Genomic DNA, 142,511 nt, shown 5'->3' on the forward strand with positions numbered 1-142,511 from the left:
AAAACACTAACGTCAATTTGAACATTGATCACCATCACTGGAATCATCATCGTTATTGTTATTAGAGATAGGGTCTCATAAAGCCCAGGCTGGCCTCAAAATTCCTAGGTACCAAGGCCGACCTTGAGCTTCTGACCCTCCTTCTCTTCCTCCTGAGTGCTGGGACCACAGGCACGGCGGGCACAGCAGGCCATCGTGCCTAACGTATGTGTAGTACTGGGGATTGGACCCGGGGCTCCTTGCACTCTAGGCAACCACCCAGCACTCTGCTACACTCTCAGTATAGCATCCTCGTTTTTATATTCTCAAGCCTGGGTACCGTCAGGGAAACTGCTGAGTGCCTGCCACTCAGATCTAGGGATTATCAACTCACAGTTAACATTTCATTCATCTCCTACTTTATGGCTCAATGAGACTAAATTCGTCTATAAACACTCCTGTGTGGGTCTCTGAGGAATAAGTGCTTTTTAAAGCAAGAAATAAAAACCATCAACACTAATGTTTATAGTTGTTAGTGTTTGCTTGAGAGAAGAGGCTCCCAGGGAAGCCCCAGGTGGCCTGGAACTCACACAGAGCCTATACTAGTCTCAAACTTGTAGCAATCCCCCTCCTGCAGGGTTCCAAGCGCTGGGATTAGAGGCATGAACCACAAAGTCTGACTGACAGTACAAATTTTAATCTTTAAAAACATCAACATTTCCAGTCAGGCGGTGGTGGCGCACACCTTTAATCGGGAGGCAGAGGCAGGCAGATCTCTGTGAGTTCGGGGCCAGCCTGGTCTACAAGAGCTAGTTCCAGAACAGGCTCCAAAGCTACAGAGAAACCGTGTCTTGAAAAACCACAAAACCAAACCAAACCAAAAGAAAAAGAAAAAAAAAAAAAAAGAAAAACCTAAACCCAAACCAAAAAAACATCAATATTTCCTATCACCAAATGTGATTTTGTATCAGGCCCCTCTCCCCTCTTTTCTGATAGTGTTCAACCTGAACCTTTCTTCACAATCCTAAAATGGAATTACTCACACCTCAAAGACTTCTTATCCTCCTCCCCCTGTTTTATCTGCATCTTCAGAAAAATGAACACAGAAGGCAAACAGGGTCAGTAACCTGGCTGGCATGATGGCCCCACCCCAGGTGTGGGAGGAGTTTTCTGCACTTACCTGGGCAGATGGGAACGAAGTGCCACTCAGTCCCCCAGTCCCACGCAAACTCCACCAGACGTCAACACTTCCCTCTCTGAGGGCATCTTTATTTGCGAAGTTAGCCAATAGCGTCTGGCTTCCTGTCTTCAGATGCTGTGGCAAGCAAGCTTAGAAGCTCCAGGCTGGAGACCAGCTGATCACAAGGGAGCCTGCGTTGCAAGTCTCAGGGACTGCTGCCTGGGGCAGACCTGGTGATGGCCGGGAGGGCGGGCTGTGGCAGATATCCCCCGGCGAGATGAGAATCTGCAGCCTCAGTGGCCAGCAGAACACAACTCAGGCCTCAAGCTTTCGTTAGTAGGGGTCTCAGGCAATCTGTGAAAGCCCCTCATCTTTCCATCCATCTTCAAAAGCATCTGGTACTCCCTGGGCAGCACTGGGGTGCAGGCTCAGTGTCCTTGCTGTCTTTCACCTCGGCATGATCTCGGTCCTGGCTGAGGGGCACACATCACAGGAGGTTCTTAGGAGGATGTTTTGTCCACTGAGGTAGGAACACCACACTGAAAATGTCAGTAGCTCCCCCCCCACCCCCGTTCATGATTGAGAAAACCCACTCCTTAGTCTCTTTTCTGTTTCCTCCTGGCCTCCCTGGTTGCTCACCTTCCCCTGCAGAGACCAAGGGATCACAGAGAGGTAGCGGTTCCTCACTGACTCTCAGACATTGGCCCTTTCCCTATGCCCCATCAGCTACATCGGGGGCTACCCAGGTCATCTCCTTGCCCTCACTTGGCCCCACTTCAGCTCCTGATTTTTGTTTTTTATTTTTATTAACTCTTTGGGGATTTCACTCTTTGTATTTTGATCATGGTCATCCACCTGCCTCCTCCCAGGTCCGCCGCTGTTTCAAACCCACCCAACCTTGTTTCGCATTCATTTCTGCTAACTTTTTTTTTAAGGTTTATTTTTAATTATGCATACGTGAATGTGAGTGCAGGTGCCCACAGAGGCCAGAGAACTCAGATCTCCCTGGAGCTGGGGTCACAGGCAGCTGTGAACTGTCCATCATGGGAGCTGGGGACTGAGCTGTGTCTCCTGCAAGAGCAGTTATGTGCTCTTAGCCACTGAACCAGTTCCACAGCCCCCCCTTTTATGTTTTTGTTTGTTTTATTTTGTTTTGTTGTTGCTGAGACATGTCCCACACATCCTGGCCTGGTTCTGTATTTGAAGATGACCTGAGCATCCTCCTGCCTTCACCGGCAAGGGCTGGGATGTTCCGCCATGTCTCGTTGATGAGGTGTTGGGATTGAACTCAGGGACTTCACACACACTAGGCAAGTGGTCTGTAGGTCGAGCCATCTCCCCAGCCACACTCAGCTCACCCTTGTGCTCCTGTCTTGGATCTGGCCAAGATTCTCCCACTTGGGATCCAAACAGTCTCATCGATGCTCATTGCTGACACAACTCCATCTCCAGTTGGGGCCTGGAGATCACCCTGTGCCCATCGATCCCTTTCCGGCTGTCTTCATCGCACCCTCCCACGTACACAAAGAGCAATCCCTGAGCCACAGCTGTACAGCTTTAACTCCGGGAGCTTCCTCTGCTCCCTGGTCTGTCTGTGAGCTTGTTCTCAACACGATGGTCCCCTTTTTCTTTCCCCTGCCTTCTGACCACTTCCTCTTCCTCCAGCACACATGCACACGCACGTACACTCACACGTGCGCACACACACACACACCCTTCCCTGTGCGTGCACTGGCACTGGGAGTGCCTGCCTCCCTGACTCACCTGCTGAGGGCTGAGGAGTGAGCTTGTCCTGTCCATGGGTGCTGCAGCTGATAGAACTCTGTGATGAGTGTCAACACACTTGTGCCAGTTTCCTTGTCCCCATGGGGTGGTGACAGCTGTCCGGATGGATACCCCCACACACAGAGGAACACAATATTTAGGAGAGGCACTCTGAGCTCATGGAGTGTTCTATTTTAGAGTAGGAAAGGAGGCAAGCCTGCTTTGGGGACCTCAAGGCAACAAACAGTACCTCATCCGTGTGTGTGTGTGGTGTTTGTGCCACATATGAATAGTGTGTACAGCATAATGAAGACCAGAAGAGGCCACGGATCATCTGGAACTGGAATTATAGGAAGGTATGAGCCATCTGATGTCGGTACTGGGAACCAGACTTGTGACCTCAGCAAGGCACTAAGCACTTTTAACTACTGAGCCTCTTTCCAGCCTGCCTGCCTGCCTGCCTGGCAGCTCTGGCTGTCCTGGAACTCACTCTGTAGACCAAACTGGTCTCCAACTCACAGAGATCCACCTGCCTCTACCTCTGAGTCCTGGGATTAAAGGCGTGCACCACCACCACCCAGCTTAAATTATTTCTTTAAAAACCCCTATTTTTGCTATTTTATGTATATAAGTGTTCGCCTGTACAATCACCACCACATGCATGCCTGAACCCCAAGAGGCCAGAAAAGGGCAGTGGATCCCAGGTCTCCTGAGACTAGAGGTACCGATTGTTGTGAGCCACCTTGTGGATGCTGGAAATCAAATCCAGGTCCTCTGGAAGAGCAGCCAGTGCTCTTAAGCACTGAGCCATCTCTCCAGCCCCTGATTAAATTACTTCTAGTTGCATTACACATGGAAACAATAGCACCTTTTATTCCAAAATAAACCATCAGTTGTCACTTAACTATTCACCTTGCTTTTGAGATGGGGTCCTGCTGTGTAGCCCATGCTAGCCCAGAACACTCAAGTTCTCATCTCAGCCTCCCAAGCTGGAACTTCTAAACTCCTAGGTACATGCCGCAATACTCAGCTAAAAAGCTGGCCCCCAGCTGCATCCCTGCTCTGCCCCTTCCCCTTCCCTCAGTCACTTCACTCCTGAGCTGCATCCCTGCTCTGCCCCTCCCCCCTTGCCTGGGTCACTTCACCGCTGCTGTGATAAACACTGTGACTAAGGCAATTTATAAAAGAAAGGATTTAAACGGGGCGGTGGTGGCGCATGCCTTTAATCCCAGCACTCGGGAGGCAGAGGCAGGCGGATCTCTGGGAGTTCGAGGCCAGCCTGGTCTACAAGAGCTAGTTCTGGGACGGGCACCAAAGCTACAGAGAAACCCTGTCTCGAAAAACCAAAAAAAAAAAAAAAGAAAGGATTTAATTGAGCTTATGGTTTCGGAGGGTTAGATTTGTGATAATAGAAAGTGAAGACACGGAGGCATGAACAGCTGAGAGCTCATGTCTTGATTCAAAAGTAGGAGGCAGAGAACCTGGGAAAAGCTTTTGAAACCCCCAAATCCCCCCCCCCAGTGACAGGCCACCTCTGACAAACCGCACCTCCTAATTCTTTCCAAACAGTTCAACTAACTGGGGTCCAAGTATTCAAATATATGAGCTCTGTGGGCCATTCCCTGTCAGTGTTCTCCCTCCACTCACTGGAAAACCCTGTTTACTATGTGTAGAAAAAAAGTCATCTCAGATCCTAGCGGGGAAGCCCTGAATGGCGTTCCCTCTACCCACACCCAGAGGATAAGTCATGACCTCCAGTGTGAGCATCCTGAAGCTCAGTTTTAAGGAGGCGAGCAAGGGTAAATGGTACAGGTTGGACCGCTGTTGTGTTCTCTGTCATGCCACGCATCAGAAGACAGCAGTGAAGTCAGAATTTACCTGTAACATAGATGCCGGCATCTGACCAGGGATGGAAGCGCTGGTGTCTCAGAACCCCCTTCACAGCCCATTCTTGCTCTTAGCCGCACGGAGCCCTTACCCATGTATGACTCTGGGCGTGACTCGGTGAACATGCTCTGTCTTCATCTTCTGCAGGTGCGGGGGTGGGGCACACCTGGAGTCCCAGGATCTCCTGCACTGTGTGAGCAGGTATGTGTGTCGGGGGCATACCTGGACTCCCATGTTCTCCTGTACCATGCAAACAGGTGCGGTGGTGAGGGGGACACACCTGGACTCCCAGCACTCAAAGGAGGAGATGGATGGCTTTGGGGTCATCCTTGGCTGCATAGTGAGTTTGATGCATGTGAGATGCATGCCCAGAGGCTCCTGAGGTGTGGCCACCCGCAAGCCACCAAGGGCATCCTCAGAGGGCATCCATGCCTGCTGGCAGTGGAGCTTGGGTTTCCAGGCTTCAGAAGCATCAGAAAAACGTGTTGATTTCTAAGGTTTGTCACAGTAACCTGATATGGGAGTGATTTCTTTCTAATCTGTTGCTTTCATTGGTTAATTAATAAAGAAACTGCCTTGGCCCATTTGATAGGCCAACCCTTGGGTGGGCGGAGTAGACAGAACAGAATGCTGGGAGAAAGAAGCCGAATCAGTGAATCACCATGATTTTCCCACTCCAGACAGACACAGGTTAAGATCTTTCCTGGTAAGCCAGCTCGTGGTGCTACACAGAATATTAGAAATGGGTTAGATCAAAATGTAAGAGCTAGCCAATAAGAGGCTGGAACTAATGGGCCAGGTAGTGTTTAAGAGAATACAGTTTCTGTGTAATTATTTCGGGTATAAAGCTAGCCATGTGGGCAGCCGGGTGCCAGGAACATAGCCCCAGCAGTTAAGACATCTGGTCAACTTATCAGGTTAACCTGGACCCCTGTGCAGCTGAGGGAGGACTTTGAACTCCTGATCCTCCTCTTTCCACCTCCTGAGTGGTGGGTTTACAACACCCCTCAAAATGATGGGCTTAAAATTTTCATTGTATCCCTGTACCTTGCTCACATTCCCACCCACCCCTCCATCCTCCTCCCACCCTCCCCATCCCTCCTCCCACCCTCCTTGTCCCTCCTCCCTTCTTCCTGCTTGGCACCTGTAGTTTTTAACTCTCAACCTTGAGGTGGAAGAATGACCAAAGAGTGTTTTTAAAAACAGTTCTCGAAGTCCTGAAGTCGCGAGGATGGAAGGAATTAAAGGACAACTTGAGGCCCCCTGTCACCTACATAGGAAATCTACCCAAGCAACATCTGGCCTTGGGAACAAGGTAGCTTTTCTGAGGTTGCAGAACCCAGAGCAGATGCCCTCGGGGGCTGCAGGCGGAGTGGGTGGCCAACCCTCCAAGGCCCTTTCTCCAACTGGAAAGGGCTGGCTTGGTGGGTACCACCTTCCTCAGCAATTTCCTACCTGGAGGCCTTGGGGCTCCCCCTTGAGGCGATGAGGCAAACTTCTGCCTGAGACCTGGATTGAGACAGGCATGGGCAGCAAGGCAAAGAGCTGAGAAGCAGACCTCTAAGCTGGCCCTGGGCAGCTGAGGTCAGGGACTCATCTGACCTCCAGCTATCGGCCTGTGAGCTGCATGTCCTCAGCTGTGCCACACATTAAAGAGCAGAAGTGAAGTCAAGGGCCCAGGGGACTCAGGGACCAGTCATGTTCCTAGTGGACTTCCCCGAATCTGCATTAGGACAAGGTGAGGACAATCCTCGGCTTCTTCCAGAACAACCTTCATTTAAGAATGTATTTTAAGGGCCTGGGTATTCTGTGACGTCACTAGAACTGGATCACATGATATTTAGGAAGCTAGCATTTCAGAGCTGGAGAGATTGCAAGGCCACTTCTCTCCTGGAGGTATGACATGTTAGAGACATGTAAGAGACGTGTTAGAGACATGGGCTTCAATCAACTCTTCCACAGCTGTGTGGTGGGTTGGAAGAATGACCAAAGAGTGTTTTTAAAAACAGTTCCCGATTTCCACTCCCAAGCAACAGTTCTTTTTCTCTGTGCAGCTGTTTATAACATGCAGTCATGTGTTCTACACAGAGAGGATTTGCCTGAGAAAGACGTCACTAGAGAATTCTGTCGTTATCTGACCATCAAAGGTGGCCCTGACACAAACTGAGAGGGCCCTACGTCACGAGGAGGTATCATCTCTTTGAACCACCATTGAACACGTGGTCCATTGCTGACTGGAATGTTTTCATACTGGAACTCAGAATAAAGTTACCCATTGAAACCAGCACAGCCATTTTCTCAGTGCCAATTGCTTTAGCCAGAGGAGGCTCTGGGAGAGCCAGCCCAGCTCAACAGGAAGGAGTCAGCAGGTCTGGAGGCTTCATGCTGGCTGGCTGTGAGAGAAGGGGGTGCTATGGCCAGTCATCCTCTGTTTGTGGTCTCCAAAGCCTACCTGGAGGGTGGGAACTCTGGGCAAAGGCAAATCTAATTCAAGGAACTCTCGGGATGGTGAGAGGTCCTCAGTGCCCTGGCTGCCTCAGTCCAAATGTAACAGGACCCACAGACGACAGACATTGCTAAAGACACTAGTCAGCCTGTCCGGCAGACCTCATGGCCATATGTTTCCCCTCTCAACCAAAACCCTCTGTCCTTTCTATTTCTGTAGCTCCTGGACAAAGCTCTGCCTCTGTAGCCACAGCAAACCTGGACTGTGTGTGTGTGTGTGTGTATGTAGGCACATCAAGCCTTGGTCTTCGTGTGTGTGTGTGTGTGCAGGCACAGCCAGCCTTGGTCTTTGTATCTGTGTGTATGAATGCCCATGTTTGTGTGGTATGTATTCCCATGTGGGTGTGAAGGTCAGAGTTCAGCATTAGACATCCTCAGTTGCTCATTACCTTATTATTTTAATTTTTTAGGATTTACTTAGGGACTGGAGAGTGACTCAGTGGCTAAGAGCACTTGCTGTTATCTCACAGGACCCGGGTTCGATTCCCAGCACCGGAGGCTCCCAATCAGTTGTAGCTCTAGTTCTAAGGGGTCTGATGCCCTCTTCTGACCTCCACTGGCATCAGAAACACGGTGCACAGACAAACATGCAGGTGAGACACTTATGCACATAAAACAAGACAAATAAACCTTTTTTTTAAAAAAAGATTTATTTATTAATTATGTATACAGGGTTTTGTCTGCATGTATGCCTGCAGGCCAGAAAAGGGCCCCAGATCTCATTACAGATGGTTGTGAGCCACCATGTGGTTGCTGGGAATTGAACTCAGGGCCTTTGGAAGAGCAGGTCGTGCTCTTAACCACTGAGCTATATCTCCAGCCCAAGACAAATCTTTAAAAATTAAAAATAAAGATTATTTTATGTGTATGAGTGTTTGTCTGCATGTATACATGTGCACCACATTTGTGTAGAACCACAGAGGCCAGAAGAGGCTGTCAGCTCCCACAGAGCTAGAGTTACAGATGGCTATGAGTTGCTGGTCCGGCTGGCGGCTCTCCCCATACTCTATCGCTAGGGTTACAGGCGTGCTCCACCATGCCCAGATCTTACAAGTGCTTTTGGAGGGCACGTGTCTATGAGTGTATTTCCTGGGAGGGGCTAGAGCACTCTGAATATGAGAGGCCCCACCCCTTGAGCTGAGGTCCTGGATTGACTAAAGCGAGAGAAAAAGAAGCCAACAAAGGCATTCTCCTGTCACTGCTTCCAGCTCCACAGAGACGTGAGCAAGCAGCCTCTTGCTGCCATGGACAGGAGTTGGTCACTGCCATGGCCATGAAGCATGGGAGATTGCGCCCTCTGACTCATGACCCCAAATAAATCCTTCCTCCCTTGAGCTACTTCTTGTCAGTTTTTGGTCATAGTGAGGATGAAACAGCCAACGTGTCACACGTCAAGGGACAAAGGGAGGGAGAGATGCAATGTTTTCTCCAGCAAGGGTCCTGGTCCTAACCATATGCTCCCCCACCCCACCAACAAGTGCTACCAACTGGGAACCAAGGTTCAAATACATGAGCCTATGAGGGACATTTCTCATTGAAACCGCGGGGAGCAAGCTGCAGATGTCCGGCATGACTCAGGGAAAAGTCCTAGGTATCTGAGCGCGCAATCAGATGTTCAAAGCACATAAGAACAGAATGATACCAATAAGAATTAGAAAAGCACTGACTCTCAACCGCAGGCCCATCTCAGATGCTGACACCATAAAGAAAGAGTATAAAATGAACCAGGTGGCAGTGCACATCTTTAATCCTGGCACTAGGGAGGCAGAAGCAGGTGGATCTCTGTGAGTTCAAGGTCAACCTGGTCTACAGAGTGAGGACAGCCTCCAAAGCTATACAAGAAACCCTGTCTCTAAACAAACAACAATGAAAGACAAATATGCACATAATGACATATAAGAGTTATGATAATGACATATAAGATCATCAACCATAGTTTAAATAATAAGAAGATAACCAAATGATATACTAGGAATCAATTACACAGACTGAAAATATGAAACTCAATAGATTAACTGAGCAGAGAGGCAGGTTTAGCACAGGTGAAGAAAAGACGGACTTTAAGTAAGTTCTGGTACTTGTATCACCTGACTTATGTACAGAAAGACATGAGGATGGAAAGAATGAGCAGTTGGGAGACTTAAGTTCCAGGATGACCACACATTAGGTAACAAAGCAAACCTCAACAAATACAAAAAAATTGGAATAACCCCATGTATATTATTGGATCACCATGGCTTAAAATTAGAATTCAACAGCAACACTAATTCCAGAAAATCCACAAACACGTGGGAATTAAACAATGCTCACCTGAATCATTAATGGGTCAAGGAAGAAATAAGGGGAGAAATTAAAGACTTCCTATAATTCAATGAAAATGACCACACAAGCTGGGCAGTGGTGGCGCACGCCTTTAATCCCAGCACTCGGGAGGTAGAAGCAGGCGGATCTCTGTGAGTTCGAGGCCAGCCTGGTCTAGAAGAGCTAGTTCCAGGACAGGAATCAAAAAAAAAGCTACAGAGAAACCCTGTCTCAAAAATCAAAAAAAAAAAAAAAAAAAAGAAAAGAAAATGATGACACAACATACCCAAATTTATGGGACACAATGAAAGCAGTGTTAAGAGGAAAGTTCATAGCACTGAATGTTTACATAAAGAAGCTGAAAAAAAAAACTCACACTAGTGAGTTAACAGAACACCTGAAAGCTCTAGAAAAAAAAGAAGCAAACTCACCCAGGAGGACTAGACGGCAGGAAATAATCAAATTGAGAGCTGAAATAAACAAAATAGAAGCAAAGAAAACAATACAAAGAATCAATGAAACAAAGTTGGTTCTTCGAGAAAATCAACAAATTAGACATATCTTTATCCAAACTTACAAAAAGGCAGAGAGAGAATATCCAAGTTAACAAAACCAGAAATGAAAAGGGGGGCATAACAGCAGACATTGAGGGAATCCAGAGAATCATCAGGTCATATCTCGAAAATCTGTACTCCACAAAATTGGAAAACTTAAAGGAAGTGGACAACTTTCTGGATAAATATCACTTACCAAAATTAAATCAAGTCCAGATATGCAAATTAAATAGACCTATAACTGCTAAAGAAATAGAAACAGTAATCACAAATCTCCCAACCAAAACAAAAAACAAAACAAAACAAAACAAACAAACAAAAAAAACCCAGGACCAGATGGTTTCAGCTAAGAATACTACAATATTTTCTAAAAAGAAGTAATATCAAATCTCCTCAAATTGTTCCACACAATAGAAACAGAAGGAACATTGCCAAACTCTTTTTATGAGGCTACAATTACCCTGATACCCAAACCACACAAAGACATTACTAATAAAGAGAATCATAGACTAATCTCACTCATGAACATTAATGCAAAAATGCTCAATAAAATATTGGCAAATTGAATCCAAGAACACATCAGAAAAATCATCCACCACGACCAACTCAGCTTCATCCCAGAGATGCAGGGATGGTTCAACATATGAAAATCTGTCAATGTAATCCACCATATAAACAAACTGAAAAAAAACCCACGTGATCATCTCATTAGATGCTGAAAAATCCTTCTTTCTTTCTTTCCTTTTTTTTTTTTTTTTTTTTTTTTTTGGTTTTTTCGAGACAGGGTTTCTCTGTAGCTTTGGAGCCTGGCCTGAAACTAGCTCTTGTAGACCAGGCTGGCCTCGAACTCCCAGAGATCCGCCTGCCTCTGCCTCCTGAGTGCTGGGATTAAAGGCATGCGCCACCACCGCCCGGCTCTGAAAAACCTTTCAACACAATACAACATCCCTTAATGACAAAAGTCTTGGAGAGACCAGGGATACAAGGAAAATACCTAAACATAATAAGGGCGATATACAACAAGCCAACAGCCAACATCAAACTAAATGGAGAGAAACTTAAAGTGATCCCACAGAAATTAGGAACAAGACAAAGTTGTCCACTCTCTCCATATCTATTCAATATAGTTCTTGAGGTTCTAGGTAGAGTAATAAGATAATGAAAAAAGATCAAGGGGATACAAATAGGAAAAGAAAAAAATCAAACTCACTATTTGCTTATGATATGATAGTTTACATAAGCGACCCCAAAATTTCTACCAAGGAACTTCTACAACTCATAAACACCTTCAGTAATGTAGCAAGATACAAGATTAGCTTAAAAAAATCAGTAGTCCGCCTGTACACAGATGATAAATGGGCTGAGAAAGAAATCAAAGAAACACCACCCTTCACAATAGCCACAAATAGCATAAAATATCTCAGAGTAATCTAACCAAGATCAACATCAAGATTCAAGATCAAGTAATCTTGCAGATTCAATGCAATGCCCATCAAAATCCCGCAAAACTCTTCACAGACCTCAAAAGAACAATACTCAACTTCATATGGAAAAGCAAAAACAAACAAACAAACAAAAAACCTAGGATAACCAAAACCATCCTGTACAATAAAGGAACTTCTGGAGACACCACAATCCCTGACTTCAAACTCTACTACAGAGCTACAGTACTGAAAACAGCCTGGTATTGGCATAAAAACAGACAGGAGAGCAGGGAATGGAGTGGGGGGAGGAGAAGAGGAATGGGGATGGAGGAGGGGAGTGGGGAGGGGGCAATATGTGGGAGGAGGGGGAGGGAAATGGGAAACGGGGAGCAAGTGGAAATTTTAATTTAAAAAGAATAAAAATAGGGGCTGGAGAGATGGCTCAGCAGTTAAGAGGACTGACTCTTCTTCCAGAGGTCCTGAGTTCAATTCCCAGCAACCACATGGTGGCTCACAACCATCTACAATGAGATCTGGTGCCCTCTTCAGGGGTGCAGGTACACATGCAGACAGAGTATTGTATTCATAATAAATAAATAAATAAATAAATAAATAAATAAATCTTAAAAAAAATCTTTAAAAAAAAAGAATAAAAATAAATAAATAAATAAAAAAACAAAAAAACAGAAAAACAGACAGGAGGACCAATGAAACCAAATGGAAGACCCAGATATCAATCCACACGCCTACAAACACCTGATTTTTGACAAAGAAGCAAAAAATATCAAATGGAAAAAAGAAAACATATTCAGCAAACGTGCTGGCATAATTGGTTATCAACATGTAGAAGAATGCAAATAGATTCATATCTATCACCATGCACAAAACTCAAGTCCAAATGGATTAAAGACCTCAACATGAAGCCAACCATGCTAAAATTCACAGAAGAGAAAATGGGAAGTATACTTGAATGCATTGGTACAGGAGACCACTTCCTAAATATAATCCCAGTAGCATAGACACTGAGAGAAACAATTTAAAAAGTGGTACCTCCTGCAACTGAGAAGCTTCTGTAAAGCAAAGGACACAGTCAACAAGACAAAACAGCAGCTTACAGAATGGGAAAAGAGTTTCACCAACCCCACATCAGACAGAGGGCTGATCTCCAAAATATACAAAGAACTCAAGAAATTGGTCATCAAAAGAACAAATAATCCAATAAAAATGGGGTACAGACCTAAACAGAGAACTCTCAATGAAGAATCTAAAATGACTGAAAAACACTTAAGGAAATGCTCAACAGTCATTAGAGAAATGCAAATCAAAACAATTCTGAGATTCCATTTTACACCTGTAAGAATGACCAAGATAAAAAACACTGAAGACAACTTATGCTGGAGAGGCTGTGGGGAAAAGGGATCACTTCTGCATTACTGGTGGGAGGGCAAACTGGTACAGCCCCTTTGGATGTCAGTATGGCGATTTCTCAGAAAATTAGGAAACAACCTTCCTCAAGACCTAGTAATACCACTTTTGGGTATATACCCAAAGGATGCTCAATCGTACCACAAGGACATGTGCTCAACTATGTTCATAGCAGCATTATTTGTCATAGCCAGAACCTGGAAACAACCTAAATGCCCTTCAACCAAAGAATGGATAAGGAAAAGTGGTACATTTATACAATGGAGTTCTACACAGCAGGGAAAAATAATGACATCTTGAAATTTGTGGGCAAATGGGTGGATCTAGAAAACATCATAATGAGTGAGAAAATCCAGACCCAGAAAGACAAATATCATATGTACTCATTCATAAGTGGTTTTTAGACATAAAGCAAAGAAAACCAGCCTATAATTCACAATCCCAGAGAACCCAGACAACAATGAGCACCCTAAGAGAGACATACATGACATGGATCTAATCTACATGGGAAATAAAAAAAAAGGCAGGATCTCCTGAGTAAATTGGGAGCATGGAGACCATGGGAGAGGGTAGAAGGGGAGGGGAATGGAGAAAAATATAGAGCTTAATAAACACAAAAAAACTTGAAAAAAGATGAGATGTGCCTAAATTGAAGCAGGATGAGGTGTTAAGCCAAGAGAATTCCAAGCACTTCCACTCTCTGGCACAAAAGGCTAGCTATAGCAATGACTTGACAGGTGGCATTCTACACCTTTACACAGAGGCCCCTTTTAGTGCTCATTTTTGCAGAGTGCCATTGTGGATAAAATAGGAACTAAAAAGTCCAAACTCTTCTCTCAACTCAGAAAACTTCTCCAAAATGGCAGTAGAGTTTTCGTTGAATATACATTAAATCCGGGCTATGGTGGCGCACGCCTTTAATCCCAGCACTCGGGAGGCAGAGGCAGGCGGATCTCTGTGAGTTCGAGACCAGCCTGGTCTACAAGAGCTAGTTCCAGGACAGGCTCCAAAGCCACAGAGGAAACCCTGTCTCGAAAAACCAAAAAAAAAAAAAAAAAAAAAGTTCTATACATCAATACAAACACATTACACCAGAAAACCCTCCACATCACATACAACCACATTACACCAGAAAGCCCTCCACATCTCATATACCCACCGTCATGTGGGCGCTGGGGATGGATCTCAGAGCCTTGCACACACTGGGCAAGTATCCTCCATGCTCTTAGGTTTTGTTTTCCTCTCTTAAATTAATGCATTCTTTGATGATTTTAGGCATCTCTAATCCACCCTGATCACACTCTTCCCTCCAACACTCTCTTACTCATCTTACCATCAAAAACCTCCATTTCTCCCACCACGTCTGCATCCCACTTCAGTGGCTTTGTATTTTTATTTTTTTATGTGACCCACCCAACCAGGGCCACTCATGTGGATGTGGCTGTCAAGCTACCCATTGGGGCATGATTAATTCATAGTAACTTCTGAAGACAACGCCTTCTTCTCTTCCAGGGCTTCCCCTGGGATCCATGAGCCCTTCACCCGTCTGTGGCTGAATGTTTATGGGCCCAGCCTTGTGCAGACCCATGTAGGCAACCACAGCTTCTGTGAGATCATGAGTTCAAGGACTGTTCCATGCCCTAAGACAGTATTTCACGATCCTTCTTCCAACCATCTCTGACTCTTATGTTCTTTATCTCCCTCTTCCATGATGTCTTCTGGGGGAAGAGATATGAATGTCCTGTTTAGTTCTGAACACTCAACAGTCTCTTGTTCTCAGTACCCTGACCATCAGGGTCTTTGCATTAATTGTTCCTCGCTGAGAAGAAGAGCTTTGATGAAAGCTGAGAACTGCCCTAGGCTATGGACATAAATAATTATTTGGGAGCCAGCTTGACAATGTGTTCATTTTGCAAAACAAAAGTAGTTTGTCTGCCTTTTGTGTTTTTGATCTCCCTAGTCATGGGCTTTGACCAGGTGCACAATACCAAGCGGTCATCAGATCCAAGTGTAAGCCGGTGGGCTGCCCCAATAACAGATGTACCAATTATAGCATCAGTAGGCACCTCTTGTGTGGGAGGTTGTTACTGTTGCACGTAGGGTCCGAAACTGGACCATTGCTGACCTTTCTTGTAGGGGATTGCAGACCCTCAGATCCTAAATTTCCTGTGACCCCTTGCCTGCCGGAGTAAGCAATTTGTTTTCCTGTGCTTGCAGCTGCTCTAGGCACGAGACCCTCATGAGTTCCTGATAGCAGGGGAGTGGTGGTGGGCTTGCAACTGAAAAATCCCGTGAGAGTTAGGGCATGGCCATTTAGTAAAGGAGAGCACTATATAAGCTGCTCTGGAACACAATAAAGGGGGCATTCTTGTTTCAAGGATGACCTGTGTCTCTGTGTGTGTTTCAATCTCCAGCCCCTTGCCTGACTTGCGAACTGTCCTGTAGTCCAGGTGGGGTGCTACAAGTGAAGGCCCCAGTGAGATCGGAAACTAGGGATCCCTAAGAGATCGCCCTTGGGAATGGTGAGGGTGTACTGAAGATGGGTATGTGTATACGTGTTTTTTACATCCCCAGATCCTTGCCCGGCAGCGGTTCCCAGGTGGTGCAGGTGCCATAGGAGGCATCACTGTGATCAGGAACTAGGGATGCTCTGAGAGATGTCACCCACCTGCCTGCAACGTGGCTTCCACGAAGGATATACTGAAGCTTCCAGAATTGGTCCAGCATGGCTTCTCTGTATTCTGGAACCAAGGTATCTTCTGCAATAGGGTCTCACCATCCCATTTTTGTGGGCAATCAAACAGTTCTTGGGTTTTGAGTCAGGGTTTTTTTTTTAAAAAAAAATATTTATTTATTTATTATGTATACAATATTCTGTCTGTGTATATGCCTGAAGGCCAGAAGAGGGCACCAGACCTCTTTACAGATGGTTGTGAGCCACCATGTGGTTGCTGGGAATTGAACTCAGGACCTTTGGAAGAGCAGGCAATGCCCTTAATCACTGAGCCATCTCTCCAGCCCTTGAGTCAGGGTTTTGCAATATAGCATAGGCTGACCATACAGCTCACTAGTGCAGTCACCCAGAACTGAAGAGCTTGCCTTCTGGAGGGCTTTGCTACTTCTTTTACGCTAGCCAGAAAACCTCTTTCTTCAGCCCTTTCCCGTGTTTTTCTCACTAGCTGCAGTTAGACTATTCCTTCTAGAGAGGGATTCTAGTTAGCCTGTCAAGTGACCTTAAAGTATATTTTATGCAAATGAGAATATGAAATATGAGTTTTAAGGGTTCTTGACATTGTGTATTGAACTTATAATGTCATACTTGATAGTTATCAGGTTTCCATAAAAATTAAAACTAGATAATTTGGGGCTGGAGAGACAGTTTAGCAGTTAACAGCACTTGGCTGCTCTTTCAGAGGACCAGGGTTCAGTTCCCAGCACCCACATGGTGGCTCACAACTGCCTGTAACTCCAGTTTCAGGGGATCCAGGGCCTTCTGACCATCAGAGGCATTGCACGCACGTGGTCCACATACATACACTGAAGTGCTCACACATACACGTCAAATAAATAGTTTTACACATAAAGCCCTTCTTCCAGCTGACACCACCTCCCAGGCTACAGGAAGAGGGGACGGCCACTAAGAGAGACAGCAGCTGTGGCTTCAGGCACCATGATGAAAAGAACGGCATAAACACAGCATTTTGAAATATTGGAAGTGACTCCTGGCAAGGAGGGGCGATATCTGCCAGCACTCTTGATGGTTCTGGAAATTGGGCTGTGGGGTTGGGAGGAGTATATTTTGTTCTAAGCCTTGAGAAGTATTTTTTTCTGCAATTTTTAGAAAAATTGAAATATATTAAATTCTAGAAATCGCCTCTGTGCTACTTTTTCTTCTCCCCAAGTAAAAGGGCACGGTCTCACCCTTGGGTGCTTCACGGGTCGTGTAGTTTTTTCTATTTCTTCGCTGGTGTTCTGAAGCTAAAGCTACCTTGGTGTCCCGGAACTGAGCCCTTGAGTCATCTGGAAACACAGCCGCGTGTGTGGCCTCAGGTGTCTGTCGTCCTGGCTCCTTTGGAGGACCTGGGTGCTCCCGTGAGTTCCCCGGTGCCTGCAGTGCCTCCAGGTGGAGGGGAGCCCCTTCAACATCAGAGGGGGGGCTTGGTATTTTGCTGGGAGTGTTGGCAGGTGAACTAGTTATAAAGGCCGTTTAGGCTGAGGGTTTGCATCTGCAGCAGGCTGCCTAGTCCACTCCCAAATAGACTTCTGCCACAGAACACTGGTGCTCAGCAAGTGCCTCTGAACTCCAGTAGAGTTTGCAACTTGTTAGCGTTCTTAACCTTGAACATCAGGAGAAAAGGAGGGTGGGAGGGGTGGAGGGAGGACGGGGGAGGAAGGAAACTCTTAGATCTGATAGACAATTTTAGAAACATATCAGCGTTCAAAATCGATATATAAAACCCAGCAACTGTTCTATTTACAGTAACAACTGTTAAGAGAAAGAAATCAGGAAAGCGGTCTCGTTCACAATAGCCTCAATGCAAGCAAAGAGAAAGCAACGGGGGCCAAAAATTATTAGAGTCCAGCATATATGTGTGTAAAACTGTAAAAAAGAAATTAAGAGACTATATTGTAAGACGTAAGTTAGAAAGAACTAAGTACTGGCTTATGTCTGAAATTCCAGCACTTGGGAGTCTGAGGCCTGCAATGAATCAGAGACTTTCTGCTTGTTGGCTATGGAGAGTGTCCCTGTCTCAAAAACCAAACCAAACAAACAGAAGTGACCAGAAGAAAACAGCAAACACCGTGCTTCTGACCAGCACCCCAGTGATGGGATCCCACCTGTCACTCCAGCTCCAGGGCATCTGGAGCCCCCTTCTGGCCTGTCAGGGCACCCACACACATGTGGCACATACCATACGTGCCCTCACCACCCTGTGATTCGTGTGTCCTTTATGGCTGTGAAGAGTACCACGGGGCAAAGCCAGGGGCAAGCCCTGTGTAGCTTGTGCAGTAGTCAGGACTCCTGGACCACAGCTGCAGCACCACTAGTGTCTGGAGGGCGGAACCAGAGAGAATACTTTCCTGGCAACCTTGCTCAAGCAGCCTGCCCCTTCGGCAATCTTCTAAAATAAAAATCTTTCAAACACATATGCAATTTAAGTGGAGGTCTGCGAATTTCTGATATGCACTCAAGGAACCCTTTCTCTTGTCCCAGTTCACTTGACCACTTTTATTTTCCTCAGGTTTTATTTTATGTGTGTAGGCGCTTTGCCTGCATATGTATGTGCACCATGTGTGCAGTGCCCACGGGGGCCAGAAGAGGGTGTCAGATTCCCTGGACGTGGAGTTACAGATGGTTTGAATGGCCATGTGGAGGCTGGGGGTTAGCCTGGCACTCACTGCCATCCCTCTAGACCACTTGACTCCTTTTTATTTTAATTTTAATTTTATATGCATTGGTGTTTTGCCTGCATGTATATCTGTGTGAGGGTGTCGGAATCCCTGGAACTAGAGTTACAGACAGTTGTGAGCTGCCATGCGGGTGCTGGGAACCAAACCCACATCCTCTGGAAGAGCAGCCGCTGCTGTGTGGGTACAGATGATGGGCAGCAGGCAGAGATGACTGTAGGGGAGCGTAGGGGAGGGAGATGGCAGGAAGTGAAGGGGGGTTCCCTGAACACTATCTCTTCTCTCCTCTCCTCAGCCTGGGGCCCTTTCTTGAGCGATGGCTCTCAGTGGAGCACATGATCCTTCTCATTGGCTCCTCGTCCATCTCTTCCTCCTGCCTTCTCACTCACCACTCTTGGGCTCAGCCTCCCTCCTCCTCTTTCCTTTCTGCCTCCTCCTCCGGTCTCTCGTCTTGCCCACAGGACTGTTGAGACAGTCAATGCTCGACTTGGAGCTTTGAAAGGGGTCATCTTTGTGGCTTTCCCTGTTTGGAAATGAGTCTGCCTGCTGGTGATGCTTGGGTTGGGCTTCTTGAGATGCAGGTTCATCAGAGGCAAAGGTCTCTCCAACGCCAAATCCATCCATGATCAAGGTACTTCAAGCTCCTAGTGGCTACGGCTACTGTGAGAGGTGAGGCCATCTCTGAGCCATTCCCCTCATTGTCTAACAGAGCAAAGAGATGGATTCAGCTTTTAAAAAGGAGAGAAACCAATAGTAGTCGTTGAGGCCTCACACTGCTGGCAGATGGCTACCTCTGCTCAGGCCTCTGTGGCATTGCCTTGGCTGAAGCCACACTTGGGTGTGAACCTCTGGCTTCCTCTTTCCAGGAGACATCTTGGTCATCTCAGAGCCCTTGTGACGCAAGCTGAGATTTACATTGAGATAACAGCACAGCCTAGCTCCTCTGGGTGCACAGTTTTCGATGCCCTGCTGTGCCACAGGTGCCACACTGAAGGATGCTAGAGATCTAATCACAGTTGCTCACCCCCAGGGACCGAGACGAGCCTCTTATTTTTCATTTTGGCACCTCTAGACTTCAGACAGTGCCAGGAGACAGTGTGAGCACCACAGAAACTGTCCACCATGGGGACAGAGGAGTCTGGAGGCTGAGACCAGGGGCTGCCTGGCTTCAGCGGCATCTGCACTGGAGACTGAGCATGGAGTTAGAAATTGAGTTGATGAAGGGTTATTATAAATTCTTCTTCTCCCCAGTTCTCCCACCTGCAACCTAAATTATTAACATTCTCCGTGGTCCTAGAAATGGATAAAATTGAGGTACCTTGAGAATGTTTCTGAAGCCAGCAACTTCGTACCACTTTCCCCATGAGCCCTGCACGGCACCCCAGTGCACCCTCTCCAGTTCCAGGCCTGCCCTGCTCTCTGTTGTGATGGTAACGGACTAAACCTCTGAAGCTGTCAGCAAGCCCCCAGCTAGATGCTTTCCTTTGTAAGAGTTGCTGTGGTCATGGTGTCCCTCACAGCAATAGAACAGTGATAAAGACAGTTCCCTAGGCTGCTGTTTGTCAGTGTGTTACAGCATGCTGACAGAAACAAAACCAAGTCAGTGTTAGATGAATCTCAGGAATTGGTGAGTGCCAAAACCTCCCCTTCTCAGTTTCTGTCCAGGCCCCATGAAGGAGGGCACCAGGTGTCACCAGTAAAGCCCATCATGCTCCACCTCTAAGGTGGGAGACGGAATCATTTGTCTCGTACACAATGTCATATGTCTCTTGAAAAACCACCTAAAATATAAATATCCTGCCACTCACCACGTGTTTCCCCATCCAACCTCGTCATCTGTGGTCGTTTCTCCAATGGACTGGCAGTGCCCCTGTAAATGGTGATTTCTCAGGCCGTGGCTGCAGCGCTTCTGTAATTAACGTGGAAAATTATTTAGGTGACAGAGACTCTCCTAATAGGTCGCTTTCACTATGGACAACAACTATTTTATTTTTCTCTGTAAGACCTTTTGTTCAATACAGCTTTCTGCCTGCAAATTCCGGTAACTGAGCGCTAACAGACTGAAGCGTTGTTGTAAGTGGCAGACAGAGAGCCGCACCCCAGAGAAAACAGAGTGTGTGTTTCAGAAGAGCAGGATGATACAGTGTGGGGCACGGTGCACAGCCAACCACCAGTTTCTACAAGCTTGAAACATGCAGAATTCTGAAACACAAAAATGAGGATTATGTGAGACACTTTGAGACAGTAACCTCTGCCTCCAGGGACCAACGCCAGCAGTGGGAGCCATCTGAGGCTGAGCCCACAGTGGGCGGGCGGTTCCCATGTGAGGTTATGAGGGGGGTGCTATGTGGCAGTTTGGGCAGAAGTTTACTATAGTTAAGGTTCACTTTATTTAAGGCTGAAGAGATCAGTCAGTCATTATAGGGGCTTGCTGCTCTTGCAGAGGACTCAAGCTCAGCTCCCAGTGCTCCTGTTCATAACTGTCTGTAACTCCAGCTCCAGGAGGGCCTATGCCTTCTTCTGGCTCCTGTGTGTACTCTATGTGACATTCATTCTTACATATAAATAGATAAAAATAAATCCCCTTTTAGAAGATTTTATATGTGTATGTGTGCTGTGTGGTATGTGCATGTATGTGTATGTGGTATATGTGTGCTGTGTGGTACTGTATGTATGTGTGTGTGTGGTGTATGTGTATGTGTGTTTTGTGTGTGTGTGCTGTGTGGTATGTGTATATATGTGTGTGTGGACACATTTAGGTGTCCTCCTCAGCCACTTTCCACTCCGTTCATTGAGAAAGAGGCTTTTTAAAATTTTCTTTTGTTTTAATTTATTATACATACAGTGTTCTGGGGCACCAGATCTCAGTACAGATGGGTGTGAGCCATCATGCATGCGGTTGCTGGGAATTGAATTCAGGTCTTCTGGAAGAGCAGTCAATGCTCTTAACCTCAGAGCCATTTCTCCAGCCTCAGGGAAAGAAGCTTTCACTGAACCTGGAACTTGCTGCTTCTGCCAGAATGTCTGGCTGTGGGACTCCACAGATCCTTCTAGCTCTGCCTCCTCTGCAGGCTGGGGTTGCTCTGTGCTTCTTCTTTTATGTGGATTATGGAAATCCAAGCCAGGGTCTCCACACTTGCTGGGCATACGCTTTGCCTGCTCAACCCTCGCCCCAACCTGCTGTGCTATTTGGAGTGATTGCTTTGTTCCTGTGGACTTAACAGAAACATTCAGAATGTGTGTGTATGGGAGAGGAGAAAGACACACAGGGAGGTGGCTGAGGTCGCTCCCTTCCCTGTACTGGATGAGAAGCATCTGAAATGGGATTTCTTCTTTCCGCACGTGGGGTTAATTATAATCTTCCGCACCTCACCATTTCGGGGAGAAGGAACAATGTGCTTTCTCGCATATTCTTCATTCTAAAGTGAAGGACAGAGAACCCTGGGACCCAGTGCCTGCGAGGCCACCCCAGGCAGAGTCATCCCAACACTGTAGTTCAGCTGGGTTTCTGGGTGACAGATGTGACCTTGGGGAGGCCATTGATGTGGGAGCTATCCATGACTTTGACTTTATAATCAGTTACTTAAAAGGAGAAGTTTGTTTTTAAAGGAAAGGGGCTGGACAGATGGCTGAGCAGTTAAGAGTGTGTATCACTCTTGCAGCGGGAGGACCAGGCTCAGTTCCCAGCATCCACACCAGGAGGCCCATGGCTGTCTGAACTGCAGCTCCACGGGAATGTGCCGTCTCCAAGTCACTTGGAGGCATGTTTGCCTACGCACAGATACACATAAGGAAAAATAAAACAAATGGCCTGGTGTGGCCATTTTAACCCTAGTCTTTAATTTCAGTACTCAGGAGGCAGAGTCAGGCAGACCTCTGTGAGTACTGGGCTAGCTTAGTCTATATAGGTAGTGCCGGGTCAGCCAGGGCTACATAGTAAGACCCTGTCTCAAATAAATCTTTACAATCAATGCTGTCAACAGATGCTCAAGGACCTTTCCTCTCCTCTCTCCTCTCTTCTCTTTTCTATTCCTTTCTTTCTTTCTTTCTTTCTTTCTTTCTTTCTTTCTTTCTTTCTTTCTTTCTTTCTTTGATAAGGTTTCATGTAGCCCAGGCTAACCTTTATCTTATTGTGTACCTGAGAAGTGCTTTGAACTCCAAATCTTTCTACCTCCACTTTCCAAGTTCTGGAATCATGTGTGCAGCACCACACTCCCGAGGTCTCTCTTCCTAAGCTGCTGCCCACCTGTCTGCAGATCAGAATCCTACGGAGTGAGCACCGCCCCTCCCCCCATGCCAATTCCCAATCTCTAGAATTTGTAGTTGTTATGTTATAGGGAGAAAGGTCTTCACAAGCGTGATTCAATCAATGGTCTTGAGATGGGGGTTTACTGTGGATTGTCTGGATGGTCCCCAAATACAGTCACAGTGCTTACAGACGAGAAGCAGAGAGAGACTGGCCATAAACACACTGAGAAGCAGACATGAAGATGGGGACCAAGATGGTGGAACGCACCTGGAAGGAAGAGGGAAGGACTGCCCCTTTGAGCATCCCACAAAGCAGCCATCTTGTCCCCAGGATTGTAAAAGGAAAAATAGTGTTTTAGGCCACTGGTAATGTGTCATACCCGCTGAAGGAGACCAACACACAGGGGAGATACGTACATGTTCCTGCTGGGCTAGGGAGGGGACCCAGTTGTCCCCGTCCAGGTGCATCACTGATGAGGCTGACTTTCCGCTGTCATGACGAGCAGCAGCAGCAGCAGAGAACACTGAGCTAGCACTGGTATTTCCATATTGAACACGATACTGTCTTAAAGGTTAGGGCTTTCCCCAAGCTTGGTGAGGAGAATTATATAGGTATGAATTCAGGTGTCAGGAGATGCTTCTAAAAGATAAACCCATCGTTCAGGAGAGAATTAGATTCATGAGTCACAAAACAGAGGCCAAGAGAAGCATGCTGTCTGCTGAAGCAGCATCTAAGACCGAGGCCGGAGAGAGACCGGGTAGAAAGCCTGCCTTGCTTTGGTCCTCAGGACTCAGGTTCAAAAGCAAAAACCAGGCATGGTAGCGCATGCTTGCGATCCTAGTTCTCAGGGAGGCAGTCAAGTGGACCCCTGGGGTTCACTGGCCAGTCAGCCTACTGAAATTAGGGAGTTCCAGACCAGGGAAAGAATGGTAGCAGGGTGTGGCCCATGCTTTAGTCTCAGCACTCAGGAGGCAGAGGCAGGCAGATCTCTGTGAGTTCGAAGCCAGCTACACTCACTTTGTAGAGTTCCAGGACAGTTACACAGAGAAACCCTGTCTTGAAACAAACAAAGAAAGAACAGGATAGATGGAGCTGGAGAGGTGGCTCGGTGGTTAAGGGCACCAGGGACTAGTCTTCCGAGGGACTAGGGTTTGATTCCCAGCAACCACATACAGCTCACAACACTCTAGTTCCAGGGGATCCCACACCCTCCACTGGCATAAATGTGATGCATAGACATACAAACAGACAAAACACCCATATATACAAAATAAGTTTATAAAATAACTAACAAAGAAAAACAGTAAAGGTTGTTTAATTTGGTTGAACTGATTGAGCAGCAAATCTCAGGATCCTGCTGTACCCCCCCCCCCCCAATGCTGGGATTACAAATGTACACCATCATATGTGACTCTGGGATCACAAATGCACACTGCACTTGACTCTGGGATCACAGATGCACATCATATGCGACTCTGGGATCACAGATGCACACCACACACAACTCTGGGATCACAGATATACACACCACACTCAACTCTGGGATCACAGATGCACACACCACACTCGACTCTGGGATCACAGACGCACACACCACATGTGACTCTGGGATCACAGATGGACACACCACACACAACTCTGGGTCTTCATGCTTGCACAGAAGCACTTTACCAATTGAGCTATATGCCAGCTTTTATTTCTTTATTTTTAATTTAAAGTCCATAACCACTTCCTAAATGTCTCTATTATAAATGACATTGGGGTGACAGTGTTTGGAATTTGGTGGTGGTTGAATAAAAGAGGAAGGAAGGAAGGAAGGAAGGAAGGAAGGAAGGAAGGAAGGAAGAAAGGAAGGAAGGGGGGAAGGGGGGAAGGAGGGAAGGAAGGAGGGAGGGAAAGAAGGAGGGAAGGAAGGAGGGAGGGAAGGAGGGATGGAAGGAAGGAAAGGATGTGACTGTCTCTAGGTATGGAGGAGGAGAAAGTTGGTTGTAGATAAAAGGGAGCACAGAGCCAGAGACAAGGACATCTGACATCTGGGAGAGTCTAGTGTGGACATGACCGTGGGTTGGGGCCATGTGAGGAGAAAGGGGAGACAGGGAAGAGCAGCTGCCAACCAAGAGGGGTGGCCTGGGCCAAGAGACTGGCCAAGAGAGTAGACAGAAAAAGACCAGGTAACCAAATGGCTGGATTATACAGGGTAGGTAGCTGGGGGAAGGGTAGCCCAACCCCTGGGTTGGAGGGTTGGGAGAGAAGGTGGGGTATGCCAGCCATACCCTGTAACAGGTAGGAACTGAGGGATGTTGGGAGAGCAGTCAGGTAGGCTTAGATATGTTAAATAGGCACCTCAGTGTTTGTCCAGGAGTTTGAGACCCAACAGTGGAGACCCTTCTTCCCTGCTTGTGTTCTAGAAAACAACCTTGATGTGGGAGGTGATGTATGCTGTGAATATGTTTTATTGCCATTGATTAATAAAGAAGCTACTTTTGGCCAATGGTTTAATAGAGTAAAGCGAGGCTGAAATATATATATATATATATATATATATATATATATATATATATATAGAGAGAGAGAGAGAGAGAGAGAGAGAGAGAGAGAGAAGGCAGAGTCAAGGAGAAGCCACGTAGACCGGAGACAGACTTCACTGGAAGGAACTTTACCTGGTAAGCTGTAGCCACGTGGTGATACAGAGATGAATAGAAATGGGTTAATTTAAGATGTAAGCATTGTCCAGAAATATGCTTAAGCTATTGGCCAAACAGTATTGCAAATAATACAGTTTCTGAGTGATTGTTTTGTAGTCTGAGCATTCGGGAACAAACATGCGGCCTCTGCTAACAATTTGGCACTCAACGTTGGGCTGACTACATCCACATAAAAAAGTCTGAGAGATCTTAAAAAAGAATTCTAGACACAAAAGAACAGAGCTAAGCTTGGCTTTTCAGTAGCAGCATTTTCTCGGGTGGGCTCTGTTTGTGAGAAGTAAGCAGAGGTATGATTCTTTTAAGAGAAGGCTTCCTGTCTCAGTGGTAGCAGCAAAAACTGTGCAGCTCCTTTTTAGAAGGCTTCCTGGTTCGTGCTAGTCACACAAACAACTCTGACTTTCGGGAGATCCAACTATGGAGCATTTAAATGGGGTTTGTGAGCAGAATGCTATAACTTGCTTAATGGCAACATAGACCCCCTGTGTGCCTGAAAATGGGACCATGAGCATGGTTCACAGAGGTGGTAACGGATCTCCACCATGTTGGACTGAGCAGAGCCAAAAGGCAAAGCAGCCTTAGTCCTAGCCATGCTAATTAGCATTTTAAAAAGCAGTCCTGGCCGGGCGGTGGTGGCACACGTCTTTAATCCCAGCACTTGGGAGGCAGAGGCAGGCGGATCTCTGTGAGTTCGAGACCAGCCTGGTCTACAAGAGCTAGTTCCAGGACAGGCTCCAAAACCACAGAGAAACCCTGTCTCGAAAAACCAAAAAAAAAAAAAAAAAAAGCAGTCCTGGTCAGAAAAGGATTATAGCTACACAGTAAAGTCAAATGAAAAAGACTTCTAAATGAGTCACAATACGTATAAAAAATGTACATAGGCTTGGGAGAGAGAAGAAAAAGAGTATATCAAGTTATAAAAAAAGTAAATGGTATTTTAAAAAATAAAAGTCTTTAAAGAGACAGAGTAAACTTGTTAAAAAAAGTGATAGAGTAAGGAAAATAAGCCACATAAACATGAACTATACACAGAGAGTATTATATATACTATTGTGTTTTCTTTGACTTTTTTGACTTCTTTTGACTGCAGAGAGGCATTTGATTTTGTGGATTGCGAAGCTAAACCAACACATATATTTGAAAGGTTTCTTGACTTCAAAATTTAGTTAGGTCTAAGGATATGTTGTTTTGAAAAAGAGATTCTTCTTTTATTTCCAGAGAGGATGAGAACCTGTGGGTTCCTTCCAGACCAATGTGATTTGATGGACCAAGACCTTCTGAGACGTCACTGTGAACACCTCCCAAAATTACTTTGTTCAACAAATGCAGTTTGGAGAGAACTATACCCAAATTTCCAAATATTGTTCATTTAAAGAGGGATATGCTATAGAGATTTGCATTGGTATGGATCTTGGTTTACTGATACAAATTTAAGGTCAATTTTGTTATATATAGTTCTGCTTTTGATTATGATATTGTGTTTGTGCAGCTCATTTAAAAATGTAATGTATAATTAAGAAATATAGGTTAATAGATAATCATCTATAATGTTAGGTGTTCTAGATATATAGAGATATATTTCATTAGCTAGGTATTCTCCAAATCTTTCAAAGACCTTTAGAATATGGCATTTAAAATGTTTTAAGAACTTAGACTTTTCTTTCTTTTTTTAAGATTTATTTATTATTTATACAGTGTTCTGTTTGTATGTATGTTGCAGGCCAGAAAAGGGCGCCAGATCTCATTACAAATGGTGTGAGCCACCATGTGGTTGCTGGGAACTGAACTCAGGACCTCTAGAAGAGCAGTCAGTACTCTTAACCTCTGAGCCATCTTTCCAGTCCCAAGAACTTAGACTTTTCATGACAATAAGACACATCTGTTCCTGGCAGCACCAATCTACTTCAAGAGGATGATGGGCATTGAAGAGGCTCCTCATGGAGTTTGTTAGCCTTTTGGGCAAGAAACTGCTCTTACCGGAACTGTTTGACTGGACTTGCAGGACCCACAGAAGAATTACAGCTGAAGCAGCCTTAAAAAGGTGAGACAGGGGGCTGGAGAGATGGCTCAGAGGTTAAGAGCATTGCCTGCTCTTCCAAAGGTCCTGAGTTCAATTCCCAGCAACCACGTGGTGGCTCACAACCATTTGTAATGAGGTCTGGTGCCCTCTTCTGGCCTTCAGGCATACACAGAGACAGAATATTGTATACTTAATAAATAAATAAATATTAAAAAAAAAAAAGGTGAGACAGTTCCTCAGAGTTCCTGCTTCATGAAAGAGTCTGCCAGACATTCTACAGGACACAGAAGAAAGTCACTGACAAACTGCCAATACAGGTGGAACTGTCTTTGAAATTTCCTGCTTCATGGAAAAGTCTGCTGGGTACTATGGACCAGTAGACTGAAGATGGATATCCCAATGTTACAGAAGAACTTTGGGTGACTGTCCAGGCAGCGAGATGTCTCTGTCAATTCTAGTGTTTTGGAAGTTGCCTACAATGCACTTCCTGTTTACTTAGGTAATATTATATCCTTCTGGGGTCTTTGATGGAGTTGAAGAATAGATAGTTATAGTTCTCCTTAGTTATGCTAAAATATAAAGTAGATATAAATATTGTAACTATATTTATTGCTTCATACCTGTTTTGTTATATATAATCTTGCTATGTTAAAGTTAAAATCTTCCTTTTTCTTTAGACAGAAAATGGGAGGTGATGTATGCTGTGAATATGTTTTATTGCCAGTGGTTAATAAAGAAGCTGCTTTCGGTCAATGGCTTAACAGAGTAAAGCCAGGTTGAAAGAGATATAGAGAGAGTAGGCAGAGTCAAGGAGAAGCCACATAGCCCCACCAGAGACAGACTTCGCCAGATGAAACTTTACCCAGTAAGTCACAGTCATGTGGCAATACACAGATGAATAGAAATGGGTTAATTTAAGATATAACAGTTAGCCAGAAATACGTTTAAGCTATAGGTCAAATAGTATTGCAAATAATATAGTTTCTGAGGGATTATTTCATGGTCTGGGCACGCCCCTCACCCCCGACATCCATCACAGTCCTGAGGAGTGTGATGACCCCTGTTTGTCTCTGCCCTAGATACAAGAAGAAAAGACAGATGGTATCAACTAAAGCTTGAGAGGAAATAGCCCCTGGGGGTGGGGCAGGACTATCAAAAACCAGAGGTAGTTGTGACGTTAACTTTTTCACTCTTCAGATTGACTTATGAACCACAGGTCGGCAGACATGCAGCAGCAGGCGGAGGAGAGCAGGCAGCTGTGACAACCTCAGAACAAAGGCTCTGCTCAGGTACCTGCTAAGGAGCATCCTGGGGTTGGGGTGCCAAGGCGATTCAGGGGTGCTTTCATCTCCTCACAGAGAGGTCAAGAGAAGGCTAACTTCTAAAAAAGAAACTGAATGTCTCCAAAGCCTGAGCTTGGGTATGTCTTGCTGGCTGACAGGACGGGCCTGCCTCTTGCTATCTCCAGAACACAGGAGGGAGGGAAAGCTTCGCAGGAGGGGAAACTAAGCAAGGATAAGCTCTCCTGGGGACCAGCCTTTACCTCGAAAGCTTCCTTTCCGTCACACCATCTTGTATGTCTCTCAGTGAAGTTTCAGAATTTGTGTGTGTCGGGGGGAGTGTTGAGGATGGTGTTGTGCACACTAAGCATGCGTTCTACCAGTGAGCAACACCCTCAGACCCCGTAAGTTTTTATTCTCTATTATTTCATTTTTTGTGTGTACATATGCATGCATGTATGTCTGTACAGGTCAGGAGTCAACCTTGGTGCCAGCCTTCAGGTGTTCTCTGCTGTGTTTCTTGAGACAGAGTCTCTCAGCTTCGTGCTCACTAAGCAGGCCGGGCTGGCCGGAGCCCCAGAGAGCTGCCTGTCTCTGCCTCCAGCACAGGGATTGCAGGAACATGCCACTGCACGTGAGTTTTGGGGCTTGAATTGAGGTCTTCATCCTTGCTCGACAAGCATCTTACTGAGCTATCTCTTCCTAGGCCCTAGTTTTTGATATGACTGGATGATATATAGTCTTTCTGATATGACTGGATGACACAAAGCCTTTTTGATATGAGGGGGTGATATAGCATCTCTAATATGACTGGATGATATAGCCTTTATCAGGTTTACTTTCTGGAAAACCTGATGCTTTTCATTTTTAGTGTAGTTGGGATCATTTTTTCTATTGCATTTTAAATTTTTTCTGGGGGTTATGGAAGCAATGAAAGAATATCATGAATTCATGAATATCATGGGATATATCTAAAGCAAAATATGAAACATCATTTATGTTACTTGTGAATTAATACATAAATATTATATGTTGCATATACCTAGGTATTTTGCTTGTTTGAGAAAGGGTTCCTCTTTGTAGCCCTGGTTGTCCTGGAACTCTGTAGACCAGGCTAGCTTTGAACACAGAGATCCACCTGCTTCTGCCTCCTAAATGCTGGGATTATAGACATGCACCACCAATTTTACCTGCATATTGTTTATGGATACATAAAATGAAAGAGAAGCTAGGCATAGCGGCACACGCTTTCAATCCCAACACTTGGGAAGCAGAGGCAGTTGGATCTTTGTGAGTTTGAGGCCAGCCTGGTCTACATAGTAAGTTCTAGGGCAGCCAGTGCTACATAATGAGATTCTATCTCAAAAATATAAAAATTAGTTAATTAAAATAAGGAGGGAGGGAGGGAGAAAGAGGTAGGGAAAGAGGAGCCACACAAGGTGGTACATGGTACAGATCTATATCAGCACCAGGGGGCTGAGGCATGAGGCCAGCCTGGGCTAAGTAGTAGGTTCCCAAACCGCCTACCCTGTATAAAGGAAGCAAAACCTAGGGAGGATACCGCACCCTGGTGGTGGAGCACGTGTGCCCATTAACACCTGATATTGAGCCCCAAGGGGCGAGGGGAGGGGCTCAAGGGCTCCAGTGTGTCCATGCAATCCTCAGCATCTCTCATACTCCTCTTTGGCCAGTCTCCTGCCTCAATGGATTACACGCTGGAGCCCAATGTGACGGACTACTACTCTGACGGCTTCGCCATGCCCTGTGACACGGAGCTCATCCTCAGGGGCAGCAGGTTGCCACTTGCCCTCTTCTACTGCATCTTGTTTGTACTGGGCCTTCTGGGAAACAGCCTGGTCATCCTGGTCCTTGTGGCCTGCAAGAAGCTGAGGAGTATCACGGACATCTACCTCCTGAACCTGGCCATTTCAGACCTGCTCTTTGTCTTCTCGTTCCCGTTCCAGACTCACTACCTGCTGGACCAGTGGGTGTTTGGGACTGTCATGTGTAAAGTGGTCTCCGGCTTTTACTATATGGGCTTTTTCAGCAGCATGTTCTTCATCACCCTCATGAGCGTGGACAGGTACCTGGCTATTGTCCACGCTGTCTATGCCCTCAAAGTGAGGACGGCCCGAGTGGGCATGGCCCTGAGCCTGGTGGTGTGGCTGACGGCCGTCTTGGCCACCATTCCGCTGCTGGTGTTTTATCAAGTGGCTGCTGAGGATGGTATTCTACAGTGCTTCCCGTTTTACGACAACCAGTCTTTGAAGTGGAAGCTGTCTGCTCACTTTGAAGTGAACACCTTGGGCCTGCTGCTCCCCTTCACCATCCTTCTCTTCTGCTACATCAGGATCCTGCAGCAGCTGCGGGGCTGCCAGAACCACAACCGGACCAGGGCCGTCAAGCTGGTGCTCACTGTAGTCATCGCGTCTTTGCTCTTCTGGGTCCCCTTCAACGTAGTCCTCTTCCTCACGTCCCTGCACGACATGCATGTCTTGGATGGATGTGCCATGAGCCAGAATCTGGCTCTGGCTACCCATGTCACGGAGGTCATCTCTTTCACACACTGCTGTGTGAACCCTGTCATCTATGCTTTCATAGGAGAGAAGTTCAAGAAATACCTCGTGAACGTGTTTCCAAAAGGTTGCAGCCACCTCTTCCTCTACCTAGGGAAACAGATGTCGGTGGGGGCGTGGGATACGCGCTCTTCCATAGGGAGACAGATGCCTGCGGGGGCGTGGGATACACGCTCTTCTCACTCCTCCACCCTGGACTACATTTTGTAGGAGGGCGTGCACAGGTTGTGCCTCCGCCACTCTTCCTACTCCCATTCTGTCCCCGTCTCCCCGCTTCCCCTCCTCCCACTTCCCCTGGTTTACCGAGACAGAGTCGCACTTTGCAGCCCAGCCTGGCTTTGAACTCTCAATTCTTCTGTCTCCGCCTGCTAAATGCAAGTGCCATCCTTTTTTGTTTGTTTTTTCGAGACGGGGGTTTCTCTGTTCAACAGCGCAGCTGGAACTCGTTTTGTAGACCAGGCTGGCCTCGAACTCTCTGAGACCTGCCTGCCTCTGCCTCCTGAGTGCTAGGATTAAAGGTGTGTGCCACCACATCAGGCTAACACCATCTTTCTTTAAAAGAGATAAAATACTTTTTTTTTCTTGAAAAAAGAGACCTCATAGTTTTGGGATTTGTGTGTGCATGTTGTGTTCATGAGAGACAATGTTTTATAATTTTTCTCATTCCCAATGATCTAACAAGGTTTGATTTCTTAAAATGCATTGAGAAATGTTCCTTTTAAAATCTATTCTCTGAAATGGTTTGTGTAAAAAAAAATAGCATTAGTTTCTCTTTGAAGGTTTGATGCAATTTATTAATAAACCCATCCAAGGTACTTCTGTACAAAGATTTGCATTTAATATACCACACAGAGACATTTAGTGATGTGGGATTCCTCTCTGTATTCTGTGAATATGTTTTATTGTCATTGGTTAATAAAGAAGCTGTTTTTGTCAATGGCTTTACAGAGTAAAGCCAGGTGGAAAATCCGAACAGAGATGTAGAATAGCAGGCAGAGTCAGGGAGATGCCACATAGCCGCGGCAGGAGACAGACACCTGATGGAACCTTGCTGGCAGGCCACAACCATGTAGAGATACACAGATTAATAGCCGGAAATGTGCCTAAGCTATTGGCTAAGCAGTGCTGTAATTGATATAGTTTCTGTGTGCTTATTTTGGATCTGGGTGGGCAGAAATGAACAAGCAGCTTCTGCCTACAATTCAGCTTTTCTACCTGCTTTTGATTTGTAAGAAATTTTGCTGTTCTTTTTAAGTTCACAAATACATGAACATGAAATCTGCACAATTAATTTTGTTGAACATCTTTTTTAGTGTGAGGACGTCCCTTTCTGGTCCTGATACAGATGGTTTGGGTTTGCCTCTCTCTCCTACATAGGTTTTATGGTATTCATCAGTAGTTTTCTCTCGGCAGGTAACCAGCCTTGGCCACATGACTTCCTACTAATTTCTCGGCACACTGATTTCCATCTCATCTCTTTCCTTTGGGCTTTATTTACTATGGGCTCCCTGGAAACAAATCATCTATTATCTAAATATTCACTTAGTGGCACAGAGTTCTCTCTGAGCACTGTGTTTTGGGGTGCATTTTATGCATTTTAAGTTTGATCCTAGGCAGGTCTGAGAAGCTGTCTTCACCTCCATCTTAGCCACTGTTCTGTCGCTGTGAAGAGATACCATGCCAAGGCAACTTATAAAAGAAAGTGTTTTATTGGGAGTCACTTATAGTTTCGGAGGGTTGGTCCATGACCATCATGGAGGGGGCAGGGTGGCGGCAGGGAGGCATGGTGCTGGGGAGAGAGAACTGGGCATGGTGGTGTGGGGTTTTGAAACCTCAGTGACACAACAAGGCCAACCTCCTAATCCTTTCAAAACAGATCACCAACTGGGGACTAAGCATACAGTTACATGCGCCTTTAGGGGCCATTCTCATTTAAATCACAACATGCAGACAGAACACTGTATATATAATAAATAAATCTTTTAAAAAAAACCTTTAATAAAAAAAGTTATTAACAGAGGACAAGAGTTGACACTCTCCTTGAACCACGTGTCTCAGGGATTGAACTCTGGCCCCTTCGCCTGTCGAGCTACCCTGGCAGGCCGAATTCATGTTTATTTAGTTTGTGAGCCATGAGGAGAGGCACATCAGAGCACCCAACTTTAATTATGGCTTATTCACTTTTCATTTTATTTTTGCTGTATATTTTGAAGCTGTTGTTAACTGCTCTCCTTGAATTTTAATCAAATAGCTTTTGTTTGTTTGTTGTTTGTTTTTCGAGATAGGATTTCTTTGTGGCTTTGGAGCCTGTCCTGGAACTCACTCTAGAGTAGACCAGGCTGGCCTCAAACACACAGAGATCTGCCTGCCTCTGCCTCCTGAGTACTGGGATTAAAGGCTTAAAGGTGTTCACCACCTCCGCCCGGCAATAGCTTCTTTTGTTACCATGAAATCCTCTTTCTGCCCAGTAACACTTCTTTTGGGGGGTGGTGAGTGTGAGAGAGGGTCTCACTACATAGCCCAGGCTGGCCTGGAACTCACTGTGCAGCCCAGGCTGGCCTGGAACTCACAGAGATTCACCTTCCTCTGCCTCCAGGGCACTGAGATTAAAGGCGTTTGAGTTCAGTTGGGGATGCATAAGACACTGTCTCAGAAGTAAAAAAGGTTTAAGAAAAAATAAAAATAATTATTGTTATGACAAGAGGCTGCCAATCTGGAATCTTAGAGCAGGGTGTCACTGAAGTCAGCTCTCACCGCATCGCCTGTATTGGTCAGCAAGGCCACCATTCTCTTCACACCGGCTCCTGGCTTCTCTGATAGGAACCCTAGCCCTGTGGGAAGGCACCATGCTATGTCTGGCAAGTCAGTAACTCTGCAGTTCGGGAGCGGGGGTGGGGGGATTCCCTGGACATTTTACAAGGCTGTAAGCTTCTGGCATTTCCCTCTCTGCCCACTTTGGTATCTTGAATCATGCCAAGCTTCCTGAAGGGACATGGCCAAGAACCTGCCCTGGCCCTGCTGTGCCATGTACATCTTGCCTGAGATAAGCCCTGAGTTTCAGGAGGCCATCGTCAGATGGACATGGGGCAAATGGAGACAGAGGGACCGTCTGTCCTGCCTGCCCACCCAGCTGCCTGATGTCTTTATGTAACCTGGAGGTTCCTTTTGCACAGAAAGAATAATTCTTACTAGTGTAATAAACTAAGCAGCAGATAGATCTTTTTCAGTTATAAACTTGACATAACTGATTTAACTGTTTGCTGCTTCCGATTCCTTACATTTTTTTTTTTTTTTTTTTTTTTTTTTTTTTTTTTTTTTGGTTTTTCAAGACAGGGTTTCTCTGTGGTTTTGGAGCCTGTCCTGGAACTAGCTCTGTAGACCAGGCTGGTCTCGAACTCACAGAGATCCGCCTGCCTCTGCCTCCCGAGTGCTGGGATTAAAGGCGTGCGCCACCACCGCCCAGCCCGATTCCTTACACGTTAACTGGAGCTGGAGAAGAACAAGCCCAGGGAGAGGAATTGGTTAGCATAAGGAGGCCGTGCTCTAGCGCCACCTGCTGCCCATGGACTAGCGGTACCACCAGCTGCCAACAGTAGCAAAGGATTGGAGTTAATTTCCCTTGGTGTGCACCTCTGTGCCCACATGCCATATCATTCCTGGAGTGTCAGAGAGCTATGCTCAGCCAGCCCTCCTCAGCACATCGATTAAATGATACAAGCCATGGAGCTGGAGCGATGGTTCAGTGGCTAGAGCACGGACTGCTATTCAAGAGGGCCTGAGTTTGGCTCCCAGTGCCCGTGTCTGGCAGGTTGGTTTGGAGCTCATAACTGCCCGTAACTCCAGCTAGGGAACCGATGTCTGAGCACATACTCCACGTACCCCAAACATAGCTTTTTTAAAACTGAAAAAAGTCATTGTGAAATGCGGAGGTTTATTCAATGTGGCCTCATTGGGAAGAGGAACAGCAAAGGGGTCCAGTGACCCCCAAGTCCATCTTCAGGGTCTGACCTGAGACCTGGGTTTAATAGACGGTATGTGGTTTGCAGAGCTAAACAGTCCTGGTCAGGGTGTGATCCCGCCCTCATCACCGTCTGGGCTCCGTCTCTCCTATGAGATGATCCAGCAGGCTGCAGAAATGTGTGCCATCTCTCCCCGGAGGCAAGCTCAAGTCTCTCTGGCTGGTATCCAGCTTCAGCCTTTCCCTTCCCCCAGCATGAGATGCCTGGGGAAGCTTTAATTCTTTGGAGTTCATTGTCTCTAACATTTCATCGTCAATGGAGGGGCACACATTCTCTCCCACTAGAGTGGTTCTAGTTTGTTAAGAACTTGTCTGTCAAAGCTGAAGAGCTGTCCTAGCCTCATCGGAACATGTTACCTAAGAAATGCATGGAGGATGCTTTGGGAACATCTGGTAACTTACATCTGGACTGCGGGATTGCATACATATGAAGAAGCAAAGCAGTGCAAACAGGCCCAACAGTGCCTGAGATGGAGCTGGCATCACCTGCCTGCCTGTTGGATATGAGCCCCAGCTGTTTTGTTCATTGCCACATCCCAGAGCCCAGGTTTTGTTTATCTGCTCGGTGAAGGAGTAAGAACCAAGGAGAACTGGGGCTGGAGAGGTGATGACTCAGCAGGTAAGAGTGCTTACCACTCTTGCAGAGGACCCAGGTTCGATACCTAGCACTCGCCTGTCGGCTCACCATCACCTGTAACTCCACCTACAGGGGATCTGATGCATATGACACACATAAACACATGAAGGTACAGAAGCATACACATAAAAAAAGAACCAAAGGACCTCTGATGTGGGGCCAGGGGACACTGAAATGGATTGCTGGGCTAAGGAGTTTATTAGACAAGTTATTAATGCCATGGAAAGACAGACAGACAGACAGTATCATGGTGGGGGCTCAGTGGAGAGTTCAGACCTCAGAACCAGAGCTAGACATCATGGCAGTGACTCTCCAGGGAGGAATCTGGGCACACAGAAGAAGTGAGGGTTCTTCTTATACCTTTCTGAGGATGGGGGAGGTATGACAGCTGTCTTAGGGTTTCTACTGCTGCAATGAAACACCATGAAGCCAGGAGCAAATCCAGCACTGGGAGCCAACCCAGTCCTGGGACACTGGCAGACCAGGATTGAGCCAACGACCTGACTCAGAGTCTGCAGTCTCCACCAGAACCGGAGTGGGACTGAACCAGTTACCCAAGACACAGAGAGAACAAGTTCCACCAGGAGCCGAAGCCAGGAACAAACCCAGTTCTGGGACATGGGCGGATCAGGACTGAGCCAGCAACCAGATCCAGAGTCAGCAATTGCCACCTCAACAGGTCCAACTCCAAACCAGGGATTTCTGCAGGAGGAGACCCAGACCAAGATTTACAGAAACAAATCAAAGCCAGCAGCCTAGGCCAAAGTAGGCCTGAAACAGCAAACCCCAAGGGAGCAGACCAAAGCACAGGAGCACTGAGCTACCTCCAGGAACAGGAATAACCAACAGGGTAATTAGAACTGTGGCACTGACTGTACCATGAGGAACAACCATCTGAGCTTTGGATTCACTGGAACCTAGAAGATTATTCAACAGAATCTCAGACAGCCCCAACCACACCTATTTGAGGAAAAGATGAGTACAAAAGGTAAGATCACATGCTACACCACAAAGAACAACACAATACCAGTAAAACCTAAAGACCCTAACAAAAGCAAGACCTGAACAACCAAATATGGATGAACCAGAAGAAAATTATCTAAACAATAATCTCAAGAGAATGTTTGAAATTCTTAAAGATGAAATGAAAAATTACCTTAAAGAAATGGAGGAAAAAACAAACAAAAAAATTGGAAGATATCAGCAAATCACTTAAAGAAAACCAAGAAAAAGAACTCAAACATATAAAAGAAACTATTCAGGACTTGAAAACTGAGATAAAAAAAATGAAGAAAACACAAGTTGAAGAAATTATAGAAACATAAATCATGAGAAAAAGATCAGGAACCACAAATGCAAGTATGAACAACAGAATACAAGAAATAAGAGAAAGAATCTCAAGCGCTGAAAATACAATAGAGGAAATAGACTCATCAGTTAAAGAAAACATTAAATCTAACAAAAGCTTAACCCAAAATATCCATGAAATATGGCACACTATAAAAAGGCCAAATCTTAGAATAATAGGTATAGAAGAAGGAGAAGTTCAACTCAAAGGCACAGAAAATTTATTTAACAAAATCTTAGAAGAAAACTTTTCCTACCTAGAGAAAGAAATGCCTGTGAAGATACAAGAAGCTTAGAGAACACCAAACAGACTGGACCAAAAAAACAGTCCTCTCTCCACATAATAATCAAAACACTAAACATACAGAGTAAAGAGAGACTATTAAGAGCTGCAAAGGAAAAAGGCCAAGCAATATATAAAGGTAGACCTATCAGAATTACACCTGACTTCTCAGCAGAGACAATGAAAGCCAGAAGGTCATGGTAAAGCATTATGCAGACATTAAGAGACCACGGATGCCAGCCCAGACTATTATACCCAGCAAAACTGTCAATCACCATAGAAGAACAAAACAAGATATTAGATTTCACCAATACCTAGCCACAAACCTAGCCCTACACAAAATACTAGAAGGAAAACCCCAACAAAACACAGACAATTGATGATCTTATAACAGCAAATCTGAAAGAAGAAAAAATGTACAAATTAACATCACCAAAGATGAAAACTAAATTAACAGGAGATAGCAACCACTGGTCATTAATATCCCTTAATGTAAATGGACTCAACTCACCTATAAAAAGGCATAGGCTAACAGATTGGATACGAAAACAGAATCCATCCTTCCTCTGCATACAAGAAATGCATCTCAACCTCAAAGACAGACATCGTCTTAGAATAAAAGGATGGGAAAAATATACCAATCAAATGGACCTAAGAAACAAGCGGGTGATGGAGGAAGGTCATTGGTTAAATAATAAAGAAACTGCTTGGCCCTCATAGGTTAGAACATAGGTGGGTGGAGTAAACAGAACAGAATGCTGGGAGGAAGAGGAAGTGAGCTTAGACTCCATGCCTCTGCTCTCCAGGGCAGATGCGATGAAGCTCCGACCCAGGATGGACGTAGGCTAGAATCTTCCCGGTAAGCGCACCTTGGGGTGCTACACACATTATTAGAAATGGGCTAGTCCAGGTGCGAGAGTTAGCCAAGAAGAGGCTCGATATAATGGGCCAAGCAGTGTTTAAAAGAATACAGTTTTTGTGTTGTTATTTCGGGGCATAAACTAGCCAGGCGACCAGGAGCTGGGGCGACAGGAACACAGCCCGCAGCTCCCACAACAGAATGGTGCCCACGTGGACAACTGCTTCCACATAAAGCCTGAGAAAACTTGGGAAAGAATAGAGTAAAGCATGTTTTCTTGGTAGCAGCAATTTCTCGTGTCTGCTCTGCTTGCTAGAGGCAAGCAAGCGCTCTCATCTAAGAGAGGCTTCCTGACTCAGCTTTAGCTGCAAAATCCTGCAGCTCATTAAGAGGTCCTGCCATGAAACACTTAAATGGTATTGATAAAAGCTGACTGCATGCTTGTTTGTTTTCAGCCATAGCAGGAAAAAGGTTGTGCTGTTTTAAAATGCTGGCATTCTGGTCCGTCCTGCCAGGGCAAACTCTGACTGTTTGAGGCAGGAGGGCCGACTACAGAGAGAGGACTTGAGTGTTGTCTGTGGATATAGTGTTGCAGCTTGCTTGCTGGCAGGGACCTTGAAACACCATAGAGTTGTGGCAATAAAAATGGCTACAGCTGTTACCTCTACCATGAGGCTGGAAAGCTAAGGAATGGGCTGGATCTAGCTGGCAAAGCCACAGCTTTAATCCTACCCATATTGCTCAGTAATTTAAAGGTTCGTGTGGTCAGAAAAAGAGAGATATACAGTAAAAAGAGATTCAAAGACAAAGAAAACTTTTAAATGATTTACAGTGTGTTAAAAATATATGCAAGCTAAAAGTTAAAGTACTTAAAAGTAAAAAAAAAAAGAGGAAGAAAGAGAGTAGTTGGGTACTCAACTTCATTTGGAAAAGCAAAAAAACCAAGGATAGCCAAAACAATCCTGTGCAATAAAAGAACTTCTGGAGGTATCACAATCCCTGACTTCAAACTCTACTACAGAACTACAGTACTGAAAACAGCCTGGTATTGGCATAAGAACAGACAGGAGGACTAATAGAACTGAATAGAAGATCCGGATATCAATCCACACATCTTTGAACACCTGATCTTTGATAAATAAGCAAAAAATATCAAATGGAAAAAAAGCATATTTAACAAGTGGTGCTGGCATAACTGGATATCAACATGTAGAAAAATGAAAATAAACCCATATCTATCACCATGCACAAAATTCAAGTCCAAATGAATCAAAGACCTCAGCATAAAGTCAGCCACACTAAACCTTATAGAAGAGAAAGTGGGAAATACACTTGAACGCATTGGCACAGGGAACCACTTCCTAAATATAACCCCAGCAGCACAGAGACTGAGAGAAACAATTAATAAATAGGACCTCCTGAAACTGAAAAGCTTCTGTAAAGCAAAGGACATGGTCAACAATACAAAACGAAAGCCTACAGAATGGGAAAAGATCTTCACTAACCCCATATCAGACAGAGGTCTGATCTCCAAAGTATACAAAGAACTCAAGAAATTGGACACCAAAAGATCACATAATCCAATTAAAAAATGGAGTACAGACCTAAACAGAGAACTCTCAACAGAGGAATCTAAAATGGCTGAAAGACACTTAAAAAAATGTTCAACATCCTTAGTCATCAGAGTAATGCAAATCAAAACAACTCTGAGATTCTATCTTACACCTGCAAAAATGGCCAAAATCAAAAACACTGATGACAACTTATGCTGGAGAGGTTGTGGAGAAAAGGGAATACTTCTGCATTGCTGGTGGAAATGCAAGCTGGTACAACCTCTTTGGATGTCAGTGTGGTAATTTCTCAGAAAATTAGGAAACAACCTTTCTCAAGACCCAGTAAGGTGCTGGAGAGATGGCTCAGTGGCTAAGAACATTGCCTGCTCTTCCAAAGGTTCTGAGTTCAATTCCCAGCAACCACATGGTGGCTTACAACCATCTGTAAAGAGGTCTGGTGCCCTCTTCTGGCTTGTAGGCATACACACAGACAGATATATAATAAATAAAAAAAATATATTTTAAAAAAAGATCCAGTAATACCACTTTTGGGTATAGCCCCTTTGGATATCAGTATGGAATTTCCCAGAAAATTAGGAAACAACCTACCTCCAGTCCTACTAATACCACTTCTGGGGATATATCCAAAGGATGCTCAATCGTACCAAAAGGACATGTGCTCAACTATGTTCACAGCAGCATTATTTGTCATAGCCAGAAACTGGAAACAACCTAAATTCCCCTTGACCAAAGAATGGATAAGGAAAAAGTGGTACATTTACACAATGGAGTACTACACAGCAGAAAAAAATAACAACTGCTTGAATTCTGCAGGAAAATGGATGGAACTGGAAAACATTATTTTGAGTGAGGTAACCCAGACACAGAAAGACAATTATCACATGTACTCACTCATAGGTGGTTTTTAAATATAAAGCAAAGAAAGCCAGCCTACAAACCACAGTCCCAGAGAACTTAGACAACAATGTGGACACTAAGAGAGATTTACATAGATATAATCTACATGGGAAATAGAAAGTAGAAAAAGACAAGATCTCCTGAGTAAATTGGGAGCATGGGGACCTTGAGGGAATATTGAAGAGGGGAAGGGAGAGGCAGGGAGGGGAGCAGAGAAAAATGTAGAGTTCAATAAAGATCAATAAAATAAAATTAAAAAAATAACAACAAAAAAGTTTTTTTAAAAAAAAGAACAAGAAGAAGAAAAAAGAAACACCATGACCAAAAAGCAAGTTGGGGAGGAAAGGGTTTACGTGGCTTACCCTTCCGGATCACTGTTCATCACTGAAGGAAGTCAGGGCAGGAACTCAAACAGGGCAGGACCCTGGAGCCAGGAGCAGATGCAGAGGCCATGGAGGAGTGCTGCTTACTGGCTTGTTCCCCATGGCTCGCTCAGCCTGCTTTCTTACAGAACCCAGGACCTCCAGCCCAGGGCCGGCACCATGCACCATGGGCTATTTTCCTCCCCCAACACTGATTAAGAACATGCCTTAGCTGGATCTTATGGAGACATTTTCCCAATTATGGTTCCCCCCTTTCAGTGACTCTAGCTTGTATCAAATTGACATAGAAGTAGCCAGGATCACAGCACAAGCCTGCAGCCAGGCTTTATGATTTCAGATAGGAAGCAGGGAAGGGAAAATGGATGTGTGGCCATCGATATTCCTTTGAAGTAAACTCACTTCTGCAGATGAGAGCTCCTAGTACCTGGAGGTCTGTCAGTTAAGGGACTCACAGACAGGGCGTTATCTGTGTGGCAAAAGGGTTGCTGCAGGGGCTGCGCCTGAGCAGCAGTTGGGCTCTGACATGGTGTGTTTGTAAGTTCAGATTTTCCTCTTGGGATGGCCAGGCACTGATGCTATGTGCATGTGTTTCCAACAAGAGCATCAGGATCTCTTCCACACGTCTGCCACATAGATACATGGGAAGCTGGAAACCAAAATGTGCGAGTTAGCCACAAACCACACATTTGAGATATGTGGACTGGTAACGTCCAAAAGAAATATAATGCAAACCAATGTGGTATTTAAAATGGTTTAGTGGTCGTGTTTTAAGAAGCATAAAGAGGAGGCGTGAGAGATGGCTCCGCAATGAGAGTACTTGTTGCTTTTACAGAAGACCAAGGTTTGGTCCTCAGCACCCATGTGGCTCACAACCATCTGCAATTCCAGTTCCAGGAGATCTACGTCCTCTTCTGGCTTCTATGGGCACTGCATGCATATGGTACACATAGGATAAAAGGGACAGTCAAAGAAACTCACCCTGGCCCTGAACCCAGAGCCTGTGAAAGAAACACATTTTAACCTTGAAACCAGAACCAAAGAAACACATCCTGACCCTGAAACCAGAGCCAAAGAAACACATCCTGACCCTGAAACCAGAGCCAAAGAAACACATCCTGACCCTGAAACCAGAGCCAAATCTGTCCCTGGCCAACTGAATACAATACCAACCAATCCTTGAGCATGAAATATGGCCAATCTGAGTTTGTCTAAACCCAAGGGGACTGAAATCTTCCTGGAAAAACTCTGCCCCTGAGAAGCCCTGTATAAGCCCTGTGTCTGTTCAGTTGGCAGCTGTCCTCTACCCTGGCAGAGACAGCCACTCTCCTGGATTCCTTCTTCCCAAATAAATCTTTCTTGAAATAGTTTTGGGTGAAGATCTTCTTTCACTGGCGTCTTTGTTGGAATTGCCCTTAGGCGAGCAGAGCAGAAGTAACAACTTTTTGCCAGAGCCCAGCAGATGCTGTATTTCTGCAGGGGTTTCCCATTAACAGAGTAAAGCAGAGAAGTAACATCTGGGGCTGGAGCCGAGAAGAAACCGATACCCCTGCTGGGAAACTCCCTTGGGAGCAGAGCAGAGCTCAGCTATAAAGGCTCTCTCTCCAGGAGGAGAAGGTCCCCACATCCTGCAGGGATCCAAACTTCAGGGATAACCTGACTTCCCGACAGGTCAGCTGTAGGTAGAGCCTGACTTCCCGCCAGGTCAGCTGTAGGTAGAGCCTAACTTCCCGCCAGGTCAGCTGTAGGTAGAGCCTGACTTCCCGACAAGTCAGCTGTAGGTAGAGCCTGACTTCCCGCCAGGTCAGGACACCGTCCCCTCCAGAGCTGTAACACTTGCAGTATACATACATGCAGGTAAAATACTTATACACATAAAATAATCCAAAAATTTAAAGAGCAGAAACAAGTAAAATTAACATCAATAAAAAATTCATTGATCCCAATATATCTAAAGTATCATTTCAACATGTACCACAAAAAATTATTAATGAGTCAGGCCTGGGGGCGCCTATCTTTAATTCTAGTACTCAGGAGGCAGAGGCAGGTGGATTTCGATGAATTTGAGGCCAGCCTCACCTACTTAGTGAGCTGCAGGCCATCTAGAGGTGCACAGCAATACCCAGTCTCAGATAAACTACTGAATAAATGCATGCGTGCATTAGTGAATGCATGAATGGAGCCAGGTGTAGCTCAATAGTGCAGTGCTTGCTGCAAACCTGAGGCCTTGGGTTCCATCTCTAAGACCAAAACTGACTAAGAAAGTAATAATATAATTTATCTTATAAATCTTAGCTATCAGGCATGCCATTGACATACAGACGGTCAGTGTTCAAAGAGAAATGTGGATGGGGGGAAGGACCAGAAGGGAGGGAATGGGGGCTGGATTTGATCAGACACATTATATGAAGCTGGAAATTCTCAAAAAATAAAATAAAAAAAAAAGATGTGGTACTGGACCTGAGGTTAGTTCCCAGCAGCCGTGCAAGCAGTTCGCAACTGCCTGTAACTCCAGTCCCGGGGATCTGATGGCCCTCTCTGGCCTCTACCGGCCCCACGTTGGCACCACACTCACATGGACACACCCACACACATAATTAAAATAAAATCTACAAAAATAAATTTGAAAAGCTGGGCTGTGGCGGCACATGCCTTTAATCCCAGCACTCAGCAGGAGGCAGAGGCAGGAGGATCTCTGAGTTCAAGCCCAGCCTGGTCTACAGAGCAAGTCCGGGACAGCCAGAGCCACACAAAGAAACCATGTCTAGAAAAACAAAAAATAAAATAAGTAAACATATAAATAAATGGAGAAGTATGAGTTGTATTTTTAAAAAGCCGTGTCTAAAAGGAAGGCATCCCAACTTGCTTCAATTCTTTTTTTTTCCCCCTGAGCCAGGGTTTCTCTGTGTAAACAGTCCTAGCTGTCCTGGAACTAGCTCTGTAGACCATGTTGGCCTTGAACTCACAAAAACCTGCCAGCCTCTGCCTCCCGAGGGCTGAGATTAAAGGCGTGTGCCACCACCGCCCGGCTATAAATTCTTAAATATAATTTAATTAAAATTAAATACAATTACAAATCAGCCAGTCATACATTTCAAAAAAACCTTTTAGCCATCAAAAGAAACGCCCCCAGCCGGAGCAAGTCTTGGGTCTCCAACTAAAAACCGCAGACTGCAGTTCTGCATGTAGCCACCAGGTGGCGTCAGAACGCTACTCGGCGCCGGACGGGCTCCATCAACGGAAGCGGAAGTGGACTCTCACCTTCCTGACTGGTTCCTCCCACTTTCTCCTCCCCCGGAAACACAGACCCGCTAGACTCGGGTACTGAGGCCTGCGGCGGGGCGGAGCGGCGGGGAGGGATGGGCGTGAGCGCGGAGCCGCGAAGCCTCGCCGTGGCCGGGGCCGGGCTCGCGTCCCCCGTGATCGAGAAGGCGCGCTCTGCGCTCTTGCCGCCGCAGGACGTGGAGGACACGGTGGAGACGCTCATGGTAACGTGGGGACGGGGGAGCGGGTCGGGAACTGCCATGTGCTTCTAGAACATTCTCGTTCTAGAACGCGCTACCGGTCATGGAGGCGGGCGCCGCCGGTCACCCCGGGTCTCAGGCCGCCCTCTCGGCCCCGCTTCCCTGCGGTCCGCTGCCTCAGCGTCCTCTGCTCGCGAAGGCCACGCCCCCTGGGTCAGATTGGCTGCGCGGCCGGGCGCCGGGCTGCTATTGGTGGAGGCGGGGGCGGGTCCTCGCCAGCCATAGGCGGAGGCGGGGGTGCGTCGGGAGGCCGAGCGGACCTGGGTGGCGGTGCCCCTTGCTGGGAGGAGGACGCACTCCTTTGGAAATAGATTTAAATTTTTTATTTTATTTTTTTACTTGTTTTTTGAGACAGGGCCTCATTGTGCAGCCCTGGCTGGAGCTCGCTATTTGGACCAGGCTGGCCTCGAACTCGGAGAGACTGACCTGTCTTTGTTTCCAGAGTGCTGATACTAAAGGCGTGTGCTCCCCCGTGTGTGACTTTTTGGAAATCTTTAAAGATAACCATGGCGGCTCCGGGATCACGTCTTTCAAAACTACTTAGCTTTTTTCTCTGGACTGCCATCTTTTCCCTTCTGTTTATATTGGACATAGGGATTTTGTGTGTGGGTGGTTAGAAATTGTGGAACTAATTGGCTGTTGAAATGATACTCGCCTTGTGTTTGCTGATTATGCTTTTAGTTTTTATTTGTGTATGTGTATGTGTGCGCACGCGCGCGTGTGGTGGGGTATGTACACAAGAGTGCAGGTGCCCACGGAGGCCAACAGGGTGTTGGGATCCCCTGGAGCTGGAGTTACAAGTGGTTGTGAGCACCCCTTCCCATATGGCTGTTGGGAACCCCATGGCCTTCTGGGGTAACACTGCTTTCCAGCCCCTTTTGACTGTTCTCCAGCCCTTTCTGATTGTTTTTGTCCATTCTCACGCTTAGAAAATTGGAATGTTCACCTTTAAGCTGTGAATAGGGTTGAACTACGAAAATAAATGTCTTAAAATTGGAGGTGTATTCCTGGGGTAACGCACCTCAATATCCATCGCTATAACAAATAAAACTAAACCCAGGACCCAGCACAGTGGCTCCTGGAGAGGCAGGTAGATCTGGAATAGTGAGACCCTGTCTCAAAACAAGTACGACCATAGGCCCACAAAAAAAACTAATCCACTCAAAGAATATGCTGTACATATACAAAGTCCCGATGCTGTTTAAGCTACCTGCTTCTTTTTTTTTTTTTTTAGTTTTTGGTTTATCTATTAGAATTGACATTGTGGCCGGATGGTGGTGATGCATACCTTTAATACCAGAAGGCAGAGGCAGACAGATCTCCAAGTTCTAGGCCAGCCTGGTCTACAGAGCGAGTCACAGGACAGCCGGGGCTACACAGAAAAACCCTCTTTTGAAAAACAAAAAAACCAAACAAAAACAAGTTGGTTCAGTGGATATTTATTGGGCCAGTGATGTGCTTGGTCCCTGTGCTGTGAAGGTGAGAAATTTAAAATGCAGTTTCTGCCATCCAGCATGGAGGTGAAGGATGGCAGCCTTAAAATAAAGAGGGGCAGGGCTGGAAGTAGAGCTGGTGGTGGCATGCTTGCCGCGTGCATGAGGCCTAGGCTCAGCTCCCAGAACAGATAGATACGTAGGGTGCGGTGCCTAGGAGAGCTGTTCAGGGGGTGTAATTACTGTTCCTTCTTGGAACCTTGCTGGACCAAACTGCTGGAAAGAGCTGGGGTGACCTTAACCTGTTCTGGGGTAGGGCATGCAGGGGCTACTGGGCCTTATCCTGTGGGTCTCTGCTCTAGAAGTGGGTACAGGTTTCCTGTTAGGCAGAATCATTCATCCGTCTGTGTTGCACACTTTCTGCACACCAGCCCACGGTCAGGTCTTGTTTTGTTTTGTGTTTTCAGAGCCTCTCTATGTAGTTCTGGCTGTCATGGAGCACTGAGCTCCATGTAGATCAGGTTGCCCCTCTGCCTCATTCTCTGGAATGCTGGGATCAGAGGTGTCTGCCACCATGCCTTGCTTCCGTGCCAGTTCTTACAGAAGCATGCAGGAGACAGGAGTTGTGTCTCCTCTTGTCTTGCACCCTTGGTCATAGGGATGATGGCCACAGGGGTCTGTTCCAGGTGTCACCAAGAGAATCAGTGGAGCCTGACATGGGGCTTGTTAGCAGCACAGATGGAGGTAGGCTAATGTCTGGGTGTTCAGAGTGAGAGGGGCAGGGAGAGCAGCACCATGGCAGTGGACAATGTGACTGTGCGGGCCAGGGAGGGAAGGAGAGCGGTGTGGTGCTCCAGGGCCTCGCAGTGGTAGATGACTGTAGTGGGAGAGTTAGAGAGCGGCCAACTAATAGTTCTGATTTCCTCTGAACCAACACGCGGGACAGATTTGCCATGTTTAGTAGTTTCTAGTGCGTTTGCCATTACTTATGACTTGGGCTCCATCCTGTTGACTTGTTTGAGTTGGGAGCAGAACACGGTGTCATTGACGCTGCAGACTCCAATTTGCAGTTTTTAAAGATAACCCTGGCTTTAGGAGAGGGAGTTGACTGAGGGGGTCAAAGATTGAGGTAAAAAGGTCCTGGCAGTCAGCAGGGAGGGAGAGGTGGCCCTTAAGCCCGGATGGGTCCAGAAGGCAGGCCGAGAGCTGGTCAGGAGCAGAGTGAACTGGTGTGGAGAAGCCCAGACCGGATAGGTGACGAGCAGGGGTCCAACAGCTGCCAAGGGAGAGAGAGGAAGAGCTCAGGTTTACAAATGTCAAGCCAGGCAGTAGTGCACGCCTTTAATCCCTGCACTCAGAGGCAGAGGCAGAGGCAGGTGCATTTCTGTGAGTTCAAGGCCAGCCTGGTCCACAAGAGCTAGTTCCAGGACAGACTCTAAAGCTACTGAGAAGAGAAACCCGTCTCAAAACAAAACAAAACAAAATGTTGTCTGAGGCGACCTCTGAGCTCTGAGCAGTGTCGTGTGGCTTGTCTGGAGCTCCATGAGCAGTAGTCTGTGCATGGAAGGGAGGAAGCTGAAGCTGCTGACGGAGGTGAGAGCCTGGCTCAGGAAGATGACAGTGAGCAGTGGCCAGAGAAGTGAGGGAGACGGAGTGAGAGGATGGGGCTCATTGCTGGGCTGGAACGAGAGGGCTCGAGAATACTCATGGGACTTCTGGCACACATTTGCAGCCCCTGCTCGTTCCTGAATAAAGTCCTTCTTTAGAGAGTCTCTCTTGTTTAGGCTGAAGGGACGGCTAGGGCAGACCAGTGGGCCAGCCATCAGGACGTGATCAGGAAGCAGCAGGCAGAGCGAGTCTCCTGGGGCTGGGGAGGGGGCAGGTGAGGGACTGTTGCCCAAGTTTTCAGTTTGAATTGTTGAGTTTGAGACCCCTGCGAGCCCCTGTGGGCAGGAGGGAATGCTGGGATGGCAGAGTTTGGCTGGAGGGTCGGTGGGTGCAGTGGGCATGGGGAATGCCTGTGAACGGTTGTGGGTGCGGCTGCAGACTGAAGAGATAAGAGCTAGAACAGCACTGAGGTGCAGGCAGAGGAAGGAGAGTCCTGTAGCAGCAGTGGGGTGAGGTGGGTGCTGGAAGAAACCAATACCGAGAGAGAGGTGGTCACTGATATCAAATGCACCTAAGAACTCAAAGTTAAGGACAGGGTGAAAGAGGGGGCCTGGGATGTGCGGGCCCCAGTGAATCTGCAGGAGCCTTACTGGAGGAGTTCTGGCTAGATGACAAGCCCAAGGCGTGGCACAGAGGGAGTGGAGATGGTACGATTGGCACTGGAAACAGAGACTCTGGAGCAGGTTTCCAGATATGGAAGAGATGTCCAAGGAAGAGAGGGACCTGGTGTGTGAGGGGATTGAACCCCCCAACACTTCAGAGGCTCAGGTAAGGCTGAGCAGAGTTTTGGGGAATTGATTAGCAGAATAGTTGGCATCTCTGGGGAGAGGGCATTGGCCGCCAGTACAGATGTGCTGAAATGCACACTGCCTGGTTGTGCCAGCTGTCTTCTGGGAGCCCTGCTGGCACCCAGGGCGGTTGTCTCATCCAGCCTTCAACTCTCAGAATTTATTTAGTCCCAGTGGGCTTAACACCAACCCCAGGTGTGTTTGATGGAAGTTAGGGTGGGTTCTCTTCTCTCTGGAATGGGTGCTTCTGATGACATTTGGGGTCCTGGTAATTTGATGTAACAGACTTCATAGTCCTAGTAAGCCATTAGGACTACAGTGTGTCAGTTACTTAAATAAGTAATCTCTGGCCATACCACCTGGAATGCCCCTAATCTTGTCTGATTTCGGGGGTGGGGAATGAGATGTCATTAAATGGAGGAAGAGAAGGTCTCCAGATGGGCTGTGCCAAGTGTCCTGGTTGGAGGAGAAGGAGTTTCGAAGTGTCTGTTCATTGCCATTGGTGACTCTGCTGCATTCCAGAAAGGGGACAGACACTGTCGTGGAAGCCCAGGCCCTGAGCTGGGGCTCCCGGGGTGTGCCTAGGGGGGATACTTGAGTGTCTGAAAGGGTGCTGCCCTTCTGTGTGGAGCCAGAAGATAAGGCAACCTGTGCCGGTGCAGGGCTGAGGGCGGGGCCACAGGTCAGCAATGACTGCTCTGTGCAGTGTGTGGTCCGCTGGGTCTCTGTGAGATGGTGGGTAGAAGAAAGGCAGAGGGGTTTCGTTTGTTTTTGTTTTTTGCTGTTTTTTTAACACCTCCCCCCCACACCCACACACAGGGTTTCTCTGTGTAGCCCTGGCTGTCCTGGAACTCGCTCTCACTCTGTAAGCCAGGCTGGTCTCAACTAAGAGATTGCCTGCCTCTCCTCCCAGGTGTGCGCAACAGCATCCACCGCTGGCTTGAAAGGCCAAGCTCTAAGCGTGGAAGTTGATGGAGTGCTGGAAGCTATACACAGTGGCCAAGCTTAGGTCCTCATGGCTTTTGACTTGCTCCTATAAACATCTATAGATCCTAAACCAACTAGCCTGGGGAAGCCAACAGCTAAGACTACTCTCAGCATGAGACCCTGGTCAGTGACTCTTCAGTCAGGACAGACAGGGATGCTTGCTGTGAAATGGACATGTTGCCTAGTGGAACCAGCGTTATAGCAGTAATAGTGAGACCAGAGAGGTCTCTTTTGCTGTGCACATTTCAGTATTGGCTGCAGACTTTACTTTCCCATCCTGGTGGGAAAAGCCTGGCACTTGGAGTAGCTCCCATCAGCCTTGTGGGAGGGGCATGATGCAAGTGGTCACAGTTCAGAGTCAGGAAGCAGAGAGCCTTGGCTAGAATGGGATTGTGACAGGTGGAGCCTGAAGGGCTTCAGGTGCAGGTGTGGGCAAAGGAGCTGGCTTGGTGGCCAGGCCTGCTGACACCACGGTCTCTTGTCTTGCAGTTACATCCGGTGATCAAGGCTTTCCTCTGTGGTTCCATCAGTGGGACCTGCTCCACCCTCCTCTTCCAGCCTTTGGATCTCCTCAAAACACGCCTGCAAACCCTACAGCCCTCAGACCTACGGTAGGCTGTTGCCCCGCTTCATGGAGGAACCAGGTTTAGCAACTTCTCAGACACAGGATTAGCCTTACAAGTTAAATCAACTGCCTTATAATAGAGAAACACAAGCCAGGCTGGAATTCCTTTTGGTTGTTGTTTGTGTTTGCTTCAGACAAAAGTCTTCCTGTGTATCCTGTGCCGACCTTGAACTTGCAATTCTCCTGCCTCAGTTTCCTGAGTACTGGACCATGTGCTTTGTGAATACTGTTTTCTGAAGAAAAAGTTAATATAGTTATTTATAACACATTATAATTTGATTTTTCTTGGTTAATTGGGGTCCTTTGGTCAGTTCCAGAGGACTATCTTTGGTGACATTTGCATTTTTCTTGAGTTAGCTTGTGACATTGTAACTAAGCTGCCTGGTACTGTTGCAAGTGTGACATTGTAACTGTGCTACTGTTGCAGGCTTGTGACATTGTAACTGTGCTACTGGTGCAGGCTTGTGACATTGTAACTATGCTGCCGGGTACTGGTTTGTTTGTTGTAAATAGCATCCATTTTGAATGTGTTTGTGTCTCTGGAGCACTATGGGAGCTACTATGTAAAGTGGAGTTTATTCCACTGGTGTGAATAAACAGTTAAGTATGCATGTGCCAAACCATGAACACGTGGAAATAAAGAATTCCAGGGCTGCTGAGATGGGTGATCTCTGCAGGTGCTTACTGCAAGCCTGACCACCTGAGACTGATCCCTAGGACCCACGTGGGAAAAGAAAACAGACTCTTGCAAGTTGTCCTGTGACTTCCAGATGTTTGCATGTACACACACACACACACACACACACACACACACGATATATGATAAAATTTAGTATAGAGATTCCTGCGTAATTTAGACAGTCTTTGGTGGGAACTCTACTGTGAGGGTCTGGTCTAACAGTTGTTTTCTTTTCCTGTCCCTTTTGTCTCCTTCAGGTCCAGGCGTGTCGGGATGTTGGCTGTGTTCTTGAAGGTGGTTCGCACAGAAAGTCCTCTGGGCCTTTGGAAAGGAATGTCTCCTGTAAGCTGCCTTTTGGTTCTCCTGCTTCACTTCTTTAGTGATCCTTCTCCTCTAGCTCACAGTCACTGTTAGACTACGTTGCTCTTCTCCATCCGTGTAGCTCCTCCCCATCTGTGTAGCTCTTCCCCACCTGTGTGGCTCCTCCCTGTCTGTGTAGCTCCTCCCCACCTGTGTTGCTCCTCCCCGTCTGTGTGGCTCCTCCCCATCTGAGTGGCTCCTCCCCATCTATATAGCTCCTCCTCGTCTGTGTAGCTCCTCCCCATCGTGTGTTACCTTTCATAGCTAGGGACAGAACCCTCACAGGGGCAGCTCAAGAGAGGAGATGCTTGTCTGGGCTTGTGTGGGATGGGAGTCCATCTTGGTGGGAAAGGCATGGCAGCTGGAATAGCTCTCCACAGTCTCGGAGGAGGGGCATGAGGCAACGCATCACATCTCAGCAAACCAGGAAGCAGAGAGCCTCGGCCAGAAGTAGGCGGGTCTATGATATACTTCAAAGCCAGCTCCAGTGACCCAAGTCCAGCCGTCAGTCATGCCTCCTACCTCTGACATTCACTGCCTCTCAGAACAGCGCCACCCACTGGTAACAAGGTGTTTAAACACATGGTTTGCGAGGGACATTTCCCTTTCGAATCATAGTCTGTGGTTTTAGTTCCCTGCAGTCAGCCTTGCTCTGAAACATTCAATAGAAAATTCTGTAGATGACATAAGTAGTCCATAAGCTTTCAGCTGTGCATTGTTCTGAGTGTGAGGGGTCACTCACATCGGAGCCGTGCTCCCCACTTGCCCAGCCGTCACTCAGTCGCTGTTAGTAGTCAGATCACCTGCTGGGAATCCTGAGCTTTGTGTCCGGGCAGCCCATGTTTTACTTATGGTGCCCTCAGCACACAGGAGCACTGGTGCGGACAATAGGGTGGGCCAGAGGGAAGCTGGACGGGGTTTGTGGGGGACAGGGAAGGTAGAAGATCTTAAGAAGAAAAGAAAAAAAAACACTAGATGGCAGGAAGGAATGCTGTGTGTATGAAGTTGTGGAAGAGGAAAAAGAAATCCAGGCTTTTGTTGTCGTTTTGTTGAGACAGGGTTTCTTTGTGCACCCTGGATGTTCTGAAATCCAGGTTATTGTTGTTGTTGTTGTTTTGTTGAGACAGGGTTTCTTTGTGCACCCTGGATGTTCTGAAATCCAGGTTATTGTTGTTGTTGTTGTTTTGTTGAGACAGGGTTTCTTTGTGCACCCTGGATGTTCTGAAATCCAGGCTATTTTTGTTGTCATAGTTCAGATTGCAGAAGTTAATGGTGCAGTGTGATCACAGCCATGGCGTGTGGAAAGTTCTAGGTTAAGGTGGACAGAACACTGCATTTGTGAGTGGAGACAGGAACAGAAAATATGGTCTAATTGATGGCAGTGTGGTCCGCCAGAGGGCACTGAGCCTGCTGAAGACTTCAGCAAGAGATCTCCTGAAGTGAGTGACCACAAGCCACTCAGCGCAAGTAAGGGATGCATTACCTGCGTTCGGAAGCCGCCTTGGGCAAGAGCAAGCCGTACGTACCTGTGACTGAAGTGGCTGCCGTGTTTCTGGCACGTTGACGTGACTGTGGAGAGAGGAAGCTGAGCCAGAGGACAGATGTGAAGCAGTGAGGTTCTTCTCTAAGGTGCCCGCTCAGCAGGACCTGCGCCCTGCCTGACAGGAAGGGAGAGAGCAGACTGAAGGCCATCAGGGAGTGCTAATGGACTGGAGGATGGCTCAGTGGTAAAGAGCATGCATTGAGCAAACAAAACTTGTGTTTAAACCTGGGTACCATCCCAGCACCCATGTCAGGCAGCTCACACTGACTGTAGCTCCAGGTCCAGGGGATCCAGCGCTCTTTTCTGGACTCTGCATTCTCTCACATATGTGTACAAACCTGTATACAGACATACATCTATACACTAAACAAAAATAAACTTTCTTTTTAAAGTAACTGCTGGGCATAACCCCAGCACTAAGGAAGCAGAGGCAGGGGATTCCCGTGAATTATCAGCCAGACAAGGCTACTGAATGAGATCCTGTCTGGAAACAGAAACAAGTGAGGCATGGGAGGACCTTGTTGAGTCGCTTATCAGAAGATGGAGAAGAAACGTGGATGTGGATATTATCCAGGTTTGCCCAAGTGTTTCAGATTGCACGTTAAAGGACAAAATCGTGTGACGAGATCGTCCTTGAGTGCCTCTGAAGGGCTGTGACTCCTGCAGCAGCTCGGGGGAGTTGAAGGGAGGACACCGGTCTTGGTTCTTTTGAACAGTTTCAGAAGTAAGGCAGCCTTTTCTTGGTCAGGATGTCCTGGCTGTCAGCACCCCTGCTCCTCAGTCCAGCCATGCAGATCATCGTGGCTGCCCCCCCGTGACAGGTCCTCAGATCAGTAATAGCCTGACCTCACCTGGTGCCTGTGTCGATCACTGCCTCATCTCCTCCCCAGGTGTTTCGTTGGCTCCAAATATCACAAGCAGAGGGAGAACAGGACAGTAAGGTGTAAGGGCAAGGGAGGCCACAGACACACAAAGGTTATGACTGTGCCTTGTTTATAAGTGCAACTTTGTCACCTGTACTTGAAGAGTGGAGACAGAAGTGCAGAGTGCATAGGGCTCAGGGTTCTCCACTGTTCTGGCTACCCCCTCCCGACAGATATGAGGGGACTGTTGACTTCCTCCCTGTCCCCTGTACTGCCACTGATGTCTCTATTCCTAAAGTACGACTGTTAGCATGGCACCAGCTCTAGGGCTGGCGTCCACTGCCTGTCAGTGTAGCCTCACCTTTGCCACCACTGGGAAAGTGGCCTGGGACAACCACACCTTATTTCTTCACCCAAAAGCTTTTTCTGGCCCACCTTGCTGGAAGCACCAAGCATTGGTTCCCACCCTCCAGCCTTCAGCCACTAGAAGATGGGAAGTGATGTTTAACCACTCCCCTTGCCCCTTCAGCAGAGAGATGGCAAGGGGTGGGATGTTCGCTGACGGCTAAAGCTTGCCAAGGGGACTAACTTACCCACAGCTGTAGCTGCTCTGATAGACTCCTCATTGGCTGCTGCCTGCCCTGTCGCTGCCCCTCCTCCCATTGGTGCTCCCTCCACACTGTAAGCAAGCAGCTTGCATGTGGACCACCCTCCCAGAAGGCACCTTGCAGTTCTGAGCCTTTGGTTTCACCATCCCTCCCTTCCTCTGCCTTTCCCCGCAGTCCATCATGAGGTGTGTCCCTGGCGTTGGAATCTACTTTGGCACTCTGTATTCTTTGAAGCAGTATTTCTTGCGAGGCCATCCTCCCACTGCCCTGGAGTCCGTTATCCTGGGCATGGGCTCACGCTCTGTCGCAGGAGTCTGCATGTCACCCATCACAGTGATCAAGACACGCTATGAGGTAAGTCTGACAGTTTTAGAACCTTAGGGATCAGGGTAGTGAACACTTGTGCTCCCCGGGTGTGTAGTCTGACTCGGGGTCAAATGTGCTTAGGTACCTCAGTTTTGTAGGCAGGGCAAGCCACGTATGAAGGAAAGCCTGGTTCCTTGGTGATGGTATGCAGCCTGATTTCTGCTTGGGCTGCTGTCCAGACGCTGACCTGTGCCAGTCCCTATATCTGCTCTTTGCAGAGTGGGACTTACAGCTATGGGAGCGTCTATGCAGCCCTGAGGAGCATCTACTGCAGCGAGGGCCACCGGGGCCTCTTCAGAGGCCTGACAGCAACTCTGCTGCGTGACGCGCCCTTTTCAGGGCTCTACCTGATGTTTTACAGCCAGACCAAGACCGCAGTGCTCCGTGGCACAGGTAAGAGAGTGTGTGGTTGGCAAGAGGAGTCTCTGAGAGGCTGCATTTCCCCTTTTTCTCTGGGATAGTCATAGCAGCGTTGGGAAGGGAGCTGTGAAGAGAACCACGACGATGGCAATGCAATAAACGAGGACATTTAGTTCAGAGGTCCAGTCCATTACCATCATGGTGCAGCATGTATCCTGCAGGCCGGGCGGTGGTGGTGAACGCCTTTACTCCCAACCTCGGGAGGCAAAGACAGGCGGATCTTTGTGAGTTCAAGACCAGCCTAGTCTATAAGAGCTAGTTCCAGGATAACCAGGGCTGTAGAGAAACCCTGTCTCGAAAAAGATGTCACGCAGGGATACATGGTGCTGGAGAAGGAACGAAGAGCTAATACATCTTGACCTACAGGCAACAGGAATTGGTTTGAGACCTCAAGGCCCACCCCCACAGTGACATACTTCCTCCAAGAAGGCCACACCCAGTCCAGTCTGTGTCACTCCCTATGAGCTTATGGGGCCAATTACATTCAAACCGCCACAGGAGCCAGTTTGGGGCTGGGTGTTAGCATGTCCTATAGAGTTGGGGTCTTCTAAAGGAAAGAGGGTAGGGTGGGTGAGACACAAAGTGTGTTTTGACAAGGCTCTGCAATAGCATGCCCCAGACACACTAGGGCTGAAGCTTTGGGGTGCAGCCTGTGAGTGTGTTTGTCAGTGAGCACTCGTGTGAGACAAACAGACCAGTCTGGCAACACTGACTGCTTGGGGATTTGAGGAAGTAGCCCTGCTACTGTCCTGAGCCCTCTATGGGTGGGGCCAGAACCGCAAACTTGAGGTGCTGGTGGCAGACCTGTCCCCCAGTAAGCTTGTGGGCCAACCGCGAGTCAAGTCTGGGTGGCAGATGCTGACAGAACCAGGCAGACTTGGAACCCATTCTGCAGAGTGGGCCTGAGCTCAGTAAGCTGTCTGGATAGTGGGGGAAGTAGGACTGGGAACACCCCTGGTGACTTGGGGAGACTGGCTCCATCCCCCAGGGAACAGATGTGCCCTGCAGGTCACAGTCTCATTTTACAACAGAACTTTAAGGCAGTAAGGAAATGTAGCCGTGCGTGGCCTAGAACTCACTCGCTATTGTAAACCAGCCTGGCCTCAGAACCTAGAGATGAGCCAGCCTCCACCTCCCGAGCATAGGGTTAAGGCATGAGTCACCAGGCTTAACCTGTCGTGTCCACATTAATTAAAAAACTAAAGTTTCACGTCCATTAATCTTTAAAAACTGGAATTAATGAATGAATACTTTTTTGATATTGGAAATGTATATTAAATCTTTTATTTTATTTTTGGTTTTTTTGAGACAGGGTTTCTTTGTGTAACAACTCTGGCTGCCTTGAAACTTGCTTTGTGACCAGGCTGGCCTTGACCTCACAAAGATCTGCCCTCCTTTGCCTCCCAAGTGCTGGCATATATTGAATCTTCAAAGCCAGCAGTGTCCTTGGTGAATAAAAACTAAAATTTTCCTACCTACCATCAGTAACGAGGTGAGAGAGTGTTCACACCCGCACAGTCCATTCGGGTGGTGTTCTCACCTCTACGGTTCAGTTAGAGAGTGTTCTTACCCACACTGTCCAGTCAGATGCTGCAGAACTGTCAGATAGTTTTAAGTAACTATGAAATAAATATAATTAGCATATTAATTGTTTTAAATCATTATACTGAATAATGAGTTTTCCCATGACCCCAATCCAGACACATCATAGGACTCGGGTCAGGTCTGCCCTGAGCACACTGGTTAACCCTGCCTCTCCACGTGTCTGTGCTCTTGTTCCATTTCAGACCAGTTAGATGTTGCTGTGATGCCCCTGGTTAATTTCAGCTGTGGGATATTTGCTGGCATTCTGGCTTCGCTGGTGACTCAGCCTGCAGACATGATCAAGACTCACATGCAGCTCTCCCCAGTGAAGTCCCAGTGGATTGGCCAGGCAGCTGCGCTCATCTTCAAGGTAAGCTGCGAAGTGTGTGCTGCCCTTACAAAGGGCATTTTATCTCCCACCTTCTGACTGTAACTCCAGTTCCAGCAATCTGGTCCAGATCCCTAACTTGGCAGGTAGCCATAGTCTGTATTTTGTATGCTGCTTGGCACTTCTTTGCATTGTATAAATGGTACAGCTGCCTGGGCATAGTGGCCCACACCTTTGCCCTAGCTCTGCCATCTGTGGAAGGAGGATCAGGAGTTTGAAGCGAGTGTTGTCTGGGCTGTGGTAGTGAGGGTCCCATCTCAAAGCAAGTCAACAAACCAGAGCAATGAAAACAGAACCACAGACACACAAACCAAGCTGCTTGCAGCAACTCTGATAAGGGAGTTCCCAGGAGAGAGAGCTTTTCAGCTGCCTAGATCTGGTTTTAACCTCTGGCACCCCAGACAAATCTTTTAATGTTCTTTTAAAAATCCCTTTAATTTTACTTATGTTTATGTGCGTGGAGGCCAGAAGAGGGCACTGCATCCCTTGGTGCTGGAGTAAAAGATGAGCTGCCCTGTGGGTGCCACAAAGCAAATTCTAGAAGAGCAGCAAGTGCTCTCTGATCCTGGATGACTTTTTGTTGTTGTTGTTGTTGTTTTGTTTTGTTTTTTGAAAAGGGTCTCTATCACGTAGCACTGGCTGTTCTGGAACTTGTTATGTAGACCAGGCTGGCCTTGAACTCAAAAGCTCCATCTGCCTCTACCTCCAGAGTGCCAGGATTAAAGGCGTGCACCACCACTCCAGATTCTAAGTGTTCTTTTTTTAACTAAGAAGTTTCCCTAGGTAGTGCAGATCCAAAGAGGCAGACCCTAACAGTTACAGGAAAATTGGCGGTTCTTTGGTTTTCTCCTTGGTTTGGTACTACAGATACAAATTAAGGTTCTGAAGTGGAGTAGCGAGGTCTCTGGTGAAGGGCATAACCAGCTCTACTGTGGCTTTGCTTCTGAAGTGTTGACTTGTTCTTATCACAGAACCATGGGCTGCGTGGCTTCTTCCATGGCAGCGTTCCCCGGGCCCTCCGTAGAACTCTGATGGCTGCCATGGCATGGACTGTCTATGAAGAAATGATGGCCAAGATGGGTCTGAACTCCTGAAAAAGATGGCTGGGGAAGGAAGATCTGCCGTCGTGCCTGGTTCCTCCTGATGTGGGCCGCTGCAGCTCAACTTTCCTGGAGTCAGGTGAAGCGCGGTCTGAGGAACCAGGCAGAAATGCTATTGCCTTTAGTCCCCTATTCAGAGAGAGAGACCGGAGGAGTGCCTGGAGCCCCCAGAGCCTCAGAAGTGGAGTCACCAGTGCCCACAGCTCCGGACACACTCCCAGTCAATACATACAGGAGCTGGGAAGCAAGCCTGGTTGTCCCACAAGGCTATATGAGAGGCATTTCTAGAGAGACCTCTGCCAGATTGCTCTGTTTGGGCCACCTACCTCCATCACAGGACACTGTAGATTTGCCTAGAAGCCAGGAATCCCACAGTAGAGAGGTTGTGGGCCTCCTGCCATGGCTGAGGGCCCGAGTCTCAAGTTAGGGAAGACTGAACCCAAGCGCTGCCGTGGACCAGTGAGATGGCTCGGCAAGGAATGTCAGCTCGTCAGGTGACCTGCAGTGGGTCCCAGGAAAGTCAGCTTGTCAGGTGACCTGCAGTGGATACCAGGAAAGTCAACTTGTCAGGTGACCTGCAGTGGGTCCCAGGACTCATGGTGGAGGGACCTAGTTCCTACAAGTTGTTCTCTGACTTCCTCATGTGCACTGTGGCAAGCACCCATATCCAATAATTGAATAAATGTAATCTTTTAAATAAAGACATCAGTGGACTGGAGACTGAGGTGACAAAAATAAACAATCCTGTACCAGTGTGAAACATTTGAGACCAACAAAAGTTTTTTTTTGTACATTAACCAACAATAATTTGTAACCAGCCCCTATAAATGATGACAGATATTTATAACCCATAGGATCTGAAAGAGTCCTTCACCTGCAGAGCCAAACCTTGGTCAGGTTTGACCAGAAGTTTGAGGCGTGTAGTCCCCAGGGCAGGCGGAAGGAACTCATCCACCAGCACAGGAGGGGCAGGGTGGTATGCAGCACTGGGGAAAAAAGATTATTAGCCTCTTTAGGCCATAGCGATTACCCTCAGATTTTTTGTTTAGTGTTAGAAATCCTATTGGGGTACATCCGCCTTCTACAACTGTGCCTGGCAGCCTCAATACCTTGTAACAGCAAGGCTGAATAGCCCAGCCATCCATACAGGCATGCTGCCCCGCAGCCATGTGCTTGGGGCCGAGGCTGACTCTTTTTTATGAAATATACCGCTATGCTTATGGCCCTATCTCTAAAGTCTTGCAAGTGGTCACAATATCAAAGTCAAAGAAGTCATGATTTGAGTATGTCAGCGTCAGTCTAAGGACAAAAGAACAACACACAATACACAGACATACAGGACAAAATACAGGAAGGACAATGGCACCAAACAAACCAGAGACACAGCTTCAGGTGATAATGGTTGGAAGTAAAGAACTTCCTTTCTGCCCAGACTTAGATTATTATGGCTGGCACTCACATCTTCATTTTGTTAAAACAAGTGCTGGTTGGTAAACCTATACAGTATGTCTCATTCCCTGAAGACAGCAGAGTGATTTTGATGTGACTTAATTTTTGACCAGCCATTTAGTCCCTAAAACTTAATTTAGGGCCGGGCGTGATGACACACACATTTAATTCCAGCACTCAGGAGGCAGAGGTAGGCATATCCCTGAGTTGGAGGATAGCCTGCTCTACAGAGTATCAGGACAGCCAGGGCTACACAGAGGAACTCTGTCTCAGAAAATCAAGGGGAAAACAAAAGCAGCTTTAGTTTACACACTAGACAATGTACCTGTTGGAAGTACATGGACCAGTGGTTTGGAGCTGGATGTATGAGTGGAGTGCTAACACATGGAAGGTCCTGAGTTCAAACCCTAGCTCTGCCAAAGGAGCAAGTACAAGAAAATACTGGAGCAGTGTGGGGGTGCACAGCTAAGGAAAGACCATAGCCAGTGTGGGGGTGCTCACCTAAGGAAAGACCATAGCCAGTGTGGGGTGCGCACCTAAGGAAAAACTGTAGCCAGTGTGGGGTATACACCTAAGGAAAGACAGTGTGGGGGTGCACACCTAAGGGACGACCGTAGCCAGTGTGGGGTGTACACCTAAGGAAAGACAGTGTGGGGGTGCACACCATCACTGAGAGCTCAGTCACCCTCCACTTTGAGACCCTAAGAGGTGCAACCGTGATCCTAAATTGGTTTTAGAACATTCCCCTTGTAAAAATATCTCTTAATCCTCATTCCCAACCCACATCTCATTTTCCATCATTTTGCCTCTCTGAACTTATCATTTAATAATAGATTCTAGAATATTCTGTATTTTACTTATCAAAATATTTTGAGATACATTCCTGATGTGGTGGAAGTTCAATATTTAGTTTTACCTTTTCTTTTCTTTTTGCACACCGGGTACTGCTACACCCTCAAACCCAAGACCCTCTTGCCCCTATTGCCCCAGCTCCAGAGCATTAGGATTAACAGGTGTGTATCACCATGTTCAGGTCAGAGCTGTTTTTCCTCTGAAGTTCTGGGAACTGAACAAACCCAGAGCCTTGTGAGGTAAGGCAAGCGATCTAGCACCCAGCAGAATGAACAGTAAATAGATAACCTGTCATCTCCACATACCTGCAACACGTTTGTAATATCCTACTGGGAACCCATCAATTTTTTTGTGGTTTTCTCAAATTTAGGAAGGAACCATTAATTTCTCCAAGGAACAGAGGGGTAGGTAAGTATGTCCTCCGGTGTTTAATAAGCTCTGACACTGATGGCCCAGGCTTAAAGCCTGTTCTTCACTTGTGTCAAAGAAATGGGGACAGTCACACCGCCCATGCCCAAGGCTGGTTGTGAGGGTGAGCAAACGCATTGTTTTCTTTTTTACTGACTACTTTTTATTTGTTCAGTCATCTTTCGTACGTTGATATTTTTGTAGTTTTACGACAGGACATATTTTATCCTTAAATGACTGCATGGCATTCCATTGAACAGAATATGCTTACTAACTGCATTTATCTCTCTGAACAAAAAATAATTTTATGCATAGTCTTGTCCTTTATACTTTCAAGAAAACGTCCCAGAGATAATAGCGCGTCGGTAATTCGTCCTCCAGAGACCACGTGACAATCCGCCAGGCTGTACTTGCTGTGCACAGGCCTGGTTTGCACAAACCTTCCAACAGCACTAGCGCACTTTGCGCCCAGCCGCGGAGTCACAACCCTCGGTCTCCCAGCTACTTCCGGCCCCTTCTCTACGCAACGAGCGCAGCGGGGCAGGCGCGGGACTTTTCAACTTCCGCTCCGCAGGGACGTAGAGGGCTCGCCTGCCGAGTCTGTGCGTGCGTCGCAAGCCTCTTTCCGGAGGGAAAGTTCTGCCCTCTTTTCGCTCAATCTGCTTTGCTATTGGCTGGCTGTGGCGTATTTAATAACGTCATTTCCGGCCGCCGGTCCTTTCCTCGCTGCCCCGGGACGGGTCCATACGGCGTTGTTCTTGGTGAGTCTCTGGTGGGGTCCTCGGTGCCGCCCGGCGTCACGGGCTCTACCCTGTCGCTCCGTGGATGGGCACGAACGCCCCGAGGCCGCGGCTACCCGAGCGGTTTCGTTCCCGGCGGCGGCGCCACGTGGTGGCCTCCCGTGAGGTGGGGCGGGCGCTCGCGCCAGGCTGCAGGCCCCGGCGGCCGCGTGCTGGGAAAGTGCTTGTGAGGCGCGTAGAGACGGATTCGGAGCTGCCGGCCACAGTCTCGAGCTACGAAAAACCTGAAATGCCCCAAACATGGCTGCCTTTGCACAAGTCTTTGATATCTGTATGCTTGCGGAAGCGTTAACTTCCGATTGGCTACCTTTTCTGAGTTCTCTTTCTGCCACAAGGTCCGATGCACTTGTGTGATAGGTGGGCAGAGAAATTAAAAGGGATAGAGTACGAATCCATCCCACTTAGCTTCCCATGCTAGAGGACGTGCGGCGCCTGGAAGCTCACGCCTTGAATCCCCGCTCTCGGGAGACGTGGGTAATGAGTGCTAGGACAGCCCGGGCTACATGGAGATCTAGGCTCGGAAAAGAAGTAGGAAAACATGGTGCATTTCTGCTTTTCCAGGTTCCCGACGTAACTTAAAGGGAAACTTACACGATGTCCGGAGCCCTTGATGTCCTGCAGATGAAGGAGGAGGATGTCCTCAAATTCCTCGCTGCAGGCACCCACTTAGGTGGCACCAACCTCGACTTTCAGATGGAGCAGTACATCTACAAAAGGAAAAGTGATGGTCAGTTACCGCTTTTGATAACTCGGGTAAATTTCTCTTAGGTCTCCGACTGCCCTGCTGTGGGCAGTGCCGATACTGAGTGCTCTGTTGGGACATTGTCGTGTCCTTTGGAGGAGTGCCGCAGCTGGCTGGGGTGTGAGAGGTAGGATAACAGGGTATGTTATATCCTACGGTACACCCTGTCACAGATGAAGTCGGGTTGACTGCGTAGCTTCAGTGGGAAGTGGAATGAGGTGTAGGGATACACAAGAGTCGAGGAAAATTGGCAGGCTGGGTTGTGAGAAGGGGCAGGTGTTAGTTCACTAGGCACCTGAGGGAGAATCGAGTGTTGTAAGGGATTGGTAGGACGGATTTGAAGTTCATGCAGTGGTCCAAAGGGTAGAGGACATGATGGAGGATTACCCCAAGGAACTGAAGCTGCACACTGTTAAAGCTCAGGGTGGAGGCCTCCTGGGCCAGTGAACTTCTGAGTGTCGGAAGTGTGCTACATTGAACAGATGGCAGGATTTTCGCTAACACCAGTAGAGCTTGCCTCTGTGACTGGAGTTTGATAGTGGTCTCTGCCACATCCATAGTCTGCCTTCCTCCAGAGTGTTTGTCCGGCTAGGTTAGCAAATCCATCTGGGCACTGGGCTCAATCCCTAACAAAATCATTTGTTGTCGGGTAGACTTGGGAGGCAGTCGGTTAGATGTGTGAGCTCTAGAGTGCCAGGGTGAAGCAGTCTTGAAAGCCCTTCCCGTCCACTGTTTCCATGTAGGCATCTACATCATCAACCTGAAGAGGACCTGGGAAAAGCTGCTGCTTGCAGCTCGGGCTATTGTTGCCATCGAGAACCCTGCTGATGTCAGCGTCATCTCCTCCAGGAACACTGGGCAGGTGTGTAGAGCGGAGGCCGAGTTTTGGGTCGTGGCGGTGATCCACAGGTGATCCACAGAAGACACTGGGAGGATGTAGAAAGGCAGAGACCCAACGTGGATACCCCAGGAGGTCACTCTCCCTGGGCTCTGTCCTAGTGGCCAAGGGGAGCATAGGCACTGCCTGTGATGTACAGTCCCTTTCCACGGCGTTGGAGATGAAGCCGGGCTTCGTGCCTGCGCCTGCATATTCCTACGGCTTCTCAGAGTCCTGTGGACAATGACTGAGGAGACAAACCATGCAGGAAACAGTCCGCCCTCAGTGGCGGGCATAATGTCAGCCGCAAAATACCTCGATTCCCTTTGGGCTTGGTCCTTGTACAGGCCCCTGCGGGTTCTTCAGAGTTTAAGTTATTTGAGAACTTTTGTTTCAATTGTAAAAAATTAGGAAGTGTATCTTTCCTGTTAAGAAAGTTAACAGTTTTGTTACATGTATGCTGGCTGAGTTGGTGAATATTCAGTTTATCTAAGGTTTGAGAGAGTTTAAATACTAACAGCATTCTGTTTTAATGTTGAAGTAAGGGTCCTGTAAGTGTGGTTCTGAAGAGTAGACCTGTGCTGTGGAACAGGATAGAATACGTTTAGTGACTGTTTCCTCCCCGGAAGTGTTTGTAGTACTTGGATAGAGCAGAAAGGACCATCTCCTGGAGGGAGTCAGGAAATCTCTGGGGGGGGGCAGATTTCTTACAAATAGCAAGGCTATCCTGTATGTCCCCACATGTGGGGGCAGAGATACACCCAGTGTTACAGAGGCCCTGGGTTTAGTTGCCAGCACTCAGTCATCCATAACTCCAAAGGCTCCAGCACCTTCCGGCCTCCGTGTGCATGGTTGCTGTGCTTGTATGCATTGCACATAAACCACTTACACATTAAATAAAAGACGAAAAAGAGGGAGAACATACGTACTTGTCTATTTTGTGAAGTATTTTGCCAGGAGCCACAGGTGTTTGCTGCGGGCCTGTCTCTGTCCTTCGAGGGACTTGGGTCATGTGAGATGCTTCTTAGATGAGATGGGATGTACAAGTGTTACAATTAGCCTGAGGGGAGAGTACTCAAGAAAGTGCTGCTTTGCTTTAGTGTGTGAAGGGTGAGAGCATGTGCCTAGAAGAGAGGGTATCAGCAGTTCCCGTGAAACTGTGCTTGAAAATACTGACTCAGAATCTCTTCAAAGCGAGCCGTGCTGAAGTTTGCTGCCGCCACTGGAGCCACTCCAATTGCTGGCCGTTTCACCCCAGGGACCTTCACTAACCAGATCCAGGCAGCCTTCAGGGAGCCACGGCTTCTAGTGGTGACCGATCCCAGGGCTGACCACCAGCCCCTCACAGAGGCGTCTTACGTGAACCTGCCCACCATTGCCCTGTGTAACACAGACTCACCTCTGCGCTACGTGGACATCGCCATCCCATGCAACAACAAGGTACTAGTGGTGTAGAGTTCTTGACGAGCACTCTGGGAAACCTTTCTCTTGTTCCTGTGCACATTGTTAGAGCTTGGAGTTGAGGTCACAACCTGGCCGATGAACTCGCAAGTGTAGGTAGTGTGCTAAACGGGCGGCAAGGTTTCGCTAACTCCCACTCTGTCCTGTGAGTGGAGCTTGATAGTAACCTTTGCTACAAGCCTGACTGTGATGCCTGTAGGATATGGGCCTGGGTTTCTCCTAAATGGATCTTAGACTTTAATTAATATGGGGGTGTTGTTATGCCTACGTGTGTGTCTGTACCAGTGTGTTCCTGTGCCCAGGAGGAAGTGGGGACAGACTTGTGTTTGTGGTTGGCCGGGTGTTTTAATGACCCTCGCTCTTCCAGGGAGCTCACTCAGTGGGCCTGATGTGGTGGATGCTGGCCCGGGAAGTACTCCGCATGCGTGGCACTATCTCCCGTGAGCACCCATGGGAGGTTATGCCTGATCTTTACTTCTACAGAGACCCAGAGGAGGTAAGGCCTGTTGTACTAAATGCCTGTTGCCACTAAGTGAATGGGATGCCTTGGTCTGGTTCAGTGAAGCTAAATTTGTCCATTATGGTCTTAATTTTAAACACTAGATTGAGAAGGAAGAACAGGCTGCTGCTGAGAAGGCTGTGACCAAGGAGGAGTTTCAGGGTGAATGGACTGCACCAGCTCCTGAGTTCACTGCTGCTCAGCCAGAGGTGGCTGACTGGTCTGAGGGGGTGCAGGTGCCCTCGGTGCCCATCCAGCAGTTCCCTACTGAAGACTGGAGTGCCCAGCCAACCACTGAGGATTGGTCAGCAGCTCCCACAGCGCAGGCCACCGAGTGGGTTGGAGCCACCACTGAGTGGTCCTGAGCTCCTCTGCAGACACCTGAGCAAAGGGAAAAAAGGTGGAAGGAAAATAAAGTTCCTACAAGCTGTCTCTGAGTGCCTGGGTTGCTGTTGCGGGATCTAATGGGCACTGGATAAAAGGTGATGGAAGTGAGCCCACGGGCATGGGGGGGTAGTGAACAGGCTTTAGGAGAGGGTTTTCATGTAAATACAATTAGAATATTAGTGTTCTGCTTTAAATTTGAGGTTGCCCTTTTTAACAAGGTGCTTGGTGCCCGTGTAGAATTGCATGGGTGAGATCGATTGTGGTGTTTTTGATACAGGGTCCCTGTTGTAGCTCCCTCAAACGCAGAGTTCTTCTGGGATGAAGACATACGGTTGGTGCCACTGGGTTCTGTGTCCTGCAACAGTTAACAATGCCTGAGGTACTGATGCCCAAGCAGTTAGCCTCACTAGTTTTGGCAGCAGAATGGGCTAGTCTGCTGAGCTGTGCACTGGGAATTTACAGTGACTTCTCAGCTGGAGTGGTCTTGAGGGCAGCACTGCGCTCCCTGCTGCTGCCAGTTGCTGACAGGTCACCTGTGACTGGAGCTAGTAGGTCTAAGCTCCCAGTCAACAAATGCCAAGCAGCACTGAAAATGAACAAAGGTTACGTGCATGGCACACACAACTTTGGACCAAATAACTACATCAGAAAATTGCCCCTAAGAAGTGCTTACATCTGCAAAGAGTTCAAAAATAGGCAAATGGCATATTTACAGGTATACTTAGTATATCTATAGCAAGAAAATGTAATTTTTTTCCTTAGTTTTTTGTTTTTTTTTCCCTCTCAACACAGGGCTTTTCTCAACACAGTAGCCCTGGGGGTCCTGGAACTTGTTCTGTTGACTGAGCTGGTCTCAAACTCAAGAGATCCGAGTGTTGGGATTAAAGGCGTGTGCCACCAATGACAAACTACACATTTGTGTCATCCCCTGGAACGGAAGTTACAGTTAAAGAGCTAGCTGTCTTGTGGGAGCTGGGAATCGAACCTTTGTCCTCTCCAGTCCCTGAAATGTATATACTTAACAAAATGTTAATTTAGGTTTAGGCCAAGAATAGAGAATTTTTTTAGTAGTAGAGATAAGGATACATGGAGACAAAAAGGCAGGATGGTGCAGTCTGAAGAGAAATCAGTGTACCAAAGACAAAGTATTTAGGGCTGGAGAGATGGCTCAGGTTAGAGCACTGGCTGCTCTTTCAGAGGTCCTGAGTTCAATTCCCAGCAACCACAAGGTGGCTCAAAAAGCATCTATAATAATATTCGATTCCCTCTTCTGGCCTGCAGGCATAGAAGCAGGTGAAACACTATATAATAAAGACAGTGTTTAAATGTTCACTTTAGTATATGAGGAAGGAAGGCTCACATCCTGCTCGCCTGTCTACCCTCCTGACAGTGCTGCTACACCGAGGAGGACTCTGTTCCCTCCCTTTTATGACTGTAGCCTAGTTCTCTATACTAATAGGGTGGTGGATGTGCTACAATGTGGCTTTTTTTTTTTATTTTTATTTATTTATTTATTTTTTGGGTTTTCGAGACAGGGTTTCTCTGGTTTTGGAGCCTGTCCTGGAAATAGCTCTGTAGACCAGGGTGGTCTCGAACTCACAGAGATCCGCCTGCCTCTGCCTCCCAAGTGCTGGGATTAAAGGCGTGCGCCACCACCACCCGGCTTACAATGTGGCTTTTAAGGAGACTATAAAGATGCTGTCCTTGGTCTGGACCTGGGACATTTCTTAACACCGTTTTCTGTCAGGAAGGAAGCCTAAGCAGTTGAGAGAGCCACACAAGAACTGGTGTCCCCAGTCCACAGCCTCATCCCTGCTTAATAGACAGGAAGCAGTACTAATTGCTGGCTCAGACAGCAAGTTTTTTTTAGTGTACTCACTGTCCTGTCTCGAGCTATGTCAGTAGATGCCTTCAGTCACAGAGGCGAGTCATTCCTGTCAAATTCTTTATGAGCACAAGAAGGGGCTGGGGTGGGAAAGTCCTAGAGACGTTCTCTGCTGAGAAACGCAGTGTGGGTGCCTGTATTACCACCACTGTCGTAGCCATGAACTTCAGCGGGCAATGTCCTCAGCAGAGCAGCTATTTTCCTATCCGACACATTGCCAACCAGCTGCTGCCCTCAGTTCACAACAAGCATTTCTCCATGAGGTTATAGCTTTTAGAACGAGCTAGTAAGTGGCTACGAATAGCTTACCTAGCTTCCTAACTCAACAATTTACAGTTTTGTTATAAACGTGTGAAAGGCGCATCTTTGTGCTTAATGGCATTGAAACACCGGGCATTTTAAGACATTAAAGCTTGGCAGTTTCCAGGTTCTGCCTGACCACTGCCCATGATCAGGGATCTGAGTCTTTTATTGTCTGCTTCTGTTCTATCAGATGAATGAATGGCAAGTGCCGTTTGTTTAACACACCACACTTAGAAGAAGCAAGCAAGGTGCTTCTATCGGGAACTGAAAAGCAGGCCTAACCAGACTGACCTTGTAGGCCACGCCCAGCACCAGCTTCCTTCTCCACCACTTACCGGTCAAGCCCTGGGAGAGCTATTATTTTTTTGTTTAGGCTCTGTGATGGGAAAGTGTAGAGCTTATCTGAAGTCTGGGTGGAGTAGTCTGTGAGGCTGGACCATTTCAGCTTGCGGCTTTGAAGTTGTTCTGGATGCAGGATTTTGAGGAAGCTGCAGCAGAGGCATCTGAGAGGCTGGGTCACCTGGGCTACTTGTCTTCATTGGTGTCTGGGCGCTTTTTTTTTCCTGGAAACAAACTTTTTTTTTAAGATTTATATATTTATTATATATAGTGGTCTGTCTGCACATATGCCTGCAGGCCAGAAGAGGGCACCAGATCTCATTACAAATGGTTGTGAGCACCATGTGGTTGCTGCATGACTCTGTTTAGCACATGGCCTGCTGACTGGCTCCGCCCCTTCGGGTGGGTGAGAGGACCTCGTGTCTGTGCCCTGGCGTGCTGTCTGCTCCAGCTCCAGTAGCCACTTGTACCTCGTTTCCTATCACCGAGTAGTGCACTGCCTGTTGCTCATAAACCTGTTTGAGTGCTTGGTAGCCACACCTGGGTAGGCTGCAAGCCCCGCACCTACTAGGAAACTTTTCCCCCAGCTTTCTCAGGCTCTATGTGGATTTTACATGCCATGCTTTGGACTTCAAATGTAACAAGTCTTTCTCTGTCCCATCAGCTCCCAAATAATGACACGGAGACTTCTGATTAATGTAAACAGGAGACTGCTCATTTGTTTCCCAGTTGCCCAAACTCGAATAATCACACAGAAACTATATTAATTTACAACACTGTTTGGCCAATAGTTCAGGCATTTTCTTAGCTAGCACTTATACCTTAAATTAACCCATTTTATTGATTTATATATCAACCACAAGGCTCTGACCTACCAGCTGTCTCCTTTGTCAACTGATTGGCGTCTTCCTGACTCCACCTACTCTATCTGTTTGGATTTCCCTCCTGGCTTTACTCTGCCAAGCCATTGACCAAATCAGCTTTATTCATCAACCAATAAAAGCAACACACACAGAAACACATCATATTAATTATAAAAGCTTGGCCTATAGCCTAGGTTTGTTTCTAACTAGTTTTATAACTTAACCCATTTATACTAATCTACGTTCTGCCACGTGATTCATGATGGTTCTTTTGCACATCCTACTTGCCCTCCATCTCCTAATTCTCCACCTTTCTTCTTCCCAGAGTCCTCTCTGTCCCTGGAAATCTTGCCTAGATCTTCTGCCTCGCTATTCGCCATTCAGCTCTGTATCACACACACCTTCACACAGTGTACAAATATTCCACAAGAGTGTAGGAATTTCTGTTCACCCATATTCCTAAGACTTAGCTAGTAGATTGTGACAGAATGGCCAAGCTGCTCCTATTCAGAGCTGCAGTATGATGTTATGCTCTTTGGACTCTTTTTGGGGGCCCGCCACCCAGCTCCCAGATGAATCACATGCGGTGTCTCATTTGTATTTGTAAATGTGCAGCCTTAGCTTGGCTTGTTTCTTGCCTGCTTTTCTTTTCTTTTTTTTTTTTTTTTTGGTTTTTCGAGACAGGCTTTCTCTGTGGTTTTGGAGCCTGTCCTGGAACTAGCTCTTGTAGACCAGGCTGGTCTCGAACTCACAGAGATCCGCCTGCCTCTGCCTCCCGAGTGCTGGGATTAAAGGCGTACGCCGCCACCACCACCCGGCTTGCCTGCTTTTCTTAACTTGTCCTGTCTACCCTTTGGCCTCTGTGTTTTTCCCTTTCTCTTTCTCCTGTAAATCTTACTCTTATGCTGTGGATTGCTATGCAGCTGGATGGCTGCCCTTGATGTCCTCCTCCTCCTCAGACTATTCTGAACCTCTTCTCCCAGTTTTCTTCTTCTATGTATTCTCTCTGCTTGCCAGCTACACCTGTCCTTTCTCCTGCCTCACCATTGGTCGTTCAGACCTATTAGAGCATCAGGTGTTCTAGACAAAGAATCACAACATCACAGAGTTTTTTTTTTAAAAAAGTAACATACGTTAACATAATATTCCCAACAGGGAGCATATAACAAGAACTCTGGGGGTGGGGGATGCTCAGAGGTTAAGAGCACTCGACTGCTCTTCCAGAGGTCCTGAGTTCAATTCCTAGCAACAACATGGTGACTCACAATCATCTCTAATAGGATCATGTTGCAAGGGAAGAGGGCCTGCTTGTTTTTCCTGGCCATCTGGCATGCTTAGCCCCGAAATAACCACATAGAAACTGTATTAATTAAATTACTGCTTGGCCATTAGCTTTAACTTCTTATTGGCTAACTCTTACATATTAGTTTAACTCATCTCCATTAACCTGTGTATCACCATGTGGCTGTGGTTTACTGTGGTTTACTGGCATGATTATAATCAATATCTGTCTGAGGCAGATTCCTGACTCTGCTTTCTTCCTCCCAGCATTCAGTTCTGTCTTCTCCACCTACCTAAGTTCTGCCCTATCAGACCCAAAGCAGTTTCTTTAATCATTAACCAATGAAAGCAAGGCATGAACAGAAGAACCTCCCACACCAGGATCAGATTCTGTCTTTGGGTGTACATGAAGACAGAGAACTCATATACATGAAATACATGAAGGCATAAGTAAATCTTAAAAAAACTCAGGGGGAATGGGAAAATGATGGGCAGGAGGCAGTGGGGAAGAAATAGTCTTTTCTGGAGGAAAGCTGACTTCAGTGGGGCGGGGAGGGAGTTCCCAGGGCAGGAAGGGAGCCCCTGGGAAAGGGAGGGAGTTCCCAGGGCGGGAAGGGAGCTCCTGGGGCAGGAATGGAGTTCCTGGGGCTGGAAGGGAGCTCCTGGGGCAGGAAGGGAGCTCCTGGGGCAGTTCTTCCTGCCTTCACTTTCCAGCCCAGGGCAGACCTCAGACTCCCTCAAGCAGGGCAGCTGACATCTGGGTAGAATGTAATGGCCATCTAGTGCAAAGGACCAGAATGAATGGAGGACAAACTGACTTCAACCAACTGCAAACCTCACTGACAGGAAGCAAACACATTGCCTAGCCAGGTTTTCCCGGGTTTTGTATTTCAATTAGGCAAACAGCAATGGCTGTCTAACACAGTGCTGTAACTGAACAGTGAACAACACTTGGGAAATTGAAAAATGTATAAAAAGCTAGAGAACAAAGAAAAGCTACTGCTGAGTCTGACCCTGGGCCCTTCACAGCTTCTGCCCTGGGATCTACCTGAGGTTCAAGGAGAAAGGCCATCACTTTAACATGTCAGCCACAGGGTGCATTTGGCTGGGCAAACAGGGCCGCCAGCCTTCTCCTTACTTCTCAGACACAGCAGCACCTATCCCCCAAGCCCACTTCCTCCTGATGCACCTTCGAGCTTGGGGCTGTTGGGTAAAATATAAAAATTGTCTGTTTGTGGGTGATGGTCCCATAAAAATGGAGCAGAGAGACTTCAAATGTCAGGAAATCTTAAAGCCCAAGTCATTGCTAGGCAAAGATTAAAAATTGGCAGAATGAAATAGCTTGGTTCTCATGAGCTGATAAACACGGAACTGGTGGGTTTCTGCTCACACACCCTTCACCAGGATTGGGAGAGGAAGGGCAGGGAGCTGCAGGCTGAGTCCCTTCCCTAGGAGTTCACTTTCTGAAGAAAGGGGGCAGCAGGCAAAGGGTGCTGAGGGGCCTGGATTTATTCTCTTTTGGCCATGAGTTCTGGGTCTTCCCCATGCAGAAAGCAAGCCAGTAGCAGCACTGTGGGCACGGAACTCATGGAAGCTTGATGACCCATCGCATTCCTTCCTGCAGTCAGACCATGGGAGGGCCGCTTCTCACCGCCTTCCTTCTGCAGCTGTGGTCCTGGGCAGTGAGGGTCAGAGAGAAGGTTGGTCCTCTGATCCTGCCGGCCTCCAGGCTCCCATGGCCATCTTAGGGCAAAGGCCTGGAGCGATGCCTGCAGGTGGGAAAGAGGGGCGAAGAGTGTGTGGGGGGGAACAAAGCAAGAGTCTCTCACGCTCTCCCAAAGAGTGACTCTTAAAGAGGGATCCATGTTTACAAAAGTGTTAACCGGGATGGTCAGATGGCTCAGCCACTCGTCCTTGAGCCTGGAATCCTGAGTACCGTCCTCAGGAGTGTATGCGTGGTGGGAGGAGAGACTGGATCCCTGCAAGCTGCCCTCTGGCCTCCTCACATGTACCCCACAATACATTTTTTTTTTTTTAAATAAAATTCCTCTTAAAAGTTGGACGGCTTCTTTAGAAATCTCCTGAGGCCTCCTCCAGCCTCCATCCTTACAGTATGCTCAGGTGAGGGAAGACAGGGTGGGGAGGAAGAGAAGAGATTGGAAACAGGTTTGTGCCTCAAATGGGTGTCAAGGATCTTTCTGACATCAACTCTTAGCTCAAACTTCCTTCGGGCTTAGCTGTCCTGGGGTGGGCTACAGGGCTGGAGGCAGAAGGCAGCTTGGTTGGGAACTGTGTGGCTGCTGATGGCGCCTCTGGTGTTTTGGGGGGTGGGGGTTCGAGTCAAGCCCTGCATCAGGATCTGAGAGTCCACCCAAGAGTGTAGACACAGAAGATCACGAGCCGCTCTGCAATCTAGGGAACAAAAGCAGCATTCTGAAAGGCACGGCCATGTGATGAAAGGGAGGTTTCTGGGGCTGGGGAGATGGCTCAGTGGTTAAGAGCACTTGCTGCTCTTACAGAGGCCATGATTCAATACCCAGCACCCACATCCCACCGTAGCTCCAGCTCCAGGGAATCTGACGCTGCCTACTTGCCTCAGCCAGCGCTAGCACATATGCTTAGTGTACACACAAACACGTACACACACCCACACGCTTAGCTGAAACTCGTGTACACACATCCCTGACACAGAGCAGCACTGGCTTAGGCCTGGACTGGGGAACAAGGTGCACAGCTGACCCAAGCTACCTGAATCGCCGCCACTCGCTGGTGTCCAAACAAGTCAGAGGTGATCCGGCCCGGTCCACGACCTCTAATACTGTAGCCTGTGCGCACACAGGTCCGGAAACATCCACAGTACGACAGGAGACTCGGTCCAACCGAAGACCCCATGCTTCTCCTGTGAATGCGGCAGCCCGCTCGCAGGGGCCTCCTGAATCTGCGCAGGCGAGCTCCGGGACTTGGAGACCAGCCGAGCCCCACGCAGGTCAGGCTTTGCTGGGTTCCAGGCCTGCCTCTCTGTGCCCTGGATGCTCTCACCCATCAGCCCAGGCTCCCCAGTTGGGTGAGAATTTGGATTCTTCCTCAACCCACGAGGTTCCAGGTCGGGTAGAGGCCACCCGGGCAGGACTCTTTGTTGGGTGTCTGTCTCCACTGTGCCTGCTCCCTGGCTCCCACCTTCTAGCTTCAGTGGTCCTGGATGATCCAACCAAGGCAGCCGCTTGGCCTCCCTCCGGGTTCCACGCATTCCTACTGGCCCCAAACCCAGCCAGCTCCCAATGTCTCCAGATCGGTCCTAACTGCTCCTAACCTGTCTCTAATGGTCACCTGCCAACCCTCAACAGCCTCAACTGTCACCGGTGAGTTTCTGACAGTGGAGGATCCAAACACCCTCCACTTGTCCCCAAGGGCTGGAAGTCAGTTCTTAGCCACACCCCCTTCGTTCCCAACGGTCACCAACCAGTCTCCAACAGCCTACAGACAACTCAGACCCCAGCCTGACTCCAACTGTCCCTAGTGTCCCCTAGTAAATGCAGCACTTTACAAAGCAGTCCGTTGTGGCCCCTCGTTGACTTCAAGGACCCCGGGGCTTCTCTCCAGCAGCCCCCCACCCCGCCACCCCAGGTCCTCAACTGTGCCCCCTCTCCACAAGGTGCCAACTGGATCTTAGCCTATGAGGCTGGTCTGGCGCATGGGCCCAAAAACCTTCCTGGAGTTCAGGGTGTGTAGTGACCAGTGAAGAGCCTGGGTTGGGCAAGGAACCCATTGACTGAGGGCAACACCGTGTAAATCCCAGGAAGGAATTGGGGAATCTAGGAAGGGATCTGGAGCCGAACTGAGGCGCTGACATACAGCTGGGAGGAAAGGGGAGGCAGAAGCTGCAAGGAGGCCAGCAGGAAGCTATGGCTGTTGTGGGGACCAAGGAAACAAGGCCAGACAAGGGGAGGACAGGAGGTGGCCAGAGGACCCAGGAAGGAGGGAGGGTGAGTCGCACTAGGGGTGCCTCCTCTAAGGGCCCTGCGCCTGGGAACACCATTCACATCTTCAGAAGTGTCTCTGAGGAAGAAGCAGGCTTCCAGATGTAGGATGCATACAATGAAGAAGCGGCCTTAAAATTTACGCCTTAGAAATTGGTGTGGCTTTGAGGCACGAACGTTAATATTTCTTTACATCAATTTAAGTAGTTCAAGTAGCACCTTTAGTTCATTTTTAATAAAACAAAATTTTATTAAAAATTTACTTTCTCTGTATTATTTTTTATTTTATCAGCTTCATTCTTGACACCAAATGCAAATTTAAGGGGGTGCTTGTGGCCACTTTCAGATTTGATCGTTCCCTGAGAAGCTCTGTGGGGCGATCAGAGGAGTTAAGACTCCAGCCAGTCTAGGCCAGCAGCAGACTCAGCACCTGCTGTCTGCAGCAGGGTGTGAAGTGACCATCATATCTCTAGAGTGTCACCCAGCAGGGTGTGAGTGATCATCATATCTATAGAGAGTCACCCAGCAGGGTGTGAAGTGACCATCATAGAACATCACCATCAGGGTGTGAAGTGACCACCATATCTATAGAGAGTCACCCAGCAGGGTGTGAGTGACCATCATATCTCTAGAGCGTCACCCAGCAGGGTGTGAGTGATCATCATATCTCTAGAGCGTCACCCAGCAGGGTGTGAAGTGACCATCATAAGAACATCACCATCAGGGTGTGAAGTGACCATCATATCTCTAGAGCGTCACCCAGCAGGGTGTGAAGTGACCACCATATCTATAGAGAGTCACCCAGTAGGGTATGAGTGACCATCATATCTCTAGAGTGTCACCCAGCAGGGTGTGAGTGATCATCATATCTATAGAGAGTCACCCAGCAGGGTGTGAAGTGACCACCATATCTCTAGAGCATCACCCAGCAGGGTGTGAGTGACCATCATATCTCTAGAGCATCACCCAGCAGGGTGTGAGTGACCATCATATCTCTAGAGCGTCACCCAGCTGCACCTTAACCTTGGCATCTGGAGTCCTGTTGGTGCCTGCCGGACCTGTGATTGAGGGGCACATTCATGATGTTTATCTCCTGTTTCTCTGGGTATGGACATTGTGTAGCCTCCTGTCATTAGGTGAATTGGCTCAAGTCACCTTGAAGGTCAACAGTCATTGATAGGCAAGACAGGAATGCCACAAGCCTAGAGATGACCTTTGGAGCCAGTGCAAAGACCAGAACTCTCTCTGAATATGTCAGTTAGTTTCACAAAATAATAGGTGAACTCTATAAATAAATAAATAAATATATATACATACATACATATATGTGAACAAAATAATATATATGCGAACAAAATAATATGGAACTCTTTCTGAATATGTTAGTTTCACAAAATAATAGGTGGCTGTGGAGATATTTTGTTTGTGCTGTAAAAGCAAAACTTGCCTGAGGATCAGAGTGTGAAGCTAAACCACTACTTAGCCACAGAGCCCAGGCAGTGATGGCACACACCTTTGATCCCAGCATTCGGGAGGCAGAGGCAGACGGATCTCTGTGAGTTCATGGCCACCCGGTAGTAGACTGATCCAGTCTCAAAGAGAAACAGAGCAGGGTGGTGGTGGTTCACACCTTATATCCCAGCACTTGGGAATCACAGGCCTTTAATCTCAGCACGGGGAGGTGGAGACAGGAAGGAATATGGCTGGGCAGAGAAAGGAATATAAGGCGGGAGGAGACAGGAGCTCAGGGCATTCAGTCTGAGGACTGCAGAGACAGGACACCCATTCAGTCTGAGGATTCCATACAGGTGAGAACCAGTGTCTGGCCGCACTGCTCCTCTTTCAGCGTTCACCCCCTAACATCTGACTCTGTTTTTTATTATTAAGACCAATTCGAATTCACACTACAGGTGGCACTTAAAATCTTTCAATTACATATTATAATTGAATATTTATTTTGTTTTATGTAAGTATTTTGCCTTCATGTATTATGTGTACCACACGCATGCCTAGTGCCAGCGGAGGGCAGAGAGATGTTGGATCTCCTGGATTTGGAGTTATAGAATCATTGTGGGCTTCCATGTGAGTGCTAGGAACCAAACCTGGGTCTTCTGCAAGAGCAACCAGTGCTCTTAGCCAACTATCTCAGGCCCCAAAGAGACCCTATGTGAATAATAATAACAACTTGAAAATTTAAAATATATATGCTATAATTTGAAATATATATGATCTATTTTAAGTTTGCATATAATAAAATTTAAAAAATATATAATATAAATTTATACATAATAAATTTTTAACATAAATTTTCAAATTATGTTCTCATTCAGATAGAGTCTCACACTGCAGCCCACACTGCCCTGGACCTCACTGTTCAGATTATGCTAGTCTGGAATTTCCTATGTAGCTCAAGCTGGCCTTGAACTTGAAGACCTCTTGTTTCAGTCTCCTGAGGATGGGGGTTGAGCTGCCCCAACATGCTGCATCATTTGCCCCCTTTCTCTTTAATTCAATTGCATAGCAGCTTTTTTTGAGGGGGTCTTAGTTAGGGTTTCTATTGCTGTGAAGAGACACCATAACCATGGCAACTCTTATCAAGGAAAAGATTTAATGGGGTGGCCTTGCTTACAGTTTCAGAGGTTCAGTCCGTTATCATCATAATGTGGAGAGCAATGGTGGCAGGCAGGCAGACATGGTGGTGGGTGAGAGCCCCACATCTTACAGGCAACAGGAAGTTGACTGGTACACTGGGCAGTATCCTGAGCACAGGAAACCTCAAAGCCCGCTGCCACAGTGATCACTTCCTCCAGCAAGGCCACACCCACTCCAACAAAGCCACAGCTCCTAATAGTGCCACTCTCTGTGAGATGGGGGGGGGGAGAGTTACATTCAAACTACCAGTATTTGTGATATTTCTTTACCACTTAGTTTAAAAAGTATGTGTTTTCCTTCCTTCCTTCCTTCCTTCCTTCCTTCCTTCCTTCCTTCCTTCCTTCCTTCCTTCCCTCCCTCCCTCCCTCCCTCCCTCCCTCCCTCCCTCCCTCCCTTTCCTTTCTTTCTTTAAAAATGACTTTCACTGTGTGTTTCTGGCTGGCCTGGAACCCACAGCACTTTGTAGACCAGGCTGACCTTGAACTCAAAGAGATCCATCTGCCTCTGCTTCCCCAGTGATAGGATGAGAGGTGTTTGCCACCCCACTGGCTTAAAAGTTATATAAACTGATTGTGTGTGTGTGTGTGTGTGTGTGTGTGTGTGTGTAGGACAACCCCAAGTGTCATTGCTCTGGTGCCAACCACTGTCTCTAGGTCAGTGGTTCTCAACAGTTTGATTTGTTGTTCAAAATTCCTTTGGGGGCTAAACCATCCTCTCACAAGGTAGCCAAAGACCATCAAAAAACACAGATATCTATGTTATGATTCATAACAATAGCAAAATTACAGTTACGAAGTAGCAATGGAAACAGTTTTAAGGATGGGGGTCATCACAACATGAGGAACTGTATTAAAGGGCTGCAGCATTAGGGAGGTTGAGAACCACTGTTCTAGGTGGTCCAGATTTCTCAAATAGGTTAGCTAGACTGACAATCTCTAGGGATCCTCCTGTTCTACCTCCCCAGTGCTAGGATTACAAGTGTGGACCACTGTGTCTGGATTTTTTTTTTTTGAGACAGGGTTTCTCTGTGTAGCCCTGACTGTCCTGGAACTTGCTCTATAGACCAAGCTGGCCTCAAACTCAGAGATCCACCTGCCTCTGCCTCCCACATACTGGTATTAAAGGTGTGTGCCATCATGCCTGTCTAGATTTTTTTAAAAAAGGATAGGTGTGTGTGTGCATGCACACATGTGTGTGTGCATCCATGTGTGTGTGAACAAAGCCCAGAGGCCAGAAGAGGACACTTGATCTCTTGGAGTCAGAGGGCCTGGGTTTGGTTTCCAGCATGTATGTCTGGCTGCTAACACCCATCTGAAACTCCAGCTTCTGGTGATCTAGTGTCCACTTCTGGCCTCCTCAGGCACCTGCACACACTTGGTGCACACATGAACCCACATAAGCAAAGTGTTCACACATAAAAACAAAATTAACCATAAAGAGATCTTCACAGTAAATGGGAAACTCACGTGCACAGATGTAAGCACGCGCATGGTGTGGGATTCCCTCTGTATTCTGTGAATATGTTTAATTACCATTGGCTAATAAAGAAACTGTTTTGGCCAATGGCTTAGCAGAGCAAAAAAATCTGAACAGATTTATATAGAGAGAGCAGGTAGAGTCAAGGAGGCATCATATAGTTGCCAAAATAGAAAGACACCATCCAGAACCTTACCAGGTAAGCCTCAGCCTCATGGTGATACATAAATAAATAAAATGAGTTAATTCAAGATATAAGAGCTAGCTACAAATATGCCTGAATCATTGGCCAAACAGTGCTGTAATTAATATAGTTTCTGTGTGATTATTTGGGTCTGAGCAGCCAGGAAACGAACAAGCAGTCTCTGCTTACATGCACATGCACACACCTCATTAAAAATAAGTTCAAACCTACAGGGAGGGTGACTTTAGTCTCTGGAACTACCTAGGTGGAGGGGGCTGACACCCTTGTGCTGTTTTTCCTCCCAAGAGCAAGTGTACCTTGGTGATTATCCACCACTTAAAAAGCCAACCAACCAGTCTGGAGACCTGGACCAGAAAGATACATCAATCAACACAGGAAATATGGAAGCACCAGTGAAAGGTCCAGTCTGAATAACAAGGTCAAGGGCGTGACACGTGTTCCATTGTATGAAACTGTATGTTTTCTGCATTGCTCCTGGCTGGAGAGGAAGCTTCCTTAAGACCCAGGAAATAAACACACAAGTCTCAGGAGGTTCCTGAAATTTAAAAGATTCATGAGCACCCTCCACTGAGGTTATACAGTCAGTCATGATTGCTGGACGGATACTCTCAGACAGGCTGAGCTGTCTGCCATTGTGCTGGGAGCTTCAGAGGTACAGATTTTGTGTGTTGTTGCTCTGATGAATGATTCAGCTGCCATGGGGTCATCCATGCTCCTGGAACCCCTTAACTATACTTTTGTAAGTAATGCTCAGAAACTCATTCGCCAGACTAGACTTGGGAGGAATTGTTTTCTCTGTTGTTAGTGCCTTATCTAAGTGAAAAGTGCTTGTTTCTGTCTCCCAAGGGAAAAAAATCACACAACATCAACCCTGCTGGGCTTTATTCAGAGCTTGTTTATGGGAGGTAACCACTGTACCAAAAGTTACATCCCCAGCCATCCTGGGGGTTATTTTATTTTATTTTATTTATTTATTTTTTATTTTTTTGAGACAGAGTTTCTCTGAGGCTTTGGAGCCCATCCTGGAACTTGCTCTGTAGAGTAGGCTGGTCTTGAATTCATAGAGACCTGCCTTCCTCTGCCTCCCAAGTGTTAGGAATATTTCCTAATGTGAGCTCTCCACTGATGCATAATCCCAATCAAACCAAATCAAAACAAGCCAAATTAAGAGATATCCAGGTTTAATGGGAGTTCTGCGCTCTTGGGTGGCCCCAAGGGGGAAGCAGAAAGCCGCGTAAACCACTGGGAGGGAGAAAAGGAAACCACGTGTTCCTCTTTTGAGAGTTCACTTAAATATTCTGTCCACCGGGAGGAAGAAAAGACCACATGTTCCTCTTTTGGGAGTTCACTTAAATATTCTGTGGGAGTGGTCCTGAGCCCCCGCCCCCCCCAGGGAGGGGTCAGGACCTGGCCTACTGGGATTTGGAGTCCAGAGTGCTAACTCTCAGGGTCAGGGGGCTAGGATAGATGCAAGAGGCTGGGGCCTAAGCTCCCAATTTAACACTGAGTGCTGGGATTAAAGGTGTGCACCACCACTGTCCGGCTTTGTTGTTTTGTTTTTGACACAGGGTCTCATTACGTAGCCCTGGATGGCCAGGAACTTCTATGCAGATCAGGCTGGCCCTGAACTCACTGAGACCTCCTGGCTCTGCCCCCAGCATACCGGGACGGTAGGTGAGCATCACCATGCCCAGCTCATCCTGGGTACTTGGATGCAGTGACTAGGAACAATTCTGTCACTTAAGAAAACTCTTGGACAGTCAGTGAACTGGAAGGGACACAGGGAACAGGAACGTAAATGGACTTGACCCAGATTCTTGATAGTTTCTTATCTCTGTCAGCGTGGCAGTCACCTGCTGTGGACCTGGTAGGGTCTGGCAACTGTATTGGTTAATGCCACAGCCTTCCAAGGCCATAAGGAAGCTGCAGGGTCAATCCAGGAAGAGCCGCTGGAACGGAGTAGCCCTTCAGTTGTTGATACTGACTCAGCGTGGCCACCAGGGGGCAGCGCAGCACAGTGGTTGCCAGCACAAACCTTCCTAGCTGGAATGAAGTCTTTCTGGTGAACTTGGTGGCACAAGCCTGTAATCACAGCTGAGGCAGGAGGAATTTCAAGTCTGATTTTTGTGGCCACGATTAAAAAACAAACAAAACAACAACAAAAGAGTAAAAGCCACACGGGGTGAAAGGGCTTTCCTCTTTCTGGTTACTGTCCCATACCTAGGGAAATCACAGATGCAGGAGACAGTTTGCCACACCGAATCTACAGTCAGCTCAGAGGAACGGGTGCACCCGTGTTGCCTGTGGCGTGTTTGCTCACTTTCAGCCAGATCCCCCGTGATTATGCAGCCCAGGACCTGGAGCTGTCCGCAAAGGCTGGGTCAGTTAGCAGTTCAGACAATCACCACACACACACAAGCACACAGGTCAAGTGATCTGGGCAGTCCCTCAGTTAAAATTCCCTTCTTAGGTGAGTATTAGTTGTGTCAACTACACAGTCCAAACATGCATGAGTAAGGGCCATAAATCAGAGGTCCTCCGTGTGAGCACGGGCAATTTCCCTGCTTTCCTGGGGAAAATCTGCTTGTAGGAGTTTGGTGGCCCAGCACACTTCACAGTGTGCGGTAGCACAGTAGAGGACCTCAATTTCAATTTCTATTTTGACTGTTCTTACCTGTATACAATGTACTGTGTGATTCTACTCCCCAATTGCCTTCTCTTCTCCTCCTCCCCCTGCCTGCTAATCCTCCTCATCCTGCTCCCAACTGCTCCCAAGTCTAATCTGTTGCACATCTGTGTGTGTGTGTGCTATGTAGTCTGTGTTGTCTGTGTCTCTTTGTGTCTCTGTGTTTGTCTGTGTATGTGTATGTCTCTCTTTGTGTGTGTGTGCTCTGTCCCCCACCTCTCTCTCTCCCTCCTTTGCCCCCCCCCCCCCCCGTGCACCATGCTATACAGTGTAGAGGTAAGAGGACAGTTTGTGGGGTCTAGTTCTTCCCTTGACTATGTGGGCTGTGCGGCTGACTTAGTTTGTCAGACTTGTCCCAAGCATCTTTACCCATGGGGACATTGGAGCTCCTCTAGGCACTCTGGAAACACCCAGCAGATGCTCACTGCTTTGTAAGCACAAGGTTAGAACACAGAGGTCTCCCTAGAGAGCAGACACCGGCAGCCAGAATCTCCATAGCAAGCTGGTGTCGCTCAGGCATAGCCTTGCTCCGGCTCTTTCATGTTGCTAGAACCCTTGCACGGTGCCTTCCACTCCCAGTTTTTCCTCCAGTGTGGTAGGGAATAAAGACGACCCCTGAACTGGGTATAAAGTCAAGCGACTTCTAACACAGCAAAATACAATCCCTTGCTTAGGGAACATGGTGTCCACTCTCATACCGGTCATCGCTGCCCAGAAACAATTGTGACTGGGCCCTCGTAGAAGATGGGGAGGCAGATAGTGATGCTGGGCATAGAGCTTGGGGACACACAGGAGCTTTGTGTGAGTGACTGGCAGCCCAGCTGGCATCAGAGTCCTCTATTTACCACCCAAGTCAGAGACCCAAGAGGCAGGGATCCTTTAGGCGAGGTCAGAACTGTGGATGGGTCAGACTTAGGCCTGAAGCAAAGACTGGGGGCAAATGAGGAGAGACTTGCGCTTGTTTCTCCGGGATCCGAACAGTCAGTTCATTATCATTGTTACCCCCGATAACTACAAAGTCCCAAGAGCTGTTTATAAAACAAAATGCTCGCTTTTCATGTTTGTACAGTAAAACATATATATCAGTGTTGCCTGTATTTTTATATGTTTCCGCCTGATGAGACAGGACTCAATCAGGGCAGTACAGTGGTAGACTCCCTTTAAATCATAAGACAACTTTAAAAATTTAAATTACAAGCTGGGTGTGGTGGTGAACACCTTTAACATCAGCACTCAGGGGGCAGAGGCAGGTGGATCTCTGTGAGTTCCAGGCTAGCCTGGTCTATATGGCACGTTCCAAGGCAGCCAACACTACGTAATGAGACTCTGTCTAAACAGCAAAAATAAATAAATGCAAAATTAAAGATAACAATAAGACCACCAGTATATTATTTATTTATTCTGTGTGTATGTGGGAGGTACATGTGTCTCTGGTCGCCACACATATGGTAACCTTACCTTGTTCTAGTTAGCGTCTAGACGAACCAGACACCACCGGTAAAGTGGAGCCACCAGGGTCTCACACAGTGTGGAATGACTTAGGGCAGGGCATAGCCCGATCTGCACACAAACCACAGACCCCCAACATGGCCCCGTGCCACGGTAAGCATGCTGCCTGGAACAACACAGCTTGTCCAGGTCATGTCACAACAAGAGTCACACTCGCTAATTCCTGTCTTTAAACTCTGAGTAGATTCTCTCTGTAGATTCTCTTACACACACACACACAGAGAGAGAGAGAGAGAGAGAGAGAGAGAGAGAGAGAGAGAGAGAGAGAGAGAGGCATCCCTGGCTTTATACACAGGGTTTCAGCTCAATATGTTCTCCAGTGCCACCATCTGCCTGTCCATCATCTGAACATCAATCTATCCACCCATCCTTCCAACTCACCCTCACCTCCATGGTCCCAAGCGTCAGCTGCTCTGCCCTGCAGCTTGACTTTCCAGATCTCTGGAAGCTCTTCACCTGAATTCCTTGCTGCGTATCTACCACCTTGTCTTAGATAACTTTGGCGATTTGACACAGCCTAGAATCACTTGAGAAGGGAGGTTCAACCGGGGTCCACCTAGATCAGACTGGTCTATGGACATGTCTGTGGAGGATTCCCTCGATTATTAGTGCTGTAGGAGAGAGAGCCTAGCCACTGTGGTGGCCCTGTGCTCTGTAAGAGAGCTAGCTGGGCATGAACCTAGGACAAGCAATAACCTTTTATGATCTCTGCCTCAAGTTCTTGTTTGAGTGTCTGCCCTGACTTCCCTCTTGATGGATTATGACTTGGATATTTAAGCTAAAATCACACCCCCTCCCCACTGCCTTTTGCTCAGAGAGTTCTATTAGCTGTGGAAGGAGACTGAAATACACTATAACAATTCTGTTGTTCTCAGCTTTCCCTAGAGTGGGGCCTCTTTGGATTGAACCCTTTGGGAGTCATTCTACAACCTGCATAGATACATAGTTTACAGTGTGATGTGTAGTGTTTGAGCTGAGAGTTAATACTGGTCATTAAATTTGGCATTAAAAAACCCCCATGTTTGCTGTGTAGCCGGCTATCAAGGGAAGTCAAGATTACCCAGCAAATTGCAGCCAACAGCACCGATAAAGCGTGACAACGTTTCATTAAGGCAGTTTGACATTGTGAAAAGATGTGAGCATATCTCTCCATGGCTCCAGCAGAGTGGGCTCATGGCCGTTCTGTGGGATGAGCAGCTGTGTGGTCCGGAGGGATGGGCACATGTGACCTGCTGTGGGTAGAGCGATGAGGAGTGAGCCTTGGCGAAGGGGAGGCTTTGCGTGGGTGTCAACTGTGTGGTGGGATGCTGGAGTGAGCATGGGTTGCAGGGTGGATGCGGGGTGCACACAGGCATGCGTGATGTGGCTTTAGCTTTTGTTCAGATTTTTCTTTTACTCTTTGTTGGCCTTTGTCCCTGTCTTTGTTGGGCCTTTGTTTTCTCTCTGTTTTGCTCTTTGTTTCAACTTTCTTTAGCTTTTGTTTGGTCTCTCTTTAGCCTTTTGTTTAAAACTGTGTGGCCTTTGTGCAGCCTTTGTGTGGCTTTTGTTGTAAAGTACAACTTGGCTGAGGACCCATCAAAAACACCTCTGTAATGAAAACCCAGACGCGCAATCTCTCCCTATATATTCTGCATGTATTGAGGTAGCCCAGTTCCACAAGGGCCGCGTGTCCACGGGATTCTCTCTTACGCAGTAGCCGCTACCTGCAGGTAAGGATTCCGGAGGCTCACGCGGCAAGGGCACACATCCCCAAGGGTTTCAGGGGAAGCCAGCCATGATGGCAGCTGGGGATGGGAGAAGGAAAAAGAACAGAGTAGCCCAAGAGAGAAAGAACAGCCATTTACTCTGACCTGGGCAGAGGCGCCTCAGAACTATCCTTCCTAATATCTGGGTTTGCTGTCCCAGGGAAAGATGCTCGGATTTTCTTGTTTGTCATCTTTGCTGTTGCAGAGAGATCAGCGGTGCTGGTGGTTTCTCCCCCAGGTCCCATTTCTTGTTTTATTTGTTGTCATGATTTAAAAAATGAGTTTTCACGGGGCCCCACTCCTCGCTAGGACTTTTGTAGTTAATGGTTAATAGGGAAGAGAGACACTGTCCTTAGTCATGTATCTGGCTGGCACTGGTAAGTTGCTCATGCTCCTGTAGGGAGCCCCAATGAAACTCCTTGGATTTTACCCCTCTTCAGGGACAAAAACCACGGAAGAAGAAGGGGAGGTCAGGTGGGAAGAGGGAGTGGACCTTCAGGAGTGGAAGGGAACGGGGAGGGTGACAAGACCTGGCTGTGACTGAAATAATTACATGTGTGAAAATGTGACAAGACCCATGATTGTGCACAATGAACATATGACAACAAAAACATCTGAAAAGGAGCAGGCGGAGTTAAAAGAGGACTATGAGCTGCTTTTCCTTCTCCCTTAAACACACAGCAGGATCTGTAAGCGGGGGATGCAGCAGTGAGGACCAAATTCACACCCTAACTGGAGCCATGCTGATGCTTTGTCTCATACAAAATCTCACGGGATCATGGGAACCTTCAGTCTTTGGCTGAGGAAAAAGGAAAGAGATTTGTGCCAGGGGAATAAAGCAATGAACTCGGCTATGGTATTAGGAAGAAAACAGAGAAAAGGTTTTGAACGCCCTGTGAACAGAACAGGCAGGCAGGAAATGGACTGTAGCCAGGTGTGAAGATCTGCTGTTTGGAGAGTATTTAGGATGCCGGGGGTTGCTGGTGAGTGGATCTCAAAATTGCTTCAAATCTACGGAAAAGTTGCAGACTTTTGAAGAACTCCAGCTGTGCCTAGTTCAGGCAAATGCTAACACCCTCCGCATTTGCTGGCTGTTCTCTTTCTGTCAGACACCTGCACCTTATCCCCGCCCCCATGGAGACTAAGTGCACACATCATTAATGTCAGAAACTAACAGCGAGCTTGCTGATCTGTTATATAATCTAGAGTTCCCCGCCCCAGTTCATCCGTGCTTTTAGCAGCCAGTCCAGTCTCACACACTGCTTCTGGCTGTCTTGTCTCTTCAGATTCCCTTAACCTGCAAATGTGGCCAGGGCAACCATTCTCTGGCAGTCTTGTTTGTTGTTTTTGTTGTTGTTGATGATGGTGTATGTGTGTATTATGATTGTATGTCTGTGCAGACGTGTGCTTGTGCAGAGGTTAGAAGTCAATGTCACGTGATCTCACCCATCCCTTTCCACCTTAGTTTTTGAGACAGGGTCTCTCTCACTGAGTCTGGAGCCTGTTCCTAGACCTCTAGGGGTCTGCCTGTCTCTACCCCAGCGCTGAGGTTACAGATGACAGAGCCCATGACTGGCTGTTATGTGGGTGCTGGGGATCTGAACTCAGATCCTGCACAGCGAGTTTGGTGCCCACTGAGCCCAGTTAAGATGCTGGCCGCTTCTAAGCTGTTGTCAAATGTCCTTCAGCTTGCGGTCTGAATGACGCTAACAGGAAACAGATTCCAATAGGGTGATATTGGCTAATTCTGTGACTAGGTCCCTGACCAGTGGGGGCACCTTCTCCCGTGGTTCCAGCACTTCCGCCCAGCATAGATCCCACCCTTCCTGGGAAAACACAGCATTAGGTCCCGTGACTGCCATAGCTAAGGAGTCACCTGCAGTTTGACGAGTTTATTTTGCTGAAAGGATCATGAGGCTGGGAATGTAGCTCAGTCAGCAGCACCTGCCTAGCGCACACAGAGCCCCAGGTTCAGTCACGGACATTGGGTAAACAAACTGTAGAGGCATGGTGGCACACACCTGTGATCCCAGCACTCAGGAGGGTCAGACGTTCAAGGTCATCCTCAGCTACAAGGGGAGCTGGAGACCAGTCTGGGTTAAAGATCCCAACTCAAAACACACAGACAGACAGACAGACAGACAGACAGACAGACAGATTATATATTCCTATGGTGAATTATTTAGCGGTAGACAATGAAGGTGTTAACCCCCTCCTTTTTCTCAGTCCAAACAATTGAGGCTCAGGCTACAGAGGGCTTAGGAGGCAGGGTCTGTGGATGGCACCTGCTTCTGATGATCTAGAATTCTGCGGGGCTGGGCTGGGCCTCGGCTGGTTGCACCTACGGAATCTGATCATGTCAACTTTGAAGTTCTGTTGAAGAGTGACTAGGATTTTCAAGATCTCTGTGTGGAAATCACAAGATACTCAAATGTTTGCAGCTGGGTTGCCCTTCGATATATGTGAATGCCATAGTTGTGTGTCCCTGAGCTCAGCAGGCTCGAGGTCAGGGATCCCCATGTGTTCCAGAACCCACCCCCAGCATAGACTTCTTCAAGATGTTTCTAAGGCATGCAGGTCTTCTTAATCTCAAAACCTGTGAGGTAGAAAATACACACATCTCCTAGGTGAGAGAACAGAAAGAGGCCACCCTGTGATCACACCTGGTGACACCACCCTGGAACAGGGAATCATGGGACAGCACCTGCACTTCAGGGCCTCAAGGGAGGCACTAGCCTCCTGAGGGACAAGTGAAAACCAGGTGTCAGGCCTCTATATTATCATTATTGTTGTTGCTGTTATTATTATTATCATTATAGTCCTACATTTTGAATCTTCCCAGGGTCCAAGTCCACTGAAAAAGGAGACTACCTCACTTCACCCTATTGTCCCTGTTTCTTCAAGAAGGTTTAGTCCTTGCATGAGGCAACCACAGTCTCACAAGCGAATAACCCACGAAATCATATACTTTGAGTAAGCTGGGAACTCCAGAGCCTTCCCTATGCTGAGGAGATGAAGAAGTGGTTTTTCTTTATGTCTCAGTTTACCTGTTACCACATGGAGCTTCTCATTGACATCCGGGTTCCCAGTAGCCACACATGGATTAGTCTTGGCACTCAACAGTACTATTGCTTACCTGATGTTAGCCAGCCATCGATGTGTACTTAGCTTAGTGTTGAAGCTTGATGTCCTCAAGGGGAAGTTAAAGAATTCTGGGGCTATGCTATGCATGTGGCCACACAGAAAATAATTAAAAAGTATATGAACAATTAATTTAAAGAATTCTGAATTAACTGGAAGTCTACATTTAGGAATTCTTTTTTGTTGTTGTTGTTGCCTTCATTTTGTTTTTAAAGCTTGTGACTTGTTTTATTTTCCGTCCATTCATTCATCCACCCATTCAATGAACAAATATTTGCTGGGAGCCCCCGTGACCAGCACTGAGCTAGTATCTGAGATCAGAGTGTGTGCAAACACAGATTTTACATTTTAGTGGTAACAGTGAAAGAATTGCATCTGAATGATATACATGCAGAGGAGAAAAAGGCTCAGTAAGATGTAAAAAGGAACTTCCTCAACACTTCCAGGGAGTTCTTCCCTGACGAAGAAGCTTCAGGCCAAACTCACACCTGTACAGCAGCTGCCTGCCTTACCCACTGAGCTGTCTTCCCAGCCCTCACTTAAGGCTTTTTACTTAAATTAACGATGAGTATCATTTTTTTCCCATAGGGATAAGATGATATACAAATTAGCCTGAGATTTTACTTCCATATCCTTTCTCGGTCAGCGTTGTGTACAGACCCATCACAATCCATCTTAGGACTTGGAGAGTGAGCCTCCACGTGAAACACACTTGAAGTGTCTAGATCCATCACAATCCATTTTAGGACTGGGAGAGCAAGGCTCCATATGGAACACACTTGACAGTGTCTAGACCCATCATAATCCGTCTTAGGACTGGGAGAGTGAGCCTCCACGTGAAACACACTTGAAGTGTCTAGACCCATTACAATCCATTTTAGGACCGGGAGAGCGAGCCTCCGTGCGTGGGGCTCACACTTGACTGAATTGTGGCCAAGCACAGCACACTAACTGACCGGTGTGTGCTACCACCTCATTCCTAGGGCCAACGAAGAACTAAATGAGAATAAGACGCAGAGAACAGAGTCCTGGCCGCCAGACGCATGTGGATGAAAATACAGGTAAAGATCTGCATCTAAATTGTCGCATAAATGATACAGGTATTCAGAATGTCACAGATGAATGTAAAACTGGAAGAGATTAAGTAAAGGCGCGTTCTCTTCCTCCTTCTCAGCACACCAGTGTATCATCCGCCCTGTCTCATCCATCCTCGCTGCTCTGTGGACCTGTCGGTACCTTACCACCACAGCAACAAGCTGTGCAAACAGCCAGCTCATTCACAGGTTCCCTTCCTTGCAAACGATTCTGCTACGTATATCATCACAATCATCCTCCCCAGGTGTTTCTAGTCTGCATGGTGCTCGCTGCTCTGTCTGTCTGTGAGTGTGTACATCTGGCAATCAATCACTCTTTTCTGGCTTCTGGGTTTTTTTTTTTTTTCTTTCCATTCCTGATAGATTCTAAATTCTATCGTGGCCGTCTTGCAAGTTCACTGGCAGCGCTCAGCCCAGAAAACTGTCTCCTCACGTACACCTCCTGGCTACTCAGAGCAGCTGGATGCGGGCACAGTGGAGCAGGCTGCAATCACTGCCGGGGAGTGGGCAAGGGTTTCCTCTAGACTCTGAGAGCTGCTGCTGGCTTGCTGCCCACATCGCTCCAGAATCTCCTTTACCCACTTTATCCTCAAGCCTTTCCCTTTTTGAGGCTGATACTCTGGCTTCCCGTCTCATTGGACAAACGGAAATGAGTGGATGAGAATTTTATCCAGCCCATTATCCTTTCTCAGTTCTTTAAAGAAGTGTGCCCTCAGAGGCCAGAAGAGGGCAGCAGATCCCGAGTGAGGTCACAGGAGGTTCTGAGCCACCCAGTGTGGGTGCTGGGAACTGAAATCCAGTGCTCTCTTCTCAAACAGTTTTGATCCCCGAGTCCCCGAGTCCCTGTTCTGCCTTTCTCTCTTTCTAACAAAGGCCATGCACTTGGCCTTCCCCTACCTGTGTATCTGCATTCTCACACCCCAAGTTTTACCTCAGGGATATTATTAACATTCTCTGATTGTTTTACCTTCTTCTCCGTAGATGTTTCCCACAAAGACATTTGCGTAGTCTCACCCCTCTCCTTCACCAACTAAACATATACACAGTCACCCGACACCAGCACCTCCCGCAAAGGCCTCTGGGACTCTTACACCCTCTAGGAACCACGTCTGTTCTCTTCCTTCTCCAGCTTTCCGTCTATTGGTCTTATATTTTCTCCGCCGGGTTCGGTTTTCATGTCAACCACTCCAATGAACAACCCTTGCCGTGGTCACCATAATTCCTGTGCTCTTTAGATGACCCCCCCCGCCCCCCCGCCCCCCCCCCCCCGCCAGCCTTTTCCATTCGCTTCTTCACTCACCGGACAACACGGAGTCCCCGCGGCTCAGGCAGAGCCTGTATTAGTTGTTTTTCTCACTGCCGTGACAACATTGTCAAAAGCAACTTAAGGAAAAATAGGTTCTTCCGGCTCATGGTTTGGGTGTGCAGACCACCGTGGCAGGGGAGGTGTGGTGGCAGGAGCGTGAGGCGGCTGGTCACACCGCAGTGGCAGTGGGAAGCAGACAGAGGTGTCTTTTGGTGCTCAACTTGCTCTCTTTTTATTAATTTTGAGCTGCCAGTCCAGGGAACGATGCTGCTCACATTCAGGCTGGGTCCCTGCTGAACACGCCTGTGGGTGGGCTCCTAGGCAGTTCCAAGAGTGGCCATCACATCGTCTTTCCACACGTAGCCACCGCGTGGCTTTAGTCGTCACCTTCCTACACTTTATCTCCAGCCATACTTTTCTGAACTAAGAGACACACCCAACGCGTGCCTTCAGACTCCCATGCTGGAGTCTTTAACTCAGCCATGAACTCAGGATCTGACGATCTGTTCACTTCAAATCCCAATGGAGAGTCAGTCCAGTGTCCAGGGCTAGCAAGATGGCTCAGCAGTGCAGAGCACTGGCTCCTCCTGCAGAGGACCTGGGTTTGGTTCCCAGCACCCACAACCACCTATAATTCTGATTCTAAGGGCTCTGACCCCCCTCTTCTGGCTTCCACAGGTACTGCACACACATGGAGTATACACGCGTGCACACACACACACAGACAAAACATTTATACACATAAAAATAAATCTTAAAATATCCCTGTCCATAAATGATAACACATTCTATAATTTTAGCTTTAAAATGATGTATTATTTATGTAACCTTTAGGTTAGCCTACCTCTTGTATGTTTATTTTGCTCCATTATAGTAACTAATGTTCACACCTAAAAATCTCCCATGTGTTATCCATGTGCTTGAGATGCCAATCTTGGGTTCCACGTGTTCCTCCTCTTAGAGTTGCTAAGTGGCAGAGAGGCTTTGTTCATCAAGAAGTATTCTTCATGGCCTGTGAGATAGCTGTCTGTGGAGTCTGCGTGGCCTGTGAGATAGCTGTCTGTGGAGTCTGCGTGGCCTGTGAGGTAGCTGTTTGTGGAGTCTGCGTGGCCTGTGAGATAGCCGTCTGTGGAGTCTGCGTGGCCTGTGAGATAGCCGTCTGTGGAGTCTGCGTGGCCTGTGAGATAGCCGTCTGTGGAGTCCGCGTGGCCTGTGAGATAGCTGTCTGTGGAGTCCGCGTGACCTGTGAGATAGCTGTCTGTGGAGTCCGCGTGGCCTGTGAGGTAGCTGTCTGTGGAGTCCGCGTGGCCTGTGAGGTAGCTGTCTGTGGAGTCCGCGTGGCCTGTGAGATAGCTGTCTGTGGAGTCTGCGTGGTCAGTGAGATAGCTGTCTGTGGAGTCTGCGTGGTCTGTGAGATAGCTGTCTGTGGAGTCTGCGTGGCCTGTGAGATAGCTGTCTGTGGAGCAGCCCGCACTCTGTTGTCTTTGTTACCTAAAACAAAGCCGTACAATGAGACATTTAACACAGCTTTGTTTGTGTTCCCAATGGGCGACTCCCTCCAGGATAACTGGAACCTTTTATTCTGTTATGTTCTGCGTAGTCTCCAAATCCCCGTTGGATTTTGGCATCTTGTGGCTGCCTGCGGAAAGGCTCCTCATTCAAAATAAATGCTTGTACGGCCTTGTCCATTACCTGGTGCTGGTTTCTCACCAGTGGTCCCCTGTTCAGTTTTCACTGTATTAATGTGTAACACACTCATCATCAAGGGGGCACATGGAAAAACGTCCCTAGAGGGCAATGAATTAATAGTTATCCAGCCAGTGCTGGCATCCTACTCCGTGTTTACAGTGTAAATCTACACTCAGAGGGAAGCATTTGCCTCTGGCCCGAGAGCAGATTAGCCAGCATTAGGAGCTGCTGACGTTTTATTCTGCCCTGTGATTACTTTTTCCACAGCGGAGACACTAGGTGGGTACGAGCCTGTGCACACATTCCTTCTGTGCAAGGAGACGGGCTCTTTGACAGCCCAAGGCTCACAGTCTGAGCATCAGCAGCAGTCAGTGCTCAGCCCCAGCACGTCTCATTGGCTACCCTCCTCTCCTTTGCTGATGTCGCTGCTTCCTTTCCTGTGGGTCGTCAGGATAGATGTGAGCTGACATCTCCTTGCTGTTATTGCATTTTCTCTGAGTACTACAGAGTCGCACATATCTGTAGATAACCATCAGCTGGGCCAGCCAGGAAGATGGGTTAGCAGGGGAAGGCGCTTGTCGCCAACCCTAGCAGCCTGCCGGTGCTCCTGGGACACAGGTAAGCTGGAGGTAGAAAATCAACTCTGGGAAATTGTCCTCTGACCACAAACACTGACATGTACACCTCTGATTACACACACACTGACATGTACACCTCTGATTACACACACACTGACGTGTACACCTCTGATTACACACACACTGACGTGTACACCTCTGATTACACACACACTGACGTGTACACCTCTGATTACACACACACTGACGTGTACACCTCTGATTACACACACACTGACGTGTACACCTCTGATTACACACACACTGACGTGTACACCTCTGATTACACACACTGATGTGTACGCCTCTGACCTTGTAGCTTTAATTCATTACGTAACTGAGGAGATAGGTTCATATCTCGCACAACTGAGGCACGAAAGAATGGAGGATGATTCTTACCGGCCACAGGCAAGGAGAGTTCTGGAGTCACAGCCAAAGCCGTGCTGTTCTTAAACAAAGGAAGCATGGGGATTTATTCAGATCCATACAGGGAGGGCCCATTGCTGAGCTTGCTCAGTTAAGGAACACATCATGAGCATTGTGGATTAAGGGTTCACTCCTGAGCATGCTCAGTTAAGGAACACATCATGAGCATTGTGGATTAAGGCGTTCACTCCTGAGCATGGCTCAGTTAAGGAACACCCTCTTAAGAACACTCAGGTTAAGGCTATGGAGCGTATGTCTGAAGATGAAAGGAATGGACAGGAACACCTCTGGGCATGATCTACATGTACCATAATGTTTTTGTTGAAAAGAAGCAAAGGTTGCCCTGAAGGTGCCTTGATGTGGGAGTCCCCACAGAGGGTGCCTGCTTCCCGTAAAGTGACTTTTCTTGATCCACGAAGCAGTCTTTAGGATTTGTCTTCTTCCTTCTCTTGCTGTTCTCTTCCTATTCTTCTTCTTTTCTGTGTTAGAATGATATCGTGTCAGAGTTAATCTATCCCAGTTTTCCTTGGTTGGGGTCCTGGCATCCCTTTCCCCAATTCTCTGCCCTCAGGTGACTTCTCTGTAGCTCCCATTTGCAAGATATCACTAGGCCAAGAAAGTGCACACGGCGCTCAACAGTGCCCGGCTTGTGCTTCATACCATGTGTTTGCTCTGCTCTCTTGACTGTGAGCATGACGCCACAAATGTCTCAGACAAAGATCCTAGTTTGAGCCATGACAGCAAACACATGGTATGAAGTACATGCCCAGCTCACATCTTTCTTTCTTTCTTTCTTTCTTTCTTTCTTTCTTTCTTTCTTTCTTTCTTTCTTTCTTTCTTTCTTTCTTCTTTCTTTCTCTCTCTCTCTCTCCTTCTTTCTTTCTTTCTTTCTTTCTTTCTTTTTTTTTTTTTTGGTTTTTCGAGACAGGGTTTCTCTGTGGTTTTTGGAGCCTGTCCTGGAACTAGCTCTTGTAGACCAAGCTGGTCTCGAACTCACAGAGATTCGCCTGCCTTTGCCTCCCAAGTGCTGGGATTAAAGGCGTGCACCACCACCGCTTTCTTTCTTTCTTTCTTTCTTTCTTTCTTTCTTTCTTTCTTTCTTTCTTTCTTTCCTTCTTTCTTTCTTTTTCTTCTTCTTCTTCTTCTTCTTCTTCTTCTTCTTCTTCTTCTTCTTCTTCTTCTTCTTCTTCTCCTTCTCCTTCTCCTTCTCCTCCTCCTCCTCCTCCTCCTCCTCCTCCTCCTCCTCCTCCTCCTCCTCCCCCTCCCCCTCCCTCCCTCCCTCCCTCCTTCCTTCCTTTCTTCCTTCCTTCCTTCCTTTCTCTCTCTTTCTTCTTCTTCTTTCTTCCTTCCTTCCTCCTTCCCTTCCCTTCCTTTCTCCTTTTTTATTCTATTTATTTATTATGTATACAATATTCTGTCTGTGTGTATTCCTGCAGGCCAGAAGAGGGCACCAGACCTCATTACAGATGGCTCTGAGCCACCATGTGGTTGCTGGGAATTGAACTCAGGACCTTTGGAAGAGCAGGCAATGCTCTTAACGGCGGAGCCATCTCTCCAGCCCTCTTTCTCCTTTTTTAGATAGGTTCTCACTATATAGCTCTGGCTGTCCTGGGACTTATTATGTAGAAACTGGACACCTCAGAGAACTCCACCTGCCTCTGCCTCTTGAGTCTGGGATTAAAGGTGTGTGCCACCACTGCCAGACATTTTTTCCCTTTCTTATACAGACCATGATCTCCTGCTTAGGGAGTGGTGCTGCCCACAGTGGGTGGGTCTTTCCACATTTATTAACATAATCCCCACAGATGTAATCACATGGGCAGCAAGATCTAGACAATCCCTCATTGAGACTCTCTTCCCCAGCGTCTCTAGATTGAGTTAAATTGGTGACTAAAGTAACCACCAAGCCACCCACTGATAATTTTAAATGCTCCCTCTGCGACTATGCCACTCTACATACAGGGCTCCCCACTGAATCTCAGCCCCGTCTCGCTGATCTGTCTTTCCCCGAGCTAATGTGTGCTTAGTGCATGTCATAGGGGGTTGATATTTGGTGTGGTGTGGGTTTCTTATTCAGTGTGTGCCACTGTGTGTCCATGTCTCTGATGCAGCTAGTGCGGCCCACAGTGAGTGCTAATATTTGGTATGATGTGGATTCCCCATTCAAAGCTATCTCCGTTAATCTTGGGTCTTCATGCTTTCCCAAGAACTATGGGATGAACTATCAGACATGCAAGTCTGATGTTGTTTAGAGTTACACTAACCATGTAGATTTACTTGGCGGTATTAAGCATACTATGGTATTAAATATTTCTTTTTTATGCCTTCAAAATTTTGCAGCTTAAAACATTTTAATCTATTTTATGTGCTTGTGTGAGCACCTGCCTATATGCGTGTGCACTACGTGCGTGCTTGGTACCTGCAGGGACTGGAAGAGAGTGTTGTACTCTGGAACTGGAATTATAGATTGGAAGCTGTGGGTGCTGGGATTTGAACCCACATCCTTTGTCAGGCAGGTGTCTTTAATAGCTGAACCATCTCTCCATCCCTGGTTGCATACATTTCTAAAGGAAAGTTCTTTATTTCTTTTGTCTGATATATTTCTACCTGTAGATGTCCAGTGGTCTTATGGTCTGTGTGAATAGTGTCTTTTATATATTATACTATATATCTAGCAATATAATATATAATACATTACAGATATTTGCATTCTTGTATGTTGTCCCATGTCAGGGATCTTTTTGAAAATACTCTCAATTTATTTATTATTGTTTATGTGCACGGGCAATTGTCTACACATATGTCTTATGTACCATGTTTGTACCTGGTGCCTGCAGAGGTCAGAAGAGGCCACCAGATTCCACAGAGCTGAAGTTGCCACAGAGATGTGGGTGCTGGACATCAAGTCTGGGTCCTCTGGAAGGGCAGCCATGATCTTAAATCATTGAGCCATCTCAGTCCCTGTGTTGGGAATCTTGTTGGACTTTCTCTGTCTCTCTTTCTCTGTTTGATTGTTTGTAGAGTTTGACAGTGTGAGAATATTTTGGTATGTGTATGTATGTTACATGTTCGTGTGTGTGTGTGTGTGTGTGTAGACCAGAGGCCAACCTTGAGTCTCATCCCTCAGGACAGTGTTTACGCTGTTGTTTGTGACAGGCTCTTCCACGTTTATCTGGAACCCGCCGAGTATACCGGGGTGACTGGTCAGCCAGCCCCAAGGAATCTTTGGTTTCCGCAGTCCCACCGCTGTGATTATAGACACACCACTGCGCCTGGCTGCCTTTTCATTTCGTACTTTTAAAATGTGGGTCCTAGGGGATTAACTCGGTCTTTACGTGTGGATCGTGAATGCTTCACTGACGGGGCTAACTCCCCAGCACAATTAAATTAAAGATGTTCGTACTGGCTAGGATTTCAAGCACACCGTTGGTTGACAGTGGTGGCCAGTGGTGTCCCTCTTCCTCAGGTCTGGCTAGGACGCCATGCTTTTTAGACATCACATCCTGTTCTTGCCTTAGTGAGAGGTTGGTCAGGACACTGAGTTTCACTGAGTAATTCTTTTTAACTTATTTTAGTAGTTGTGTGTGTGTGTGTTAATATGGACACAGGATCAGATGACAACCTCATGCGTGGGTACTCATCTTCCACTCTATTTGGGACAGGGTCCTTTTCCTGGTCTCCGCTGCCCAGGCTAGCCGGCCCATGGGTCTCCTGGGACTCCCCTGTGCCCACCTCCCATTTTGCTGTAGGAATGCTGGGATCATAGACACACACTGTCTGGACAGTTCTATGTGGGCTCTGGGGACTGAACTCAGGTCCTCAGGTCCAGCGGAACCACACCCAGTCCCCCCAGTTGATGCTTCCTTCATATACCCTGTTGATACAGTACATTATACCTACAGGGTTTTCACATTCAGACCATCCTGAAATTAAATTTTCTTTGTTCAGCCTGTCTTACAAAACTCTTCAGCTATCAGACTGGCAGAAATGTGAGAGTTCTGGGGCTGGAGAGACGGTTCAGTAACCAAGAGCACCTCTGTTCCAATGGAGGCTTCCCATTTGATTCCTAGGACCTACACCGTGGGTCACAACCCTCAAAATTCCCGTTTCAGGGAATCTGATGCCCTCTTCTGGTCTCTGTGGGCACTAGGCATGCACATGGTGCACACACTTACACGTGGGCAAAATGTCCATGGAGAAATTTTTGTATGTGATGTGTTGTGTTGTTCTGATGTTGCTTCTCTTGGCTGCGGTACTGTGTCCTTTGATGGGGAGTAGTTTAATTTTGATCCCTTTAGTCATAAGAAGCTGTACTCACTGTGCTAGCTTTCCTGATGAAGAATCCCCTTTCTTCTGATATTGATTTAGGACATCTTTGCCGCACCCCACATTTTCTTGTGTATGTGGATCTGCTTTGGAGTTCTAGTCTTCCCCCCTGCTGCTGCCTCTGTCTAGATTTAAGCCATCGCTGTACTGTTTTGGATTTCTTTATTTTATTAGTTAATTTGCTGTAAACTCTGTGGTATTTATTGTAGTATGTTGTAATATGTAATACTAAGTATGTTGTAAAACATAAAATAGTTTCATGAGGACTTAGCTGGCCTGGAGTTTTCTATGTAGCCAAGGATGACCTTTAGTTATGACCCCCACGCTGCCTGGTCCCAGTCTTGTCATTACAGTGTGTCAGATCATTTTATTTTATTTTATTTTATTTTATTATTATTATTATTATTATTTTGGTTTTTTCGAGACAGGATTTCTCTGTGGTTTTGGAGCCTGTCCTGGAACTAGCTCTTGTAGACCAGGCTGGTCTCGAACTCACAGAGATCCACCTGCCTCTGCCTCCCAAGTGCTGGGATTAAAGGCGTGCGCCACCACTGCCCGGTGTGTCAGATCATTTTAAACTCTGGCTCTCAAGACACATTTTGATACATGCATGGTGTGAGAACAATTGTTGCTTTAAAAAATATTTATTTATTAATTATGTATACAATATTCTGCCTGTGTATATGTTTGCAGGCCAGAAGAGGGCACCAGATCTCATTACAAATGGTTGTGAGCCACCATGTGGTTGCTGGGAATTGAACTCAGGACCTTTTGGAAGAGCAGGCAATGCTCTTAACAGCTGAGCCATCTCTCCAGCCTCCCAGTTGTTACTTCTTTTCAGACTTTAAAACAGAATTTATTTCACTTTTAATATTTTTATTTATTTTTTTGAGAAGTTTGTTTTTCTTTTTTTTGAGACAGGGTTTCTCTGTAGCTTTGGAGCCTATCCTGGAACTAGCTCTGTAGACCAGGCTGGCCTCGAACTCACAGAGATCCACCTGCTTCTGCCTCCCGAGTGCTGGGATTAAAGGTGTGCATACAATGTATTTTAATTTATTCGTTCCTCTTTACCCACTCCTCCCCCCCCTACCAAAAACGTGGAAACTAATTTTTGTTGGCCGGCTGCTTCTTTAAGCGGGGTGATATAGACGATGTCACACCGTGCTACCTCTCCAGCAGCCACTGAGTGCAAGGAGCTTCTTGGCTGTGGGAGAGACTTTGTCCTCACTTCCCCTTCTCCATTATGTGATTTTGGGGTTTAGACTCTTCTCCATGATTCCTAGGCATCTGCTCCTTGTGAGTGCCACACGCTAAGGGGCCACAGTCCCTCTTCTGCTCTGTTGGTGCAGACGGAACCCTTCGTGTTAGGTCTTTGGTGTTAGTGAGAAGAGTGTTCAGCGTGTATGAGTTGTCTTTGGAAAGCTCTTGTCTTTACCTTGCAGACAGTTACCATCTACATACAGTTTTTAATTTATTCATCTTATTATCGCTGCAGACTTAATTTTCTCCCCATTGAAGCTTATACAGTTTAGTTTTCTCTCTATTTCTACGTATTCAGGATTTTGTTTCTGCTGTGGATATGACTCTTCCTGCTATTTCCCCCTCACACTGCATCTCCCTAGGTGTGCGCATGCTTCTGTCTTTAGATCTTCTAGAATTATATCAGAGGTCAGGCCACAAGGAGGGAGGAGAGAGCCTTACTGATTAGGAAAAGGGAAGGTTCTTGAAAGACTCCGAGAGAAGCCTTCCCTTTGGGCAGGGTCTCACGCAGGCAAGGTGAGCTGTGTAGTGGGAAGGGAACAGGCAGAGGCTATGTGGTGGGGTCCAGGGGCTGGGAACGATCGTTTCTTGGGAGATGGCAGATTGAGTTGGATCACCTTCTCTGAAAGATTGAACTGTGATCCAAGATAACTACCACACCTGGGACTAAATTGTCCAATCATACCTGGTGTGCACAAAAAAAATTTACCACAAGGACTTCTTTTATTCTCTTGCTGTGATAAAACTCTGACTAAGAGCAACTGAGGGAAGAAAAGATTTTATTCAGCATCCAAAAAAATAGTCTGCCATTGAAGGAAGTCGTGGAAAGAGCCCGGGCAGGAACAGTGCAGCAGAAACCATGGACGGATGCTGATTGATGGATGGCTTCCTCTCAAGCTCATGCCTCACACTCAGCTAGTTTTCTCATACAGCCCAGGACCACCTGCCTAGGGAATGGTGCTGCCCACAGTGGCTTTCCTGCAGCAATGAGCAATCAACACAGTCCCCCACAGACATGCCACAGGCAATCTGATCCGAGAAGTCTGTAAGTTGAGACTCCCTTACTGGGGCCTCTAGGCTGTGTCAAGTTGGCAGTTAAAGCTAACGAGGATACTAGATAATTGCAAACGGTTTCCAGAAACATGCAATGTTTTAAATCAAATATGAGGCTCTAGCAAATACTAAATATGCACTAGGTCAATACCATGTGGTTACTCTTCTTAGCTAATACATTGACATGAGACATCACTATAACAAAAATATTTTATACATTTGGAAATTTGACAACAGATAAAAAAATCATTGATAAACTTATGTAAGAACAAAGTCTATGACATTCAAATAAAAAGTATAATGCCCAACTGTAGTGTATAAATTTGAAAAGTAAGGCATTGTCTACTTTCTCTTTACTGTATATTTTTTTAAAAATTGCTTTTTATGTGTACAGGTGTTTTGCCTGCATGCGTGTCTATTTACTATGTGTGTGCCTGGTTCCTGTAGAAACAAGAAGAAAGCAGCAAATCTGGAACTGGAGTTACAGAGAGCTGTGAGGTGCCATGGGTGCTGGGAATTGAACCTGGGTCCTCTAGAAGAGCAGCCAGTGCTCCTAAGTGGAGAGCCATCCTTCCAGCCTCGAGGGAAAAGGGTTTAGATGTTTACGGTGGCTCACTAGAAAGTGAGAATCTCAGAGTCCATTATTTTCATTCATCCATGTTTTCTCGGTTCCAATATGGATTTTTATGGTCTTTTATTTTCATTGCTGTGTGATCACTGTACAAAACTTTGGTGTGCTCCTGTACAGCCTTTGCCTTACACATTACAGGTGTGCACCACCATGCCTGGGTGAAAACCTTTTTTGAGACAGGCATGCAGGGCAACCTCTGAAAGTCAGTTCTCTGGACTGTGGTTTCTGGGGATTGAACGCAAGGTCATCAGACTTGCCTGCCAAGCCACCTTACCTGCACAACTACTGTTTTTGTTTGCTTTGTTTTATATTTCAAGACAGGTTCTCTGTTGTTATCTTCACTCTTTTGGCTTTTTTACTCTTTGGAGGCCTTCCACGCAGCTCCCAAATAAACCATACATGGAAGCTTATTCTTAGTTATGAACGCCTGGCCTTAGTTAGGTTGGCCTGTTTCTTACTAGCTTTTCTTAAATTATCCCCAGCTACCTTTTCCTCTGGGCTTTCTCCTCTTCTTCCTCCTGTGTATCTTACTTTCATTCTTCCTCTGTTTCTGGCTGGGTGGCTGACCCCTGCCGCCCTCCTCCCCTTGCTTTCTTGCTCCTTCTTTTCCTCGTTTCTCCTTCTATTTAACCTCTCTGCCTGCCAGCCCCGCCTCTCCTTTCTCCTGCCTCACTATTGGCCGTCCATCTCTTTATTAGACCATCAGGTGTTTTAGACAGGCGCGGTAACACAGCTTCACACAGTTAAACAAATGCAGCATAAACAAAAGCAACACGTCCTTACATCCTTGAACAAGTATCCCCAGCACAAACAAGTCACACACCTTAAAATAATCTTCTACAACAGGCCTTGAACTTCCTATTTAGTCAAGGATGACCTTGAACTCTTGATTCTTCGTTCTTCACCTCCTGGAGTTCTGGAGGTGTGTGTGTGTGTTTGTGTGTGTGTGAAAGAGAGACAGAGAGAGAGAGAGAGAGAGAGAGAGAGAGAGAGAGAGAGAGAGAGAGAGAGAGAGCGCTTGAACGTACTGAGAGCTGTGATGTTCACCACCCATGCACCTTTGTCAACTGTTGATGAAGTCATCCAAGCTCCCATGTGCTGTGTTAGCATTATTAGTGTTTGTGTCTCTGCGCTATTAGCACTATTAGCGTTTGTGTCTTAGTACTGTGACTGTCTCCTTCCTTCAAGGAAGGGTTTCAGCCCTGCAAATTCCACATGTTGCCATGCTCCGCTTCCTCACACCACAGGTCAGTTTCACTTATTTGGGGACCTCATCTACAGAGGGAGCTGGCATTTTCTTTGTATGTTTGGTTTCTTTTGCTCAGCTCTTTGCTTTGAGAGTCAAGCTTGCTGACCTAGATAGATAGTTTTGCTTTGTTATTTATTTATTTATTTATTTATTTATTTATTTATTATGTGTATAATATTCTGTCTGTGTGTATGTCTGCAGGCCAGAAGAGGGCACCAGACCTCATTACAGATGGTTGTGAGCCACCATGTGGTTGCCAGGAATTGAACTCAGGACTTTTGGAAGAGCAGGCAATGCTCTTAACCACTGAGCCATCTCTCCAGCCCAGTTTTGTTTTTTTGAGACAGGGTCTTTCTATGTAGCTCTGGCTGTCCTGGAACTCACTCTGTAGACCAGACTGGCCTTGAACTCACAGAGATCCACCTGCCTCCTCCTCCTCAGTGTTGGGATTAAAGGTTTGCACCACCACTGCCCAGCAGGATAGTCTTTCATTGTTGTATTTGTTAATTGTATGAAGGACTGAAGAGATGGCTCAGTTGGTATAGTGTTTGCTTTACAAGTGTGAAGATCTGAGTTCAGTCCCCAGAACATAGATTTAAAAAACCATGGTATGGTGGGGCTTGCTTGTCACTCCAGTGCTGGGGGGCGGGGGAGACAGAGGCAGGCAGATCCCTGGGGCTCACTGGCAGCCCGTCTAGCCTGCTTCATGAGTTCCAGACTAGAAAAGAAACTGTTTCAAAAATAAGATAGTAAATTAATTAAATAAAATAGAAAGTAAAGAATGGCTCTTGAGGACCAACACCTGATGTCTCTAGTCCTCCACATGCTTGTGTGCAAGCACCCACATACACGTGTACATCACCACAATGTGCACACACACACACAAACATTGATTATGGTTTTAACCCTGTGATTAATGTTTTAACAACAAATCCATTTTGCTTGTTGGAGGAAAGACCTTTTGTAAATCTACACTCTGGTCCCCAGGATCCACATACAGGCTGGGTGAGCAGGTTTGGCAGCCTGCCTCTAGTTCCAGCACCAGGAGGTAGAGACAGGAGAGCCCTGGAGCAAACTAGCTAGGTGACTTAGTATAATCAGTGGGCTCTGGGTTCAGTGAGAGACTTGCCTTACTATATAAGGTGGAGTCAGATTGAGGACACCTGATGTTAACTTCTCACTTCCACCTGAGTGTGCTCACGAACGCACATGTACCTGCACACACACAGTATGGCCAAACACATGTGTGAAACAGCTTATGTACATGTTGGCCCTCTTCTGGCCTCTGAGGGCACTACATGCATATGTGCATACATGCACACACACACACACACACACACACACACACACACACACACACACCTTCACCTGAGTTCTGCATATTTGTTCCACAAAGCAGTGTCCTGTGTGGACTTGAAGCAAAAGCGCCCTCCTTGATCGGCTGTTTTGTGTCTCCCTCTCCCCACATCGATGGTTTCCAGTGAGATGAGTCAGAAAATGGCCAAGGAGGGCCCCAGGCTCTCCAAGAATCAGAAGTTCTCGGAGCACTTCAGTATCCACTGTTGCCCACCCTTCACCTTCCTCAACTCCAAGCGCGAGATCGTGGACCGCAAGTACAGCATCTGCAAGAGCGGCTGCTTCTACCAGAAGAAAGAGGAGGACTGGATCTGTTGCGCTTGCCAGAAGACCAGGTGAGCGTGGGCTCTGGGCCAGGTCTGCGCCACATTCCCCTGCTCCGTGACTGTCAGCTCTCTTAGGAAGGCGCTGGAGGGCAAGCAGAAGGCGGGCGGGAGGGCAGGCTTTCCTGCTGTTTCTAGCTCCTGCCAGCATCCCTTAAGCAAGGTGCAGAGCCCGGACCGGCCGCAGCCTCCAGCTTCTTTTGGCCCTCTCTGCACCAGCCGCCGTGCCAGGTCCCCCCAGAAGCCCAAGCTCCAGCCAGCTGCGTCCCCCGTGGTGGTCAGAGCGCCGCCAGCCAAGCCAAAGACCCCTCCGAGGCCAGCCAAGCCAAGGTCCCCTTCGAGGACTGAGCGCCAGCCGCGACCCCGCCCAGAGGTCCGACCACCACCAGTCAAGCAGAAGCCCCCTCAGAAGTCCAAGCCACCAGCACGCAGCAGCCCCCTCAGAGGGCCAGGCACCAGCCGTGGGGGTTCTCCCACCAGAGCTCCTAGGTTCTGGTAACACCATCTCTTACCTTTTGTCTCCCCCTAGCCTGAGGTCAGTAGCTGCTCTCTGTGCGTACTAACCTGGGGGACCTCTCCGCAGTACCAAGCCTGTGTAATCCACTCCCTCCATTAAACCCCCTCTTGTTTGAAACACCTGGCGTGGCTTCTGTTTTTCCTCCCAGATGTTCTCGGTCCTCACTTCAGATGGCTGTGTCTGTGCCATCCCGCAGGACTGCAGGTCACTAATTTACCAGCGTATACTATTTGTTGACCACAGTGACAGGGAGGGGAATACGGAGTTGATCCGCGCTGCCACTTTGTGCCTCAGAGAGGAGAGGAGACTCTGTACCTGGCATGTGTGGAAGGAGAGAGCCCAGCTCCATTTGCTCACCCTTCTGACACACATCATCATATATTAGCCCCCGAGGCAAAGACACTCCTTTGTTTGCTCAGTCTGTCACCCAGCAAACCGTACTGCCATGTATAAGGTTTGATATGCTGTACTGTGGAGAGGAATATAACCTGTGATTTCTTTGTATCAAGGAAGAGACCATCTGGTCACGGTGCAAACGTGCAATACTGCCTTACTCAGGAGGTCTGTGGCCTGTGGGAGCCCCAAACAGCTCTGCCATGGGAGCCTGAGGCTTCACAGCAAGTTAGGTTGGAGTGGGCAAACTGCAGAAGGACCCGTTTCCTCTTTTTGAGACAGGGTCTCACACCATAGTTCAGGCTAGCCCAGAGCTTACTCTGTAAACTCATTAAGGTCCTCCTGTTTTAGATCCAAGAATGCATGGACGCCATGTTTGGTGTTGAACAAACCCTCCTCTTCCTCCTTTTCTTGTCTTCTCTACAGACTTTATTTTTTTTTTGGTACAGTTTTAGGTATATGCAAAACTTAAGGAAGACAGAAACTTCGTTGTTCCCTGCCAACAACATTTTAATATTTGGAAATAGATTTGCTTGTTGAGTCAGTGGTGAGCACCAGCTGTGCCTACTTCCTCTCTGCTCTGCTGCTCAGCCCCTGTGCAGCCATCTAGAACCCTCCTGAGAGCCCATTCACGGGTCACCAGTGAAGTTTGGGGGGGTCTTCATTTTCAGACACAGTAAACAAGCCTTACTTAGATATCCCTAAATAAAGGACCCGCATCATCTTTGGCAGCTGCCAGGATTGTGATGTCCCCAAATGAAAGCATTGGCAAGATGCAAGGTCAAGAGTTTCACTCAGCAAAGGGACTAGCTGGCTACGGCTCACTAAAAGCTTAGCGGAGAAGTGAATCCAGGTCGACTGGTCACAAAATCCCTCCAAGAGGCTGCAGTGAGAGGTTGGTTCAGCCAGCTAACTTCTGATACATAGAAGGGGCTGGAAAATCTAGAGCTGAGGCTGTGAATTTATACAGGAGAGGCAGCCTTCTATGGAAAGTCAGTCAGTGACATTTTAGGTTGTTGGAGTTCAAGCTGAAATGGAAAGGACACAGGAGACAATGAGGGTAAATTCCATCTCAGACACAGGTTTGTTTGGACCCAGCCTCACTCACTATGGTCACCAGGCTCAGAGACATCAGCCAAGGTGTCTCCACAGGCTATGTGTGTGTCCTACCTCCCTGGGAATCAGGACCAGCTTCCTACCATCCATGGCTCTCATGCACCCTCTGAGCCCCACCCAAGATTTCTTTTCTTTTCTCTGAATCTCAATAGAATAGATATTTAACCACTGCATTGTTTCCTTTATTGATCTGATTGGCTATCTCAAATCGGAGGCGTTACTGAATGGGAACAACTTCCAGTCGACCAGGGCAGCAGGGCCAGACCTTTAAGAAAGGCTCAAAGGAGATTTTCTGAAGCGACATGCTTTCAGAGATGATGCTGATCCTGAGGTATTGTGTGGAGGGCTCAAACAATTTGGACAAAGACCTTTTTAGATCTATGATAAGACTTTTGAATAAGACTCTCCAGAAAGCAGAGAATAATCTGATTTTAGAAATGAGTGGCTTGGTTTCCAACATCTCAGTGGAAGGTAGGAGCATCTCTTTCTCGATGGGTGGTGGTCCTGGCACGGCACGTCCCTCCAGTTTATTCTTTTCCACGTCTCTAAGATTTGGGACTTAGTCTGAAGGTCCCAAGATTACAGAGCCGCCACTGTAAGGCACTGTTACTCTATGAGATTAGATCCACAGCCCAGGGAAACCAGGCCACACAATAAAAAGTATCTTTTTATACCTTCAGTCTCCTCTGTCCATTAATAACAGTAAAAAATAAGATAATTTATTTTTGTACCTTGATTTATGTATTGTGATTTCACTTATTTTAGCTTTTTCTAATAGAGCCTGGATTTAATACACCATAATCATGTCTTTCAGTAGAGACAACTGTGCATTTTCTATTTCAATCTGGATACTTAAGTGTGTATGTTTTGAACTGCTATCTATGCTGAAAACATATTTTGAAATATGGCTTAGTGTCTTCAAGGTTTATTGTCAAGCTAGAGAATGGCCCCAGACGTGCTTTGGGATACTAACAGATGTCCTAATCCCTGATAGACTCTCTGTGGCAGCAATTGTTGGCCCTTAGATACTGACATCATCAATTGTTGGTTCTTAGATACTGACGACATCATCAATTGTTGGTCCTTAGATACTGACATCATCAGTTGTTGGTCCTTAGATACTAACATCATCAATTTTCGGTCCTTAGATACTGACATCATCAATTTTCGGTCCTTAGATACTGACATCATCAATTGTTGGCCCTTAGATACTGACATCATCAATTGTTGGTCCTTAGATACTGACATCATCAATTGTTGGTCCTTAGATACTGAAGTCATCATTTGTGTCAGTATTTAGATACTGACATCATCAATTGTCGGTCCTTAGATACTGACATGACCCGGTGTTCAGGGAGACACATACACTGGAGTGCTTGGACTCAGGTTATGTGATGAATTCGACTCTGACAAGCCTTTAGAGCCTGTCTGTTCTTGGAGGGAGCCCACTGCCCTGCTAAATGGAAAATCTTTTTGACTTAAAACTTTCATAGCTACACCAGAGTAAAATGAGGGCATTTTACATGAGGATTGACTCTCATGGGCCACCATCCTCTAATCTTCCCCTTTTGCTTGGTTGGCAAAGATGATCGTCGGGCATCTCCTGCAGGCAGAGATCCCTCTCTTGCATCTCGGGAGTTGCCGTTATCATCAGTGGAGCCCTGGCAGAGCCGTTGGTCTCACGACCACTCACACTTCCTGCTGAGCAGATGACTGTCCTGTGCTGGGCCTTCTTGACACATTTACCCTTGTGCATGGGTTTGTTTACCTGTGTCCCCTTGCAGGACTGTGTGTTAATCAGGTTCAGGCAATCTTACACTCATTCCTCCAGAGCCCAACTCAGGGTTTGGCTGATGTTAGTGACTCAGACCAAATGCGGCCTCACAGTCTGCCACCTTCAGTATCAGGCTTGAGTTTAAGTTTTTAGATAACCTGTGACCAGGACTTGGCTGGGTCTACATTATTTGTAATCAATTTATTAAATGTTGCTCTCAAACTAGGGACATGTCAACCTGGTCAGAATTTTATAACAGAGTTCACATACTATACACGTATGTGAGCGTGTTTATGTTTACGGCCATGGTTTCCGTCACTGCTTTCATTGCTGTGACAAGGTATCTGGGAAAGCGGCGTTAGGAAGGCTCGTTTTGACTCACAGTTTGAAAGGACACAGTCCATCCTGTGTCATGGTATGGTGGCAAGAGCGTGAGGTGGCTGGTCACATGGCGCCTGCAGTCAGGAAGCAGAGAGAGATGAACGCTGGTTCTCAGCTCACTTTCTCCTTCTTATTTGTCCCAGGGACCCATGAGCTGGTGCCCCTCACACTCAGGCTGAGTCCTTTCCTTTAAACCTTTCTGGGGACACCCCCATAGACACAGAGGTGTGTTTCCTTGGTGACTCAAATCCAGGCTAGTTGACAGTGAAGATCAACCATCACAAGCAGTAAAATGCTTTTTGTTTCTGATCTAGGACTGGAGTGTACTGTCACTGCCTTCCATGTTGCAAAACTGCTTACGACAAATAACCGGAAAACCAAAAAATCATTATGCATAGAAACAGGAGGATTTTAAAAGACTATTAACTTTCCTAGGCTCAATGCAGAAAAAAAAAATCGTGTCTGTTTTGTTCAGAGACGACAAGAGTTGAGAAACCAAGGAGGGGCTCTAAAGCCAATTTCTGAGGAGAAAAATAGCACCAGAGCCCAGTGGTTAAAAGTCCCTCCTACTCTTGTAGGACCTGAGTTCAGTCTGCAGCATCCCACATGGTGGCTCAAAATTGTAACTTCAGTTCCGGTGCCCCTTTTGGGATCTGTGGAAACTGCATGCACATGGTGCTCCCATGCGTGTGTGCACGTGCGTGCTCTCTCTTCCACCCACACACAGTAAAAATAAATACATCATTGAGAAAGGTCCATCAAGTCACAATTGTATTAAATAGTGCACAGGAAGTGGACACCACTTGCCAGTTCATGAGATTTTCTTTTTCTCTTTGTAAATCAGATTGAAAAGGAGGAGCAGGTCAACCCCAAGAAAAAAGTGACCGAGAAGGAATTTCCCGTGAATGGACGGCCTCCGCCTGTGGACTTACTACTTCGCAAGCCATCTGCCCTCAGACAAACTATCTGGTCTCAAGGATGAAGCAGGGTCAGACGCCTGCTGACGTGACAGCTACAGATGCTCTCAGTCCTCACGGTGTGGGAGCCTCAGGGCAGCCTGCCTGGAGGTGAGGGGGGCCCTTTGTACCATAGAGGGCCTGAGAGGACCCTTGGGCTCCAGAGCTCAGGAGAGGGATCTTTTGGTCTCATCCGCAGCCCTTTGCTCTCTGGCAGGTGCGCGACACCTCCAGGGTCCTTGGCAAAGGTCTGCAGAGCTAATCCACACATTTTCCTCCGTCTCTTTATTCCGCTGTATCCCCGTATCCTTCAACCTTTCCCTTCCTAACTCTCTGTCCGGCTCCTCCTGTTCCTATGCCATGTGCTCTCTGTTGAACGTCCTTACTCAGGGCCAGAGCCAGAGTGGACGCTGGTGAAGGTCCGGGTGATTTTCAGATAAGGTACAAATTGTCATATGATCCTTAAGTACTAAGATGTCCCTAGAGTCATGCTAAGTCAGATGTAGCTAACCTGTATCAGAAACAGAGGAAAGCAGCAACCTCCGCCTCCCTCTGCAGGCCCCTGTCTCCATCCTCACACAGGGCACGGTGAGCATCAACTCCTGCCCAGGTCTGGGTGAGAACAACCTCTTTAAAGAACTGCCTTTGGAATTATGTCATCTGTACAGGTAGCCATCACCTGGGCTCTGTCACCTGTACAGTTAGCAGTCACCTGGATAGTTCTGCGTTAGAAAGGTCTTACGGCTTCAGCCCTGTTGTCCCATCCTCTGCCCTCCCATGAGGGACCCTGAGCCCAGGTAGATGTGTTGTGTGGAGCTGTGGGCCTGCTTTTCGTCCTGCCTGGCTCCCGCACGGCTAGTTTTACACCAGAAATAACAACACACAAATTGTATTCATTTAAACACTGCTTGGCCCATTAGCTCTAGCCCTTACAAGCTAATTCTCATATCCCGATCAACCCATCTCTAATAATCTGTGTAGCACCAGTCTTACCGGGAAAGATTTAGCATGTCTGACCTGGCGGCTTGCTTCATTGTGTCTGCCTCTGAGAGGAGCTGCCCTGCATCTGCCCGGGAGAGGGGAGCATGGCGTCTGAGCTCACTTCCTCTTCCTCCCAGCATTCTGTTCTGTTTACTCCACCCACTTATGTTCTAACCTATGAGGGCCAAGCAGTTTCTTTATTTTTTAACCAATGACCTTCCTCCATCATAGATGTCTCTAGGCCGTTACATAGGTCTAGAAAGAGTGCTTGGAGTTTTGTTTTCCAATCCATATTCTCCAAACTCCTGGGGGGAGAGGAGGCCTGGCACCCCAGGGTTTTCCCTGGCTGGCCCTCCACATCTAAATCTGTGGTAAAAACAGATCAAGAAGAATGGGGACGGAACTTGGCCTTCTGCAAAGGAGTAAAGGGTATGTTGGGGAGTAGAGAGCTAGAAATCCAAGACCTCTTCCCTGAGTTCAAGGCCGTTCCCTCCCGCATAAGGGGATCTGGGCCCAACTATATAGGGTGAGTAGGGTTGGGGGTTCATTTCCATCTCTTTGCTCTGGTCTGTCCCCAGGATCTGTAGTCTCAGATTTCTGGGAAAGAATGATCCTGAGTATGCACTCTTGTTCTGAACCCCAGAAACCCACCCTCACCCCACCCCACTTGCATGTACCTCACATCTACACTTGCTGTGAGGACAGAGACCGGGCCAGATGGAAGCGCCTCAGATTGCCTTGGACTCTTGTGGACAGATGTGTATGTGTGCGCGTGTGCCCGTGTGTGTTGGGATTAACTTTGGGAGACTATTGGCCAGTTTTTAGGCCCAGCAAGACCTCACGGTTTCTTCTTTCTGTTCTCTCTTGTGTACACATGAACAAATGTGCCCATCTGTCCTCGGTGCCCTTCCTGGGGCTGCAAGCTTCCTGCTCAGACCCTGTCGTGCTCTGGCCCATGGCTCGTGTGCAGGTGCCCTCAGCTCAAATATCATCTCAGAGATTCTCCCACGTCACCCGGCTCTGTCTCTCTAGGTTTTGCTTGCGTCTTCTGGAATCATCCTGTTCACTTACTTATTGTTTAGTTCTTGCATCAATGCCTTGCCTAATGTAAACCCCATGTCTGCCAGAATTGATTTATGCCATCTTCAGTTGTCTGGGACTAATATGGATTCAATAAATACTTGTTGACTGGAAGAATGTTTATTTGTTTTTAAAAATAGCCTTAAAGTAATGTTCGGAAGTATGAGTTCTTTTGAGGAATCAGAGGCATCTATTGTAGTCCATAAAGCATTGCTGGTGACCTTGGCAGGGGCCCCTCTGTGTGAAGAAATTGGGAAAGAGGCTCAGGAATTCATGAATGTAAATGCAGCACCCTCAGCTTGGCCTTTAAGGACGTCGAGGGCAGACAGGGTTTGGGTCAGTATCTCGGGAGCTGTTACACCATACTGAAATGCTCTTGAGGGGTTTTAACTTTTAACCCCAGCACTTGGGAGGCAGAGACAGGTGGATCTCTGTGAGTTCGAAACCAGTCTGGTCTACAGAGTGAGTTCCAGAACAGCTAGGGCTACACAGAGAACCCCTATCTCAAAAAACCATAACCCCTCCTGCCCCACCCCCCCCCCCAAATGCTCTGGGGAAGAAGGCTGTAGTGTGTGTGATGAAGAGGCGTGGGACCATTAAGTCATGGAGCTAAGAATCCAGGAGGGAGCTTGGGAACACCAGTGAGGGGGACCCCCATCAATCAAGGGGCCCTTTGATTGGAAAGGGGGAAAAAAGAGAAGAGAATTGTAGATTACAGGAAGTTCTGGAGTTCAGTGGTGGGGTGTGGGCAGCCCTTGTCTGAAGCATCAGATTCCTGTGTGCCTTATGTAGGACCCGAGACAGCCAGTTCACACTGGGGTGGTGGGGAGGTGGCGGCATTGGGGACACGAGGAATGAAGGCAGAAGGGAGGACTATAGAGATGTCACTCCAATCACCTCTACAAAGTTTACCCTAATCTCTCCCTTCACTTTTTTTTTTTTTTTTTGATTTTCGAGACAGGGTTTCTCCGTAGCATTTTTTTTGGTTCCTGTCCTGGAACTAGCTCTTCTAGACCACGCTGGCCTCGAACTCACAGAGATCTGCCTGCCTCTGCCTCCCGAGTGCTGGGATTAAAGGCGTGCGCCACCACCACCCAGCTCCCCTCACTTTTGAATGAATTGTATTTTCTCTTCCTCCCTCCCTCTCTCCTCCTCCTCCTCCTCCTCCTCCTCCTCCTCCTCCTTCTTCTTCTTCTTCTCTCTCTCTCTCTCTCTCTCTCTCTCTCTCTCTCTCTCTCTCTCTCTTTCTATTTTTGAGACAGAGTTTCTCTGTGTAGTTTTGGAGCCTATCCTGGAATTCGCTCTATAGACCAGGCTGGTCTTGAACTGGGATTAAAGATGTATTCCCCTACCGCCCGGCCCAGGGCAGTAATCTTATATGACTAAAAACAAAATCAGACTTGTTCGTATGATTTTATTCATAAATATATAATTTACTTGTCTCAAGATGTCGATCCCTTATTTAAAGTCTTGTAGGGGTGAAAGAATTTCTGTTTTTCACTCATAGTTTACAGGAGCCCATCTACCTTGGAATCCAGAAACCTAAACACTGTTACACTATATCTAAAAGACAGAAACAGAAGTGTCGGCCCTCAAGTTCATAGCCAGTCTACTCATTACCATGTCATGGTCAATGGGGCTCGTATTGGCCGATGAAACAATAATGTAAATGTACCGATGATTGTCAACTTGACATGAAGAGTCTCAGTGAGGGGTTGCCTAGATCAGGCTGAGTCATGAGCTTGTCTGGGGGGTATTCCTTGGCATGACAGTCTCACTAAGGGGTTGTCTAGATCAGGTTGGGCTGTGAGCATGTCTTGGGGGGTATTCCTTGGTATGACAGTCTCAGAGATGTGTTATCTAGATCAGGTTGGGTTGTGAGGCTGTCGGAGGGGGCTGCCTTGACATGCAGTCTCAGAGAGGGGTTGTCTAGATCAGGCTGAGTTATGAGCATGTCTGGGGGGTATTCCTTGGCATGACAGTCTCACTAAGGGGTTGTCTAGGTCATGTTGGACTGTGAGCATGTCTTGGGGGGTATTCCTTGGCATGACAGTCTCAGAGAGGTGTTGTCTAGATCAGGTTGGGCTGTGAGCATGTCTGGGGGCAGGTGCTGCCTTGATTTCATTAATTGATGAGGGAAGACCCAGCCTGAAAGTGGCTGCCCCTACTCCTGGATTTGGGGCTCTGGATGCTATCAGAGGGGGTTGGAGAGATGGTTCAGTGGTTAAGAGCACTGCCTGCTCTCTCAAAGATCCTGAGTTCAATTCCCAGCAACCACATGGTGGCCCACAACCATCTGTAATGAGATCTGGTGCCCTGTTGAGGAAGAGACCTGGTCAGTCGTCCTCATCAACTTAGACCATGAACTTGTCCAATATGGACAAGATCAACAGAACCACCATATATGGGCTGCCCATGCATGCTAATAAAATAATGCTATCAGAGTGGAGAAGGCTGGCTGAGAAGAAACATGCCTGAGTTCATTTCTCTCTGCTCCTCCTGACTTGGCATTTGGTGTGACCAGCTGTATCCAGCTCCTGCAGTGATGGACTATCTCCTGGAACTGTGAGCAAAATAAACCTTTTCTCCCCCAAAATTTGTTCCTTCCTTCCTTCCTTCCTTCCTTCCTTCCTTCCTTCCTTCCTTCCTTCCTCCCTCCCTCCCTCCCTCCCTCCCTCCCTCCCTCCCTCCTTCCTTTCCTCCCTCCCTCCCTCCCTCCCTCCCTCCCTCCTTCCCTCCTTCCTTCCTTCTTTCCTTCTTCTTTAAATCAAGATACGCCATCACATTAACAGAAATGAAACCGGGATACAGCAGGACTTTGTACGAGGCTTTTAACCCCTCACTTTCTTGACTGGTAGAAGGGAAATGGTGATAATTGCCTTGCCCGTCCAACAGTGCTGTTGTGTAGACCAAGAAAGAGCTTAGAGTCTAATGGTGTAGCATCTCCAAATGCTGACTGACTTTCCGAGGGACATCATGGAGGTTGTGATGTTGTGTCATGGGGAAGTGCAGGTGACTTTGGAGTTAGCGGATCCAGGTTTTCCCTAAATCTGAGGTCATCCCATCAGCTCAGCTTGTGGCTTTGGCACTAACCAATGACGTCATTCCATCAGCTCAGCCTGTGGCCTTTGAGTCATTTACCCGTTCAGTGAAGAACTCCCATTACAGGACCTTCCAGAAACTGCCCAGCCCTGTGGTTCTGTCATTATCATGGACCGTGTTGTTTCTTCATCCCAATAGAGCATACATATGCAAGACAAGGACATGGGGGTCTGTGTGGTTCTGTGCTTAGGGTGGGAATGCGCACAGAGAAACTGAGTTCCTCTGTTTCCTGGGTGAGAAAGTTGCTGGCAGATAGGTCTACCAAATTCATTCTCTGGGGAGCAATGCTTTGGTCTGTTGTGCTTTTGTGGCTGCCTCTACCAAGTCTACAGCTACAGTCAGTAAACCAAAGCAGTATTTCTAATCTAGCTGGAACTTGTGTTTACTGTGTGTGTTTGTGCGTTCATGCATGTGTGTGTGCGTGTTGTGTGTGCAAGTCAGGTGACAAATTTTAGGAGTCAGTTTTCTCATTCTATCACAGGGGACCCAAGATCAAACTCTGGTTGACAGACTTGGCAGCAAGCACCTTTACCCTCTGAGCCATCTTGCCAGCTCTGTCTGTAACCCCTTATGTTGTACTATTTCTCTCATGTTCTATGAGTCTTATTTGGCATATCTTCTTTTGTTTAAATCTCAGAAATGTTCTTCCCAGGAAGCTCAGAAACAAACAAACTACATCTCCAAGGCTTGGCGGGAGCCGGTTGGGCTGGTTTCTGGGATTTGGGCATCCATGGATCTTGCCCCTCGTACTGACCTCCCTACCCTTGGGATCAATTGAATGACCAAAGGCCACAGGGTTCAGGGGTTCGCCTTCTTCCTTCACAGTCATGCCCATCCCTTTCATCAGAGTGGGGTACCCACTTCTGAAGAATGCAGGCAGCCCATGGGAAATGCAGAGGTGCAGCCGCCAGGAGAAAACTGGGGACTCAATGTCCCCATTTAGAACTCTAGTTGACAGTTTCTCTCTCCCCTCAGCACTTTGACGATACCACCCCACCGCCTCCCTCTATAACTGCCGATAAGAGATCTGCCGTCAATCTTCTCGACTCATGGTAAGACTCTGCTTTTCCTTTCGTTTATTTTAAAATGATTTTCCTCTTCGTCCCTGCTGTTCTGAACATACGATGACTGCGATGTCACTAAGTACAGATTTATGTCTGCTTATTCTGCCCAGGACTCAGGAACCTCTATCTGAAGATTCGTGTGTCTTCAGGGATGTGCAAAACAAGTTCGTGTTGCACAGCTATCCAAATGGCAAATATAAAAGAGAAACTGTTCAGCGTTGGCATTAATGTGAAGAAAGTCCTAGAAGCTACCGATGGGATTTATACGTTGTCATAACACATGCCATAATACCACTGTACTCCAGGACACTAGCAAGGCAGGGTATCTTAAAACCTCTAACCAAGTAACTAATTTTAGGCATCCATCCTGGAGAAAACTTACACACTTTTAGAGAAGAGAGAAATACACAAATTTGTTTAAAAGATCAAGGTTTGTAGTTAAGAGAGGAACATAGAATGTAACTAACCAAAACGTCTACCCACAGGGGAGTGAGAGAATCAGTTCTGGGATATCTGCAAGTAATGTCCTAACCAGCAGTTAAAAGTCAATCCGTCAGACAGACCCTGTCAAGCATGAAAGTCCAGAAAGCACAGCCAGGACTATACAAAGCAAGCATCAGGCAGTAAGCCCAGTATGACATCCTATGCATAAATATTGACAGCCCACAGTTTTATATTGGTTATTGCTCAATAAGGAGGAATCATAAGATATCATACTTTTTCTATAATGCCATAGGATTTAAAAATGACAGTAAAATACAAAGATATTAAAAACAAACCCTCTCAGAAATAAAAGTATAAGAAATAATTCCTGGCTTGAAGAAATAACCCAGTCTAAAAGTTACACAGGAATGGTTTAACACTACCAGCTGGACATACATTTGTTTGGAGAGAGTAAATGGGAAATTTGTTAGCAGCCTGGGATGCTTCCATGGTTGGTTATATAAATCTTAAACACCAAAAACATTTGTTTTGAATCTGTTTTGGGTCTGGGCTAGAGTCCTTGGCTTGTGATGGCTCCTGACATGGGAGAAAAGGGAGTCTATTGGAACACAGCTCTCAAATTTCCCTTTTGGAACAGGTAGGTAGGAAGGGACAATAGGATGTTGGGGAATGTGGCGGGATGTAAAACGGACAGTGTCATGGTGGAGGGAAACCTGGTGGAGGGACCAGAGGAGCATCAGGAATGACCTTGTGCTGGGAGCTGGCGTGGCCAAGCACAGGCAGATGCCTGCAGACCCCACAGGCCACCATTGCATCCTCACAGCCAGAGCTGGCAAGGTTCAGATTCAAGTGCAAGGACGGGGGCCGTGTTCAAGGTGTGGATCAGGAGTGGCAGGAAGACAGCAAGGAGGAAGGAAGAGGTGGCGAGAATGCTGCGCCCCAGCAAGAAGAAGCAGGCCGAATACCGTCCCAAGATACCCAAAGGGTCCTGGCGTCCTAACAGGAGAGCACTGTGGCCCCGTGGAAGCTCCAGTGTGGCCCCGTGGAAGCTCCAGTGTGGCCCCGTGGAAGCTCCAGTGTGGCCCCGTGGAAGCTCCAGTGTGGCCCCGTGGAAGCTCCAGTGTGGCCCCGTGGAAGCTCCAGTGTGGCCCCTTGAAAGCTCTAGTGTGGCCCCGTGGAAGCTCCAATGAGAAGGCAAGGAATTTAACTGTGTAACAACTCATGCAGAACCTCGGGTGCTAAATGAACACCTAAGGTGACAACGTCTCTGAGGAACAGGTTCCAACGGTGAGCTGGCACGGCCATCACCTTCCTGAGTAACTGGGCTGGGAAGAACGGGAATGGGATAGGAGCACATAGCAGCCCTGTGGTGAGCCTCGCCCCAACCCATTCAGGAAACCACCTTGATCTTAGCAAAGCGAGACTCCATCCCCAGAGCTCGCTGTTCCACCATCCCCTCTACGCCACCCCCATGACATGGAATGTGTGTTAACCCATGCCCAGCACTGGATATTAGCCCGTTAACGTGAATAACCAGAAACTGCTAAATTTTGTCTGTCTTCTGTAGAAATAAAATCTGGGGATGGATCAAAACTACCTGGAGATTGCTTGAAGCTGGTGGGGGTCGACTGAGCGTCTTGTGCCTTGGGCATCAAAACTGAAACACAGTGTGATAGTTATGTGATGTTTTTCTGTGTAACAGAATTCTAGTTTAAAAGGTAGATTCTGGCCCACATTCAGGGCAATGCCTAGCCATTTCTAACGATGGGCCTGGTGCAGGTGGCAGATGTGTGTTATCTTCAATACCTGGTAGAAATAAAGCCATCTTTTTTTTTTTTTAATGAGAACCATGTAATTGCATATCAAACCTAAGGGTTTCTGGGAAAAAGACATCTAGAATTATACAGTAAATATTTTTCTAAGACAAAAATCTCTTTCTATATATGTCATAAGAAATAAATGCATGAGGGAAATCTGTTAAATACCATTTTAGGGAAACAAGATACAGATAGGGATCTACGTTTTAAAAAACCTGTCAAAGCAATTAAAATAAGTCCAGAAGTTCCTGGGGTGGGGCGGGGCATGAGGGAAAAAGTGGACCCCAGCAGTGGCTTGTGGAAACTGTCCCCCTGAAGAGAACTGCTTGGTGTGGCAAGCAGGCAGAATGCCAGCATTTGTGGGGAGCTGAGGGAACGACAGGGACAGGGGCCGACCTTGCTGGGACTGGGACTTCCCCGGATACCATCATTTTCAGTTTAGTCTTTTTGTCCTGCTGTGCCTCCTCCTCCTCTTCTTCCTCCTCCTCTTCTTTCTCCTCTCCTCATCCTCCTCTTCCTTCTCCTCCTTCTTCCTCCTCCTCCTCTTCTTCTTTTGAGTTAGGGTTTCTCTGTGTAGCCCTGGCTGTTCTGGAATTCACTCCATAGACCAGGCTGGCCTTGGACTCATAGATACCCACCTGTCTCTGCCTCCTGAGTGCTGGGATTAAAGGCATATGTCACCACCTCCTGGCTTCCATTCTTTTTAATTTTTTCCATACAGTATGTTTTATTGTTTTTCCCTTCACCAACTTCTTGCAGATTCTCTCAAGCTCCCTACCCACCCAACTGTGTTTTTTCTCTCTTTCTTAAAAAAAAAAAAACAACACAAAAACAAAATTAAAAAAAACCCCGACACACAAAACAAAAATCAAAACAAACAAAAGACCAACCAAAACAAAAAGTCCACAAACCACCGATGAGTGTGTTCTGTGTTGGCCAACTGACTGCTCCTGGTAGGGCCGCCCTACAGTGTGGTGTGCAGACCAGTGACGCTCCACTGGAGGAAATCGCTTTTCCCTGTTAAAGCAGATGTCAACTGCAGAGAACTTCCTAGTTTGGAGAGGGACCCCATGTCCGCTTTCCCTTCTCAGGGCTGGACCCATCTGGCTTGAATCTTAGGCATGCTGCCACAGCCTCTGTGAGTTTATATCTGCATCAATCCTGCTGTGTCTGGAAGCCACTGCTTTCTTGGAGGCGGTCATCACCTCCGGCTCTGACAATCTTTCCACTTTCTCCTCCACACAGCTCCGGGAGCCTTAAGAAGACATTCCATTTAGGACCGAGTGCTCCAAACTCTCTCTCTCTCTCTCTCTCTCTCTCTCTCTCTCTCTCTCTCTGTTTCCATCTACTTTGAGAAGAAACACCTTTGACGTGGGTCGGGCAGTGCTCTGATCTATGGGTATAATAGTGTGAGATGAAGAGTCAGTTATCACCATGTTCCTTTAGCAGAATGACAGGTCAGGGGGATGGGGAAGCCTACTCTCAGCTTCCTGGTCACTTTATGAGTTTCAGGTATGAGTTCCTTCTCTTGGAGCGGGCCTTACATCCAATTTTACAAAGTGATCGGTTACTCCCATGATGTTTGTGCCACCATTGTACTAGGTGGTCACTTACAGGCTGGTCACTTGTAGCTGGGTGACCTTGATGCCCGTCTTTCTCCTCTGGTAGTGGGCAGAGTATCTTCCAGTACTGTGGGTGTTACACAGTAGGGATGAAGCTCCTACTGGTGGGTACCAGCTCAGCTTCTCTGTGTTCAGTGACATAAATACTGGTGTCCAGTATTAGAGCCTTGCCATCAACCAACATCTTGCCCCAAGTGGGTCTCTGTATTAATCACCATCTACTGCCAAAGAAGCTTCTCCAAAGAGGCTTGAGAGATGCGCTGATCTATGGGTCTAAGTCATTAGGAGCTGGTTCAGTCCTAGGACCATTTAGCACCGCCCACTCCCCACCCTTCTCCCACACAGCCTTTCTGGATTTCAAGCCTATTCCCTAAAGACCTTGGCACCTGAATAAACAGCCACTAGAGGGAGCACTGGTTGCAGCTTCGCATTAAAGGTCATTCGCTCCCACCTCCACCCCATCCCTCTCCACCACCAGTTGAAGGTGTTAACTTGGAAGGCCAAGTTTCTTTGATTGGATAGAAGTACATAATATACAAGTCCTAGAAACAGTGAGTCGTATATATACCCTCTCACGACACCCTTTGTGAAGCTGAGCTGAGATCAGATTTACTCCATGATGCAACAGATGAATGTTGGGAAGATTGAGCTGTCTGTCAGGATGGGTCCTCCAGTTACGTCTTCAGTAGTCAGGTCCTTTGAGCCAGTTGCTTCCCCTGCCTCCCCCTGCCCCTGCCAGTCTACTCTCGAACAACGACAATGGCAGAGATGATCACATCGGAGCCTTCAGACATTTCCTAGGAGATTGGAAAATCCTAGAATTAAAAAAAAAAAATCCAAACCTGTTCTCCCCTCCCCACAAAGGGCAACCATCTTGAAAATATTACCTAGTAATCATGAAAGATTATTGGAGCCAGGACAGGCCAGGAACCAGTCTAATTCTAGGGCAGAGACAGGTCGAGGGCCCTTCTGCTCAGATGGCAGAGACAGGCCAAGGGGAGGGGATCGCCCAGTGATTCCCAATCCCAGTCCCTTTGAAGCCTACCCAGAATTCACTTGGCACAGCTTCGGAGTCCTCACTCCATGGTCTCAGCATTCTTCCAGCTTTTGTGTGAGCTCGAGAACCTGAGGTCAGCAGAAGAGGCCTGCAGAGTGGTTCATCCACTCACAGAGCCTGTAGATGGATTGCCGTATGCTAACTTGGCACTCAGGTCTTTCTTGCCAAAGCCCGTGTCTCTGTGGATGCAGCTGGAGGTGTTTTGTGGCAAATGCAGCTTTGAGCTCTTTTGTGAGCCTGGCTCCAACACATGAGTCTTGATGTGTAACCCGCCTAGCGGGTCAGTTATTCCAGGGTCTGGAAGAGGCGCTATCTGAAAAAGACATGGGCAGGAAAGAGGAACGAGGCCAAGCAAAATTCTCTTGTCAAAGTCTCACTTTATTAGTGAAATGGTTGTGGCTTATATAGCCCTTGAATGAGGAATTTGGCTTGGGATGGGGGCAGGGGCATGGCAAGGGCAGGAAGGGATCTTGCAACAATGGTCACGAGTCGACACTTGGTCACGAGTCGGTCACGAGTCGACACACCTAGTGTTCCCTATGCAAGTGGAATAGTTCCTTTTGTGATTCCAACCACAAACAATTCTCTAGATAGTTGGGTGTGGGGTGGGCTCTGCCAACAAACAGTTCTCAATACAGTTGGGGTGTGGGGCTCTCCACAAACATCCTTAGGACAATAGTCCCTACTATACTTTTTGGGAAAATAGCTCCTGACATTGATGCACTGGAAAATGGGAAGGAGAGAAGTTGCATGAGGTGGTGAGGTATTAGGCAGAAAGAATGAAACCTCCTGCCTGGAGAGTGAAAGGGAGAGGATGCCACAGGGACCATGGCATGCAGGGACCACAGCATGCAGGGGCCACGGCACGCAGGGGCCACGCACGGCACGCAGGGACCACGGCACACAGGGGCTACAGACCTTCCTCCCTTCTGTGGTTACATTTTAGGAAGAAAGAGCCTCTCTGTCTCCACTACTTTTATTCTTCCCCAGACAGGGTTTCTCTGTAGCTTTGGAGCCTGTCCTGGAACTAGCTCTTGTAGACCAGGCTGGCCTCGAATTCAGAGATCCTTCAGCAAATCCTACAGGCGTGTGCCACTCTGTTGTAAGGAGTGGCGGGCTACGTTCCTGGCACCCAGCCGCCTGCATGGCTAGCTTATGCCCCCAAATAATTACACGGAAACTGTATTCTTTTAATCACTGCCTGGCCCATTAGTTCCAGCCTCTTATTGGCTAGCTCTTACATATTGATCTAACCCATTTCTAATATTTTGTGTAGCACCACGAGCTGGCTTACCAGGAAAGATCTTAACCTGCATCTATCTGGAGTGGGAGAATCATGGCGACTGCCTGACTTGGCTTCTTTTTCCCAGCATTCTGTCTGTCTACTCCGCCTACCTAATTTTCTGTCCTATTAAAGGCCAAGCAGTTTCTTTATTACTTAACCAATGAAACAACAGATAGAAAGATGACCCTCCTCTATCATTACCCATAAAATCTCCCATGCATACATACTGCATATATACATATATATGTGCATGCATGCATGGATGGATGTACTTGGAGGCAACAGCTCATGTGTGTGGGGGTCAGAGGATAACTTTTGTTTTTTGTCTGAAATAGCGGTTCTACCTTGGGCCTCCAGAGTTTTGGGCAGATGGGTGCAGACAGCTTGATCAAGTAGATCAAGGATTCTTATCATGTCCTCTCTGTTTAGACTGAGCTTGGAGAGGAAACCAAGGATCACAGGTTGGCTGTTCCTTGAGGTCCAGGCTGACCTCATGCACTGGGCTTATGCTTGTTTGCTTTGCCCGAGCACAGTTCTTGCAAGAGAGTCAGCTCAGAGCTTCCTTCCAGGGCAAGAAGTCCCCACTTCCAGTCTGGTGTGGGGGCCCAGGCCTGTGAACCTAGCGCTCAGAAAGTGAGGCAGGAGGATCAGGAGTTCAAGGCTGCCCTTGACCACACAGTGAGTTTAAAGCAAGCCTGGGCTACATGAACCGTGTCAAAGCACAGACAAAGGAAAGAGAGCTGGGAGTACAGCTCGGTGGCAGCACGCGTGTCCCAGCACCACAAAACACAAACAAAACAAAACAAAAACCTCTTAGCATTTTCTATTAGAATTCTCTACTCAAATATACATGCATGTATGTATATGTCTGTGTAATATCTATTTTTAATTCCCAAGGGATGATGATAACTTATGCATGAGTTTATGGAACTCAAGTTTAAATTATCTAACTTTCTACATTAACTAAAAGGGGAAAAAAGAACACAAAGCAACCTATGAAAATTTTAAGGTTTTTTTTTTGAAACAGGGTTTCATGTAGCTTAGGCTGGCCTCACATTTATGATGTAGTGGAGGAGGATATCTTGAACTTCTGATCCTCCGTCCTCTACTTCCTAAGTCCTGTGCCACCACACCCTGCTTCATGTATGTAGTGCTGTGGGATTCTTACACGACATGGAAGGATTGCACCCTGAGTCAGGTCTTCAGCTCTCCAGAGTCTGGAGTGTCTTATCGGCATCTTTAGGGTTGGGTTACATTGCCCTCAGCTGAATAATTTGTACTGGAAATCTGCTAGAGTAGGAAACATCAGTCAATTCTTGGGTGTTTGTGTGTAACCGCAAGTGCAGGTGAGCACACGTGTTCAGCAGAGGCCACGGGTCACCGCAGGTGGTGCTCCTCAAGTCATCTGCTTACTTATTGAGACAAGACCCTTCACAGGGACTCGCGCCCCATGGATTAGACTAGACTGGCTGGCTGTAGTGCCCCAGGGCTGGCCGGAGCTTCCCAGGGCTGCTCTTGTCTCTACAGCTCCTGTGCAGGGATTACAAGCACACCCCACCACACCTAGCTGTTTGTTTGGTGCTGGGAACTGAACTCAGGTCCTCATTCTTTTGCAGCAAGCACTTTACTGAGTAGACTCTGACTCCATAGCCCAGACTGGCCTCAACTTCAAGGCAATTCTGTCTGCACCTTTGCCTTAGTCCAAGCTACTCTTAAACGTGTGGTCACAAATGGTAGTCTTGTCACCTGAGGCCTCTGAGAAGCTGGGACAACAGACATGACTTAGATCTCTAAAAATGTTGGCACATCTCTCAGCTAAACTAGTTTCAGTGACTTTCTGTGGCCAAACCTGAATGTGGGTGGTGCCATCCCATAGACGGGACCTGGCCTGAATAAAAAGGAGGAAGCCAGCTGAGGGCCAGCATCCATGTCTCTGCTCCCTGCCTTCAGGAATGGGAACAGTTGCCCCATGCTCCTCAGGCAATGCTTTCTCTGCCATGTTGGATGGCACCCTCAAGCCATGAACCCTTCCTCGAAGTGCTCTGGTCAGGCATCTTGTCATAGAGAAACAACCAGGACAGAGTCTGAGTGACTTTTCTCAGGGTTACTAGGTATTAAGGAAGAGCGGCTTGGCGCAGGTCAAACCCAGCTGAGCTGGCCAACTTTTTTCCATGCCCAGTGAGAAGCTCATCCTTCAGAAAGGAGTTTTAGCAAAGGGCACTGCTAGTGTTAGGAATATTTCCTAACCGAGCCTTTCCGCCGACACAAAATAATCCTAATCAAGCCAAATCAGACCAGATTAAAAATTATCTAGGTTTAATTAGACACCTGCGCTACCGGGTGGCCCCGAGGGGAACTGGAAGCCGCCAATGTGACCACCAGAGAGGAAGCAGGAAAACCACGTGTTTATGTTTATTTTCTGGGGAGCCGTATAAATAGCCTGTGGGAATGGTCTTGACCTTTCCTGGGGAGAGGTCATGGTTCGAGGGGCACAGGGGAGGGGCCTCCAAAAATGGAGGGAGTCTGGGATTACAGTTAGAGCCAAATACAAACCTCCAAGCTTCCTCCTCAGAGTCAGAGAAGCCTAGGAGAAGGGGAACAAGGAAGGCCTGTGCTGTGCAATCGAGAACATGGGGCTCCTCCTGGTCTCACTGCTCCCTGTAGTCATGGCCACTTCCTGCAGAGCGCTGTGGCGGGTGAGAAGTGCTCTCTGGGCTCTGTCCCTGGTTGACTTTCTGCAAATGAAAACCGCTAGAGTTGCAGAAACAGTGGCTGAGATCCACTCGGTCCTGGCAGAAAATTTAGAATTGTGAGCAATTGCAGGGAGCAGAAGAAGAATGCTGTAGTCAGCGCTGAGGCTGTGGGCTGAGGATGTCCACACAGCGTGGGGGGAGTGGATGGCGGTGGGGCCTGAGCCATCCAGCCGTCCAGTCTCTCTCGTCTCCCTCAGTCAGCCTTGAGAACCAGCACTGGCGAGGCCAGGAAGACGCCTCAGAATCCTAGTCAGCTTTCTGTGTCTGTAACAAAATATCCGAGCTGGGATAACTTATAAGAACAGGGGCTTGTTGTGTAGCAAATGCCTTGGAACTGAAAAGCTCCTCTCTGGAGGGAGGATGGGGCCCTCTGAGAATTAAGTAAACAAGTTCCCAAGTTCAAGGAAGATAAAAAGAATTTCACTAGACCCCTCCCAATGATATGGAAGCCCAAGCTCTGGACGGAAGAGCTACCTGGCTGAGGCTCTCCCATCTAACTCGTCAGGCAGTGAGCTCCCGGCTTCCAGCTCTCACGGGTCACCACCCACGCTGGGGTTCAGTGATATTAAGTGGTTGTTAAGTGACCCCTCCCACCTGTACTCCTGGGCATAACCCCAGTGTGCCATTGCTCACCACATGGAGTGTGGTGCGATCATTGCTTTGGCCTGTTGTGGGCCCTGGTCTTCATTGCTTTTCTGTTGCTGTGATAAACACCATGACCCGTGCGCAGTGGAGGCAAAAGTCTTTAATCCCAGCACTCTAGAGGCAGAGGGAGGGGGATCCCTATGAGTTCAAGGCCAGTCTGATCTACAGAGTGAGTACCAGGGTAGCCAAGGCTACACAGAGAAACCCAGTCTTGAAAAACAAAACAAACAACAACAACAACAACCCACCGTACTGGCTGGTTGTGTGTCAACTTGACACAAGCTAGAGTCAGCAGAGAGGAAGGAGTCTCAGTTGAGGAAATGCCGCCCTGAGATTCCAGCTGTAGGGCATTTTCTCAATTAGTGATCAATGGGGGAGGCCCAGCCCACGGCGGTTAATGCCATTCCTGGGCTGGTGGTCCTGGGTTTTATAAGAAAGCAGGCTCAGCGAGCCATGGGAAGCAAGCCAGTAAGCAGCACCCCTCCATGGCCTCTGCATCGTTCTAGCGCTGCTTGAGTTCCTGTCCTGACTTCCTCCGATGGTGGACATTTACAATCTGAAGTGTAAGGCAAATAAACCCTCTCCTCCCCGACTTGCTCTTGGGTCTTTATTCCTTGCCACAGCGACAGGACCCCTAACTAAGACACCCACCATGACCTAGAGAAGATGGAATTTATTTGGGGCTTACCATTCCAGAGGGTGAGTCCATCACCAATCATGGTGGGAGCATGGCAGCAGGCAGGCTGGCATGGCGCTGGAGCAGGAGCTGAGAGCTCACATCTTGAGACAAAGCATGAGGCAGGGAGAGCTAACCGGGAAAGGTGGAAAAAAAAGCCCACCCCTAGTGGCACACCTCCTCCAATGAGGCCACACCCAGTCCTTCACGGTAAGTGCTGCGAGACCAGAGGAGTAAGACTGCTGAACAATGTGCTCCACAGTGTGTGTGACAAGACTGCCGAATGACGCGCTCCGCCGTGTGTGGCAAGACTGCCGAATGACGCGCTCCACCGTGTGTGGCAAAGCAGAAAGGCCTTCACGAGGCTGGCAGCAATGGTAGCTATGCCTTTTAGACTCCCCAGCCTCTGAAATGTAGAAAACAAGCATCTGCTTGGTTCACCACCTGGGAACTAAGGTCTCGTTAATACCAGACTGAGCCTGCGAGGGCCGTTCTTGTTCAAATACTGGACTGAGCCTGAGAGGGGCTTTCTCATTCAAACCACCACAGTCTATGCGGAAGGAGTAGACATTTGTGCCTTTCTCTGCAGGAACAGCGTCGCTCAACAGTCAGCAAAGAGCACAAGATCTCATGTACAAAATCTAGCAGTCATGTTGCATGCTGGGAATCCTGGCTCTGGGGAGGTGGAGACAGGCGTGCTCCTGAGGCTCACAGGGCAGCTAGTCTACTAGGTGAGGGCTAGCCGGTGAGAGACCCTACTTATAAAACAGAACAAAACACAAACAAGATGGATGCTATGCTGAGGAGCAAGGATGACCTCAGGCCCATATCCATACAATGCATGCATACACATGCACACACACAGTCATGCATACACACACACTCACACATGCACACATGTATACATACATGTACATGTATGCATATATGCACACACTCACACACACATACACATTGGGAGAGGGAAGAAAATGTTTCCCTTTTGAGAAAAACTTTTAAAGCAGGGCTAGTCCATGATACGTGGGGTCACCACTTCTGACTCTTTCCCCCCAAAGATGTGTCTGATTTACTGAGTACAGCTGTTTACCTGATTTTCATAATTGGTTACTTGTCCGTTTCTGGCTTCTCTGTGTTGTTTCTAGGGTTGGGGACTATTGGCAGACTGGGAAGTTCCTGGGGATTTCTAGATTTATGCACAAAGGGAATTGCCAGTCCAGTGGCATGTCCTCGTCTGTGGCTGCCACGTCAACCCCGGGACTACAGAGACAAAGGACGGTGTGTTCTGGCTTCTCTGCCCAGGACTAGACAAGTGAAGTGTATCAGATACATCCTTGGTTGCTTGAGATTCAATTAAATGAGACCATTTCACAGAAAGGGCTTTCAGAGACATCAGTATTCAGCTGGTGACATTCTAGTGTCTGGGACTATTGGGTTAACCCTTGGAATCCCAGAGACAGGACAAGTTGGATATTTATAATTATGAGTCAGGCTGTCTCATGCGACGTGAAAAATAAAATGTTAAAGTCAAATGTTTGCCCACAGGTCTTAGGGCAACAGCTTTGGTGGAATTTGCTCTCCCAGCTCTCTCTCTGTTTCAGCGTGTGAGACACTGGGGATCCAGTCCAAGGAGCCTGGCAAGCCGATTTTCCCCGCCTTTGAACTCATATTGTTAGCTGTAAAGCAGGTGCGGTGTCAGGACTGAAGGCTTAACAGAGGAAAATTTGTCAGCAAATGTTTATTTGCTTTCAAAGTCTTGGTCTTTCATCTTGGGTCTTCTCCATCTTTGATGCCTCAGGCTTTCAACTTTGTGTCTGTTTCCAGGGAAGTGTTTTGTAGTTGACTCAGAAGTCCCAGTGCAAGATGTTCCTTTATGAGGAGACAGTTGATGCTTAGTACCCTGCATTGACATCTTTCGAATAGTTTCTGATTTGGCAAAAGAGACAGCAGGTCATTTAAATATCTTATACAGGTCAGGAACATTTACCCTCCATGTGATCCCGCATTCTCTCTGTGCACACACGTGGGCTCAGAGGACAGCTCGTATGTGCTGGTTTTCTCCTTCCCTTGTGTGTGTCCTGGGGACGGATCTGAAGTCATCAGCCTTGGTGACAAGCACCCTCACTCACAGGGCCATCTTGCCAGACCTATCTTAGTTTTTGAGGCAGGGTCGCTCACTGAACCTGGGGATGACCTTTTGGCTATATCGTCTGGCCAGTGAGTTCCAGGGTCCCTAGCTCCAGTCCCCAGTGCTGAGGTTACAGGCATGCAAGGTCATGTCCAGCTTTTTATGTAGGTGCAGGGGACCTGAACTCAGGCCCTCACATTTATGGAGCAAGCACCTTACTTATTATCTCCCTAGACCTGTGAAATGGGACTCTCCAATCTCCTCCTGTATGCACACTTATTTATCCTCTCAATTAATTTAACTTGACCCTGGACACCAGTTTCAGGGGTTGGTTCTCTCCATTGTGTCCTGGGGTTGAACTAAGGTGTTAGGTTTGAGGACAGATGTCTTCACCTGCTGAGCCAGCAGGACAGCCCCTTTTTGTTCCTGTGTGGGATTGAGGGAAACTGAGGCCCACAATGCAGGATACTGTCTCACCTGTGGAGTGTTAGGCTCTCTAGAACTGGACAGGGCCTTTTCCCCTTGAGGGGAAGGGACCAATCAAGTGCTGTCTTTAATAAATAGTTCCACGTGGTTCGGTGTGACCCTTGTAGGCAGGGATGCTCGGAATAGCACGCATGGATTAGGTGTTGCAGTGCAACACCCCACACACATGTGTTACCCCCCTTTTAAATCAATTCACAATATGCAGCCAATAATGACTTCACTGCAGTTTGATCAGAGATGCTATCAGAATCCCTTCTACCTGTAGCTACTGAATGCTTGGGAACCCTTTATTCTAAGCCCTTTGGAAGACTTCAGACTTTCTTAGCGTAATGTGAATTAAATAGGATTAATTAAAATGGTGACCGTCACATGGTAATAACTCTCAGCTGCAAATGTATGTTTCAGAACTTATATATGTCCTTTGAATGTTATTATATATTAATGACAAATATAAACATGCCATTAATCCAGCCTTGAAATCAAAAGTAGCTAGTCGATTTACCCTACACAAGTTCATAACCCAATGCCACAGACTAACATAAAGTAATCTGGGCTCTGGGTTGATTCTCAGACTCTTAACTTCAACCCCAGGGATCTGATGCCACCTTCTGGCTTCTGTGGGTACTGCATGCATGTGGCACAAGAGTAGTAGGCAAACCACTCATACACATACAAATGAATACAATGTAAAAAAAGGAGAATTGACTTACGGTTTCCTTACTGGTGTTGAATGTAAATGTTATCAGGACATCATTAGCATTTCCCAAAGGAGAATACACTCTAAGAATATGAAGCAGACCCATTGTGTTCAAACAAGCATGAAAAGTTTTCCCAGTAGTGGGGGAGAATGCAATTGAGTCCTCGTCTTTGGGTTTCCCTCTAGATTGCTGTCTGGCAACAAGGAGAGAGCACATCAAATGCCTGCAGCCCACGGAACCCTCTGTGGAGTGGGCGTGCCCCTCTGCCAACAGGCACGGAAGGTGGAATCTTCCTGCTGGGCAGTAAACTCTGTGGGGAGCAGAAGGATATGGGCTTTCGGTGATGTTTGCAGATAACAGAATCTCGAACAATGCATGTCACAGAAAGGCAAGCTAAACTCTAAGAATCTGATTATTCCTGTGTTTTGTTGTGTTGAGGGATGAGCCATTTTTGCACATTTATCTCAGAAACAAAATGTACATTTTTCCCCCACAAGGTTCCTAAACTATTTAGTTATTAATTTGAAAAAATACAAGATAGCCACAATTCATTCAACAACAACTATGCTTATTAATATAATATATAAGTCTCATGTGTCCAAGTTGATCTCAAACTCACTTTGTTGCAGAGGATGACTTGAGCATTCAGCTCCTAAGTCTGGTACCAAAGGTGTGCTCCACCGCTGAACCCAGGGCTTCTTGCATGCTAGGTGAGCACTCTACCATCTGAGATGCATGCCCAGGCCCCATATATAAATGCACAAACACAGTGGTTCATCTTCATTGTCAGGTTGACTGGATCTGGAGTCACCTAGGAGACTCACCTTCTGGTGTACCCGTGTGTTTCCTGAAAGGTTTAGCTGGGGAGGAAACATCCACCCTGGGTGTGGGTGACATTGTCCCATGAGCTGGGGTCATGAGCTGAACACAAAGGAGGAATTGGAAGCTAGCTGAGAACTAGTGTTTATCTCTCTCTCTCTGCTTCATGATGACAGATGTTATGGGGTCAGCTGCGTCACAGTTCTGCCAACATGCCTTCTCCACCACGACTGACTGCATCTCTTCAAACCTTGAGCCAAAATCAATCCTACCTTCACAAATTTGCTTCTGCCTGGTATTTTGTTATAACAGAAGTAACCCTAGCACAAATCATTGTGTGCAGTATATACAACCCATACACACAATGATCATGTGCAGTATATACAACCCATACACACAATGATTGTGTGCAGTAAATACAACTCATACACACAATGATGTGTACAGTATATAGGAGTTTGCGAGTGCATTTGAGGGTGTGTAAGTGAATGTATGTATTTGTGAAGCCAGCATCAATTCTGCTTCTTCATGGTTCTCTATCTTATTTTTGAGCAGTGAATCTCACTGAACCTGGAGCTCATTGATTCAGCTAGGCTGACTAGACGGCAAACTCTAGGGGTGTGCCAATCTCTAACCCTCCTCCCTGCCAGTGCTGGGTTGCAGATACCTGCTGCTGTACCCAGCTTTTCCATGGGTTCTTGGGATCCAATCTCAGGTACTCGTGTTTGTGTGGCAGGAGCCTCATAGACTGATCCACACAGTGAATTTTTTGTCCCATTGCTAAGTCATGTGGAAATTCTTCTGAAGTTAGTCTCTATATATTGTATGTCTGACACTGCATACAGCTCAGTCAAAGTGACATTATGGACAGCCATGGATGAGTTTTCTAATGAGACTTTAGTGATTTTGTTTGTCTGGCAGTGACTGTCACATGTTCCGATATTCACAACTGTTGCGCTGTGAAAGAGTATGGTCAAGTCAAGAGATAAATGGATTAATTTCTAACAGTGTTACTTTCCTTTCATGAACATATTCTACTGCAGCATTGCTGATCATAGCAGCCTTGTCTCAGCATCCCGCTGTGCACCCGTATCCCTGTGTGTCTGCATCCCTATGTGTGCTCATGATGCTATGTGTGTGTGCCTGCACCCTTGTGTGTGCCTCCATCCCTGGGTGTGCCTACATCCCTGTGTGTTCCTGACCTCAGTGTGCACCTCCATCCCTGTGTGAGCATCCATCCCTGTGTGTGCCTGACCTCTGTGTGTGCCCCCATCCCTGTGTGTGCCTGCACCCCTGTGTGCACTTCCATCCCTGTGTGTGCCTCCTCCCTGTGTATGCCTGCATCCCTGTGTATGCCTCCATCCCCATGTATACCTCCATCCCCGTGTCCTGTACCTCTGTGTGCCTCCATCCCCATGTATGTCTGTATTCATGTCTCAGGGATGCAGTATTGGTTCAGGAGAATTCTGGGAAGAGGAAAGAGTCAGTCTGCAGTCGTCACCCAGACGCAGAGGAAGCAAGATGTGACTGCCTCACTGATGAAGATACCAAGCCATGTGACTAACATAGACAAGAACAATTGGCTAATTTAAAATGTAAGAATTAATTAATAAGAAGCCTGAGCTACTAGGCCAACCAGTTTATGACTAATGTAGACCTCTGTGTGTTTCTTTGGGACTGAACAGTTGTGGGACCAGGCAGGTCAGAAATCTCAGTCAACAAAAGTCTTTTTAAAATTGTGTGTGTGTGTGTGTGTATGTGTGTGTGTGTGGTATATGTGAAGTCAGAGGCATCAGATATTCCTGGAGTTGGAGCTAGAGGTATCCATGAGTCACCTGATATAGGTTCTAGCGATCAAACTCAGGACCTTTGGAAGAGTGGTGCAGTTAAGTTAGCCATCTATCTGGCTCCCTGAGGGGCTCTTTAAGTTAGTACATTTTCATGGTGAGCCATATCACAAATGAAGTCAACCATGTCTTAGAAAACCTGTCTCAATGTGGTACCTGTAATGACCAAAGGCAGGTATTGTAGAGTAAATAGGATTCTAGCCTTACAATCTATTGTAGACCAATGGCATGACCTTGGTTAGAGTCCTGACTGTGTCCACACTTTAAGCTCCCTCCCCCTGTGTAAGGTGTGATGTGGTGTGTGGCCTGTTGCCAAGCTGGCAGGATCCCTGCATACAGAAAGAGCAGCACTGGAGAGACCAAGATGCCGCACCATTATCAGCCCTTCCAGTGTATTCTGGCGGAGAGCCTGGCGCATCACAACACTTCTGCAGCAGCTATGCAAGGTGTCTCTGCCCAAACCATTCTGTATTGACAGCACATTTTGCTGTTGGCAGAGATGGGAAGAACCTGGCCAGCTGTCTTTGGTCTCATAGACGAAACAGTCACGTGTTTTCTGCCTGCATGTAAGTGTGCCAGTGTGCTCGGGTAGGCTCCCAAGTCACAGTCATCCTTCAGATGCTTTCCTGCTGGGGCTCCATGGTTAGAAACATGCAAAAACCATGCAACACACACACACACACACCCCACACACATGGAAGTGGGGGGTTAAAAAACCCACAGATAAGCACATGCACACACACACATACCACACAAACACACACACACAAATGGGGAGGGGTAAAACCCCACAGATAAGCACATACACAGCACATACACCGCAGCACACACACACACCACAGCACACACACAACACACAACACACAAACACACACACACACAAATGGGGAGGGGTAAAACCCCACAGATAAGCACATACACAACACACACACACATGCATGGAAATGACATGGGGTCGAGTAAAGAGAGAAGAGTCTTTGCAACTCATTTTGGTGAACAGTGTCTATATGTTTTATGAGGGGTTCAGCACAGAATCAATCTGACACAAGGTCAAGCTCTGAGAGCCACTGCTGGTGTTGGGTTGGGCAAGGCACTTGAGGGCGCTTGTGGAGAGGGTGACTGGGGAGAGAGGAAAGACCACATGGAAAAGCCCGAGTGTCTTAGTTCCTCCTTAGAGGGCCCTCTTCCCAAGTCTACTCTCGCCAGGAGTGAGCGTGGCATTCTCTCAGATCTTGGTGGTCCTCCTTGGAACGCCCTTCCTGAGACGGCTCAGCAGCCGGCATTACATTTTTAAAGAGTCTATTGATTTTTCCACCTCTCGACCAGCAGAGTCCTCGGGGTTCTGTTGACACAGCAGGGTGCTCGCGATGTTGTTTTTCTCAGAGTTCTCTTTGTGTGCAGCGCACAGCTCTTCACCTCGGGTGGGAGAATGGAGGATGTCTGCAGAGGACCTGTTCCTCCCTCGCCAACATGCAGAGTTATGCCGGGTAGGAGCTGACTCAGGGCCAGGACTGGAGACTTTCAGAGGCTCTCTAGGATGCTAGAGAAAGGCATTCATCTCCTGCTAAGAGCAAACACAGGAATTCATATGCAGAACCTCAGTGCTTGTGACTCAACAGGAGCCCACCCAGGTAGAGAGGGACAGCGTGGCCGGTGACAGTGTGATTGTATCTGTGCACAGATGGAATTCCTGCATAGCCCCACCCGCAACAGAAATCCCTGCCCCCCAAACTGTTCTGTCTTCTTCCCTCTGCTTCAACCCCATCTCCATTTCCCAAGAATACAAATGTGGCCATCTCAATTAAGGAGAATAAATGAGTGTTTATTCACACTTGGAAGAGTTCTAGCTGGCTCTGTTAGTGTGTATGTGTGTGCATGTGTCCTTTCTCTTCTTTTAATGCTTGTCAATAAATCTGTGTGTGTGTGTGTGTGTTTGTGTGTGTGTGTCAGTTTGTACACATGTGAGTGTGTGCATGTAGAGGCCTGAGGACAGTTTTGTGTATCAGCTTCAGGAACAGCACTGACCTTCTTCGAGGCAGGGGCTCTCATTGGCCTTGTATTAATTATTTTGTTGCTGTGATAAAACACTGTGGCCAAAGCCAGGTTCAGGAAGAGAGCCTTTATCTTGGTTTATGGTTCCAGAGGGAGAAGACCCCTTGATGCTGGAACAGAGGTGTGGCAACAGGCGGCAGGCATGGTGGCAGGAGCAGAGGCTGAGAGCTCACATGTTTACTTGCTTATTTATTATATACAGTGTTCTGCCTGCACATATCCCTGCAGGCCAGAAGAGGGCGCCAGATCTCATTACAGATGGTAGTGAGCCGCCTTTTGGTGGGGGGGAGGATTGAACTCAGGACCTCTGGAAGGGCAGCCAGTGCACTTAACCTCTGAGCCATCTCTCCATCTCACATCTTTAACCACAAGCACAAACTAGAAAGAGTGAACTGGAAACGTACAAGTCTATAAACCCTCAAAGCCTGCCTCTGGTGACACACTTCCTCCAGGAAAGCCACACCTTCTAAACCTCTCCAAACAGCACCACCAGGGGGAGCGAGTGTTCAAACATCTGAGCCATTTGCGTTTAAACTGCTCCAGGCCTAGAGATCAGTAACTGGGCTATGCTGCCTGGCCAGGAGTCCCAGGGAACCCCTGTCTTTAACTCCCAGAGCTGGGGTTACACTCATGTGCCACATGCCCAACATAGGCTCTGGAGATCCAACTTAGGCCTTAACGCTTACAAGGCAAGCCATTTACCACTGAGCCAAACCTCCAGCCCCCAGCTCAGATGTAAGACCCTCACACATTGTATGCTGTGGTGTTTCGACAGAACATAAAAAGGTTTCTGCTTTAGTAGGAATGCAATGGTTCAATTATGGGAAATAAGAATTTTACATCCATTCCAGTGCCGCTCCTCAGCATGTGAGCACCAATCAAATCAGTGTATCTTTGGGTCCTACTGTGTCCGAATGTTTGTTTTTCAGAACTGTCGTTTCGGTTGCTGACTTGGGTTTTGTTAACAACCATCCAGGGTGCTTTGGCTTGGATAGGGGTCAGGATAGAATTTTCTACCATTTTTGGAATGTTCTTGCCTCCCCCGTGCTGGGGTTATGAGCATGCACTGCCACCCCACCACCCACCTCACTTCCCAGTCAGTTTGTTGACGTTGTCTGGTGTGATGGCATGCACGGGACAAAGCGGACATGTGTGTTCACAACCAAGACTGTAGTGACTGCACGTGACACAGCGCAGGCTGGTGTTGCGAGGGAGAACACAGATTCATCATGCATTAGATTTTGCATTCATGTTTGGTTATTGCATGTTCACAAACATTTATCATCGCCAAATTCTTATGACCCCCCATAATTCAGTTGTATGACCTCTCTCAAGGGGTTGTGTGCTAGATTTTTTTTTTTTTTTGTCAACTTGAACTAGGATCATCTGAGATGAAGGTACCTTAATTAGGAGACTGTCTCCACCAGATTAACCTGCGATCTGTGGGGGCATTTTCTTAATTAATCATTGATGTGGGAAGGCCTGTCTCACTGTGAGCAGTGCCAGCCCTGGGCAGATGGTCATAGGTTGTATAAGAAAGCTGAATAAGCCATGGGGAGCAAGCCAGGAAGCAGCGTTCCTCCATGGCCTTTGCTGCAGTGTTTGCCTCCAAGTTCCGGCCTTGAGTTCCTCCCCGGCATCCCTCAGTGAGGGATATCACCCGAGAACTGTAAGCCGAAATAAACCCTTTCCTCCCCATGTTCACAGCAACAGAAACCAAACTAAGACAGCTTGGGAGCCACAGTTTGTTATTTTTTTATTATATTTTTGTGTGTACATGCATGGCGCAGTGCCCCGGTGGAGGTCAGAGGACAACCTGTGGGAGTCATTTCTCTCCTTCCACCACGTGGACCCTAAGGATCAGCCTCAGGTCCTTGGACTCTGGCAGGCGTCGCCACCGCTGAGCAATCCTCCCAGCCCTATGACCCACTATTTAACAAACTTGTCAGTGATGTCTGTCTTTTTAAGGTTTGTGGAGGGAAGCATGCTGGTGACATCCATCTTGTAGGGCCATTCTGGAAGGGTCTCACCCTGGCTCTATAATGGCTGACTTTTAGAAGGGGTCAGGGAACAGGAGAGGCGATGTGAACAGAAGGAGCTGGCGGGAGGTTGTGATCTTCTCCCGAAAGAGTCGTGGAGAGGGAACGCGGGCAGTCACGGAGCCAGCTGGCTCAGCTCTGCCCGGGACAGTTTCCACCCCATGAACATGAGAGACTCCAGCTGACAAAGCAACCCAGTGCTGCCGGCTTTTCTTAGACGAGCACAGCAGGACCTGATTTGCATCAACATCCCCTTTGTGGCAAATTTATTTTGGGTGCACGCATCCTTCTGCGTGTGGAACCACTTAGCTGCTTCCTCAGAACGTCTTCTCAGCTCAGACTTTCCAGGGCCCAGAACAGTTTCTCATATTTGATGACCGCATGGTTTTGCCAAAACTTTATTTATTTTTTTAAAAGATTTATTTATTTATTAAGCATACAACATACTGCTGGCAAGGAAGGCACCAGGTCTCATTACAGATGGCTGTGAGCTACCATGTGGTTGCTGGGAATTGAACTCAGGACCTCTGGAAGAGCAGCCAGTGCTCTTACCCTCTGAGCCATCTCTCCAGCCCCTTGCCAAAACTTTAAAAACCAGAGGGGTGGATCAGAACCATTCTGGGAACAGTGTCAAAATGTTTATAGTGGGTAGATACTAATCTCCTACATCAAGTAGGCCAGTGGATCCCTAAGAACATTTTGATCAAGCTTATTATCAGATATTTATAGATAAAAATCATTCATTCAATGAAGTCCCAGTTTCCTTCAGGGTCCATTGTAGGTGTTGGGTTGGGGACAGAATGAAGAATGACATAGGTAGCCCCTGTCCTTCAAAAGACCTTACATTTTGATGGGCAAGGCAGGAAGGAAATAGAAAATACCCCCTCCCATTTGGCTGGCTAACCCTCTGCCTGTAACTATGGATACTGATAAACATTTCTTTCACTGTAGTATTTAGAGAAGATTTACATAAAGAGGAGAAATTCTTTTTTTTTTTTTTTTTTTTTTTTTGATTTTCTGAGACAGGGTTTCTCTGTAGCTTTTTGGTTCCTGTCCTGGAACTAGCTCTTGTAGACCAGGCTGGCCTCGAACTCACAGAGATCCGCCTGCCTCTGCCTCCCCAGTGCTGGGATTAAAGGCATGCACCACCACTGCCCGGCAAAAGGAGAAATTCTAACTTAGGTTGTTCACCATGATAGTCTCTAGCCATAAAGTGGCTATTTTAATATACATTCAAGGGTCTGGAGAGATGGCTCAGTGGTTAAGAGCACTGGCTGCTCGTGTAGAGAAGTTGGTTCCGTTCCTTGCACATACCCTGTGGCTCACAACCACCTGCAACTCCAGCTTCAGGGGATCTGATGTCTCTTCTGACCTCTGCTGGCTCCCGGCACAGACATGGTGCAAATATACACACTCAGACACACACACAAGCATATACATTCAAATAATAAAAATTTAATATATGTTTAAAGTGAGATAAAAATTTAAAAATAACCTTAGTTGTTTACTAGGTATTACTAGACATTTAAATTGTTTATTCATCTATGACTAGTGGCTACCCAACTGAACAATATAAATATAATACACTTCTACAGTCCCAGAAACTATACTGAATAACACAGCTCTCTGAAATGCTTGAGTCCATTCTCCTTTAATATTAAATCTCTATAACAATGCTGTTACAATGTTATATTTCATGTATGCATATTTATCATTAGGAAATGGGTCACATGACTAATGGAGCATGACATGCATCAGCATTCAAAGACGAGTCAGCAAGCTAGCTATCCAGGAGAGATAATGACGTAGTTGTGTGATGATGGAAGTTACAAAATAATCCCACACTAGATCAGAATTATGTATAATAAAGGATTATTTATTTAGGAGAGACTTGCAGATCACTGTCCTAGATAACAGTCCTCTACACGAATGGGGAACAGGAACAGTCTAGCAGCCGGAAGCGAGAACCAGAAGCAAGAGAGCGAGCACACACTTTACAGCTGCGTTTATAGTATAAGAGACAATGCCTACTAAGTGGGCTGGTGTCTTAAAGGCTATTGGCTGAAGGAGCTGAAGGAGCTCCCATGGCACCTCCCCATTTTGTTTAAATAAGAGAGTTCCAAACCTAATACAAACTATATACACTAGGAGCAGATATCAAGTATAAGATTAGAATTACAACTGACATAAACAATATTAAGCAAGGAACATATGTTAAATGTTTTAATAAACATTTTATCCTAAGGAGTCTAAGTCTTGCATTGGAAATGGCTTGGCTAGATCATAAGAAGATGGTAACTATGACTATCTAATCTTCAACCCCATTGAAGACCTGAGAAGGGAGATGATATTACTGAGTAGGCAGGAAGTGCAATCAAGCAGCTTCCAAATTGTGCATAGATGACAGAGACAACTGACTGCCTGAGCAATCACCCAAAAATCTCATTTGCAATGTTGAAGCAACCGACTTTGGCTAAAGCCTAGAGTAACTGATAGACCATTTTCAGAGGCAGGAAAATTTTCAGAACTGTCTTAACCCTATCTTGGCAAGGTTTGGCAGTATTTTTTCTTGTATCCTGCTTGTCCAGTCTGGACATCATGCACTTTGTCAGTTTTCGAGGCATGGGCAGTTCCTTGCCCTAAGGCCAGTTGTGCCAAGAAGAAAACAAACTCCAAGTGTAGTGTCTTTGATGCTTAACACTCTCTTGAAAATAGATTGGTGCTGCCAGGAGCAACTGTGACTCACATCAAAAGAATCCTAACTTATTTAAATGCCATGTCCTACAGATCTTTGAAGTGGTTGAAGATTACCTATCTATGCAGAATACAATCTCTATGTATCCAAAGAACCAAATTAGTCTGACTAAAAGTATAACAAACATGAATGACTATTGACCTATAATACTTAATACCTATATAACTTAAAGATTAAGACTTCATATCAGAATATTAAACAATCTTTAAACAACTGTGCAGTAAAGAAGAATGACCTCAAAATGTAAAAAATGTATAAATATCTTGATTAGAGGTAGAAATATATAATGAAATATGATAAATATATCCTAAATGGTATCAATATACAAAATATCTTCTTTTTTTTTTTTTTTTGATTTTCGAGACAGGGTTTCTCCGTAGCTTTTGGTTCCTGTCCTGGAACTAGCTCTTGTAGACCAGGCTGGCCTCGAACTCACAGAGATCCGCCTGCCTCTGCCTCCCGAGTGCTGGGATTAAAGGCGTGCCCCACCACCGCCCAGCAATTTACAAAATATCTTAAGAGAAGTAGAAACATGCATGCATACAATCTGACAAAATAACTATGTATAGCTGTACAAATATTGTAAACAGAAATAGGAAAATATTCAATATAACAAATATAATTTGAACTTGTATCAATATACAAAAATCTATACCAATGTAAATTGTCCATAAATAGTAGCTCACAAGTATTCACTCTATTTTTCACTATTGTTATTATTAGTGTGAGTAAGTTCACACTAATCTGCCTATTATACCATTCAGTTTTTCCTTTTTTTTTTTTTTTTTTTGAAGTTCTTATTTGGAGTTCTGACCAGAATGTTGTAAGAAGGTACACCATTTCTACAACTGATACCCCAAATCTGGTCTCATAATAGTGCTATCAGCATCATGACATCATATCAACCAGGTAGAATTGTTGTGGGGCCCCATCTTCTTCCTGGAAGCTTCAAAGATTACTGTATGAAAATCTGCTGTTCATACTTGAAAACTTAAACATTATTCATATAGACATATATTCAATGAAAGATACAATATAGACAAAATGGGCATGGAGAAAAGTAAAATATTTACTTAAAGTCTATCTTCTTTCTGTCTCATAGCAGATGGCTCCTGATATGAGACAGAAATTCTGAATTTTTCTTTTAACAACATGCTTGGATTTAGAGAAGAATGGCCATTGTCCAACTCCAAAGCCAGCTCTTATTTTTAAGTAGATGTATACATGCACAGATAATCAAAATTTACCATACACATAATACAGCATCATAAGTCAGATTTCTCTTTGCTTGTTGATTCTTTCTGGATAGCTATCTTTTCACTTTAGACAGCTAGATGTCCAACATCTCTCGACTCTTTGAAGATGAATATTTTCCTGCAAAGATAAGAACACAACCCTGCCCCAACCTTTATGTGTTATTCTCACCTCCTGTATGATTATCACCTCTGTGAATGAGTTGTCATTTCTCTTTCTTAAGAGGTTTCTCTTTTTCAAATCAAATCTATTAATTCTGAGGTTATCCATAGCTTTTTTTCTTCTGTGGAAACAAGAGCAAAACCCCTTCCCCAATGTAGCACATCTCCTGGTTCCCATTGTGAGGTCAGCACATCCTTGAAATACACCGGCTGATTTAATTCAGAAGATTTTTCTTTTATCCAATGTCTCTCTTCTGCTGTTGTTCCTTTCTCATTAGCATTAAGAAAATTCAAGGTTAATAAAGCATTATGCAATCTATTTCTGGGAGTATTTTCCATCCCTTTCTGTTCATTTAGCATATCCTTTATAGTTCAGTTTGATCTTTCTGTAACTGCCTGACCTGTAGGATTGTTTGGGTATACCTGTAATATGCTTTATATTATAATAAACAAAACTGTTTCATTTCCTTAGAAACACATACTAGACCATTGTCTGTCTTTATTTGTGCAGGTATACCCATAATGGTCATAACTTCTAATAAATGTGTGATTACTGAATTGGCCTTTTCTGAGCTCAAGGCAGTTGCCTATTGAAAACCTGAATAAGTGTCAATGGTGTGGTGTACATATTTTAATTTTCCAAATTCTGTAAAGTGAAACACATCCATTTGCCAGATCTCATTCCTTTGAGTACCCTTTGGGTTACTCCCTGCAGGTAACAATTTTTGGTTATAGAAAGAGCAAGTGGAACATCTCTTTATAATCTCGTTAGCTTATTGCCATGTAATAGAAAACTCTTTCTTTAAACCTTTGCTGTTGACATGATGTTTCTTATGAAATTCTGACATCTTCATCATTCTTCCAATTAATAATCAGTCAGTTTCTGCATTACCTTGTGCTAGAGGACCGGGAAGACCTGTATGGGATAGGATGTGTGTTATATATATGGGACAAAGCCTATTCCTGATTATATCTTGAACTTGTGTGAATAATAAAGTCAATTCTGTATCATCTGGTATAAATTCAGAAGTTTCAATATGCAAGACAACTCTTTCTGCCTATTGCAAATCAGTGACTATATTGAGAGGTTTTTAAAAAAATCCATTAGCACCACGAGAATAGTATATAATTCTGCCTTTTAGACAGAATTATAAGGACTTTGTTCTACCTTACCTAATTCTTATGATTTGTAACCTGCCTTTCCTGATTTATTTGCATTAGCATAAAATGTATGGTCTCCAGTTATTGGTGCATCATGTACAATTTGGGGAAGAATTTAAGTAGTTCTCTTCATAAGGTTAATTCTATCATCTTTGGGATAATTGCTATTAATTTCTCCCAAGAAATTAGCACAAGCTCTTTGCCATGATTCATTGTCTTCCCATAATTTTTTAATTTCATCAGCAGTAAAAGGAACTATAATCTCTGCTGGGTCTATACTTGCTAGTTGATGAAGTCTCAAGTTTCCTTTTATAATTAATTCAGAGACTTTTTCCACATAAGTTTTTAAATTTTTACTTGGTTTATGAAGTAAAAAGATCCATTCTAAGATAAATCTTCCCTTGCATTAAAATTCTTGTAGGGGAAATTCTGAAAGGCAATATGATTAGAATGCAATTAAGATTTGGATTCACCCTATCCACATGTGTCTCCTGAAATTTTTCTTCAACAACCATCAATTCTTTTTCTGTTTTAACTGTTAGTTCTCTGGGACTATTTAAGTCTTTGTCACTATCTAAGGTTTTGTTTAAATGAACTATGAGATCAAGTGTTATTCCAACAGCTGGTCATAGAATGAAAATATCTCTTAACAATCTTTGAAAGTCGTTAAGTGTCTGCAATCGGTCTCCCCTAATTTGTGCCTTTTGTGTCCTAATTTTCTGTAAACCTATTTTGTAACCTAGGTAATTGACAGAATCTCTTCTTTGTATTTTTTTCAGGAGCAATTTGTAATCCCCATTTTGGCAAAACTTCCTTCTTCAGACATTCTTTTCAAAGTATCTGCATTTGAATCAGATAACAAAACGTCATACATGTAATGGTAGATTACAGACTTAGGAAATTGCTTATGTATTATTTCCAAAGGCTGTCTGACAAAGTATTGGCACAGGGGAGCTATTGAGCATTCCTTGTGGGAGGATGGCCCACTGGTATCTCCTAGTAGGCTGAGAATTATTATAAGTAGGCACTGTGAAGGCAAATTTTTCTCTATCCTTTTCTTATAAAGGTATAGTGAAGAAACAATCCTTTAAATCAATAACTATAAGAAGCCATCCTTTTGGTAATAGAGAAGGCAGAGGAATTCCAGATTGTAGTGGGCTCATAGGTTGAATAACTTTGTTGACAGTTCTTAGTTCTGTCACCATTCTCCATTTTCCATATTTCTTTTTAACAACAAATATAGGAGAATTCCAAGGACTGGTTGATTCTTCAATATGATAAGCATCTAGTTGCTCCTGTACTAGCTGTTCAAAAGCCTGCAGTTTGTCTCCTGTTAAAGGCCATTGTTTAACCCATATGGGTTTCTCAGTCAACCATTTTAAAGGCAAGGCCATTAGTACCTCTGAAGACTTGTTAGTGCTTTATGTTCTTGTGCAGCCTGAATGGCTGGTGACCTTTGTTTATAATATCCTATCATTCCCAGAAACATGAGTTTTTGGGACTGCAGAAATGTTAACCTGGACATTTCATTGCTGCAATAGGTCATGACCCCATAAAGTCACTGGGATATTAGCTACATATGGCCTCAGCCTTCCTCTCTGTCCTTCTAGCCCTATGCACTCAACCTACCTCATGCTTTGTCTCACTTGAGATAGGGTTCCATTTCCTAGGAATTGAATATCTGCCTCTTGAAGAGGCCAGTCTGGATACCAAGATTCTGGAGTAATAATACTCATGTCTGCACCTGTGTCTAGCAATCCCTCAATTACAATGTCATTTATATACACTTTTAGCTTTAGTCTTTGATGATTTATAGAAGTCTGCCAAAATATACATTTCCTATTTCCTACTGGAGTTTTTGATTCATCCTCAATGTCTATTCATCCAGAACAGTATGGTTTTGTTGTTTTGTTTTTTTATTTTTTATTTTTTTGTTTTTTTACAGTAGGCACTTGATTGTTTAATTTTCCTGGTGAGACATCTCCTCCACAGTGACTGGGAATGACTGAACCTTGTTTGACATCGTGGCCTGTGAGAGACCCCCCCCCCAAGAATTTCCTGGTAGTATCAGGTTGCCTTGTCTGTCTCTTGTCAACCTACATTCATTAGTTCAATATCGACCTTTGCCATACCTCCTATATATACCAGAAGGCTGAATCCTCCTATTCTTTCCATTCCTAGAAGAAACCTTACTCCTATGAATTCATTATCTACAGTCCCTTATTAGATGTCCTGTTCTACCACAATTAAAACATTTGGCATTTTGGTGTCTCCTCATACCATTGGAAATTGCTTCTCCTACCCAAGCTACAGTATTACAGTCAAATGTCTCAATGTTCATTGTATGCAGGATCCATTCATCTATGGGTGCTGATCTAACCTTTAAAGGCCCAAGGAT

At 46.8% G+C, this 142,511-nt stretch overlaps 5 protein-coding genes and 3 non-coding genes across 12 annotated transcripts in view; 7 read left to right on the forward strand and 1 right to left on the reverse strand.

Moving 5' to 3' along the window:
- Positions 1-1,207, reverse strand: part of Cx3cr1 (C-X3-C motif chemokine receptor 1) — a 16,364-nt gene extending 15,157 nt beyond the window's left edge. The window contains exon 1 of the mRNA XM_057767450.1: positions 1,160-1,207. The gene's annotated coding sequence lies outside the window, so the exon portion shown is untranslated. The remainder of the gene's footprint in view (positions 1-1,159) is intronic.
- Positions 1,208-30,382: 29,175 nt separating this feature from the next.
- Ccr8 (C-C motif chemokine receptor 8) lies at positions 30,383-31,465 on the forward strand. The gene has a single exon (XM_057766220.1). The coding sequence runs from the start codon at positions 30,383-30,385 to the stop codon at positions 31,463-31,465; it is 1,083 nt and encodes a 360-aa protein (XP_057622203.1).
- Positions 31,466-44,555: 13,090 nt separating this feature from the next.
- Positions 44,556-58,935, forward strand: Slc25a38 (solute carrier family 25 member 38). The gene is made up of 7 exons (XM_057767671.1): positions 44,556-44,738; positions 50,140-50,261; positions 51,212-51,296; positions 54,503-54,682; positions 54,913-55,087; positions 56,902-57,068; positions 58,058-58,935. Exons 1-7 carry the CDS (start codon positions 44,610-44,612, stop codon positions 58,178-58,180), a joined length of 981 nt encoding a protein of 326 aa, XP_057623654.1. The 5' UTR covers positions 44,556-44,609; the 3' UTR covers positions 58,181-58,935.
- Positions 58,936-61,591: 2,656 nt separating this feature from the next.
- Rpsa (ribosomal protein SA) lies at positions 61,592-65,701 on the forward strand. The gene is made up of 6 exons (XM_057767120.1): positions 61,592-61,656; positions 62,257-62,422; positions 63,181-63,299; positions 64,509-64,754; positions 65,143-65,271; positions 65,379-65,701. Exons 2-6 carry the CDS (start codon positions 62,290-62,292, stop codon positions 65,637-65,639), a joined length of 888 nt encoding a protein of 295 aa, XP_057623103.1. The 5' UTR covers positions 61,592-61,656; positions 62,257-62,289; the 3' UTR covers positions 65,640-65,701.
- On the forward strand, positions 62,839-62,993 carry LOC130873999 (small nucleolar RNA SNORA62/SNORA6 family). Its single transcript, XR_009057051.1, has one exon. It is a non-coding gene; the product is annotated as a small nucleolar RNA SNORA62/SNORA6 family (small nucleolar RNA).
- LOC130873998 (small nucleolar RNA SNORA73 family) lies at positions 63,390-63,591 on the forward strand. The gene has a single exon (XR_009057050.1). It is a non-coding gene; the product is annotated as a small nucleolar RNA SNORA73 family (small nucleolar RNA).
- LOC130874000 (small nucleolar RNA SNORA62/SNORA6 family) lies at positions 64,810-64,955 on the forward strand. Its single transcript, XR_009057052.1, has one exon. It is a non-coding gene; the product is annotated as a small nucleolar RNA SNORA62/SNORA6 family (small nucleolar RNA).
- Positions 65,702-84,415: 18,714 nt separating the features above from the next.
- On the forward strand, positions 84,416-116,861 carry Mobp (myelin associated oligodendrocyte basic protein). 5 transcript variants are annotated; one of them, XR_009057020.1, is made up of 6 exons: positions 84,426-84,546; positions 88,707-88,784; positions 102,856-103,065; positions 108,079-108,301; positions 114,329-114,405; positions 114,528-116,727. XR_009057020.1 is itself a non-coding variant. In XM_057768220.1 (4 exons), the coding sequence occupies exons 3-4, from the start codon at positions 102,860-102,862 to the stop codon at positions 103,550-103,552; spliced, it is 486 nt and encodes a 161-aa protein (XP_057624203.1). In that variant the 5' UTR covers positions 84,416-84,546; positions 88,707-88,784; positions 102,856-102,859. The 5 variants fall into 5 exon arrangements, 1 of the variants encoding a protein (XP_057624203.1); XR_009057022.1 differs by lacking the exon at positions 102,856-103,065 and having other exon boundaries at positions 84,416-84,546; positions 114,528-116,861; XM_057768220.1 differs by lacking the exons at positions 108,079-108,301; positions 114,329-114,405; positions 114,528-116,727 and adding an exon at positions 103,273-103,552 and having other exon boundaries at positions 84,416-84,546.
- Positions 116,862-142,511: the final 25,650 nt, after the last annotated feature.

Source organism: Chionomys nivalis, chromosome 4, assembly GCF_950005125.1.
Source record: "Chionomys nivalis chromosome 4, mChiNiv1.1, whole genome shotgun sequence".
Taxonomy (NCBI): Eukaryota; Metazoa; Chordata; class Mammalia; order Rodentia; family Cricetidae; genus Chionomys; species Chionomys nivalis.

Coding starts and splice junctions, on each gene's coding strand:
- Rpsa (XM_057767120.1), top strand. CDS start 62,290: ATGTCCGGAGCCCTTGATGTCCTGCAGATGAAGGAGGAGGATGTCCTC. Junction 63,300..64,508: donor CCTCCAGGAACACTGGGCAG/GTGTGTAGAGCG, acceptor ATCTCTTCAAAG/CGAGCCGTGCTGAAGTTTGC. Junction 65,272..65,378: donor TCTACAGAGACCCAGAGGAG/GTAAGGCCTGTT, acceptor TTTAAACACTAG/ATTGAGAAGGAAGAACAGGC.
- Ccr8 (XM_057766220.1), top strand. CDS start 30,383: ATGGATTACACGCTGGAGCCCAATGTGACGGACTACTACTCTGACGGC.
- Mobp (XM_057768220.1), top strand. CDS start 102,860: ATGAGTCAGAAAATGGCCAAGGAGGGCCCCAGGCTCTCCAAGAATCAG. Junction 103,066..103,272: donor TGCGCTTGCCAGAAGACCAG/GTGAGCGTGGGC, acceptor TCTCTGCACCAG/CCGCCGTGCCAGGTCCCCCC.
- Slc25a38 (XM_057767671.1), top strand. CDS start 44,610: ATGGGCGTGAGCGCGGAGCCGCGAAGCCTCGCCGTGGCCGGGGCCGGG. Junction 44,739..50,139: donor ACACGGTGGAGACGCTCATG/GTAACGTGGGGA, acceptor CTTGTCTTGCAG/TTACATCCGGTGATCAAGGC. Junction 51,297..54,502: donor TTTGGAAAGGAATGTCTCCT/GTAAGCTGCCTT, acceptor CTTTCCCCGCAG/TCCATCATGAGGTGTGTCCC.